The 106,452-nt window shown below is 51.4% G+C and overlaps 3 protein-coding genes across 6 annotated transcripts; 1 reads left to right on the top strand and 2 right to left on the bottom strand.

The window, feature by feature from the left end:
* Positions 1 to 3,838: 3,838 nt before the first annotated feature.
* Positions 3,839 to 22,956, bottom strand: SCNN1B (sodium channel epithelial 1 subunit beta). Its single transcript, XM_075058745.1, has 14 exons — positions 22,923 to 22,956; positions 20,304 to 20,535; positions 16,958 to 17,272; positions 15,648 to 16,068; positions 14,210 to 14,403; positions 13,248 to 13,351; positions 12,612 to 12,775; positions 12,046 to 12,153; positions 8,951 to 9,068; positions 8,142 to 8,217; positions 7,894 to 7,951; positions 6,582 to 6,643; positions 5,595 to 5,670; positions 3,839 to 5,121 (listed from the first exon to the last, which is right to left on the bottom strand). The coding sequence occupies exons 3-14, from the start codon at positions 17,266 to 17,268 to the stop codon at positions 4,756 to 4,758; spliced, it is 2,058 nt and encodes a 685-aa protein (XP_074914846.1). The 5' UTR covers positions 17,269 to 17,272; positions 20,304 to 20,535; positions 22,923 to 22,956; the 3' UTR covers positions 3,839 to 4,755.
* An 8,743-nt stretch (positions 22,957 to 31,699) lies between these two features.
* On the bottom strand, positions 31,700 to 44,175 carry SCNN1G (sodium channel epithelial 1 subunit gamma). Its single transcript, XM_075058581.1, has 13 exons — positions 43,921 to 44,175; positions 43,297 to 43,627; positions 42,109 to 42,403; positions 41,487 to 41,680; positions 40,458 to 40,561; positions 39,827 to 39,990; positions 36,779 to 36,877; positions 35,443 to 35,560; positions 34,870 to 34,948; positions 34,733 to 34,790; positions 34,313 to 34,374; positions 34,036 to 34,111; positions 31,700 to 33,579 (listed from the first exon to the last, which is right to left on the bottom strand). Exons 1-13 carry the CDS (start codon positions 43,949 to 43,951, stop codon positions 33,190 to 33,192), a joined length of 2,001 nt encoding a protein of 666 aa, XP_074914682.1. The 5' UTR covers positions 43,952 to 44,175; the 3' UTR covers positions 31,700 to 33,189.
* A 219-nt stretch (positions 44,176 to 44,394) lies between these two features.
* Positions 44,395 to 88,415, top strand: USP31 (ubiquitin specific peptidase 31). Of its 4 annotated transcripts, none has more exons than XM_075058974.1 (19): positions 44,395 to 45,105; positions 59,436 to 59,573; positions 60,069 to 60,157; positions 61,829 to 61,921; positions 63,110 to 63,245; positions 63,751 to 63,895; positions 64,678 to 64,861; positions 65,605 to 65,716; positions 66,333 to 66,427; positions 66,965 to 67,042; positions 67,517 to 67,646; positions 68,987 to 69,106; positions 69,284 to 69,509; positions 70,355 to 70,513; positions 71,237 to 71,389; positions 72,436 to 74,256; positions 81,190 to 81,287; positions 81,842 to 82,065; positions 88,294 to 88,415. In XM_075058974.1, exons 1-16 carry the CDS (start codon positions 44,503 to 44,505, stop codon positions 73,977 to 73,979), a joined length of 4,005 nt encoding a protein of 1,334 aa, XP_074915075.1. In that variant the 5' UTR covers positions 44,395 to 44,502; the 3' UTR covers positions 73,980 to 74,256; positions 81,190 to 81,287; positions 81,842 to 82,065; positions 88,294 to 88,415. The 4 variants fall into 4 exon arrangements, with proteins under 4 accessions (XP_074915075.1, XP_074915071.1, XP_074915074.1 ...); XM_075058970.1 differs by having other exon boundaries at positions 65,605 to 65,728; positions 72,436 to 73,994; XM_075058973.1 differs by lacking the exons at positions 81,190 to 81,287; positions 81,842 to 82,065 and having other exon boundaries at positions 65,605 to 65,728; positions 72,436 to 73,994; positions 88,294 to 88,414.
* The last annotated feature ends 18,037 nt before the right edge of the window (positions 88,416 to 106,452 follow it).

Below are 106,452 nucleotides of genomic sequence, written 5' to 3'. Positions count from 1 at the left end.
CCAACACTCCCACAGCTTTTTTTCTTAGGAGAAAACTGGATGGAATACAGAGAGTCCCAAAATTGGAATGCCAGCTGTGTCAGACGCTGCTGGGTAACACCCCACATGCACACTCTTCTGATTTGGAGAGGAAAAAACATCTTTCTTCCCCTTATCTGTATCTACTTCTGCAGTTTTCTCCATTTTACCACCAGATGCCTTGGGGGAATAATTCTTTTCCCAGTGTCCATGTCTTTGTCTCTTCTTTCCTTAACTTGGTTCAGGCTGCTCTAATCCATGTTTAGCTTGGTCCACAAATCTTTCTGCTGTCTTTGCTTTTTGTCTGGCTTTCTTTTTCCCTGACAACCTCTGTCTTTTGGACAGCTGTCATTTCTTGTCCCAGTGTTGCTGCATTTGTGGTTCTCCTTTTGGGACTCATTAGCCTGGTATGTTCTCCCCTGGGTGGCTGTGCGTGTAGCTGCCACGGCTGCCAAAGCTGTCTCTCCTCTGGGCACACATGTAATGTGCTGATACAGGCTTATATTTTACCAGTGGTGTATTTTTTCAGTGAAATTGGATTCCTTTGCTGTTCTCAGCTGGACTTTGATGATGTTTCACTGCAGTCTGGGGAGGTGAGGAGAGCAGAGGTGCTTTATAAACAGTTCTGGGGTTTTACAAATTTTGGCACCTAAAAGAATTTCAGAGCAGGGAAATAAAATGTGTTTACTGGATTATTTTTTTTTTCTTGGCAAGGTTTTCAGTTAGATATTTCCTCTTTAGTTTCAGAGTATGAAAAGTCTATTAAAAGATCCCCAAATGAATTGGAAATTTGCTACTGTATTGAGTTGGGACTTCTCAGGTGTCTTGTTTGGCTGCGATTTGTGAAGCCTTTCCTCTGGAGAGCTTTGTGCCTGGTCCTGTGCAGTGCTCAACTGAGTCTTCCAGCAGCTGCATTGCTGCTGCAGCAAGAAAAAAAACCCTTTGCGCACATATGCTTATCTGCAATCAGTTCATTTGGAGGAGAGAGCCAAGCTGGTAAAGAGCTGAAGTCAAGTACCTGAGACACTTTCCACTTCTATTAGTCATCAGACGCCCTCTATAAACCAGCAGTAACCGGAATAGTAAACTGTCCGTGTCCTGCCAAAGAACATGCTGTTCCACTTTACCCTTGGTGTGAGACAGGTGAATCTCACTGTACCTCTCCCATCCTTCTGCCTTGTCACTAGAAGGTGAGGATTTTTGACGCTGTGCTTTGCCTGCTGTTACTGCTTTTCACAGGGCAAGTGGTCCTGGGGGAGTACCTGGCCGGGGCTAAAGGTGTGAGGAGCTGGAGGGTGCAGACTGCCCTGCCAGCTCTGCAGCCCGAGACCTGCTGCCCACCTCAGGATGCCAGCAGCCAAGGTGCTGCGTTTCAAAGTGCCATGGAGAGGGCTAGCCTGGGAAAACAGCTCTGCATTCCCCCTCTCTCTGCAGCCCATCTCGTTGCAGTGAGCTCCTTGCAGATACTGCCATTTCACCAGCACAAGGAGCAGGCTCAGGGCGATCGTTTTGCCCTACAGAAAAGCATCTGATGTCCCTTTGCCATATCTCTGTTTGAACAGCTATTTGGATTTCCACACGACTGGACTTAGTGGAAGTGATGTTGACAGTGTTGGTGAGAGCGTGGGAATAGATGCCCAGGTTCTTGTTCTCAGCTTTCATAGTGTTTTAAGCAAATTGCTCTATTGGATTTTTTTGGAGGGAGCAGTGTCTTTTCACTGTTGCAAAATCGTTTGGAGGTCTTTGTCATGTATTGGCTTGTGTGCACGCACTGAACGCTGAATGGGTGTCAGGTGCTTGTTTCCAGCTTGGCTGTGATGTGGGATGAAGTGCTGTCACTTTACAAGAACTCTTCTTTTTGGTGACGGAGGCTGTATGGTGCTCAGGGAGGGAAGCATCCCTTTACGGAGAAGGGAAATGAGGAGTCAGGCGGGAAAAGTCTAGGACAACTTGTAAGAGCTGGATTCTTCTGTCTTTACAAGTGTCTAACTGCCTCTTGTCTGCCCTGTCACTGCTCTGGTTGGTTTTATGTGCTCGCTGAGCTCACGCCATACCCGGGGTTAGATGGCTTCCTCACAGACCAGCGTGTTCATCAGCTGTTGTTTGTTCGCTCTTGCAAACAAGAACCAGCTGATGGATAAGGGGCTGGGGGCAGCATGTGGGCTTGTTAAGAAGGTGCTCCCTGAATCTGGATTTTTGTTCCTTATATCTTTTAATTCAAGTATTCTCTGGCTGCAGATGACTGTAAATTACCCCTATTTTCCCACTTCTCATCCCAATCAAGATCAGAGGCAGGTATGGTTGCTCACCAGCCCAGGAAGGCTGATGGTGAGGGATGAATTCTGTGTGCGGAGTCGTCGCTTAACTGTTCCAGTTCAGGAGGAATCTGGTGCTGAAGGATGAAAGTGTCATCTCCCTCTTCTCCTAGTGAAGTGTAGCAAGTCTGTTGTTTGCTTAATGTATAAAAGATAGTCATATGTCATTTCTGAGGCAAAACTTCTGGAGGAATTGTTCCAAATGCTAAAAGGCCTTTAAAGCACTAGTTGGTGGAATGAGTAGGAAGTTCTGCAAATGAAACTGCTCTGCGAAGTGGCATAGCGTCAGCTTCTAAGTAACCTCCTTCTCTCCTGATTTTCAAGCTGTGGCAACTAAAACAAATGTAGCCTCCGGCTCGGGAGGTCCATGAACCGTGGGCTGCCAGGAGGGTGAACCCAAGGAAAGGCTGTTCTGCATGTGCCCCTGGTGCAGGTTTTTCCTGTTACGTCGGTGTCTGGGCACTGTCAGAATCAAAAGCCTCGGCCAGGTGGGTTGCTGAAGTACTGATGAAGAAGCAATAGTGAAACCTTTGCGTGGTTTCTAAATTGGCTCTAATGTCTGACTCTGTAGGATTTGTTAACTTACCCATTTTTGAGTGTCCCACACATGTTGAGCAAGAGGTGGCGGGACTCCAGTCACTGAGCTGAAACCCAGGAGGATGTGAAGGAGCACACCACAGATACACACCAAACTCTCCTGATCCTCACCCTTCTTTCTCAACAGCGGAAAACCCAAACAGGCTGAGCATGTGATTTCTAAAGCCATTTCATTGTTTAAGAACCTGAATTTAATTTTAAAAAAGTGGTTAAGCTTCTTGTTCTTACCATCACCAAGTGAAATTGGAAAATGTCTGTAAAAATTCAGGTATCAGAAGTAATAGAAAATCAAAACTTTATTTAAGTTGCCCTTACTTTTGGAGCTAATCATAAAATTTAAAAAATTCATTAATCAAGTCTTATGAAATTAAGACTGCAGGTATTCTACGCATTATTATCTTGTAACTGTATAGCAGCAGCATTAGACCAGCTGTACACCAGTAATTAAGGGTTTGACTTTTTCAATGAATTTTGAACACAGAATTTCCCCCGCGTGCCAGCAGCATCTCACCGGGCACATCGTCCCCCAGTTCCTTGGTCCTGCTGGTGGTGGTCATCAGCAACGAGACCCACCACTTCCATCACCGCTGAGGGGAGATGGAGAGACCCTCAGCAAGCTCTGCGCAGGCAGCTCTGCACCCAGAGCACCCTGTGCTTGCAGAGCTTCAAGCAGAGAAGGACCGTGGACCCCCCTTGCCGCCATAGCTGCCCCCACCTCCCTGCGCTCGCACTGTGCTGGGCGCTGTGCCCAGAACATCAGGTTCCCAGTCGCGTGATTTACCTAGACAATCGTGTTTCCTCTTGAAGTTTTGCAAAAGTACTTCAGTAAGGCAGGTTCTGGTGGGTTGTGATGGGCTTCTGGGAAAGCCGGGGGCAGGGGCCAGGCAAACTCGCTGCCCCACTCAGCCCACCCCCATGGGGACCACCCAACCCCCCGGCCACCCTCACATCGGGGTGAGCCCAGCACCCCCTCTTCTTGCAGGCTGCTGCCATCAGCCTTTTGACAGCACTGAACTGCACCCACTGCCAACGGGAAACTTAAAGGCAACTTTTAAATTAATTTATTTATTGCGAAGAGTGGTACTGTTAAATGGCTGGCCCTTCCTCCCCACACCTGAATCTTTCTGGAGGCTGGAGTGTTTATCTCCGACACACATTAACAGCCGTCCCCACCTGTGGCGTAAGCATTAACAAACCCTGAGCAGCAAACACAAACAGAGCACTCGCGGGCTCCAGAAGCAGAGGGAATGGTTTTCTTTCACTCTGTTTCCGTTGTAGTTGTTTAGCAGTGGAAATACTGCAACCTCAGAAGTCAAAAGTAGCTTGAGTCCCAGCCTGAGGGTCCCACCCATGATGCAGCACAGCTGCAGCACACAGGGTGCCGTGTCTCAGCATCCCCCAGGCCACGGCCATGCATCCACCGTCAGGACGTCCTGGGCTCCCCCCCAGCACCCTCTGCCTCACCGCTCCCTGCCAGCGCTGCCGCAGCCCTGCCTCGTCCCCCGGCTGCAGCCCCCCAGGGCTGCCACCACCCCGCTCTTCTCATGAGGACGTGCTTCCCACCCACATGTTAAAAAGAAACGGTGACTTATGATTATATAGCAATAGTGATGTATACAAGCCAGAGCCTGAATGCCAACTCTATAAGGTTTATTACAGGGTTTATTAGATAGAGCTCCTTCACAGTGAACCGTCAGGGAGGGGAGCACAGCCAGGGCTTTTTAGTTCCTTCCTAATTTCGATAAAGAGTAGGAGATTGCTCAGCAAGTGACAAACTGAGCACGGCGATGGCAGCTTGCCATCGGGAGGTGCCGGGGCGTGCTGCTTACTCAGTTTCTGCATCGCTGTCGGGACCGAGGACGTCCAGGGGCTGCACACGCAGCGAGTCGTAGTTGGGCGGGGGGGTGCCGGGCTCGGGGGGCAGCGCCTCGTCCCTGGGGAGGGCACCCGCGTCCTCGTGCTGGAAGCCCAGGTTGGTGTGAGCCTCCACCAGCTCCGACACCGTCGGGGGCGCGTCCGGGTACCGCGCCTGCGCCCGCTTCTGCTTCAGGCCTTTGCACCAGCTGATCACGTTAATGACGGTGATCCACAGCGAGTCGATGATGATTTCCCCGAACTCGATGAGGCACAACACCGAGCCCCCCATCCAGAACCCGAACTGGCCTCCCAGGCTCGACAGCAGCCAAACGATCTGCGGGGAGGGGAGCAGAGCGAGCTGAGGCGGCGGACCCCCGTCCCTCATCAGCCCCCGCCGATCACCCCGTGTGCTGTGCCGAGCCGGCCGATGCCGCTGCCCCTCCTGCCCCCGGGACCTGCCTGCCGAGTCCCTCGCCTTGCGGGTGCTGCCCTGGAGGGGCTGCGCTCCCCGGCGCTGCGTCCCAGTGCCCTGCCCCGCACTGGCGACTGGGACGGGAGGTGGAGAGTAGGAACGAACCGGGGGCTGCAAACCGGACAGTGGAGGCGGCTTTGTCCGCTTCCTCGCAGCGGATGGGTGAAGCGGCAGCACCGAAGGGCTTGGCAGACTATCCCGGTGAGGAACATCTCTGGACAGGGCTGATCAGCCCCGAGGAGCCGAGCCCTGCCTGTGCATCCAGGGTGGCTTGTTTCTGCGTCCGCTCGCAGCGCGTTGCAGCGCCGGGCAGAAGGGCAGGGGTGGGCACTCACCGTTGTGGCGGCAGACTCCGAGATGGTGCGGTAGTTGTACTCCTGGAAGTAAATGTTCAGCTTGATGATCCCGTTTCTGTAAGGGACAAACAGCAGCTCAGCGCGGAGCCGGGCTGTGGGCATCCCGTGTCTCTGCTCCAACGCCTGCCCACGGGAAGGGCTGCGCACAGCCTGGCCGGAGCTGCTCACGAGTGCCCACTGAAACTTCTGTCTGGCACATGGAAGAAGTTAAAAAGTGCCACTGACTGCGAAGGGAAGAGAGACACGGTTCTGAAGTTCCTCCTAAAGAAGGGCTTGGGTACCTGGAAGCTTCTCTGGGGCTGTTTGCTTTGTTTTTCCCAACTGCCCTGGTTGGTCTAGAGGGGCCATGGCCCCTCTTCAATGCCCTGCACCTCATGTTCCTCTGCACAGACAGAGCGGCTGCATCACGATGGACTGTGTTACAGGGGGCTTAATGTGTACAGATCAGCCAATAGCTGTGAAACTATTTCTTGCTTCTCTCAGGTTTTTTTTCCTTGGGGAAAAGCCCTCCTCTTTTCCCCCTAATTCAGGGTTTAGGTTCTCAAAGGGTAACTTACCAGTTACCCTAATTTTGGTGCATCCCCCCCTACTGCTGCTGCTGTTGGCAGATTCAGATGTAAGTATAAAGGGGTGAATGTTACGATCCAGGAGCTGGGCCCAGCCAGTTCACAGCTTCAGAGCTTCCAGACTCCTACATGCAACTGATTAGAGGTGCTGCTGTTAATGCTGATTTTAAGTTAACTGTACATTTGAGTTTGTCTGACCCAATTTGACATTGTAGAGAGTAGAGGATATGCATGAAGTACATTTCAGATTTGCTTTATGTATCTTCCAGGCAAACACGTGCCAAATCTTGTCCTCCCGTTCCATTAGCACATGTGTGCTCTGGCCCATCGCCAAGGTTCATGTTAATCTAATGTTAACAGGCTCAAAAGAGAAGATAAAGTGGTTGTTCTTTTCACTTACCTGTCCAGAGTCACATTTGTTGACATATCTCTTTCATAAGACAGAATATGGAAAATCCAGTCCTAGGAAATCAAAATTTATTGAGAACCGAGCAGAAGGATCCTCACTGGGCACCTGCTGGGGCAGGAACCCAAGGGAGTCACATAGTCCTGACTAGTCCTGTTTTAATCCAGCTCTTCTGGATTAAAAGCATGGGAAAATACTGAGTAATGTGTTCAACCAGTGTCATCCACCCCGCTCCCACTCTATGGTTATTTGGGGGTTACAGCATCTCCCCACGCTGCCTCAACCAGGTCTGACGTTGCATCCATGGATGATGTCAAGTGTCCATTGGGGCTGCAGGTGCATTTTGCTTCAATGGTGCGAGTCTGTAAGTCACTGGTTTGGTGTGCTTCAAGCAAGGCAATGGCAGTTACCAGGAGCTTGGGACAGGAGGCGACGCCTGTTTACCCATCCATAGCTCCTATGTTTGGCAAGTTGTAGATGCCTTTGCTCAAGTGCACTCATGCTGCGATAGCCAAGTTACACTGGCTGCAGCTTTACCAATTCAGGATTAAATATTACTATTATAAAAATGAAGTTCTTCTGTAGGGGATACATGCAAAGTCCTTGGCAGCCACGTGCTAGGATAAATTGGACGTGCGTTGGAAATCTCCTTCGAAATCGATTCTAACCAATGCAGTCATGAGACATCCCGTACTTAGCAGGGTATGGCTCGGGGATGCTGCCTGTGTGGAGGAAGATGCCGTACATTCATCTGTGATGCTGTGGGAATACTACACAATGAAGAGTCATCTGGAGAGAACAGTCATGCAAGCAAAGGCCTGCAGTGTACGTGGGTACCGAGAGGTAGGGCTGCACACTTAGTTTGACACTGGCTAGTCTTTAGCATGTAATGCCTGATCCAAACGGAGTATTCATTTCTCCTTAGGGAGCCCATGAGGTGTTATCTCATCCTTCTGCCTCAGCCTACCCTCACACTGTACAAAGGGTGCTCTGGTTTTGGGTGTCCTGAAAGAGCATGAAATCCCGGTCCTGTGTTCTGTCCCAGGCAGCCTCCAGCCCCCCGGTAAGCGGGTGAAGCAAGTGTGCTGCAGACCCGAACCAGTGCTCGGGGAGGAGGAGCTGCCATGGGGGAATCCCTCCTCCGGGCACGTGCCCCAGTGCTGCTGCTTGTTTGCATGCTGAAAATATGTAATTTAGCAAAGAGGCACTTGCTACCTGGACATTAGCTCTGAAAATACCGAGTGATTCATGTGGCTAAGAACAGGTAATTATTAATGTATGTTTCAAAACAAGAAATCAGTGTTACCTCTGAAGCTTCAGAGGGCCAGTCTGCCATGGAGATGGTCATCTTATACTGTGTGTCGCTGGAGAGAGGAAAGGAGAGCATTAGTACAGAGGATCCCGTTTCTCTGAAGTCACTGGAACTTCAGGTGTCATGCAGAAAAGCAGCCCCGTGTGATTTGCTCCCATTTTAGAAAGGTCAGAATTGATGGGAGACAAAATGTAGGATCCCCTCCACCTTTACAGCTGCCAGGAATGGCTTAGGGTACTTACTTGCACGTTTCCTTACAAGAGTCAATACAAATCTGTCTGTGTGTTATACTTGATCTCAGTGATGAATAGCAATATGCTGTTTGGTGAAAACAAAAAATCAAAGCACCTGTTTAGATAAGGACCCTGCTTACTGGGTTATATCAGTTTCATTTAATAAAATAAATATTTAGGTATGAACCTGCTGCACAAGTTTGCTGTCTTCCCCTCTAACCTTCCTTTCCTTGAGAAACTCAGGCAAAGCGGTCAGACAATTTAATAATAAATTAAAAATAAATTTTAATTTTCTGCAGACAGTTTCTATAGGGTTAGCTTGCCCGATGGCAGTGGTTTTGGCACAGCCCTGGCCAGTGGCAGGGGTAGGAGGGCGGCTGCCTGCCAGAGCTGCCCACGCAGAGCCGGCTCACCGGCCTCTGCCTGCCTGTGAGCTTCCTCGCAGGAGCCCATCGCCCCTGCCCGGGCCAGCTTGTCTCAGCACCCGAACTCTTGAGGCGCAGAGGCCTGGAGCGTCACCCTTTTCCTCTCCCTTTGGTACCCAGAGGCTCCCGTTACCTTCCCCGGCTGGAGCTGGCTGTCTGGGAGAGCCCTGCCCTGGGGCAGCGCAGATGCTGAGGCCCCTCAGCCCGTGGCCAGGACCAAGATTTCGCCCCCTCTCCCCAGCACTGACCCCAACGGCCACGGGGAGACGTTCCACAGGCAAAAGCCATTCACCTGTTGCATTTACAACAGCAATAAAGCTCACGTCCGCTCCCCCCTTCCTGCGTGCCAGGACCCTGGGAAGGCTGTGCAAATAGTTTTGTTCATGTTCTTACCCCAACCTGGGTTATCTTCGTTATTGCAATAATTTACCCCCTCAGGTAAAGGAAACATATAGTGACCACATCCACAGATTTCAGTCATGTGATTTTGGAAACAAGAGCGCAGGCAAGCCTGAAAAAGGGAAGAGGGACCTGCTTAGATGTGGGCTGAGCCCCCCTGCCCACCTCTGTGCCTCTGGAGTCCATGCTGGCTATGAGAATCACTCAGTTCCGAGGTATTTTCTCTCTTTTTGCATTGAACAGATGTTTTTGTGGCCGCACATGGAGAAGGCTGAAGCCACAGAGGGAGTGGGTGCTGCTGGAGCCCATCCCTGCGCGAATGCCTCCTCCAGCGTGCACCGAGCATCACCGTCGCTCTGGAAGCCTGTCGCAGCTGACACTGGTTTTACAATGGCGAGACAAGGCAGGTGGATAAGCTGCCATGTGTAGAGTTGCACTGCAGTTACGGTTTTCTTTATGATGCATTTTTACTACCGCTCCTGGGGATTTTAAGGCACATCCTAGTTGTGAGCTGCCCATGGGTAAGTCACCTTGCAGGAGCAGAAGGGACCTCAATGCCTGCTCCCAGTCGCATGAGAAACTGCTCATTTCTTAACTATTTTAGGGCTTCGTGGAAGTAATATGAAGTTTCCAAAAAGGAATAAAAATGTTCTCCTACACCCATAGACACTGCTGTTGTCTCCAGGCTTTATATGACATACTGACAAAGGGCTGGTTTCCACTTTAAAGCCAGGACTCTAAAAATACTTCAACATAAAGAGCAGGTTTTAGAAATCTGAATTATCTTATCTGTGCATCTGCTTCTCTCCTTGAAAGGATTGCAGCCGCAGCTTCGGCAGCATGTGAGCCAGGCTGCAGCGCTGCCATTAGCTCAGTGAGGCATGAAGTTAATCATCCGAGATTGGAGTGGGATTCTGGACGAAACAGTGCACAAAGCAATAACAAAGTCTATGAAAAGATAATTAAATTTAACAGTTCCAGCTAGGTAGAACAACTAGAGAATTTCTGTGTGATATAAAATGCTTACAGAGTTCACTGCAATCAGGGAGTGATGGAAAAGCCTGATTTTGCTGAGAGGTCTCTGAAGTGACGTGGATTATGTGGACATAGAGCCCCAGTCAGCATTTAGCAACTTTTAAGTAATAATGCAATCATTTCAAGTATTTGCTTAAACCTTATACAAGCATCTTAAAAAGTAGGGTAAAGTGGTCCAATTGTTATAATTATATAAAGGCAGAAATATAAAAAAACCCTGCTAGACTGAAGCCCTCCCACCTGTCTGGGGTGTATTCTTCAGGCTTTTGTAAATAACCCCCAAAATGGTTTTGATGTTTTCCTTATTGCCAGATCTCACCCTCCAGAAATGCTTCTCCCTTATGTTATAGCCTGTTACAAATTAACCAGTCCTTAATGTTTACACTATATTTTTCTACAGTTTCAAGGTTTACAAACACTCAACTTTCTCATCCCAATGTTAAAGCAAAGAAAAGGCAAAGGTCTGTCTTCATTTCCTATACAAAACAAGCAGGCATTTTCAGGGTGAAAAATGACTTAATTCCCTTAAAGAGAAAAGGATTAAAAAGAGTAGGAGTGTTCAGGAGAGGAATCCCTCCTGTATCTTCCTCTCCTGCCAGGGATAAATATTACTCGTGCACACAAAATAGGAGCTACTGTGCACATTAGAGCAGTGCCATGGCTAAAACCCGGAGCACAATAGCTCTCCGAATAGCTGTTAGTCTCCCAGCGCACCCCAAGCAGCAGAAGCCAGCCTAGCTCCTGAAAAGCGTCACATTAACATCTCGGCAAAAGCTTCCCAGAGCCGTGGTGGCCATTGGTGCTGCAGGATGGTGCCCGCGGTTGCTGCGGACAGAGCAGTTTTGCTGTCCCCATTGCAGCGGCACACGCAGCTACGGCGATTGCTCAAAACACCCTTGAGTTTAGAGGGGTTAGCCTGTTGGACATGGGGAGTGACTAGAGTCTAGCCCTTGCCGGTTGATCTACCTATAATTAAAAGATTTCAGCCAAGCATGGAAATTGTAGGGGAAAAAAAGATATTCTCGCAGCTGAAAAAGAAATGAATTGCCTTAATGACATGGCATGAGCAGTTACCCTTTTTAAAGGAGAAAAACTGCTCTGCAACCTCCTGGGGCTGAGGTGGGCAGCCAGCAGAGGAGCGTCGGGCTAACGCTGTGCCGGCAGCCATCCGGGAGCAGGTCGGGTCCCCGGGGAGGACGGGGAGATCCACGCTCCCAACGGGACACTCTGGAAGATGTATTTTCCCAGCATTTCTTACATTAGTAAGGAACCAGCATTAGCCAAAGCTATCAGGAGTTTCAGCCCATTTCAGCTGCTCTCCCCTGCACTGAAGCAGGGAGCTGCCTCCTGACCCTGCCACCCTGGGTCTCCAGTGGTCCCCAGCACCTCCCAGTGAAACCAGTGCAGGGAGGGAGTGAGACTGGGCAGGATGGGGGCACGAGGTCTCCTTGGCTGGCGCTGCGGTTCTGCCCTCCAAGCCGAGGCAGTAACCGACCGGTGTGTGACGGCAGCTGGGGCTGCTCAGGGAGCCAAAAGGGGGGAAAACTGAAGAGCCAGCGGTTTTTAAGGGATGGAGGGTCCCAGGCGCACCCTGTTCTCGTTTTGCCTGGTCTTCAGGATGAGAGGGAACCCTCCGCTTTGGGGAGCTGAGCACCGAGGTGACAGGGTATGAGGAAAGGACCAGCATTAAACTGTGGTCATATGTGGAGGTAAAAATATTTGGGTTTTTTGTCTGCAAATTAGCACTTTGCTGGTAGGTCTCACATAGCAAGGTCCCGTGTAACAACAGAGATCCTGGGGAGGTTTGCTGTGGTTTGGCTTTTGAGAAAATGATGATTTTCATCCTCTCAAAATGAAACAAAATTCCTACCTGGCTAAGGGAACAATAACTGCTGATGCCCTCTCCTTACCAGAAGAGAAGTTTCCTGTACTTGGGTTATGCTTTCTACTTCATCGTTGCTGATCCGCCAGCAATCTTGCATGCTAGTCAAAGATTTTAACTGCTTTGACAATTTTTCCTGAACAGTCTTATTTGATTTAAAAATGTGTTTTACCTGGATGGAATAGGAAGTATTATACTGGCTATAGAGATTTTTTACGGGGACATCAGACCCATTATTGGTGCAGTCACTGTAGGGGTAGCCCATCCGTTCCAGTTCATCCTGAAAGAAGACCAAAACAGCAAACTTCAGGAGTTATCACTCCTCCCCAGGTCCCTGGTGCCTGTTTTCTAGAGACTCTGTAATTCCTGTATTCCCTGCTGACTTTGAAAAAAAATCAAAGAATCATAGGCAGCAGAGCTGAAAGAGATGCAGCCCATTCCCCAGGGTGGATTGAGGTAGATGAGGATGTTCAGGAGCAGTATGTTTTAGCAAGGCACCTTCTGACATGCTCAAGGAAGAGGGAACAATGACCTGAGCTCAATATTTTGGCTTCAATAAAGCACTTTGCCAGGACAGTTACATAAAAGCCTCCATAAACTGTTCCAGCCCACAGCTAGTGTATACCTTGACTCTTTTGGTTTGAGCCAGTTCAGCCAAGACTTAAAACAAACTTGGTTGCAGTCCCATCAGATAACATTATTCTCAGACAATCTGCTCTAGAGGAATGCCACACATACCACTAACACACCGATGGAGGTTTCTGTCCCCGCCATTGCATAGATGCCCTGATCCTTAAGGAAGGGGAAGCTCTTCTGTTGATGCAGCATGAGCCTGGCCCCGGCAGCGGATGACAGGTAAGGGATATAGTCTTGCTGACTGATGTCCAGAATTAACTTCAGCCCTGGGACAACAAACAAAACAGGACAGGAATTGTATCAAAATATGGGTCTTTGGAAAAAAAAAGAGTCTATTTTCTTTTCACTGTGCACAAAGATCTCTGCCCCTGGGGGAGGAGCCGGGGTCTGGCTGTCATGTCAGCCTTGCATGTGCATAAACACACATGATGGCAAATGCACAGGATGGAAATATCTGAGTGAATATTCAGACATTGCCTCAGAGATTTTGGCCATCTAGATGTTACACTTCTGCTAAGTAACATCTGTAGTCACATCACTTGTTTCTAATGTGGCACATTTCCCTTTTAGGGGCTTATCCCCCCCCAGAAAACTGTTACTCCCTGCTGTAGTGCTCCAGAGACACAGAAATAGTAAATCTGTTATATCCAACAGAAATGGCCACTGAGAGACAGAATAACTAACTCCCAGCACTTCTGCTCCCTTAGCTCCTTCCTCCTTAGCAGAGCTCTCTCTTACCAAACTCGGCTCCAGGGTTGGAGGAATTCAAAGCCTCTTCGTCCATGCCCCAGTTAAAGATGTAGCAGTTACCATGGTCTGGGTGATAGATTTGGGTGAAATTCCTGGAAGAATCATGTACATAAAACTGTGACTCTCGAGGAGGACTAAAGGGTTATAAAAAATGCATCTGGTGGAACCGGTGCTTGGCAGCTACATCTGGGATTCACTTTAAATTGCTTCTTTTGTTGAATGCCTGTATAGAAATTTCAGCTGATATAATTTCAATCAATCTACTGTTGAAAAAAAAGCAAAGCAAGGTACTGGTGTGTACTGAGACACAGCCACTGGGGGTAATGCTTTGTCGGAATGGAAAGGAATCATCTGTCACACAGAGGAGAGAAATAATTGCTTGATCTAAGCTATGGTAACAGGTTTTGGCTGGTGTTACATCTCGTTCTTTGACAGTAATTCTCTGTTGCCCTCTTTGCAGAAGGGGCAGGACTCCTCACAGCCTGGGCTGCTGCTGTGCGCTCAAAACTAGATACATAAATTTGGCATTCACAAGAAACAACGATGGCTAAAAGGCATTTCTCCAAGCCTTGTGTAAAACGAGGGGGGGCTGTAACTGGGGGCTGCACTGCTGCACCAGGGGTATCCTGGCTCAGCACCTGGGCTGGCAGCTGGTTATCACTAAAAACCCTGGGAAGGTCCCACGGATGCTGTTAGTCTCAATGTGTCATGAGCAAAACGGCCCATCCAAAACTGAAACTCATGCAGCACTATTCCAAAAGAACCTGTTTCAGCCAGGATCACATCCAGAAACCCTCTGGGAAACATTGTTAGAGTTAAGAACCAGCAGAAATCACTGTATTAACTGAAACATACCTTAAAAAGAGAAAAGAAAGAGGCTGTCATGCCTTTAGCGTCCTGTACCATTCCTGGTGTGACAGAAAAGGGCAGGGAGCTCGGTATGCACCTACTTGTAGTTGCAGGGTTCGGCCCCGTAGAGACACGCCAGGATCATGTCTTCTGCCTGGTAGCCCATCCTGATTCTCTCTTGCAGCGGGACTTTGGAGAGGATGCTGGTGGACTGCAGGATGTACCACTCGGTCACCGCCTGCGCCGCGCTGGTGAAGTTCCTGTAGGTGCAGTTGTCGGAGCCCTGATGGCTGCACTGGGGGGACACAGCAGGCAGGTGTGAGCCCGTCCTGCGGCGCGGGGCGGCAGGAGGGACCTACGGCACGAACTCCTTCTCCTTGCACGCTCGGCTTGATGCCAGCCCTGCCTGCTGCTCACGGGGGAAGGAGAGGTACGGGCAAACGGGAGCTGTGGAGGCGGCTGTCGCATCTGCCTGTGCTTGCAGATGGGTCCCTCCCCAGGGAGATTTCCCAGCTGGCCACATTCTCCATCAGTCCCAGCATTACCTCCACAAACTTACAGAAACCCTCACTTTTTGGCCAGTTGTTTAAGGCTGGAGTTGCCCCAGCTTCCAAGCTCTGGTCAGGCAGGATCCCTGAAGGCTCTGTGGGAGCAGAGGGTGGGGGGTCGTGAGACTGCACTGAGGACCGCAGCAGGAGAGGGACAGGGGCAGCGGCCCCCGTATTTTGGGTGCCAGATCTGAGAAAGACGTGAAGGTGACAGGGAGCCTGCACGGAGCACCCCTGCCCTGGCTCTGCCCTGGGCTCAGCCCGCAGCAGGGCTGCGCTGGGCAACCGCAGAGGATGTACAGCGTTGTCCCCTGCGCTGTGGGCAGACTCTACCGATCAACGCTGTGCACGTCTCGGTTACTGCCCATTGCTGCCCAGTGTTTCCAACATCCCTCTCACCAGAGGCTGACGGACCCGCTGGCAGGACCCGCTCCATACCTCCGATGCAGTGCTAGGCTGCTACGCACTGTCAGCCCCTTTTTCCATGAGGAACGTGCTGATCTCACTGGTGTTATGCAGCTACCTGAAATTCATCACAGACTAACTTAACATGGCACCTTGCTGGGCTTCCTTTCTTTTAGGAAGAAGTATATTTAGGGTATGATCCTGCTGCAGGCCCCATATGCAGAAATCCAGCAGCTTCAGCTGGGTGTCTGGCTGTGTATCCTGCAGGGCATCAGACCCCCCTCTGAAATTCTAAAAAATCTTAAAATACCTCTGTGCTGCCTTCCTCAGAAAAACAAGCAAACAGCCCTGGAGCCTTGAAATAACATGCCATAACTTGCAAACTGCCCTGTACCGAGGGTGCCACCGGCACGGGCATCCCCCAGCCCTGGCCCTGGCCCTGGCATGGCTGGACCAGAGGCTGGAGGCAGAGTGGCTGCAGGCAGCTGGTGGGGAAGAGATGCCGATCGTGCTGCAGCCCTGCCAAGGGGCCCAGCGCTGCCGTTCCTCACCCCTCCCCGGCTGCCTCCCCTGGGACCCCTCTCACCAGCTTCACTGCCAACTTGTACTTCTTTTCTTCCGACGTCGTGTTGGCTGGGGCAGGTGGAGCAGCGGTTTGGTTGCCCACAGAGGTTTGGTCGCCCGCAGCGGTTTGGTCACCTGCAGCGGTTTCATTGCCCGCAGCGGTTTGGTCGCCTGCAGCGGTTTGGTTGCCCGCAGCGGTTTGGTTGCCCGCAGTGGTTTGGTTGCCCCCAGCAGCCTGGTTGCTTTCAAAGATGTCCAGGATGACGGGGTTGTCTTTGTCGTGCTCGTCGATGAGGACCAGGGGTATCTGGTGCCAGAGCCTCAGGTCGAGCGGTGGCGAGGCGTTCTCACTGCTGTTCCCCAGCGCAGGCTGCAGGATCCTCTCCAGCGCCGCTTCAATGAGCCTGTCCAGCTCTTTCAACAGATGCTTCACCTCTGAGTATCTGCAGGACAAAAGGCAGTTACCAGGCAGCGTCAAGGTGATGGGGATGTGCAGCAGCTCATCGCCACTCCACTGGCTTGGACCTTCCTGGGGACCTCAGCTCTCTGCCTGAAAGATTTACTGCAGAACGACGGGAGCCTCCGTGCAGAGTACGGCCAGCTCAGACACAGGCATCCCAGTAGTCTGCAACTGGGTGGAAAACCAGCAGGAGGATAAACAGAGAGTGCTACAGTGGTGAATCTGCCAGCGCAGAACCGAATTGGTTGTATTTCAGTAATTCACTATAGTTTACACAAAACATCTCTAGCAAGCAGAGAGAAAAAACAACCCCAAGGTAATTCCTGCGTGTTGGTTGAAAGCATCTTGTCTTGGGCTACACTATTGCATGGATATAAATTTAAAGCAGCTGTAACAAAAAATCAGTTACTCCTTTGAAATTACTATGGAGTTATATCACTGCAGCTCACAGCTGATACTACTGTTTAACCAGCTCTTAATGGCTGGAGTGTGAGCGATAAGAGGGACGTTCATGGCAAGGAAGGAGAAAGAAAGGAATTGTGGGGAAAGATCAAGAGACTGATTTTGGTTTTGACAAGTGAGTTGAACTTCGAGTTTTCCCTGAGCCAGGGAAAGTTTGCTGGGAGGCAACAACCACCATTAGATTAACTGATACAGTAAGGAAACCCAGGCAAACTCACAGCACAGAGCCCTCCTCTGAGCCATTCGCCCTCATATTGTTCTCCTTTATTTGGTTTTACTGCCACTTGGTGAGTCCACTGATGCTCCTAACGTGATAGCTGAGACAGGAACAGGTCCACAGTACCTTACACTAGCAGTATAACTGAGGGTGTTAAAGCACGACTGGGTAAATTAGGTGAAGAAAAACTTACTTGAAAGGGTTGGCATTGCAGACCGTGACTGCTGGGAACTTCATGGTCTTAAAGCCAATAGAGAGAGATGAAGTGACGTTATAGGAGAGGTAGGTGTTGATGAGGATACCCCACTGCCAGAAGACCAGAGACGCAAAGAGCAGCGTTAAGAAGAACCAGATTAATTTCTTCTTTGGCCCTTCTTTGATGATGCGCTTCGGGCCATGGGTGTTGGTGTTGTCGCAGTACCAGACCAGCAGCTCCTTGTAGGTGTAGCCAGGGCCCTTCTGCAGGCGGTGCAGCGCACGAACGAAGTACTTCTTCAGGTTCATGCCGCTGTTCGCAAGTGGGAGAAAAGACATCAAAACAGCTGTGTTGAAAGGCAAGGTTTGTGTTTTGCCAAGTGCACTTGTATTGTCAGCAAAGCAGAACTGGAGTAATGTGATGGCCCGACCGTGGTTTTGTAACCCAGGAGAAATTCAGAGCAGATGTTCTGCAGGGTCACGGCGTGGCAGTGAAATGGCCCGGAGCCCCTCACCTCCCGAGAAGGTACAAGGGGGAGGTTTGTGCTGAGCGGTTCCAAAAGTGGCAAATGTTTTTCTCATGTCCCTTCCGGCCCCACGAGAGTGAAGTGACTTTGGACCTGCTGGACATGGCTCTGACTGTGACTTACCAAGACCGGCCCTCGGGCTCTGCAGATGTTGCAATAACTAACCAGGTAACTTCTAGGAAGTTGGTGTTTTGTGTGCCAACTGGTACGTCTGTAACATCGTCTGAAACCTTTGCCAACGCTAGATGGACCAAGCAGTACACGCATGAGCTAGTTTGAGCTAGAATTCAGGCTAACAGTGTTTAGTTTTCAAGCTAATATAGGGCTTAAGACAATTTTTCTTAAAAGTAAAAAGTATTACAGCGCACCAGGCTATTGGAGGGTGCAGGAGAAGAGGACCTGGAATGAGCAGCACCTTTCCCAGGACCAGGAATGCTGTTCAGTGCTGCTGCCCGCCGGAGGAAGGACAACGGATTGGTTTTTTTCCACCAAATTCCTTTGTCTTTCAGATACTATCGGTATGCTTCCACTGCTCATGTGAGGGATGCTGCATATTTTACATTCATATTGTGAGTAAATAGAACATTTTGTGCTGCTATTTTAAGGTGAGAATTTGTGTTACTAAATCTTAATATCCTGAGGCAGGATTTCAAAACAAACCCAAGTCAGCTGCTTACAACTTTTTTCAGATTTAAACTGGGAGAACAGAATTAAAGATTAATGCTGCGTATAACTCAGCATCCTAGAAGAATGAGTGCTGTAATAATACAGCAATATGTCAATAATAAGCAGTACTCAGCAATGCAGAAACTAGATTAACACGAAGTTATTTGTAGCTAGACTGCCGAAGGTACAAGGGGAAGCTGAAGGGTGCACAGAGGCTCTCGGGGAGCAGGAGCAACTGTGTCCTTACTTTTCAAAAAAAAAAAAAAAAAAAAGGTAATACTGATTCATTGGTTTATTGGCCAGATCTGCAAAATCGCCTGAGTAGTGTATACAGAGTTTGATAAAAGTATAAACCCAATAGATTTTATGATGTCTCAGTCCATGATGCAAAGAGAGATGATGGGTTTCATTGCACACCCTATTACGCGTGACGTTAGATGCAGTGAAGTCTCGATGGGAGAGTGCTTTGGAAAGAAGAAACTCCAGCTGCTTCCTCCAAGATTTGAGGGCAGGCTCTACTCTCATGTGGAAGTGTTTTGTTCCCCAAGGAACACGAGTCCTGGGACTCGGACCTCCTGGACGCCCCCGGACCCCCAACCCACCAGCGCATCGTCAGCTCATCCTCCGTGAACTCGTGCCACAGAGGTTCTTGCCCACAGCTGCCTGCAGAAGGGTTTATTCACAGAAGGAGCTTACGTTGCATCAGACACTTGCTGGCTTTTGGGCAGGACTATAACAAAAACAGGAGCAACGACCTTAGCCTCTGCTTAATTACCCATGGGGAAGACTTGAAAGACGCGCAGCCGTTCTGCCCAAGCCTTCTGCTGCCAGGTGTGAACACAAACCCATCTCAAGGCACAGTCTCAAGACTGGTCTCTGCTTTATAAAATAGTATCATCAAAATGCATTTAAATCCAGAGAGACTAGCAAGGCAAACTAGTAAATAATTTCTGCCTTTTAAGAAATCCAATAAATTACTTAGATTAGATTAAAATTTAAAACACACCTACAACGCACTAGGCAAAATCCAGCCCAGCTGGACCTGACTGGCCACATGCCCTGCAGCCTGTTTGCTCTGCTGCTTACAGACTGCGCCGGCCAAACACGGCGCGTGGGCTCCTGCTGAGCGTCAGAGACCTGCCATGGAGAGATCCCAGTTTGTCGTACAGATCTTTGTGGGTTGCTCATCAACTTGACATTGCTGGAAGAAGTTATTTTTTCTTTTTATATTGTTTCCTGAAGCTGAATTTTAGCTTTTTTTTTCCTGATGGCAATGTTGAGACACACACTTACGGGTTATGGAGCACAAACAGAGTAAAAGCTCTGCTTTCATAACTGAGTAAAGTGAGAGATACAGAATGGATAATTTTGATGCTGCTTTAACTTTGTTCATGGTTTTGCAGAAGTCATTGATACACTTGTTCTCCACCTTGATTTCCATTTAACCACCTAGCCTGAGAGTGCTCTTTGCAAAGTCATGGTATGCTTGCTAGTGATAGCAAGGGGATGATGCTGTGCTAGAAAAGGAAGACCAGCTCCAAATCAGTTTTAAGCAAAGCTTGGAGTGCCTTCTATCTCACTTTATCTCTTCAGCTCACCTACCATAAAAACCCTGTGCTGAAGGGCAGCATTTTCACATTTTTAAGTTAGATTCAGGCCACACTGTGGAAAATAAGATTAAACTAGTTTTTAGATATGTTTTAAACTGATTTAAGATGGTTTTTTCCCTCATGTCAAAGCTATGGCACCTGCTCTTTGTAAGTGCTGCTCTGTCCCACAGCCCCGTGGGGCACCTGCCAGGGGGAGCACAGGGATGGGGACAGGGATGGGGTCGGCTGGAAGAGCATCCTCAGGCAGGATGTCTGCAGCATCCCCTCCCTGCCATGAAACTCACGGAGCCCAAAATTAAAAAAAAACAAGTTAACAAAGGTGTGCTGGCAATACAGTCAAGCAGACAGTCACAGGTTTTACAGGGGATGTCTTAATATGACAGCAGAGTGAAGGACCCAGGTTTATTCTTCCTTTAGGCATAAGCTGTGCTTTTAAATGGTCATTTGATAAAAGAAATGGCATTAAGCAAAAGCTGCGCTTGACCATACGGGGATGACTTTTTTCAATCTTTTTTTCTTACTTTAATAGTTTTCTTCTTACCTTTATTTCCAGAATGTTTCCGAATAGACTTCTTATTTCTTTCTCACTGCTGGATGCCACTCTGTGTGAGGCGCCTTGCCCGATCGGAAGCCAAAGCCCCTGTTATGGGGGGCTCCTTGCCACGGGCACAGAGGCTCAGTGCTCAGATGCCGTAGCTCTTCGGAGGGGGCTTGGTACTGGTTTCGGTGCCAGCCTGGAGTCTGTCCTGCTCTCTCCCATCAGCGGGCCAGACCTGGAGCAGACAAGTGACAAATGAGGGATGACAAGACTCACCCTCCATCAGTACACAGGTAACTGTCACCCCTTCCCAAAACCCCCTCTGGGGAAAGGGAGCGGAGGCAACAGTGGGACTGGAGCCGAGGAGGAGGAGATCAGGGCTGGGGGCTCAGGAGGTGCTTCCCCCTTGATGCACACGCAGCCTGGCTCCTGCTGGCGAGTGGCATGCAGGGCAGGCTCATGGTTACAAAAATCTGTCCCTGCTGCTGCCCTCAAATCCCCCGTTATTCATACAGCCTGTGAAGCTCGAGGGCCCAGACGTTTGGCAGCTCCCGGCTGCCACTCACTGGTTTTATTTCTTGTTTGGTGGCTCCACTTCCAAGGCCTCGGTCAGGGAAGGGGAACACACACCCGTTAGGCTCCCTCACTCCTCCTTCTCCTTTGCATTTTTAATTGTCACACTGCTCCATTTGCAGAACTGGTCTGTAATGTGCAGGCAAGAACTGACTTTGTCTCCGTTGCAGGTGGTTCCAGGGAACCACTGCTGCTTCCCTCGCCACCTCCCCACCGCCGTGCTTTCCTCTGGGCTGCCCCTTGTCAGCACACTGGTGTCACCTAAAATGACTGTCAGGAGTTTACCCTAGGGACACGAGACTCCTGCGGTGCACAGGGTGCCACATGCCTCTCTCCTGGCAGTATCCACATCGCCATGATGACCAAAGCCGTCCTAAAAGCTACGTGCTCCTGGTTCTAATGTGGTTTTGCTTTGTGCTGCGAAGGAGGTGTCCTCACTGTCCCCAGCAGCCGTGAGTCCAGCCCTGCATCCTCCCAGGTGAAACTCCTCCACCTTATGGGTGAGATCAGACTCCCACGTTACGAAATGATTACGATGGCTGTGTTGAATCTCCTCTGGGGTTTTCCTAGGGCAATTGCCACTTAAATGAAATGAAGACATAAGCAAAACTCAGCACGCTCCTGGAAGCTCCAGGGTGGTACCTTGGCTGCAAAACCACTCCAACGTAACCAGGCCTGATACTGCAATTATTCAGTACTTTCTATACTGGGGGACACAACAGTCATTCCTCTTTGATCACCAGCTGCTCATCTGCCATCTTCTCCAGAGCCTGATGAAAAGACCTTGTTTTCCTAGAGAAGACATTTCTGCTATTTAGTGGTATTTTTGCAAATTAGAGGAAACTTTTTTATTACATCACGAGTTTATAGGTTGGCAGTTAAAAGAGAAAATTGGAGCAGTAACGTGTCAGTGAGCACTGAAAGCCTCTCCTGCACCCGGGGTCACAGAGTGCCCAGCAGATGCTTTTTGCCTTGCTGCTGTGTGTGAAGGGTGAGTGGGAGCGGCCGCCGCAGGCAGCCACCAGCTCAGGCGCCCACGGCCGCCACCCTGATCCACGCAGGCACCTGCAGGTCTCTAATCCCCACGGGCACCTGTACAGCACTCGAAGAGTATTTACAGTTTGGAAGTTTAGATAGCATTTCCCTGACTCTGTGCTGTATGTTAGATGCTCCGTCCTTTCCTCCCCTGCCTGCCTAACCCTGCGGTTCCTGTGATGTCCCTGTCTCCCAGGACGATGACAAGCCTTACTCCTCACGTGCCAGTAAGGTCACGTTGCTAAGGGTTAACTCTGCTGCTTGTGCAATGAACAACGTGAATCCTGGAACGTAAGTGGGGGAAAAAAAAAACCCAGCAGCTCCTTCCTCACCTGCAGATCTCTTATTCTGCAATAAGGCCCATGTCCCGGAGAGGGATTATCCTTTGCCCTCACACCGGAGGCAGCAGCCTGGGGCGGGTGCACATTTCCCACAATAAAGTGTTGTGGGAAGTGACGGGACAGTGATATATTCAGAAAGCTGCGGTTTGCTTCCATGATAAGGGAGATTAAAGAAAACACCGTGTAAACAGAAGTTAAATAAGAACGACTACACTTGACTGCACACTGCGCACATCCAGAACACCCGACCAGCTCGAAAACCTGCACCGTTGTTGCAAAAGCGTGCAAAGATCGGGTCTGTATCAGTGCAGAAAGACCCCATGACCAAACTGAAGTTTTTCATTCCGTCCCCCTCCCCCTCCAAAAAAAAAAAAAAAAAGAAATCAACAAAGGACTCCCCCTTTTTTTTCCCTTTAGAAACTGTATTAGGCCTTAAAACCGCATCCTCCGCTGCGAGAAGCGAGGGAAAAACCCCGAACTAACAAGGAAATGATATTTTACCTAACCCACGCGGGTCCAGCCCCATCGCGCCGGTCCCTCCGGCACCGGACCGCCCCGGAGGGATGCTCGCGGGTGTCCGCCGGTGGGCATCCCTCCGGCGCGGTCCGGTGCCGAAGGGACCGGCCGGCCCCGGCCCCCCGGCCCCGGTTCCCCCCTCCCCATCCGTACCTACCGCCCGGGCGGCTCCGGCAGCGCTCCCCGCCGAGAGCGGCCCCGGCCCCGCCGCCTCCGCCGCCCCGGTCCCGCCCCAGCCCGCCCCTTGTCATTACCCGACGGTGCATCTAAACCCTGCCTTCCTGCGAGCTGGAGTCGCTCCCAGTTTAGTCTTGGCTCGTCCGGGCTTCGTTAAATGCTTGTTTTGATATTTTAGTTCTTGTTTTAATTTTTTCCCGCAGTAATTTTATTTTTCTTCCTAACACCCCCCCCAGGAATTGCAGCCGCTTCTGCTGCTCCTGGTCCTACCAAGACCACCGGACAGCGAGGGGTCAGTGGCACAAATCTCCCCGTGACACTGCCCGCTCCCGCTTCCCAAGATGGTGGGGAAGCTGTGCCTCCATCCCGCTGAGCACCCGTCCTTGTTTTTTCCCCAAAAGAAGAGAAAGTCCTATTAGCACGGCAGACATGAGGGAAGGCACGCTTAGGTCACAGCTGGGATGCGGGCAGTCACTTGGAAGGTGCAGGGAGACTTTTGCAGCAGGACCAGGTCTTGTGGCCACTGCCCTGACCCCTGCACTGCAGCAATTTATGGTCTGGTTTGAAATGTCCCAGGTGCCAGGACATCATCTCGCTGCTTTGGCTTCCCTCCTGCCAACCATGCCCCTGTGACAGATTGTCACAGAATTGTCACAGATTAAATAACTGCAGATGAACTGCACTAGTATTTTGAAACAGTTTTAGAATCCTTTTCTTAAAAGGTCTTATAATCTTTTTTTAAAAGAAGTATAAGATCTTTTTTTTTTTTTTTTCCCTAAAAAAAGCCTCCCTGACCAGCTGTGTTTACTATCAAGACTGCTGTTGGGCATGCTTTCCTGGGACTGTTTTGTACACTGCACGTCTTTCAAGTGCAGGCTACAGAAGATGTTGATGCTTAAATAGAAGGGGCAGAACTCTGCCTCGGTGGCACTGGCAGACTGAGCCTGAAAGGTGACAATCTCTTGCCAGGAGAAATGAGCTCTGCTTCCATAAAATGACAATGAAATTAAAAGACGAAGCAGCTCTTCTGTTTGCTTCTGGGGGTGGAATGCAAGTAGTTCGAACGGGGCTGGGTGCCCTCATGAGCACCCTCATAGCCCGGTTGTCTGTGATTTTCATGGTGTTTAGCATGCATTTCTGGATTTTATGACTTAATCTCAATCTTATGTGTCTTGCACACTGATCCCTGTTGATCACATAATTAATCCCTCAGAGGGGGTGGAGAGACACACGGCTCCCCATTTATTTTCCATATTTTCCTAAACTGGGGCCAGTGCACTGCATGCCGTGGGGTGAGATCCCTGAACCCAACACTACTGTACAATCATAGTTTAGAGGTAAAACTCTGAGCATCTTGAGCAATTGTGGGAGACGTTAACTCCTCACAACAGAACAGTAAACATGTATAAAGCTCCTTGGAACTATAAATCACTGCAGAGCAGCAAAGCATTGTAAAAGGTAACGATTGCCTCTTGCTAGGAAGAGTAATCACAGGTTCTTGTTCAATCAGGACTTGGTCAGACTTTCCCAAATGTCCCCATGTTTTGTTGTTTGGGAACAAAAGGGATTTTTATTTTTAAATTGCACAAGTGTACCTCCTACCATTATGCCAGAAGTGGAATGCGGGATTGCGTTTAAACAGTATTTCCAAGTGAAGCTAGAATGAACAGGTTCGATGGTGAGTACCAGGACTTACCCAGTTTCTAACCTCTGTCCTGTCAAAATAATTGCCCTTCTATCGCTACTTATTTCCCCAGAGAACAATGTCTGTTACCAGCACTGGCAGCTCTAATGCTGAAAATAGAGCAGGCTCCATTTATTCAGTGGTTTGAAACATCAGCTGTGAAGCCAAATGACCTTGAATTTGGCTTGACTTTCTGTTGTCTCTCTCACTTGCTTCATGAGAAAGTTTATTTCATAAGCAAAAACCTCCTGCTAAAAATACAGCTGAAATACACTGTGGAAAGCTCTTCTGCACCCCAGGCATTGTGTTCCGCATCGGAGTGTTGTGCTGGCATGATACACCACTGACAGCAGCTAAATACAGCTGAGAAACTGGATACATGGGGCAAATCAACCCAGAAAATGGCACCATCAGTCTAATCTGTAGTGTTTCGAAAATATCAACTGGTCCTAAATTTATCTGGTAAAAGGAAAATAGTTTAATGGTGTCTGCAGTACATACAAAAAAGGCTGAAAAGGTTTCTGGGCTGGTTTTTAGGCCTGTACATAAAGACAAAGAAGAGCGGAGGTGCTTGTACCAGAACCCAACGCAGAGACCCAAGGACAGCTCTGCAGGGAGGAAATCACCCACAAATTACAACCCTGTTAGTAGGATTGAGTTCAGGTCACTAGAGAAAATGTATGATTTGTTCGTATCTGTGTAAATCTGTATTGCTTTTGGCCAAATTATGCCCTTTGGCACAGGGCAGGAGGAAGGTGAGGTTCTACTGGGGAGTCCCAGCCCAGCACAGCTGCGGTGGCGGCCGTCAGACCCCGGTCACTCCTTGGTGCTCAGCGGTTTCATGAGGATTTGGAAAGTCTCTTTAGGCTCCAGAAACGGGAGCGGTGCCATGGCTTTGCTGCCCCACGTTACCTGCCTGGCCTCTGCCGGAGTCCCCTCCGGGGCAGCCAGCCCCTCTCCCAGCCCGGTTTCTGGGACATGTGCCTGACGTCTGATGATAAGCACTGCCAGCACACCCACACCCGCTAATTAGATTGCCATTTAGCAGGGTCTGAAAGATACAAATATTAGTCACGTCTGCAGCCTGACTGCCAGTCGGACAGCTCTGGGGTTTGCAGGAAGCCCTGCTGCAAGGGAGGAGCGCGCCCATTGCCACGGCCATTGCCGTGGCCATCACTCTCCCTGTGCTGGCAGTCAGCCCTGCCGTCCCAGCAGGCGGGTTACAAAGATCAGGCAGTAAAACTGAGACTGGTTTTGTTTGACAGGCAGCAGAAGAGGGGAGGGAAGGGGTCCTCCCCGGCCCCAGCTCCCGCATGCCTGGCACAGCACAGTCAGCCGGCGGCCACGGCCTGGCTGCGGAGCCGGTGGGAGAGGGGCTCGGTCCGTGCCGGGGCTCGTGCTGCTGGGGTGCGGGTACCACTGCTCTGTGTGGTTCTGCGAGCCACGCTGTTGGCTCCGGCATGGGAGGAACGGGGCAAAACTCAGCTCAGGCACAGCTCCCTCCAGCCTGAGCGTCCGTGACATTGATCGTCGACTCTCGACTCGCCCCAGTGAGGCTGCGCTCCTCGGGGTGGGTGAAACCGAGCAGGCTCTTGGTGCGGGGCCGCGGCAGGCTGTGCGCTCGGGCAGCGGTTTGTCACCGGTGGGGTTTCCCCAGACCTGCTTCGTAACTAATTGGTGTGACAGGCAATTAGTTGCACTCATTTGCCTTTTCTGCTGTAGAAGTTTACTGGAAAAAAATAACCAGCCTGCCATGACTCCAGCATCTAAAGATGCGGTAGCTGCGGGTGGGGTCCGGCCCTGGGGATGCCACGCTGCCCCGACGCAGGCCAGGGAGCGTGCCAGCGTAGCACCGGGCAGGGTGGATCACCATAAAGAGAGATCCCCATGGGCCAGTGCTTTATGGTCCTCTCCCCTGTTCTAGGGGAAATGTGAAATATTTTGTGATGGATGACTTTTTATAACAAGAACGAGGATGGTTACCGTTTATGACTATCTTGGGGAACAGCTTGTCATTATGTAAACTTGTGTGAGAAGGTCTTAAAACACAAGTGAGGAAGGTACTGCAGCAAGAGGCGTTGTGAAAACAGTGTGATTCACCATGTCCCTGGCCAGCACCTGCGTTCAGCCACGCTTCGCGGTGCTCGCAGCTCCACTGGGACTGTGGCACGTTTGAAATTGCAGGTGAATACATCTGGTGAATACACACATTTTACACTTCGCTTATTCAGGCAAAGTACATGAGTGGATGGAGACAGAAGTGATCCCGTATCGGCATGCTGGACAGTGTTGGGCTTCTTCCCCTGCCTGGAGGTTTGCTCTCATGTGGGCAGGAGGCAGGCAGGTTGGGGTGACACTGGTTCGTGTCACTCAGCCCAATAGAGGCTTCGCTGGCAGGCATCCCCTCCTGCGCTTCGCGTCCCACTGCTTTCAGGAACGCTGCCTGATGGCAAGTCTGCCAGGGTGAAAATGGCATCTGGGGCAGTGCCGGGCACTGCGCCGGCGGGAGCGGGATGCAGCTCCCACCCAGCTTCTTCCGGAAGGGAAACAGAGGCAGGAGCGTAAGACTGGGAGACACAAGGCAGTGCAGGAGTGTTACAGGAAAGTGCCAAAGCACGGGTGATGATACAAGAGACAACAAAATGCCAGGATCATGTTGTCCGCGGCCCCGAGCGTGGGTGTGTTTCCCTGTTTATACCTCGGGCTGTGTTGCAACCGGGCAGGGGAGCAGGCGCAGCTGCCGGGTCAGCGCCCCGAGCCCGCAGCTGCTCTCGCCTGGGCCAAAGGGAAGAGCCCCGGTGCAGCGTGGCCGGCTGCTGCAGGAACCCGCCGCGCAGCATTCCGCCCGCTGCCGCAGGGATGGCTGGCGGAGCCCCTGCCCACCGCCCCCACCGCCCCGTGAGCCCCAGCTCCCCAGGGCTGGGGTGTCCGGACCCCCCACTGCTCTGGAGCGGGGTCAGCGGATGAGTGTGATGAGCGGGGTGTGGGAGAAGAGCCTTTGCTTTTGGGAAGAAGGGGTACAGGTGGAGAAAGAGATTTCATAAAAAACCCCAAGGGATCGGGGTGCCCATGCTGCCAGAAAGCGTCAGTCCCAAGAGAAAAGCTGTTCAGGAGCGTGTGGTTGGCTAATTGTGCCGTTGCTTCAGAAAGCATCGAGCACCCTGCGCACGCATTGCTGCGAGCTGCAGACCAGCGCTCATTTTGGGAGCAATTGTGCAGCTGCGGGCTGGCAAGAGCAGCCCAATGCCCGGCAGCCCCCGCCTAACATGTGGCTGAGCAGCCCGGTGCCTGGGCATCTGGCAGAAGAGAGGGCTGTTGCCGGCGCTGCTCCTCGGGAGCAGCTTGGCACTGAGCCACCGGCACGGCGTGGGGCACCAGGAGACATTGCGAGCAGAGGGGAGGGTCAGGACCAGCGCTGGCCCACAGCCCGAGTGGCATCTCCAGCCTCCCCCTGCACAGGAGGGAAGTCTGGTTTCTCAGGTGGGATTGCCCAGCCTGGCCTGGGATTTCTTCTCTCCTTGCCCTCCTTAGGCATCGGTGACACTCAGCCCCGACTCTCGCTCTTCCCAGCGTTCGTCAGCCGTGACCAGCGCTGCCCAGCCACCCCGCTGACTGTGTTATCCGCGTGTGCCAGCGGAGGCATGGGGAACTGGCGATGACTCTGCACCTCCCGGTCTGTCCTGTTCGCAGGGAGATGCCGGCATTGGGATTAGTAGTGCAAGAGCCGTGCCACAGTGTGTCACAGCACGCCACTGCAGAGGGCAGCTGCTGCAATCACGGGCGAACGTCTGACTCACGCTTGCCTGAAACTGCTCTGCTGCTGCCACGGCTTGGGTGTGTGCTCGGGATGCTCCGGCTGTTGGCAGCCCTCCTGGGGCTGAGGTTGCTCGGAAGGGCTTTTGCAAGGCACCGAGCGCAGGCTGGGCTGGTGGGGATGGCTCGAACCTGGCGTCTGGCAGTGCGGAATTGCTCCAGGGGGGTGCCTGGCTCCGGCTGCGTGGCACTCGCCACTGCAGCATCGCCTGAGATGGGCAGTGGGACTTTGAAGCCAAGGCAATGATTTTGTACAATAAAGTACCTCTCTGCCAGCAGCCACCGTATTGCACACCCGGCCGCCACAGCCTCCCGAGCCGGTTTGGGCCCCAGGAGCAGTGCTGGTCTGGGGCTCTCTGGCCGCAGCTCCAAGCAGAGGGAAGTCGCTGCTGCCTGTCGAGAACGCCTGTGGCTTTAGTGTGTCGCCGACTGGCCCCTGGGGTCTGGTGGCAGCTGCGGCTGCTGCTGGTGAGGTACCACCGATGTCCCAGACCACGGGGCTTCGGCTGAACGGGAGGCATGGGTGGGCTCCCGCGGGGCAGAGCCCCTCGCTTGGGTGTTTCCTGGGAGGTCTGGCTGGAGAAGGCAGCAGCAGAGCTGCCATAGACCTGCGGGCCCCTTTGTGGGTGTCTGGAGGAGAAACCTCCCCATGCTGAGCTGGATCACCCTGCCCTGAAGGTGAAGGGGTAAAATTAAAACATCTGTAATCTCCAGCCATGTCCCAGCCTCCCCAGAGCTGTGCCTTATTGTGGGGCACAAGCAGAGGCTCAGAACCTGAAAGCGTTTTCCATAGGCATGTGCTGGAGATGCCTTTCCCCAGCCCCATTTATATTAATGAGGCATTTAACTCCCAAACCTGTTTGTGGACCACTGCAATGTCACCCAGTGTGGAAGGGGGCCCAGGCAGCCTTTAACCCCATCGGTGCTGCCTGTCTGCATCTGCTGGGAGCAGCTTTGGGCAGCCACCCCTTTGCTCTGAGGGAGGCTGGAGTTACCCCTCCAGGCTGACACCCCCAGTTGCTGCACCCCGTGGGGCTGGGGCAGCGGTGCCTTGGCCAGCTAGGACTGGGATGGGGCCGGGCTGCATCTCAGATGTGTTTTCCAAGGAATCTGTGACTCATTGTCCATTGTCATATTCTGGGCAAGTTTTTCATGCTGGTTGGCTGGGAGGTTGGATGCTCCCATTTTTCTCTGGATTACCAGGTGAAATTCTGTCTGATAGGGAAACCACATATCCTTCCCACGTTTGGCCGTCCTGTCTTTGAGTCACTTTTGTGCTGGCTGTTCATGCTGAGCAGTGAAACAAGCAGTCAGGATGAGAGTCTTGTTTTCCACTCAGTGAAACTGCCTTTGCCCAGCAGTTTTGATTCTCAAAAGCACTTAAGCAGCAAGTCCCGGTGCTGCAACTGGAGTTTGTCTCTGCACGGCTGCTCCTCTCTGCATGATTTGCATGGCAGGTATTTGCACACTTGTGCCAAAGGAGCTGGGAGCACCGGGAAAGCCACCAGCAGGCGAGGCCAGCAGCGGGACTGACGCCTGCTCTGTAACTGCTTCCACCGCAGCTTGGACAAACCAATCTCCAAACTCCTCACAGCAGGACGGAGCCCACGGAGCCTTTGCAGTGCTCCTTTGGGGGATAGGGGTAGGTCAGGACAGTAACTACAGAAATCAGGCACTCACAAGCAAAATGCCTGAGCTATTTGGGTTAGGGTTGGTTGGGAAGATTTCTTGGAAAAAAACAGATTTGGTCCATGCCCCTGAAGGCTGTTACGGGGCAATTGTGGATTAAGGGACACAAAGCCAGCGCTGGGTATGGCCAGCAGACTCCATAACGTGGTGTAAGGAGGTGTCCATTCCCCAGCAGGACAGAGAAAGGCCGGCAGGCTCCGTGCGTTTTCAAACCCTATTTCTGTCAGGGCATCACTTGCTGGGAGAGGCACCGGCAGATTCCTCCCGTCTGGCAAACCTTCTCTGTGCAGCTGGATTTTCCTCCTCCTCGCCCCCCACCCCGGCAGCTCCTCCATCACCCACATCTTTCCCCCCTCCAGCAGCGGCTGCTGCTGGGAGCTGCGGAAGAGCTGAGCGGGGTTCGCCCGCTGTGCCTCCTCTCCTCTGAAGGGCCAGTCGCGGCGTGCAGGCAGCCTTTCCCCATGAGTCACTGGCACCTGCTTGCTGCAGGTTTGTTTCCACACCTCTCCCCAGCCCATCCTTTGCCCCGGAGCTGTGGCAGCGCTGTGCCTGCAATGCTGCCTGCGCCTTCGCCGCGATTTTGGGTACCGCAGCTGCTCCCCTGTAGCCCCGCAGTGCCGTGAAGCCACAGTCGTGGGTCTGCGGGACTGGGGCCATCATCGTCCTTGCCCAGGAGCCTGGACACCGTGACCGCGGGCAGGTCTGGTAGAGAGAGGCAGGTCTATCCCAGGGCCAGGAGGTGAGCGGTGGGCTGCCGGCAAGCGGGGGGCTGCCTGCTCCCAAGCCCTGCCTGGGGCTGGCTGGGCTCCCACTGCGTGCCACGAGTCTCCTGGGAATACTGTCCCCATGGGAAGAGACCGGGGTTCCCACCTGACTCTCAGAGCAGCGGCTGCAGCAGCAGACGAGGGCATATCACGAAACCACAGCTTTTACTGCCTGTTCCCGTAAACTCCAAGCTGAGTTTCTCAAACGCTTTATGATGTTTGGTGTGTGACAGACCTGATGGTCACAGTGTCCCAGTTAGTTTTCTGTGTTTGATGACTCAGGAGTTCCGTAGAGTTCAGTATTTAGTTCACAATGAAGTAATGCGTTTCTTAGCTACTCCATGGCTTTCCGCCTCACAAGGATTATTCATACAAGGGGAAAAGGTGCTGCACCTGCTCTGATAAGTAAATGCTCTGAGCACCTCGCCTTTGTGCGTTAGAGAAGGGGCTCTGAGGCAGAGCAAACCCAGTTCTCTCTTCTCCTATGGTCTCTAAAGGACTGCCCAGGAATGGAACTGTCTGGGGACACCTGAGGTTCCAGCGTTTTTGGTCACCTTGCTGGCTCATGCTGATTTCTGAAAGACATTTTCACTGCACACCTGCTTGCACCCCTGGCCTCCCTGCTGCCTGCTCCTGAGCCAGGTCTAGCAGCACTCTGCAGCACAGCTCTACCTCTGCAGAGGAGCCCAGGGTGCCTGGCAGCCCCGGGGCAGGCACAGGCTAGTCCCATAATCTTTTGGGATGCCCAACTTGCTTATCGTTGGTTTGAAAAAAAAAAAAGCAAAGCAGTTATTCAAAAATATATCTTTATTTTTTTTCAGTTTATCAGCTTTTTAAATAATTCAGTTAAAATATGTTTTATTGCACATTAAAGAACGTTTCTGGATTCTCACTGTCCTATAGAGAAAGGAAAAGAGACACTTTCTTACACTGACACATGCACGCGCGCACACGCTCTGAATCACTCATGCTCTACAAAACCCCTAAGCAGCCAACCCAGCATAGGCTAGATTCATCCTCAACATCTACACAGCGTACCCTAGGCAGCTAAGAATCGGCTATGGTAGCAGAGAGTCAGGTGCAGAACTGGGACCAAGGGGAAGGGAGCTGCCACCGCAGCGGGGTGCCCTGGAGGTCTCTCCACGGGTGGGCGCAGGCAGCAGCCTCTGGCCCAGCTGCGCTGCGGGGAGGGTCCGGCGCGGTGGAAGCAGCACGGCACGGTGCACAGGAGGCAAGATGCGGGGTGTTGGTGCAGCACCGTGGAATGGAAGGGGCGTAAGCAAGGTGGATGATGACCAGTGGGGCAGATGTATCCTCCGGCCAACTCCCTTCAGGGATGTGTGCGGAGCCCAAGGCAGCTCCAGCCCCGCGTGGCTCCGTCACCTCCCTGGGCACTGCCAGCTCCGGGGTGGTGAACCGGGCAGCCACAGGAGGGAAGTCCTTGCCCGGGGTTGAGCAGGAAAAGAGCAGCCAGCTCCCTTTGAGGCTTCTGGGAAGTCACGTGTGGCCAAGGCCATGCACTGCTTAATGAGCTCCTCTGAGGTTACGTTTAATGGCCGGCTTGAGCGATGTAAAATGAAACAAGCTTGCAGAGTATGCAATTCACTATCGCGATCCAAATTAGATTTCATGCCCTTTTCAGATGATTCTTTTGGGATGACTTAGGTACTCCTACTCAAGATGTGTAATAACTTGCTCTACGAGCACATCTATGGCTATCCTAACCTTTCATCTCAGAATAAAGAGCTCCTCAGGCCACCTTTGGAATCAGGTTCCTAATCAAAATTCAGCTTGAGAGCTTTCCTTTTTATCCATTTTGTGCTCTTCCCAAACCTCTGTCATACCCCTTCCTACAAATGTCATGCTACATTCCTAAAAGCCCCGGGTTTTTCCCACAAGTCAAGCCACACAGCAGAGAGCAATTAGCATTAATACTCAATGTGGCATCAATCTTCTGCTGTGGAGTAATTCCTGCCCACATACAATGGGGTGTGTCAGTTGGTTCTATGTCTCTGTCTGGCAAGACATCCTAGCTCAGTGCCACATCCTGCTCCAGCCATCTCCTGCAATGATTAACTTGAGAATTGATGTTGGTTGAAGTTCCTAATGTCTCTGAGCCCTTGGGTTTTGTGTCTGAGCTTTGCTCAGAGAAGCTTTGACTGCAAGTTCAATCCCTGAATAAGGGTCTGACCCAACAGCCCTTCAGTGCTTGTTTGGATGTGTGCCTTTCACCCCTGGACATGTGGGTCCAGCACCCACCTCTTATTTTGGCACCTGGATGGGCAGATAAATAAGCGTCAGTGTTGCCCAACCTCTAGCGTATCGGGCAGCTGCTCCGTGAACGCAGTCTCTAGCCGCAAAGTGCTGTAATTGGGGGGGGGAGTCCTGGGCAAGGGGTTGTCCTGGGGCAGCGGCAGGCGGAGGGCGGTGTTGAAGGTGGGCAGGTCCTCATCGATACAGACGGGGTTATCGTGACACTGCCTCTCCAGGTTGTCAGCCTGCGGTGGCTTCCCCGGCCGTTCCCTTTTTCGGTCATTCCACCATTTCTTTGCCTTTTGCCATTGGCGACGCATTACGATGGAAAGCGAATCAATGAAGAAGACCTCGACGATCTCAATGACGCAAACAACTGAGCAGCTCATCCAAAGGCCCAGCTGGCCTCCGAAGTTGGAAAGAAGAATTACGAGCTGGACGAAAAGACAGCGCAAGGTTATCGGCTCCTGCGGGCACCAGACGCGCGTCCATGGCACTGTTCTGGCACGCAGGGAGGCTGTGTCAAGCTGGGGTACCCAGGGTTTGCTGTGAGTGCTACCAAATGCAGTGGGACCTTCCCCGGCTGCCTGTGTTATCCTCTCCTGCCCTGCTTCAGCAGGGACGCAGAGCTGTGCTTACCACAGGCAGCCCGCAGGCTACCCCAGTGCAGGGCTTAGAACCAGACAGTTTGAAAAGCAGCCCTGGATAAAAGGGCTGCAAAGGGCAGGACTGGCCAACCCCCCCCCCCCGCCACAGTGCATGGTCTGAGGATGGTTTCCTGCCCCTGCCTGGATGGGACTCCTCCCTGGCCAGAGGAAAACTTCCAGCCTGTCTGGGAGGAAGAGACGTGTCTTCCTGGCACTGAGCAGGGAACTGCTGCGCTCACTTACTGTGTTGGCAGGATTCTCCGAAATGAATCTCTCGTTCAGGTCTTTGTAAAACACCATGAGGTTTGCGAGGTCCGTCCTGAGAGGAGAAACAGAAGGCAGGCTGAGGGTTTAGTAAAACAATAACATGAAACGTACTGAAAAACTATGCAAATAACCAGTTGGACCAGTAGGGCTGGGCCAATCTGAGGGAGCTTTTTCCCCAATTGCCATCATTAGGGCTGCTGAGATTATATCTGAGCTTGAGGTGCAAGCTAGAAACACATACATGGAAACTTACTTGTTCAGCTTCTTGTTGATTTTTTGCCCTTTGTCCCAAGAGAGAACTCGAAGCATCCAGTCCTGGAAAAAAGACAGAAAATACTGCTATAGCTGTGTGTGCTTGTGTAGAAATCCCCTGGAAAGGGAGCTCATGCTCCACACCTCCTTGAACCACCTTGGGTGCCAGAATTGAATGCATGTGACAGGCCAGCTATCCCTGAGGGGATCTCCCAGCCCACAAGCCAAATTTTAGTTTAATGGTGAACTCCTGGAGGGGAAGTCCTGACCTCAACACTACAGACTGAGCCTCTGGGAGGAGCATCACTGAAGTGCTAACAAATACCCCAAGGGCCTCCTGCTTCCGTGCTCAACCTCTGGGTTTATTTAACGCCTTGCTGTGGCATGTTATTGTCACGGTGGAGCACAATTAGGAACTGACCTCTGACACGGTGGATGGCCACTGGGCGATGCTGGTGGTGAGTGCCCACTCCTTGAAGCTGGAGAGAGAGACAGACTGTCAATTGTGAGCTCCAACTCCCATGCAGCATTTTACCTCTGGTGGTGGGCAGGACTTACCTGCAGGCGTCCTTGCAGATTTGCTGGCAGCCTAGCTGCTCCTTCACAAACTTTTCATGCAGTCTGTAGTAGCAGTACACTGCAAGAAGGGAGCAAGACATGTGTACGAGAAGCTGGAAAGAAAAGCAATCATCTCTTGCTACCTGTGCTGGAGTGGGGCTTCTGGGGTGTAGGTGGCCTTTGTGACCAATCACCTACGTGGTGGGGATAAAAAGATTTACCCTATAAATATTGCAAAATACTCTGAGAAGTGGTTGTCACTTGCTATAGGCGTGAACAATTGCCTCACCTAGTCAAGTCCTCCACTTGACACTTCTGTGGTGTGCACAAAGGACAAGCAATTAGGACAACTGTCAGAAACAAGTCGATCTCAACAAGAGAGGCAGTTTTAGGCTCCGCGGTATTGGGTCTTAAGTGGGCTAAAGCAGATCTGCCTGTTCCCAGCATGCTGTGTGGCTGGGAAGGTGCTCGGTGCGGGCAGGGCTGTGCTCACTGGGGATGGTGCTGTGGAGGGCTGTCGCTGGCAGCAGGTGGTTGAAGCACGTGCAATGTGGGAGGTTTTTGAGTACTTACTCCAGTTGGGGTTTTTCTTGTAGTTGCAGTACTCTGCCCCAGCAGGTAAGGGCTGTGCGTACTGGGCACAGCCACATGAGTCCACCATGGCCTTCTGAAAGCAGGAGTGCAGGCAAATCTGGAGGAGATAGACCAAGAGCTGGTGTCTAAAAAGCACAGGTTGCTGGGCTTCTGCAGCACCAAAGTCCAGGCTTGTATGCACCTAAAAACATCCTCTGTTTATCATAGTAGCAGTGAGATGGGAACCCCATTTCACTGGGCCTTCAGGCTCTGTTGCTAGTGAATACAAATACAGGCAGAAAGTACCATGGAGGATTTATGCTCTAGTGCAAGAAATAAGAATATAATTCTCTCTGAGAGGGGTGGTCTGTGAATGCCCCCACTTCCCCTATAGCCATCAAAAGCTTCAGTGTTGCAGTTGGTCTTTCCACAGCCACGGAGAAGGTTTTCAGTCTGCCATGGCATGTGGTCCATGAATCAACAACTAGGTGTGGGAAGTGACTCACTGGTGAAAATGTTCACAGCTTTGACCAAATTGTGTTGGTGCATATTTGGAGACCTGAAGTTGTAAGGATTAATAGGGGAGTAGAGTCAGTGTTTTGTGCTAAAACACTTAATCAGTTGGAACAAGCTGGAACTGAACTCTTTTAGAAATCCCAGTCATCAAGCCTTTTGGTCTCAGTCCCAGCCCTCCTGAGCACCAAGTTTCAGTGAAGTACTGTTATTAAAAACCTGAGATAATGTCTGTGTGATCCTACCTGGCAATACATCACAGCAGAGTTCAGGTATAATACCCCATAAAATAAAAATCCAGCCTAGGCACAGGCTTTGCAGTAGGCACCAGCTAATATAATTACAATTCTTCAAGTAGAGAGTGCCAGAACAACTGACACTCTCCAAGAGGACCCAATTACAGAAACCATGCAAAATTAGTGGAAACTTACTCTGTAAACAAACATCCTGCTATCTGGATACTGATTAGATGGTATCTGTTATTCTTGGAGTCCTAAAGGTCACAATTTCTGGCTTCAAGGGTTACTAAGCTGCAACATTTACTTGGCCAATATTTTCCAGTCTCACACTGCTTGAAAATTGCCTAATGAGCTAATGTTCTCTCTTTATCTAACAGGGTGCCTAAGGGAACTTCAAACATCAACCCCTTAGGAATAAAACTTGGATTTTAAAAAGTGCTGTGGTATTTTACATCAGTGGTTAAAAGCAGTGACCCTACATCTGGACTGTTCACAATCTCAGATCCTGAACTACAGAATATTGTAAAGCTCTTTATGAAGGTAGTTTTCAAGCGACTAATAAAAAACAAATGTAACAGATTTACCTGGAGTGAGTAGCTCTTGTTATAGAGATTTTCTACTGGTATGTCAGCACCAGTCTCCGTACAGTCACTGTAGGGTTTGCTCAGCTTGCGAGACCGAGTCTGAGAACCAGAAAAGAACAAATCTTGTTTTTTGGAGTTCACAGAGAAACCAAAGGATTTAGTGGTAATTCATCATAATTCTGAAACTGTAAGTGATGGGGCAGGTTTGAACAGCATGTTTACCTTCTGCCATCTCAAATGATTTGTCAATCACTTGTCAAAACAAGGGGGGGGGGGGGTTGGTTTGTAATATCCATTTCCCAAAACACTGCTCTGTCTGGATTATCTGCTGCCTTCGCTGAAAACCTCTGCAGGAATGCCGAGATGGTATAATCATAACAGTGAGGATTTTTCAAAGCAGAGTAATTCACATGTGTTTTCTCTCATTGCAAAGTCCTAGAGGCTATGCATCATTTATCTGGGATGTGTGTTTGTGTTTTGAGGGAAGCGGGGTTGTTGGTTGGTTGTTTTTGTTTGTTTGTTTTGTTTTCTGTGAAGACCCACACCTTCCCGAGCTGTTGTTGCACTGGCTGCTCCTGTTCTGTGGGTAAAACAGCACTTCAGGCTCCGCTAGTGCTCAACAGCACCTCTCTAAAATCACTCTAAATCAAATGTTTGTATCCCCTTCAGGACTTTTTCCAGGTACTGCTTTGACCCTTCCTCTCCAATGAATGCTAACACCTTTTCCTGTTCTGCAATCTCTGCCCAGAGAAAAGAGCTCTGAAATGCCATGTGCTGCGCCTGCGAGGTCTGCTGAAACCAGGGCTGGGAGCTGTGAGACTCACAAGACCCAATTCAGGCTACATTGTCTGCTTCCTGCAGACTGCCTTCCCTCGCTCAGCCCTAAACTCTTACTATCTTTCTGCAGTAATTATCCACTTTATAACAAAGAAAGTGGCCTGAAACCACAAGAAATGTCATCCATTTAAGAATCCATTCACCTGCCTTTCTCTACAGAGTTTAAAATTAGGGGCTGATCCTACACAGATTCAATTTAGTAGGAACCTGAGAAATGCCTGCTTGCCTTTAAGGCATTGACTACAGATCTACAAGGTTACTGAAGTCAAACCTGATAGCGAGCATTACCATTTTTGTCTGCAGCAATAGAAGGCTACAGGCATGTATGGTACAAGTCAGTTCTTTTAGAAGGATGCTCAAATCTCTCTTTGGAGGGAACACAGAAATATGTGATTTCAATATTAGAGATTGATTACTTCTGAAAACTGAAAGCAACCAGCTTTTAATATGCTTGTAACTTCCGCAGACAATCTAATACCAGGACACCTGCCTCAGTCTGCCACTGTATCTTCTAGTAGATGATAGATCCTTTGTATAGAATTTTTTTGTCGTGGCTTATACTCCTACAAAAGCTTACTTGTTCATTCAGGTACTGAAATAATTTCCAAACTAAATATTTAACTAAAGCACTGAAACTCCTACCAAGCAATGCCTTGTTTGCATTCCAAACATCTTGGAATATTTTTGGAGGCGGGGGGAGTCCTAGTACACTGCAGAAATACATGAACGATAACCTAGACACTGACATTCGCATTTGGAAAACAGTGATTGCTGTGCTCAAGCCTGTAGCAAGCAGCTTTGAGCGTGGCACATGTCCACTGTGTCCTCCTTCATGTACTTGGATGTGGGTACAAGGACTGATCCGGCACCTCCATGGTGGAGCCCTGTCCTGACAATTGCGACTCCCCCTCGGCAGGCTCTCTGGAGTCTTCTTTTACTGGCAGTACAGTGATGACCAGGTTTTGTTCTGTTACGTTAGGATGCAATCAGATCACTTCCTCATGCCATACCTTTTAAACATAGCCACCGAGATCTGTTCAATCTTTTTTTTTATACTATATGCAACAGTTCAAATCTACTGTGCCAGGAAAATATTACATTAAATATTGAGACTCTGCCTGCGGTGACTTTCTCCTGTACAGTGCAATAGTTATAAAGGAAATAGTCCTGTGAGAGTTTGCCTCCTTTTACCTGTTCTGGTTCTGATACCTCCTATTCACTTTTCGTTTTTTTAGGTGGCATTTATCCCCACTGGTTAGACCAAGCAGTCCCTGCCACAGTTTTCCAGACAGCTGGAAGATAGTTAACTATTTGTGCATTTAAAAAACATCAGTCCTGTTTTTAATGTCTTTTCTAATGCGTGGACTATCTAGATCTGGCACACCCAGCCAGGACAGATAAGCAGGCTGGCTGATGCATTTGACCCAACCATCAGTGAAGAAAAGGCAGAACTAAAATGCTCACTTAACAGCCCATCTAGATGAAAGGGCAAAGTCTGGCTTGCCTGATGGCACTGCTTTCACTTCTCTACCAGGGGAGGAAACCCCTTGGGTCAAATGCCTTGTTTGCACTACAGTAAGGGGGAAATTTGGAGCTGCAGCCTTCCCTGCCCTTGCTAACAGCAACATCAAGATGCTTCACTAAGCTGGCAAACGCAAAGTCTCTGCCCACGAGGTTTTTTTTACAGCTGGGATAGCAAGAAACCCAGCAAAACGAGACTTACACCCACAAAACAGTTAAACGGGTTGCGCTGCAGTCATCTTTACAGACCTGACCCTAACACGGGTTACCCACAGCTCCAGCTCATTCTCTTCTGCCCCCAGAACCTGCGTGGGATGCAAACTTGTCTGCTTATTGCTAAAGCTAAACAAGGCACTTGACAACACATTTCTGTGGTTGTGGATTTTGCTGTGAAAACAAACAAAAAAAATCCCCTGGAAAGCCAAAGGGTTGGAGAAAAGGGAGAACAAACAAAATACCAGTAGCTGTTTGGTTTATAAAGACCTGATTTTCCAACAGCCTCTGTGCAAAGGAAAACTGTTCAGAAAAGTGCTATCACAGGATTTTCGTCAGGGCACTTCAGCTGCTCAAGTGTGAGGTATTAGATGCCTTCCAGCTGCTGCCTATGTTCAAACATCGTATCGGTTCATATTTACATCTGTTTCAAGGAAATGGTGCCATGCACCTGGAGACAAGATTGCTGTCACTCACAAAGTGCATCCCTATGGAGGTGGCTGCTGCAGTCTCAATTTCTGTGCCAATGTCTTCAATGAAGGGATATTCGTTTTGGTCATGGACAATGATCTTGGCTCCTGTGGATGTCACCAGGAAGGGGTTGTAGTCGGCTTCATCTATATACAGAACAACCTGCAATCCTGAAGAACAGGGACAAGGCAGGAGCAGAGTTAGTTACACCAGAATCCAGAGCCGTTTTTTTTGGTGAGGGAGGGCAGCACAGTTTATTTAATGTTATATCTGGCCTTAAGTAGAACCATAACAACCAAGCAAAGCCTTTGCAGTGCTAGACTGAGACGCTTGCAGCAAGTGATGTCCCTCCGCAGCCCCAAGTACAGCAAACAAATCATGTCTCCACAGAACGTGGCTGAAAATTACTTTAAAAAGTTATATAACTGGGAAGCAGTAATTTCAGATGGAAAACATTAGTGATGCAATGATATTATCTTTGTATTCTCTGGCAATAGTTTGCACTAGTTCAAACAAGCATTCCCCCAATCAGCTTGCACATCTAGAGCCAACACATCAATCACTCTCCAGTAGGATCCAGTTCGCTGAACCGCTTGTTTGTTATCTAATAGTTCCTCTGCAAACTCAGTTTCCTTACCGTACTCGCTGCCTCCAGTGGACGTGCTCAGCATCGTCCCGTTTTCTCCACTGTTGAAGGTATAGCAATTGCCATGCAGGGGATGATGGAATCGAGTAAAGTGCCTGAAAGAAATCGAATATTGTTACATTGCCCTCTGCAGTTTTAACTGTCTGTGGGAGAAAATCAGCAGATTTGGGCTTTTTGTTTTGGCAGAGACATAGCAGGACTGGATATTTCTTTTTTTTTTTTTTTTTGGCAAGCAATTTATTTTGCTGAAAAGTGTGGGTCTTTTTCTTAATATCTTGAAACTACATGGAAATATGATCTGGTTTAATAGTATCAGGAGATGAAAAGTTTAACAGGTTTTCATGTGGGAATGGAGGCTGAGAGAGTGGGAAGGGACAGAGTCCTCGTTCATTTGACAGCCAAGTGTCTAAAGGAACACAAATCTTAATTTTTCAGAAAAGATATCAGCCACTGTCATGCAGGGGAGGGTGAGAGGACACACCCTCTTGATTCAAGCATGTTCCTGTCCTTCTTGTGAACATCCCCTCCCACTCAAGCAAATGTCCTCCTTCCAGGAAAAGCTGTTATGCATTTGCATGATCCCAGACACATGCAAAATGCCTTCAGTAATGAGAGTTACAGAGCAGCTTGCTTTGCACATGGCAGTGGGGAAATTGCTAAACCCGAGTACAAGTGCAAGCTTATCCCCACAACTGCATGGGGGAACTCTGCTGCTACCCCCCAGTACAAAGGGATGATGCTCCGGCCACCAGGACACACAAGAAGTGCATTGCCACACTCATAAGCAGGTAGATTTGATTCTGCCAAAAAACACAGGTTTATCTGAAACGTGGACAGCAGAACACTAAGACAAATGAAATTAAAGAGCATAATTAAGTTCATGAAGATGCAAATGTTTGCTTTCATTTAAAAATGGAAACGGTTCCTGCTGGAATTCAGGATATACCAAATATTCAATTCCTACATATTATGTACTTGGAAGTAAGCTGTTAAGCTGGCAGGTATTTTCTGTGCACTGACCTTTTGTCACAAGATAGGCCATCAAAGAAACATGTCAGCAGAAGGTCATCAGCAGAATAACTCAATTTTTCTTTAGTCTCCAGGGGAATTTGTGCCATGATGTTCATGTAATGCAGCTTGTACCATTCTTGGATAGCATTAACACCAGAACTGAATGTATAAAGTGCACACTCACTGCTGTTGTTTGCATCGCACTGATAATTACAAAGGGGAAAAAGTGTTTCAGAAGAAATGAAGTTATGTATTCTACAAGGTATGTGTGACACCATTTCTCTTCCACAGTAATAACTACGTATGAAGTTATAGTGGAACAAGGGGGCATCAGAGACCTTTCATGCAGGGCTAAGTGATAAGATCACATGTTTCAGGCCCAAAGGAAAGGTCATGGAAGGCACTAAGTCTATTTGGGTAGACTTCAGGAAGGTATTTCTCTTCCAGAGAGCTGGAGATGAATCTGCAGGCAGCCATGGAGGCATGGCAGAATGGGCAAAAGAGCAGAGGGAGTGTTATTCACTACAGAGCCACCTAAGCAAGCAATAACACTGGCCAGAGGGATACCAACCCAAAACACCCCTTCGTTGCCCCACAGGGAACTTGCTGGCCAAGGAAGAGCAACACTTACCAGCTGAAAGCCAATGATATCATTTGAGTCCCCAGAGTTCACTATGGACGAATCCTTGTGAAAGACACTGCCCTCGATTTTCCTCTTTTGGCCACTGCGAAGGTCAGTTGCTGTCTTAGAGAAGTCCTCAAACTTCAGCAAAGGGATCTGTTTGAAGAAGTCACTCCCTGTGCTGTTCCACTCATCCACCGACCGGCGCACCTTAGACTTGCCCTCTGAAAATCCGTAGAAAGTCTCCAAAGCTTTTTTTGTCTCTTTGTCCAATTCAGATAAATAGTCTTTCATGGAACTGTACCTGCATTGGAGACAATGGGATAGAAAGTGACATCCCATCTCACCTCACCACCTAGCTGCAGCGTTTTGCCCGCTGCTCTGTGAACCTCATTGCTCAGGACAGAATTCTCTGTTGTGGAATCACATCGATCTCTCTTACCACCACATCAATTTACATCGGTGCAGGTAGACACAGCCATACTCTTGGAGAGATCTCAGAGCACAGACCATAAGAAGCAAAGCAGACTGAACTACAGAGAAAGCCCTCACAGACTCCCAAGCTCCTTGAAGGTTGTGTTAGAAAGCCCAAGGAGGCAGAGCATGTGGAAATAAGACTTCTGTGTCTGTGCCAAGAGACACGGGAGAGCTGGATCGCCTACAGGGAGCAGGGTGGATAGCTGGCAGCAGAACAGACATCAAGGTAAAGTGTAATTTGGCAGGAGAAAAAGTACTGTTGATTGATAAAGTCAAAGCATCCTATAAGGAAAAAAAGAGGCAACAGAGGAGTGACAGATGTTCCCTTTCCATTCTTCAGGAGATGCCGTTGTTTGTAATCCTGGAACTTTGGTCCTGGGAAGAAGGGAATTTGAAGAGAACCAGGGAGCTGACCAGGGACTGTCTCGAGCAGAAAGCCAAATCAACTGAGTCTAGCTCAGCGGGCAGCAAGGGAAGGGCGCGATTATAATCCACGTGCGTCCGAAGAGCATCAGCACAGAGGTGGATACGTTACTCAAAGTGCCGCAGAGGGAAAACCCGCGGCTGGGAAAGACTGCCGACGAGCGGCACCGCGGTGGAGCGGGACAAGCCTGGGAACGGGTTCGGTGCCGGGCTGGTGAGGGGACGACGAATTCGCCAGGAGACCCCGGCGGCTGGGGACCACCCTCTCCTCCCTGCCAGCGCCCGCCGGTGCCTTACTTGTAGGGGTTGATGTTGCAGATGGTGACGGCGGGGAAGGGCAGCTTCTGGAACTGGACGGTGACGGAGACCGAGGCGCTGTAGTAGTTCATGAGGAGCTCGGCGCACTGCCAGAGGATCAGCCCGACGGCGCTGAGGGTCAGCAGGATCCAGATGAACCTGCGCAGGCGGCCCCGGGACACCACGATGCGCCGGCAGCCGTGCGTGTTGGTGTTGAGGCAGTACCACCGCATCAGCTCGCTCAGCGTCGGCGCCTGCGGGCCCTTCACCGGCAGCGTCCTCTTGATCCGGGCCGTGATCTTCTTCCCGGGGGCCATGGCACCGGCGGCAGCTGCGGAGACACGGACCGGCCGCCTGAGCTGGGGCGGGGGGGGGGGACCCGGCTCCCTCCCACCGCTTCGCCGCCTTACGGCCGGAGCCGCCCCCGCCCGCCCCCGCGGCGCGGCCGGGCGACCCCCGGCGCTGACACGGCGCGGCCGTCCCGTCCCGTCCCGTCCCGTCCACCCGCCGCCGGCGACTGCGGAGCCGCGAACCGGCATCCCGCCCCCGCCCCGCCCCCGGCGGGTGTTTTAATCCCTAAACCAGCCCTTTCCCGGGGGAAAGCGCGCCCCCGCCTCGCCTCACCTCGGCCGCCCTCCGGGCCCGGCGGGGCCATGCTGCGCTCCCGCTGCCGGCGCCGCTGCCGATGGCGCGGCGGGCGGCCGCCCCGGCACCTACCCCCGCCGCCGACCGCCCCGCCCGGCCCGGCCCGGCCCGCCCCGCCCCGCCCCGCCGCCGCCCACCGCTCCGCGGCCGCGCAGCGCCGCCCCACGGCGGCCGCCGGGGCTCGCGCGGGAGCGGCGGGGCCGGGCGGGCTTCCCCGGGCAGGGTCCGGCGGGCGGCAGCGTCCGCCCTGCGCGTCCGCCGCGGGTGGCACGGCGCGGAGCCAGCCCGCCGCCTGTCCGCGCCGCGCCGGGACGGGGAGGGGCGGGGCCGCGGGCGCCCCGCCTCCGTGCCAGCCACAAAGATGGCGGCGCTGCGGCGGCGCCTGCCCGCCGCTAAGGTGGCGGCGCGGTCACGTGGCGGCGCGCCCCGCCCCGCCCGCTGCATGGCGGCGCCGTGAGGCGGCTGAGCCGCGGCGGCTGCGGCCCGGCGGGCGGGCGGGCGGAGATGCGGCGGCCGGCGGGCTGAGCGGCCGGGCGGGGATGCGCGCTGCGCCGCGCAGCCATGTCGCGGGTGAGCGGCCCCGGGCCGGCCGGCAGCGCCAAGGAGAAGCGCTCCTTCAGCAAGCGGCTCTTCCGCGGGCGGGCGGCGGGCGGCGGCGCCGGCTCGGCCCCGGCCCCCGCCGCCCCGGCCGCGGCCCCGTCCGGGCGGTCGCTCGGCGGGTTCATGAGCCGCGTGCTGAAGACCCTCTCCACCCTCTCGCACTACAGCAGCGAGCCCGAGCCCCGCGGCCCGCACGCCCCGCGCCTGCCCCCGCCGCAGGCGGCCGGCGGCCTGGGCAGCTGCTTCCCGCCGGGCCCGCCGCGCAGCCCCGAGCCCCCGCCGCGGCCCGCCGGCGGCCCCGAGGCCGTGCCCGGCGTGGCGGGGCTGCGCAACCACGGCAACACCTGCTTCATGAACGCCATCCTGCAGTGCCTCAGCAACACCGAGCTCTTCGCCGAGTTCCTGGCGCTGGAGCAGTTCCGCGGCGGGCCGCCCCCCGCCGCCCCCAGCCCCGCCGCCGACGGCCCGCCGCCCGCGCCCGGCGAGGTCACCGAGCAGCTGGCGCAGCTGGTGCGGGCGCTCTGGACGCTGGAGTACACCCCGCAGCACAGCCGCGACTTCAAGGTGAGCGGGGCGGCGGGGCCCCGGGCCGGAGGGAACGGCCGCCTCGTCTCTTCGAGGCGGGGAGGCCGAGCGCGCGGCAGCCGTGCCGCCCGGGCCTCCTCCGCCTGGCAGCGGCTCGCGACCGGCCCTCGAGTCCCTTTCCCCCTCGGTGTGGGGACGGCACGGCCCGTTGGTGCCCCTCGCCTGGCCGCCGTGCTGGGGGCTGGGCTCCGTGTGTCACTCCGGGGGCCGGCAGGAGAGGCCCGTCCGCCCTGTGCTGGCGGTGACAGCAGAAAACGTGTCTTCCCTGTGTCACCGCGGGCCGCGTGGCCGCTCCGGTCGTCGGGGCGTGGCGGGGCCTTGTCGCTAGTCCGAGCGCTTAAATGGTGCGAACAGCCCTCTGGCCTCACCAGCCACGTGCCGGTAGCTCCGGAGAGCTGCTCCGGCTTTCCGGCATCATTCCGGAGAAGCCAACCCCCGGCCGTGTGCAGCCTGGCCAAGTGACGGCGTTGCGTGCCCACGCCATCGACCAGGGGCCGCTCCTCGTCGTCCCCAGGCTGAGCGCCTGCAGTCGAGGCACTGCTGCTGCGTTCGTTACTGATGGTGTTGAAAGCCGGCTGACGGCTCTGCTGCTTTTTACTGGTGAAAGTGTCCATTTTGCTGTTTCATACCTCTGTTGTGCTGCCGTTAGAAAAGTTGTGTCTAATTGCTGTTGTGGAGCCGGAGCCCGGAGCTGTGAGCGTGCGCGGAAGGAGGTGGCTGTTGAGAGGTGTGCCTCGCAGTCTCCCCGAGCGCTTGGGAGTTTGGGCTGATTTGGGGAATGCGTTGCTGGAGTACGAGATCGTAACCTCCTACTTGTACTAACTGGTGTGCAATACCGTGGCGTTCTCCCTGCTGAAGTCCTCGCACTGTGGTTTGATCCGACAGCACCGTCTCCTGCCGTGCCCTGGCCCGCCGTGTCGTCCTGTGCCCTGCTGCACCTACAGTTTAAAAATGTCCTGCAATGCTTTTGGATGAAATAAGACACAACTGTTTCAAAAGCGCTCCAGGCTTACCTTGCTTCTCGAAACAGTAAGAATATTAAGAAGTTTTATCATAACAGCGATTCCCTGGCATATAAAACTGTTAGGCCCTGTGAAAGAACGAGAGGGTAGGTGGTAGCTTCCACACCATTAACTTGAAGACCTTTGCATTAGGGGAATTTTTCTTGCAGAGTGAGTTGGAGAGGGGATGCACAGATACATGGAAATACGGCAAGAACGTAGTTCGCATGTTCTTGGGCTCCCTGCCTTCAGTTCAGATGGGGTGTGGCAGCAGGTAGAGGCTGTGGGTACCAGTGTCTGCTCTCCCTCGGTGTCTGTTGGATGGTGGGCTGGCCGAGAGGCTCCTGAGGTGTCAGCGGTGTTTCGCACCCTCAGTTGTTTGGACTGACGCATGGCTGGCACCTCCTCCCTTCGCTTCTCCTGTGTGTTTCCAGGCGGTTGCATCCACCCTCACTGGCAGCTGTGGGGAGTATTCCCTGGGGGGCCTGGCTGTTTGCCTTTGGAGCGAAGGCACCTGTCCTCTCCCAAGGATGCCTGGCGCAGGTGGCTGCATGGGCACTGGGTAGGGACCGTGTGTGACTCCCGTGTTTTCGGAAGTGTTTGTTGATGGGGGAGCGCTCGGGAAGCCGATGTGCTCAGCTGTCGTTTCGGTGCGTCCAGTCCTGGCAGCACTGTGGGGCACTCACCTTTATCCTAATCCGTCACTGCTCTAGAGGTGTTCTGGCAGGAGAAGGAAATGTGGATTTCTCCTGAGCAATAATAGTAATAAAAGGTTGCAAAAGCAGAATTATCTTTTGCCAGTGTAGCTGGTAAAATCAAAGAGGAACGCAGACCACTTTCTAGGCCAAGATACGCTGTTTATGCAGGCCTGCGGTAGAGGTGTTCAGATAAGAGTGACAGAAGGAGGAAGAGAAACAGGCCTGTAGATTAAATTAAGGGTATGTTTTATAGTGGAACTTTCTTTGCTTATTTGCAGGCATCACTACTGGTAAGCAAATGCTTTTCTACTCATTGTTGATGTAGCTGGAGCCCATCAATCTTCTACCTGCCAGGTCCCCTGGAGGTTTTTAAAACACATCTTGCTGTGGGGGATCTTGTCCCAGTAAGTCCTGTTCAGTGCTGCACAATGTCAACAGCCCCTGTCTTATTCAGAACGACTTTGTCATTATGTCAAGTACTTGGCTGTTTCCTTATGGGGTCAATTGCTTTTAATAGTAATTTAACGCTTCTAAAGACAGTTAAGTAGCCTGAACCTGCTATTAAATTCAGTGTTCTTAATTAAAATTTTTCTCAGCAGCAGATTTGCACAGTTAATTCAAAGATGTAAACAACAGGCTTAGGTTTGAGAAAGGTGAAGATTGGTGTTTTCACTCTGGAGACTGCTGCTTCTCCCCAAAACAAGAAAAACATTGCCCCAAGCTTGTTTTGGGTAGTCAAAAAGCTTTTTAGCCACCAAGCTTAGAAATCCATGTGTGTTGGGGTTTTTTTTGCCTTTTTCCTCTTTTGACACTGAATATAATTGGGCGAAGGCACTTCCTCATTCCTACTTATCTGCAGGCGCTAAGTGTATTTAGGGTAAAGGATAATATATATCCTCTTGCTCATTCTTATATCTGTAGGTTTTTTTCTTGGGGCAGAGGAAACTTTTCTAAGAGAGAGTCTCTCTGAGTCCTTGTGGACAGAGGCCTTTGAGGGGGCGAGTTTTGAGATGTTCTTTGCCCTTAGCTGTTTTTTCTTGGTAGTAGTTTGTCCCTTTTTACATTGGTCTTCAAGAAATAACCCATCCCATGGGTTCATTAATCATGTAGTCCTGCTGCTGAAAACAAGGAGAAGGCAATTAAAACGAGTGGTTTGTATAAAATGGTTTGTCTTGTAATTACAGGGCCGAGAGAGAGCCTTGCAAGAGAGCTAATGCATGGTGAGGGGAGGCAAAGTGTTCACCCGGCCAGCAGCTAGCACATTGTCTCTGGTGAGATCTACTTAAAACACAAGGATCTCTGCTGGTTTCTGCATTTTAAACCTGACGTTTCTTTCTGCCATGAGAAATTTTTTAAAAATAATCTTTTCTTCCTGGTCTGCAATGTGGATCCATGCAGAGCGCTCTGTAAAGTGTTCGCAATGGCTTATCCTTGGGGCAAGGGTCTGCTGTGGAAAGGACACCAAGGAAGACTTTGGGAGCACTTGCTCTCTGTGATTGAAGTGGAAGTGCCATGGAAGTTGTGTGTATCCTCTGCTATCCCTGCTACAGAGGCGTTCACCACCCAGGGGCGCGTGCTTTGCTTACTGTGGGTGCGGGAGGCTGAGCTAGCAGGAGGCAAAGGATGTGGGGAAGCATGTCTTCACGAGAACTGGAGGAGCACTGGGAGGCGGGTGGGGAGCAGGAGGTCTAGAAGGCCATAGCAGTAGGAAAAGGTCAGGGAAGGAATGGTTTGGGATGTGGAAGCAGAGGGGTTTGGTTCCTTGGGTAGCAGCCCTGGGGCTGGGTGCAGAAGGGAGCTCAGGCAGCCCCTTCCCAGGGAGACGATACAGGAGCACCTGGCGGAGGTGATGGATGTTTTGGTTTGGTTTTGTTTTTTTCTCTCTGCTTTGGATGACTTTTCTGTTGGTCCTGTGCTCATTTGCAGCTTGCTTTAACAATCCTTTTCTTCCGATTGCTCAGTGGTTTTTATTTTCCTGCCTAAACAGAGCTGCTGCTTTCATAACAAGGGCCAATATTGCAGCTTGTGCTTCCTCTTTCCCCTTTGTGATGGTGTGACAATGGTGACAAACATCTATTGTATAAGCAGTAGCTGTGCTTTGGGCTTGTTTTTTTCCAGGGAGCTGGCTGCAAAGTTCCTGCGAGGGTCAGATAGTGAGGACAGAGCACCGTTTGTAATGGGGAATCGGTCTGTGACACTTGGAGGTGTTGATGGGGGTCTTAAGCAAGAAGGATTTTTATTTAAACTATTTGGGCTTGAAAAATTGTGTGTACTTCATCTAAATCCTCTACCTTTGCCTTCCTTGGAGTTCTGGCCTCCTGTGGATGATGAGGCTGATTTCTGTTTTGAGGCTTTCTTCGTAGCTAAGCCAGTTGCATGCTGAAGCATGTCAATGTTTAACAAGACCCTTTGTATGCTAGAACTGTGTTGATTGCATTTTTTTGTCCCACAAGATGAAGGCGGCCTTATTTTTTATGACCTGCACTGTGTACAGCAAATACAGCAAAATCATAATAACTTGATTGAGCTGGATTATCAGAATTAGATCTGAACACAGAATGAATCTCTGTTAGTAGAGCAGGGATTATTGTGCCAGGTTAATAGTGCTGCTTCCATTTTTATTTATTTGTTTTTAAACCTGTGTTTAGTGTAAGATTTCATAGTAGCTGTGTGTAACTTACAGTTTCAAGGTGCTCTGTTTTGGAAATGCACTTGGTGTAAATATCACACTTGGGACACGCAGTCTGTCAACTGTGTTGGTCGATTCTTTGTGAATTAATAAATAACTCCTCTGAATTATGAAGGAACTCCTGCAAAGTATTGACATGCTCAGTATCTTTACCTTTGGTTGTAGTGACAGCTGTTCTCAGCATGGGGCTGCTTGGTGCAGTTTGGGTGTTGGAAGCCTTCAGTCCTGCACCCGGAGCTGTTTGTCACAAGCTCTTTCACTCGCTAAAGCCCTTGTGCTTTGCTAACAGGGCCAGTTATATGTGAAATGGGATCCTCTGGATCGTATTTAATTATCTTGCTCTCTGCCTAGCGCAGCAATCAGTTATTTTATTCTGGACAGCATCAACTGCTTATTCCTAAAATATTTCTGCGGAAAGCAGACTGTCCTCCCTTTACACAAAGAGGTGGAAGAATGGGGCATGAAAGAAGAAATGCAAGACCCTTCACCCTTACCTCCTCGTCTCTTGATTCTTGGTATTTCAGTTCCTTTGTTCATCTAAAAGGGCTTTGAGGGGGGCCAGGTGATGTGGGATCTTGGAAGTGCTTGTTCCAGTTCAGTCCAGGTGCTCCCCGTGGTGGCATTGCAATGGGGAGACTTGTCCTAGAGCTGCTCTGGGATTTGGAGTTGACATGTGAAACAAAAAGCAAGTTACAAGTTTTCTACATCGTTATTGTGATGCTTCTTGACATCATGGGAACATGTTTCTCTCTTCACTGGGATTACAAAGGTCTTTGGCAGTCTTTCCCCATTAGACTTTTCTTTTTTTAATGTTAATGATCAATAAGATGCAAGTCCATTATTGTGTGTGTGTGGTTTTGTTTTTTTGTTTTACTTTTTTTCTTTGTGTATATTTCCCTACAGTTTCTTTACTTTTTCCCCCCCTCTGACATAAACTCCCTGAGAAGGGATTCCTGCAGCAACATCCTGGTTGCCTTAAAGCAGCAGTGATTTACCTGTCAGATCCAAAGACTTTTCTCGGGATTTCTGGCTTACACTTCAAACTTTGATCAGAGTAAGTGGAGTAGAAGGGCAGGGGAGCAGAGAGCCAAAAGTCCGGAGGTCGGGCGCTGGTTTGCTGAGAGGATTCTGCTGGAGGGGGAAGCATAAGTGGTGTGGCTGCTCATCTCCAGAAGTCCAGGAGATGAGCCGGAGGGAAGGGTGAGGGAGAGGCAGGGGAAGAGACCCCCAATGTGGAGCAGCTCTGTGGCCCTGATGTGAGGTGGCCCTGGGGGCTGATGGCTGGATGGACCCTCTCTGGGCTTGTAAGGGTGATTGCGCATCGTTGCCAAAACATGTTCCCTGTCTTCTCCCTTTATTTCCACACTGCCTCCACAGAAGTACAAATGGTGAAAGTATGAAAACCATGTCATGGCTGGCAACTTGTGGAGGGGGTAAAGGAACGCATGTTCTTAGGCAGCTTAATTGGATCTGTGCGTTGGTCCGTGCCCTGCTTTGCACGCTGGCGTTTTATAAATGGCCACACTTGATTGCGAGTAAACCCATTTTGTGCTTCCATCTGAACGCATGACTGCTGCAAAGCAGTTTTAATGAACTCTTTTGCATATGATTGTGTCAGTGAAATTCATGTTTGTTTTGCAGCATCCTTGAAGTGCACAGGGAGGCTCGCCTGAGCAGTAGTGATCAGATCCCCCCATCTCAGAGGCCCATGCTCTAACTTGGGACCTGAGGCAAAACCTGGAGAGAGCAGGAGAGGCACAAGCTCCTTGGGGTCTCGAGTCTGTCCTCTACACCAGCATTTCTTGACTCTCCTTTACTGAACTGCTTCACACTTGTGGCATTCTCCTCCTCCTTAATCCCTCTCTCTTTTGGATCCCACCGATTGCTCTGCTAGTGTAGCAAGAAAACAAGGTCTTTTTGTAGAACAAAATCGGATTTCTGCTATTTATAAGGATGAATTCTCCTGGCAGTTAGCACTGACTCCTGGCAGTGCCTTCTGGCAGGCGTGACCGTGATCCTGCGAAGAGCCTGGGAAGGAGCGTGCCTGTTTGGGAACACAGCACCCAACAACCCATCTTCATGTCTGGGTCGCTTTCCCATGTGGGAGAGGTGGCTGAGGGGCACTGGCCCTGGCTGCGAGCACTCTGCCCGCTCCTGCTGTGCTCCACGGTGTTGGGGAGCTGCCAGCGGCTCTGCCCACTGGTGCCTGCATGGAGGAGGGAGCACTGCGTTTGTGCACAGCAACCCTGGAAAGTGTAGTCTTGACAAACTTCACTCTCTTCTTACATGTTAAGAAAGGTGGCTAATCAGGATTAATTAAGGCTTCAGCCTGGAAGGGTGAGAGTAGCTGCTAGCACAGGACAGATGTCAGGCAGGGGCCGGTGGGGTGTTGCTTCTTGTCCAGGCTTGTTAAATGCAGTGGAGAACCCGCTCTGGTCCTGGCATGCTGCACTCTGCTGTGCTCCTCTTGTTTTTACTTTTTGAAGTGGAATAATAAATGGCTGTGCTTATTTCCCACTCTGTGGCAGGCAAGGGCCCGGCTGTGCAGGGAGCTGTTCTGTACCAGCCCTGGGGGCAGCTGGCTGCCCACAGAGCTGCCATGCTCTCCCACGGGGTGCTGCCTCCAGAGCCCCAGCACCTCTGGGATGCCCCACGGGGCAAAGGAGGAGCATTTTGTCCTGCCCTGGCTGCTTCGGCAGACCTGCTGTCTTCAAAACTCCCTGTTTCTGCCTTTGGGAGAGCTGTGGTAAAGCTCAGGCAGCGGAGGTCTCTTCTGTCCCGCGCTGGACCAGCGCCTCATCCTCGGTGCTTGGCGGAAGGCAGGATGGTGAACCCCCGGGCTGGTGCTGAGTTCAGGGGGCTGTGAGCTCAGCTGTCCCTCTGCAGCGGTGCTGGGCCCTACATGTGCAGGGAGATGCTGCGGAGGCTCTCTGCCACCGATTCCCAGGTCTTGGCAGTAAGGGTGGGTTGCTCAGTGCACTGCTATGCCAGTGCTGCTGCGGAGAGGCAGCCAGCATCGCTGCGAGCCTCCATGGAACGGGGGAGGCTCATTGCACTGAGTCTCCCTAGTTTTCTTTTTTCTGTTGTGTGCAGCATGTGGCAGCTGAGCCAACATGTTCCAGGTGCTGGAAGCTGTACAGGTCTGTTGGCGGCAGCCAGCGGCAGGGCCCTGGCCAGGAAAGAGCGTAACGGTCCCTGCTGGCAGCATCCCTGCTGGCCCTTTCAGCTGGGTGAAGGGTCACTGCTGGCTTCGGCTTTGTCCCTGGACCTGGCGAAGAACAGAAGGTCTGAACCACACGGTTTCCCTGGTATTGCTTTCCCCAGAAAAGAGTATCTCTCTTCAGAGGGGGGAAATTGCTGTTTCTGTGTGTGAGTGGGGGGAGTAGTTCAGATAAACAGTCTTCATGAGATGTCTGCTGTAGAAGTTGCCCAAACACAGAACTATGTCTGTCGGCTTAAAAAAGGAAAAAAAAATAAATGTGGTTGGAGCATAACTTGATGATGTTCAATGAAAGATAAAGAATAGCCTTTCTTTCCTGCTCATGTGTGTCATTGTGTCAGGTCTCTAATGAGCTGGCTTCATCCGTTCACGTACAAAAACCTTTCCACAGCTGCTTCCTACCAGAGGCACACTGGAAAATAGCAGACTGACATTTTTCCTTTAGTTGTCTTTGTGATCTGGAACAATAACAACAGCAAAGGAGAGGCCAGTAGTTCAGCTATGTTTGGATTTATTTATTGCATCTATTTAGAGCAATAGAAGAATGATTATTAAACTTTCAGTGGACTGATAAAAATGGTAATGTGTCTTTGCCGTAAATCTGCTTTATAGATGGACAGGGACTTGTTTGGCTATAGGGTGCTTGCATTAGGGGGTTAGGTAAGTGTGTGCGATCGATATGAAATTATGATTTTCCCCCTCTTATCTCATTTGATGGTGCCACTTCCATTCAGGGTGCCTGCATGCCAGCGCTCACACATCTGGGGGAAGGGAAGATTCGTTCCTTCTCCTGCCAAACTATTAGGGGTTGAGCTGAGGAAAGGGGCTGGAGGTGCATGGCTGTACGGTCATGGAAAGGTATTGGGAGGGAGCTTCAGAGTCTCTACCTGCTCCTGGTATCTCACAGCTGGAACAGCTGCACCAAAATTGTTCCTGACCCGTTCTTAATACCCTCTGGTGGTGGACGGAGTCTGTTCAGATGTGCCACCTATACTTACAACACAGCCAGATTAGGGGCAGAGGATTAAAGGCTATGGGGGGGTTGGTAAATGTGGTGTTTTTAATGTGTTTTCCTGTGTTTTTTAAACCAATTGCTTCTTAACTCTGTATCTGCAGGCAGTTGCAATTGCTGTTGCGTTACTGCAGTGGATTCAGCGGGACCAGCAAAATGAGGTGTTGTCTTCTCTTACTTGATGAGCGAAAGAGGAGAGAAAGTTTTGACTTATACCTGTCTTTGTGTAAAGTAATCTTTCTGCAGCCTAGGTGGCTGAGCAGGTATCTTGGGGAGGGGGTGTTGCAGTTGGGACCTCGTCTAAACCGAGGTCGCTGCCTGAGCTGCGTGGATGTCACCTGGATTGTGCCATTAGAGACGAAGTTGAACTACCTTAGCCCTGCTCTGAGAGGAGGCCAGAGCATGCTCCGCAGCAAGGGCAGGAGACCCACTGCCCCTGGGTGGCAGCTTTGCAGCTGATGAGCTGGAAGGCGAGTCTCAGAAAATAAACACAAAGAGGTTCTGGGTGGATGATGTTTGATGATGAGATACTTGCTCACTTTGTCTTCTTGCCCATCAAATGTTATTGGAGCTGTTCAGGAGTTGCCAGTCTGGCTTGCCAAGAGGTTGCAGTCCCCCCGCCTATTGCACAGGGCTGTAGGGACCCCACCACTTGTTCGTACAGCCCGCTGCCCTCGGCCTGAGTGAGAGGGCTGGCTTTGGAGACAGGGAAGCATGTGGGGCTGTATTTGACTGCTGAGCCGTCTAGTTGAGTGGAGGCTGTGCTTTAGGAGTTCCTGGTATTTTGCTCAAATTGTTAAATTGTTTATTTGAGTCAGCACTTTTATCTTTCACTTGGATTTAATTGTGTTCCTTAGTACTGACTGTTCCGCACTGCATGTCTGTTGCTCCTCCTTTACACCTTGCCTGTCTCTGATCGCTTTGCTGCCCCAGCATTTCGGAGTGTGTTGGGAGGAAGGCACATAGCATTTCACAGAGCAGCAGATGCAGAGGTTTAAGTAATAACAAACCCACTTGTAGCAGTGATGGCAGGAAGCATGAGTAACGCTGGGAACACGCTGCTATTGCTGGAGTGTTTTTGTAGCGGAGCCTCTTGTGAGGGAATTGCATCTGATATTTTGTAGTGCTTCCTGAATCACTTCCAACATCTTGTGATCTGTCTCCACAGGCAGCTCTTTATCCTTTGTCCACTGAGGCTGCGAGAGTGTTGAGGAAACTAGAACAGTTATCATGGAGATGCTTTGGAGATGGGGAATGACACAGATAAAGCCCAAGGCACATGGCTATGGGGTTTGCTCTGCTGCGGCGTGTTACGGGATTGTGCAGCTCACTGTAGGACGACACATCACTAGGAACGCATGTCAGTAAAAGCCAGTGAGGGTCTAGACTGGAGTGATGTGCTGGAAGAGGTGATAAGAAACACTAGCCTGGATTCCTGAAGTCCTTACTTATGTCTGTTTCCATACAGAACCCCCCCTGCCCCCTTTTTTTACTTGAAATACCAGATTCACTTCCTCCTAGCAATACTAAAGACCCTTTTATCTTCAACTCTGTCTAGACTAGGACTTCAAGTGCGGTGGTAGCACCTGTTGGCTAACTTCACTAAAACAAACTAGACCAGATAAGGCAGCTGGCTCTTAGCATGCCAACTGAAAAGTGTTAATGCTGCCCTGATGATATCACACCTTTTTATATCTTAGTGCAGAGAAGACCATATGCTGCTGTGGCAGGGGCGTGTGTGTGTTTTGGCACCTCTTTTTCTCTTGGCCCTCTTTGGTCAACTCCCTGCTGAGAAGGAGCTTGGGCTTGCTGTGACCTGTGCTGCCATTGGAGCCCTCCTCCCTCGCTGGTGGTACTGGACATTGTCACCTCGGCGTGCTGAGCTGGGTGCAGGAGGGAATGGGAAGGATGAATAAGGCCATTAAAAGGCAAGCGTAGAGTCATAGATAGCAGTTCTAGAGAAAAGATGTAGTGAGATAACTGCTTAAGACTGGACTAAAATCTCTGCTTCGCAGTTCGGTGATTGATTTTCGGTTTGGAACTTGACACGGTAATACAAGGCCTAAATTTAATTTTCAGTGTGTAATATTTTTGATCAAAGACAATGTTTGCAAAGGAATTCTCTATGTGTGTGTCTTAAATTCTTCCCTACAACCTTGGGTGTGTTCAGCTAAACACAGCTGCTGTGAATATCAGCCTTCTCTCCTTGCTACCGATGTTTTGGCTATTTTTGAATATTAATTTTTCCTAATTCTAGAGGACCCACTAAATCCTGTCAGCAGTGACTGACTGTTGCCTGGGACCAGGGACTCAAGTCATGGTGTCATGGGGCTGGAAGGGTGACCAGCTCCAACGCCCCTGCTCAAGGCAGGGACAGGGTCTGCGGAGCAGTGCTCCTCGAGACCTGCTGCTGGGCCCTGCTGGTATCCAGCAGGGAGGACCTGCCTTGTGAGTGCCCTAAGATAGGTCAGCCTGGAGTTCTGTCAGTCTAACAGGAGAAGGCCGGGAAGTGTAATAAAGTTAGTGGGAGTGGGACCCTCTGCTGCAGTGTTCAGCTGAAGGATGTTTAGTGATGCGAAGGAGAGATCTGGCTATGAGAGCATCTGTGGTCTAGGCTAGTCGTGGTTAGCTGGTGGAATGACAAGGTTGTGTCTTCAGGTGTGACTCGGGGGTGGTGGGTTTCTAGCACAGCTAAACTAGGTTTCTCTAGGTTGTTGACGTCTTGTCCTGATATCCTGTGTGAATGTCGAGGATTTAGGTATCAGACCAGGATCTGCAAGTGTGTTGACTGTATTTTCACGATTAGTGTTAAATTTCATAAATTGGTGCAACACAAATAATTCACTAGGCTTTCTGCTGAAGGAGGGCAAGAGGTATCAGGTTGACACCTGAAGAGGCTTAAGATCATTTTTTGGACCATGTTTTGTCACTTTTTTCCTGCCTTGTTTTGCTCAATGGTAACTAGGAGTAGAGAATGCTGTTTGGTCCCCTTTAATCTTTGAGTCCTTACAGACTACTTCACATTTTTCTCCTCAATAAATTGGCTTGCAGCAGTGTCCCAAGCTCATGTTATGTTGAGCACTGAGCAGGGATGTGCTGGGCTCGCACCTGTGTGGCACAGAGGTGAGCATTTGCTGTGGACCACTCACTTGTTTAAAACTGTGTTTACATATTTTATGTGGAAGGGTGCTGATTCCTGTACAGGCAAGGGCAGTAAATCTGTTGTCAGAAGGGCTTGCACATATGTAATGAGAGCAGATTATTTCTGTTTTCCCTTATTTTTGTGCCTTGAGGCAGGTGGACAGATTATAGAGGATAGAGAGTATATGTTTATCATCCTTTTCGGTCTTTTTCATCACCCTCCCCTTCTGGTGACCCCATTTTCTAGAGGGATAAAGCGAGCAGCCCAACCTCATTTCTCAAATCTGTTGTAAAGTCTGATTAGAGAAATGGAGGAGCTCTGGTACCGTGCGCATGTGCAGCCTGCCTGGCCCCTGTTGGTGCTCCTCGGGGCAGCTGGTCTGCTGCAGCCTCCCTGCGTGGTTCTTGCCCTGCAGGTACAGTCTGGTCTCTGCTGGTGCCACTGTCCCTTTTTGGGGACCCTGCTCAAACAAGTTTGAGTCCCGTGTAAGCCCTTTCTGTCTCTCCACAGGTGTACCAACAGACATAGGTGCAGCACTGCTAACATGGCACTGTCCCAGACAGGATTGCTTTTCCCGATAGTATGCAGCGCAGGAAGGTTGGGGAATAGCTAATGTGAGCTTTGCTTACAAAGAAAAGCCTGGTATTGACTTTGTTGTTAAAATTGGTGGGGTGGGAGCGTGGGGGTAGCTGACCTGTGACCATGTGTTAGATGAATGTCCTGCCCGTTCCACGAGCAGTGGGAGGAGCAGGCTAGTTCTTGCAGCTGCAGCTTGGTGCCTCCTTGGAGGAGTAGAACATGCTAGCTCTTCTACAGCAGTGGTGGTGTCTGCTGCTTGGGAAGTAACCCTGGCTCAGCTGCTGGGGTCAGCCCACCATGGCATGTTACTCCAGGGAGTATTCATGGCGGAGGTCCTGAATGCGGAAGCTGGTGCCTGGCTCCTCTCCTCCAAAGCCTGTGCCGTGTCCCCTGGTAGGCAGCAGTGAGTGCTGGCTGGCGATTTGGGTGGTGTTGTGGAGGTAAAAGTGAGATTGGAGAGCTGGAGCAGAGAAAGCATTTCCTGATGTGGGTTTATGGTGAGGAAGATGCCCTTCCAAACCCTGCTGTGGGCTCCTGTTGGCTTTTTGAGGAGGAGGAGAAGACATCACCCTGAGGAAGGGGCATGCATGGCCCAGCTGGAGAGGTCAGTGCAAACTTCAAGGTTATGAAAGGTGAAAGAGCTTGCAGGGCAAGGATAAATCTGCAAAGAGCAGATTTTGGTTGCTGGTGAGCTTCAAGCCCTTCCCATTCATGTCCGGAAGAAAAACAGGTTTGAGTAAATCCCTTGGGTGTGCTGGTGTCATTCTGAGACAGCTTTTCTGGAAATTCAGGAGTAAATTAGATGTGTTCTCCAGGCTCCTAGCATGTATCCAAAGTAGTGCCAGTTGTGTGTATTGCACCTGTGGCTGTCTGAGTCCTCACTTGTTTGGAGTTTGCCGGTCCAGCAGCACCCATCCCGTACTGCACTGCTTTGGCATCAGTTGCTCTGTGATGCTTTGGTTCCCTGTGCTTGCTCCAGCTAGAGGGAAAGCTGCAGCTACCTGGCTTGGACAGTCATTCATAACTGTGCAATGCCAACGCAAACTGCACTTTTCCTCCTGCTTAGTTGTCTGTCCTAAGCAAGTTTTCTGTTTCGGATAGTGGCAAGAGAAGATGGTATTTAGGATAAGCAAGTTGTGCATAGTGGGTACTTGATATCTAGTAGAGAAAGTCACATGGTGATTGTACTGCTTATGTGCTTAAGAAGGTGCCTGATGCAAAGTAAGTTTGCTCTACCTGCATATTATTGGGTTGATTGGTAGCATCTGCAGTTTTGATCTTGGCTGATTCCTGGAATTGTATACCTATATTAGCATTGAGCATCTACATCTAGGTTTTGGGAAATCTGTTAACCTCACCAAAGCAGGAATGAGCTAAACGGGGTGAGGGGACATTAGGAGGCTAAATACTTGTTTTGCTTCAGCTTAAACAAATAGAAGATTTTGATTTGAACAGTTTCAGACCCTGTGGTACGTGGATAGGTAGGATTAAAAATGGCCATGGCTCTGTGTTAGCATGGGAAATACTGCCTGTCATTGTCAGTGGACTGAAGTGAGCTTGCTTTGCTCTTGACTTGTGTGGAAGTACTGTAGACTGATTGTTTTGGTGTTCTTCTCATCTGAATTGAGCCCCAAGTTTGCTATAAATATTTCTGTTCAAATAATGATGCAGTTCTTCCATAACCACTGCCATAACCCCTCTGGTCTGTTCTGAGAGCCGGTAGCAGTTTCTCTACCCAGCAAGGCATCAGCTCCCTCTTTAACTCAAGTTGTGTGTAGGGTCCTGCATGTGATGGTACGTCCTGGCCTGTCCCCAGGTGGTGTGGGAAGGCAGTGTCCCATCCAGAGCTGCCCGCAGTCCCTGGTTTTGAGTGTGCTGTCAACTCTGCCTGTCCGATTGTGAGGGCTTGGTAAAGGGAAGAGCTCAATTCTTGTGCTTTTGCTGTATGCTGTCTCTGTCTCTCTGCAGAACATTGTGTCCAAGAACGCTATGCAGTACCGTGGGAATGCCCAGCACGATGCGCAGGAATTCCTGCTTTGGCTTCTAGACAGAGTCCATGAAGATCTGAACAACGTAGTGAATTACAGTGGCATGCCTCCACTCAAGGTAAGGGATTTTGCTGGCAGCCAGCATGGGAGAGTAGCTCTAACTTTGCATACAGTCTTTCTTTTTATATTAGATCTCTCTGTTGGCTTCTTAACTCCGATAGTTTGGATGGAACAAAAGCTTGCATTAAAATACTGTTTGTTTCTGGCCCAGTGAATGTAACTAGTTGTTTCACTAATCCCTGACAAGTGCTCCCCAATACAATCATTTGTGAGTGGTCACATACTGCTCTGCAAGAGCTGGGAGGTATTACAGGGGAGGGACTGCCAGACGCATCATCTGCTGTGAGATCCCTGCCTTTCCTTGGGCTGCCCTAGCTACCTCACGTTCCTGCATACCACCTATGTGAGCAGAGTGCACTTATTTAAAAATCTGGTGATGTTTTTCTGGTGGTTTTGGGCAAGGAGGGCACAAATTCGACTAGGAGTACTGGAGCTATCTGGTGTGATGCACCTCCTTGCCTGGGTGTGCTTCTAGGGTTTATTCTTCTTTTAGCCACCGCTGGAGGATGATGTGCTGCTCGAGGGACCAGCCTTCCCAATCAGTAGTACTTTCGTGCAGGAACTCTTTCAAGCTCAGTACAGGTATGATATTTTGTAGATTTTGAGGCATTATTGCATGTATTGGTGACCCCATATCATGGTTTAAGCATAGCTAGCAACTAGGCACCATGCAGCTGCTTGCTCACTCCCCCCTCTTCCCAGTGGGATGGGTAGGAGAATTGGAAAAAAAATAAAACTCGTGGGTTGAGATAAGAACAATGTAATAACTAAAGTAAAATAAAATGTAATACTAACAATAATAAAAAAAATTACAATAATAATAACAACAATAATAATTGTAATGAAAAGGTATATAAGAAAAAAGAATAAAACCCAACCCCCCCAAGTGATGCACAATGCAATTGCTCACCACCTGCTGACTGATGCCTGAGCAGCAATCTGCCCCTCGTGGCCAACTCCGCCAGTTTATACACTGAGCATGATGTTCTATGGTATGGAATATCCCTTTGGCTAGTTCTGATCAGCTGTCCTTGCCATGCTCCCTCCCAGCTTCCTGTACACCTGCTCAGTCGGCAGAGCAGGGGAAACTGAAAAATCCTTAACTTATCCTAAGTGCTCCTTAACACACTGGTGTTCTAGTTGTTGCTGTCAACATTATTCTCACACTAAATGCAAAATACACTGTACCATCTACTTAGAAGAAGATTAACTCTATCGCAGCCGAAACCAGGACACCCCAATCTAATTCTGCCCTGATGCTAGCTCCCAGTACAGTTGAGACTGGTGTAATTTTGTTAACAGCTGTTTCTGAATTCCTGCTGAATGACATCTGAACTAAGATCTTGCTCCAGAGGAGAGAGAGGATTCCTCTACTTCAAATTTGGTATATTCTGTGAAAACCTACAGTATGTACCACTGCTTCACCTGCCCTGATGTATCCTGAAAGCAAGTCAGTGTGCTCAGTGCTCAGTGGAGCAAAGACTCGGGACAACTCAGTGCTGTGAGGCTTACCCTGGCTGTTCAGAGGCAAGGGCCTGTGGCAAGATCTGGAGGTGCCTGGAGGCTGCTGGGGAGTTACAGATCCCAGGTGTCTTGCAGAGTTCCTGTTGTCTGGCACTTGAGAATTCTGAGCTGAATCTTTCACTGTCCCTTCAGGGCTTTCCCATGAGTTTCCCATGCTTCTGGGAGTGAGCTTTCTAATTTCAGAACTAATACAAGAAAACAGCCTAATTTCCAGTGTTCCTCGATGGCTTGTATCTGTGCTGCTGTAAGAATTTTAACTGCTGGGCTTTCTCCCCAATATTTACCAAGGCTTTCTGTGAAAGGAGAAACCTTAAGCCTGGTATAGAACACGAAGCCAGTGTAAGGAGCAGGTTAGTGCTGAATGTGAGAGATGTATTGTCTGGAGTTTTTCCCTTCTGAGTAAGAGATCTGTACACCAGCACTGCTGACTGTCTCTCTCCTGTCTTTATTTGTTCAAAGCCAAATTCAGTGTCTGGAGTGAAGTCTTTTCCTGGCATGCCCTGTAATGAACTTTGAGACTAATTACTTTAAAAGGATCTAGAAATCAGGAACCCATCATTTACAGCAGCTATGCCTGTACAGCCTCTATGCAGAGCTGCTCTGTATGGAGAAAGAAGAGTAGAAAGGGGCAGCCAGGTTGACATGCGAAGGCTGGTATTTGTGATTTGACGATTTATCCATTCCTGATGAAATGAGGTATAACTGCTCTATTATTGATATTTGTACTAGGTCCTCTCTGACGTGCCCTCATTGCCAGAAGCAGAGTAACACCTTTGACCCTTTTCTCTGCATCTCTCTGCCGATTCCTTTGCCTCATACACGGTATGTAACTGTCTTGAACTTCACGTTGGCTGTTTCCCATGCATATAGTCTTTAATTTGCTACAGAAGGAAGAAAGATGTCAGCAAAATCTCTCCAGTAAGTCTTTAAAAAAGATAGATAGGACCATATGGGGCTTTAATTTTTTGCTTAGCAGGTAAATTGGAAAATTGAGCCTTTTACTTGTTTCAGAATGGCCCTTTGCTCCCACCCTTAACTTCCTATAGAATTAATTTGGGGGAGAAAAAAATATCTTTGATTCAGGTAACCAAAATATTTTGCTTTTGACTTAATTTATAGCATTTTAAAAATAAAAAGGGAAAAAGGATGAAACACTTTTTTTTTTTTTTTTAACTTTCTTTAGAGCAGTCTCACTGATCACTCCAATTTCAAAAAGTGAAGTTAAAAGCTTTCCTGCAAAATGTTTTGCTTTTTTGAAAGGTGGCTGTTGCCAATAAAGAAAAAAGCTCCAGGGAGGAAAAGAAATCCAGATAAAAAGTTCAGAGCAAAGATAGAGATGCACAGTAAAACTACCCCTTGTATAAATGAGGAGTTCCTTCACCTGATGTTTTGGATGAGGAAAACTTCTATGGGTTCAAGAAGCAATGGAACAAAGTAATGAAAGGACATATTAAATATGACTATGTCACATTTTGTTCAGAAGTCCCTGCTCTGCCACCACGTGGAGGCTGAGTGGGCTTTTCAGGGAAGGGTCCCTGGTAGGTTAGCTGCCCCACTCTTCTTTCCCAAGGCAGTCCTTCTGGCTGCTGGTGGAGGCAGGGTTGACTACGGAGAGGCAACCTGGAGCAGCTGTTTCCAGCAGCAGCTCCCTCTGAATGCTTTAAGGTGCTGCCTCGGACTAAGCTGCATTACAGGATCCTTGTTGGAAAATTATGATTGCATTGTCATAGAGAGTTTTATTTTTAACTTTGTGGGGCTTTTTTGAGAAGATGTTCTGCTTGTGGAAGCAAGTAACACCAGTCCATGTAGTAAGAAAGGAATCTTTGGAAATCAAACATACTTGCCTGGCTGCGGCTGAACATACCTCCAGTGTGAGGTGGATCTGGACTGCTGGGATGGCCCTGTAGCTTATGGGCTGCCTGGATGCACCCAGGTTGGGCTGACTCTGTTGAAGGTGCTGCCAAGAAGCGCTCAGCCCAGCCCCAGCAGTGCCTCTTGTGCTCTCCGCAGGCCACTCTACATCACCGTGGTGTATCAGGGGAAGTGCTCTCACTGCATGCGGATCGGGGTGGCGGTGCCCATCTCTGGAACGGTGGCCAGGCTGCGGGAGGCTGTCTCCTCAGAAACCAAGATACCCACGGAGCAGGTAACAGGCTGGTCTCATCACCCACATGCCCTCCCTTCAGCGAGAGGGTGTGTGGAGGCTTTCATCTCATGTTGGATATGCAGGAATTGAAATTTGCTGCCCATGACTGAATCAGGAAAGCAGGGTAGTGGTGATCTGGATCAAGCTTTTCCCTGTGCGTTTGCTTGGGATAGCTGTCAGTGGAGCATGCGGACCTTCTGCCTGATCACACGATGATTTGTGCATGTTGGCAGTGAGGGAACCATTGGGCACCTGTGGGGAGTTCCTCTGTAGGAAGAACTTCAGGAAAGCTGTTGGATCCCACCAAAACCTCTCCATGTGCTGCCTTTACCCCAGCTTCTCTTTTATGGCAGTCCTTTTCCCTGTTCCTTGCTCCTGGCTGATGCCAGGCTGTTTTGAGGAATGCCATCCTTCAGCAGGAAAATCCCAGTTGAGAGACAGGGCGGCTCAGCTGGATGAGGCATGGGTGTTTTAATGGGTTCTGGTTTGCTTCTGCTGACTCTAGATTGTGCTGACAGAGATGTACTACGATGGGTTTCATCGTTCCTTCTGCGATACTGATGACCTGGACACCATTCATGAAAGTGACTGCATTTTTGCCTTTGAGACCCCAGAGATATTTAGGCCCGAGGGTATCCTCAGTCAGAGAGGTAAGTCGATAACTCTGCTTAATGCCCAGCTCAGGTGACTAGGTGAGGGAGGCTTGTTTTGGAAAAGGATGTACTTGAGAATAAAAGTCCCACAAGTAGTTGATGTTCTAGTGTATTGATTTCAACTCTGACTTTGTCCAGACTCATTTCAGCAGACTTAATGGTGTTGTCAGCCAGGAGGTTATCAAGAAGCGATGTAAACTCCTTTCTTCCTCTTCCTGGGGTTGATTCTGCAGGCCAGGCTGGCTTAATGTGAAATCTGTTGTCAGGCTTAATTTAAAGACCTGCTAGGGACCAGATGAAGCCACTGAAATTGTGTTATTTAAAATCAGATTGCCAGTGATGAATAAACAGTCTTGGGAATGAACAAACACTTTCTTTTTCAAAGCTCAAAAACCTCAGCTTCTCTGCATCTCCCTCTCAGTAAAAGGCAATAATTGCATCCTGGGTAGACTGAGTGTAATCAAAGGCAAATTTTATTATTGGAAGTAACAAGTAGGGTTTCTGTCACTTCAGCTTTTCTTGCAGGCAAAGCCATGAGTGCTTGTACAAATTGCTGTGAAAAATCAGTTAGGTGAGCACTTGCATATAATTTCTTTCTGTAAAGAAATAGTCACTATGAAAAGTAATTGGTCTTCAAGGCCTTCATACAAGTGATAAAAATGGTCTTGATTCCATATTGACCTGCTCCTCTGCAGCCAAAGGAGGGTTTCTTGAGGGGGGCATCAGGGCACTAAAGGCAAATGACATAACAAAATGTTTCCTTTCTCCTAATTTTTCAGGAATACATGTGAACAATAACCTGAATAACTTGAAATGTGGCACTGAGCACTCCCGAACAATATCTTACTCTCAAGGAACAGTGAAGTCTGGAAAACTGGAACAGTCCTCTACTAAACCAGCAGCAAACGACAAGATTGTCTTGCTGGTGTGTAACAGAGCGTGCACTGGACAGCAGAGCAGAAGGTGACTGGCAGCTTCACAGTTAGTTACTCTTGTGGCTGTTTCCTTAATTGACCTGGGGTTTACTCACCGTGTAGCGAAAACACAAGGTGAAGGAGCAACAGCTTGCATTCGTAGCTTGCATTAGGTGCTAAAGAACATGTTGTTCAAAAAACATTAATGAATGCAGCAAAATAGTCCTGATTTTGGTGAACTTCAAGTAGTCCAGTGTTACTGGAAAGTGGTGAATGCAGACCAGTCTGAAGGACATACCACCTCTCTATAGAGCAATCTGGTTTCAGAGAGCAGCAAGCAAGTCTGACCAGGTCCTGTGATGTGTGGAAATTTTTAATTGGACTCCAAACAGGGGGTGGGGAGGAAGTGAGAAATGACCATGGCAAAGGCATTTGTACCAACCACAGGCTGAGAACTATCTCAGCAGCTGAAGTTTGTTTCACAAAAAGTTATCCTGGCCAGGTTGCAAAGCTCTGCAGCCTGAGGTAAGCCACTTAAGCACAGAGCAGGGCTGCAGCCTGGTAAAAAGAGCCCTCTGCGTGGGCAGCCGTAACAGTGTTTCCTCAAAGTTAAGCACCTCTCCTCTGGAAACAAGTTTTTAAATGCCTTGTTTCTGGGGAGTTTCATCCAAAGCATGCCAAGCTCCATAGGTGCCAAGTGAAGAGGAGGGTGGCACTGTCAGAGTTTTGGGATCTGACTGCTCAACAGAATAATCTTTTAATTGCTCCCTCAAATGCTACTGCTTCCTGTAGGTTTGGCTTGCCCTTTGTGTTGCATTTGGAAAAAACAATTGCTTGGGATATTCTACAGAAGGAAATTCTGGAGAAGATGCAGTATTTCCTGCGGCCTGCAGCCTGCATGCAGGTGAGGCAAATGGTTCGTCTGTTTTGATACTTCCAGCTCTGTGTGACATGAACTAAAGGGGAAGTCAGTTACCTGGAGTGATAAACGTGCTACACATGCTGAACTGATGGCTTTCCAATATTTCTTTGTGCAATAATGTCCAATGTCCAAGGTATTCCACCTCTTTGGTGCTTTTGTCTATTTGCTGAAAGATACAAGAAAGATTAGACTGATTGGGTGAAGAAATTGCATGCTTTGCTTCCTTCCTTACCCCCAAGAAATACTTGAGAGATTAGTGCTGTTGTCTGCACTGGAAATCCACCAGTTGGTGGTGTTTGCCTAAAAGAAAAGCTGAAACATTAGCTTGGTGACTGCATGTTTCTGAGAGCAGAGGGGTGAAGAGGGGTGTCTTCTCTGGTCACCATAGAGGAGTTGTTGGATACAAAGCCTCAGTTGCTGTACCTCACCCCTTTGTTAGCTGCTTGGCGTAGGCACATTTGAGACCTTGTGCATTTGCTTTCTCATGTAGAACACATGTTCTAGGATAAAGTACATGTCAGCTGGTGCTGAGAGCAGGTTTGCCCATACCTAAGTTGGGTCTGAGCTATTGAAATGGCTTCTACTCTCTTTGTTGCAGGTCTGCCCATTCAGCTTGCGAGTGGTCAGTGTTGTGGGGATAACGTACTTGCTACCTCAGGAGGAGCGACCCCTCTGCCATCCAACCGTGGAAAGGTGAGCTGGTCCTCATTCCCAAAAGTGGAGAGAGGTTTGTCAGCTGGAAACTCAGTGTGTAGCCATGCAGAAAGGGACAGTCTTGGTGTGGATGTGTGGAATGGACTTCGCAGGCCTGAGGAGCAGGGAAACCACTGTGTGTCCTCAAGAAGGTGTATGAGGATTGCTCAGTTGTGTGTCATGCCATCTGGAGTCTGTCCTTCTTTGAAATGGAGAACAGAATGAAAGTATTACTCCCCCCCATTTTAAAGTGGTGGGGTTTTTTTTAGTGACTGTTATTCTTCAAAAATTTTTGTAGATGTCTGTTCTGTAAACAAGTGTACGTTTATTTACAGAACTAATATATTTAGGTAAATGCAGTTGGCCAGCTTTGCCATGTTCTTTGCTGTATGAATTCCTTTTACTCCTTTGCAAACTTGAGCTGTGTGGGAGAGAAGGAAGGATGAAGGGCTAGTGGAGAGAAGTTGTGTGCGTGTAAAAGATAACATAGGCTTCAGATTGAAAGGTGGTTTAACTTCTGTCTGCTTCTCTCTCCAGGGCATTGAAGTCATGTGGACAGGGGGGAACTGCTCATGTGAAATTAGTGGTAGAATGGGACAAAGAAACTAAAGATTAGTAAGTATGAAGTAAAAAGTCTTAAATTGTGTTCACCTTAAGAGTGATGCTTGTGGCTTGGTTGTGTGAATTGTGCACCCTTCAGCAAACATAAGTCCCCTCAGAAACTTGACCCCATGCCCTGGCCCTACTTGCTGGGATAGACTTTTCCTTTTCTCTGTAGCTGGAGTTTTCCATTATGGAGCAGGCATCTTGCCTGTGGCACCTTCCCCCACAAATAATATTCATGTGAGAAAGTTTGTGGGCAGTGAGTAGCTTTTTCTGTCTGAGATAAACTGGAGTGGGTGCCCACTGAAGCTGTTCACCCCTGTGTTCAGTTGTGTTGCCCTGGCAGGATCTCTTGCCAGTCAGCTCTCGCTCACATGTAACGGGACAAATCCAGGAAAGAGCTGCTGATTGTACCTTCAGAACAGCTCCTTGGTAGTGTGGGGAGCAGGTGGATGTGCTGGTAAATGTGTTGTCTCCCTGATGCAGCTTGTTTGTGAATACAGAAGAGGAGTATATTCCAGACTCCGAAAGCGTCCGCCAGCAGAGAGAGCTTCATCATCAACCTCAGACCTGCACTTTATCTCAGTGTTTCCAACTGTACACCAAAGAGGAACAGGTAGGGACAAAACTGTATAGCAGCCAGGACTCGGAAGGTCTGACTGGTCCACGTGCTGCATGAACTCCCATACTCAGCAGAGTAGCTCTTTTCTGCAAACGCCAATTTATTGAGACAAGAGAATAAATTTGTAACACAACTAGTTACCAGTCCTGCTAACTGAGTTTCTCTGCAGTGAGGAGAAAGTTGTGGGAGGTACTGCTTTGGGGGTTTTTGCCCCCCGAATGTTGATAAGAGAACTTCTCTGTTCTGCAGTTTCCTCCCTGTGAAATAGTGATGTCTTTCTGGCATACATTATAAAGGGTTGGAACAATGTGGCTTCTTCATGGGAATTTACTGCTCTGTCTTGGAGCAGTTGTGTGTTTCCAAGGCTGAACAGGGCTGGGGTGGGCTCAAGTCAACCCCTACTGAGTGGGACCCCCTGAATGGCAGTGCAGTGACCACTGGGCTCAGTTCTCAAGAATCGTTGCTGCTCTCCTCCTCTAGCTCTGCTTGTGGTGTGAGAAGGTTGAAGTGGCAGGAGTGATGGTGTGCCACAGGGCAGACTAGAGATGGGTCTGAGCTGGCCCTTGCCTGGAACACATAAGCCATCTGCGTTTCTTTGCCAGAAGTCTCTAATCTGCTGTAAAAAGGGGTGGTCCTAGAGGTGGACTATAGACCTGTGACTGTGACTTAATAATTTTGGAGCCTGTTTCCTCGCTTCTTTCAGAGGTGAGGGAGAAGTTGTTTGACAGCTTAAAGTTCTCTGGCTTCTGAGTTTTCTGAGCACTGGGCTGTGGAGGGAAACACATGTTGTGTTTGTGTCTTTGAAAAGACACATTCTCCTTGGTGGACAATGAAAATCTCCGCAGTTTGTAAGTGTGTGCCATTGGGACATAGGGAGGAAGAGGGTTTCCAGAGGGCAGTGAGGTGTTAGAGATGAAATTTGTCTTTCTGTTCTGATTCTTTCTTTGCTGCTGGTTTTCTTGTGAGAGTACTTCTACTTAGGCTGCCAAGCCTGCCTGCTTTTTGCCTTTGTTTTTTCTTCTCCCCCACTTCAAAGGGATTGGGGTTTATAAGGTGGAAATAGCTTCTCTGCGCAGCAGCACTAGCTGAATTCTGTCTTGCAGTGGGAAGTGCCTCCTGCATAAGGCATGCATGTCTCTTTGCTTGTCACTATTTTGAAAAGCATCATTGGGAACCCTGCATTTCCAATGAGCTTGATAAATGCTGGAGGTAGATGGGGTGCAGGGGTCAGTGTCTGCACTGGGCCTGGGGCAGCAGCGGAACAGTGGTGTAGTGAAAGCTACCTTGGAATTTGAAAACTAATACTCATACCCACTCATGCCTCTTCCTTGTAGCTTGCCCCAGATGATGCATGGCGATGCCCACACTGCAAGCAGCTGCAGCAGGGTAGCATCACACTGAGCCTCTGGACCTTACCTGATGTTCTCATCATACATCTCAAAAGGTTTAGACAGGTAAGGATGTCTGCAGTGATGCTGGAGGACTGCTGCTCAGCCAGGGAGTGACCTGACTTAGAACACCTTTTCAGAAGCAGCTGTTCTGCCCTATGCATTCCTCACCTGGGTTTTTGTTTTCCTCAAGCATGGTGGCCTCATTGCCACTGCAGCTCATGCTATTCTATGTTTATACAGGAAGGAGACCGAAGGATGAAACTTCAAAACATGGTTAAATTCCCCCTGAGTGGCTTGGACATGACTCCCCATGTTGTTAAACGCAGTCAGAGCAGCTGGAGTCTGCCATCTCACTGGTCACCCTGGAGGAGACCTTATGGTCTTGGAAGGGATCCTGAGGACTATATCTATGACCTGTATGCTGTCTGCAATCATCACGGCACCATGCAAGGGGGACACTATACAGGCAAGTATCCTGCAATATTATGTATGTTGGATCCTTTCAGAAAGAAGATGGTTATATTTTTCTCTTGAGTGCCTGTAACTACTTCTTCTATCTTGGCAAAAGGACCTAACCCAAGTAACAAGGACTGGCTATGTAGTACCAGATGGGTAACTTTTATGACTTTGAGGAATGGAACAATGCCTGTTGACCCAAAATGTCTTACTGTACGTTTCTTTCTCTGCTTTTTTTTTCCTTCAGAGTAATGTAACTGGCCTTTCATGTTTCAAAAATGCTCCTGGCCACTCAATGCAGAACTTCTGTAGTTGCAAGAGGCTGCTATACATAGGAAGGATTTGCACATTGCCTATGTGTGTAGCCAGTTTATGAACTCCTCTTTGCATGTTCCAGCAGCTCCCAGAGCAGCCAGAGAGAGACAAAGTTGCTTAGTGGTTCTTAGGATCTGTATGACTTCACACAGTAGCCCAGAAAATGTGTGTGTCTGGTTTTGTCCTCTGATGTGCGACTCTGGGCTGCGCTGTCCTGGGTGGGCTCAGTCAGAAGGAGATTCACTGAGGGAGGCGGACTGCCACAAGTAACAGAACATGAAGTGAATGGAGCCATCCCAAATGGTGTTCTGTTCTGAGCAGTAATGTTGGACAAAGAAATCCTGAAATGCAAGCTGTTTATTGTATTCTGGAGGCCTCAGGCCCCCATTTTGCCAGTCAGACTGGAAAAGGATGTGTTGCATGAATAAATCTGTTCCTTTCATTCTCCTCTGAGTCCAACATAGCAGATAAGGTCATGTTTAAGTTATCATACAGCAAAGCTGAGAGTAGTAGGACTAATAGTAATGTATTTTCTCTCAGCATATTGCAAAAACTCGGTTGATGGCCAGTGGTACTGCTTTGATGACAGTGATGTTCAGCAACTTTCTGAAAATGAAGTCTGCAAGCAGACAGCTTATATTCTTTTCTACCAGAGGCGCACAGCAATCCCATCGTGGTCTGCTAACAGCTCTGTGGCAGGTAAGCCCTGCTGGCATTGTCAAGGAGTGGTTTTAGTTTCTTTCATGGATAGTTTGCCTTTCTGAAGAATTTTCTGCCCAGCTCTACTTAAGCCCCCACTCTCTGTCCCAGAACTCAGCAAGGCTTGTCTGAATCTGCTGCTGTGCATCAGAGGCTGTGGGAAAATCCCACCTCTTCTGTTAAGGCTAGTTGTGGCAAAGAGGCTGCGGAGATGGGGGAGCCCCCCTCCATCCCCATGGGTAGTTCTGCTCAGAGCTGCCCTTGTCAAAACCATGACATAAAAATGTGACTATTTCATTCCCTCCAGCAGTGCTGTTGGTCTCAAGTAGGCAGCCAGCAGCTGAATGTGTTGGTGGAATCCAGGATGAGCTTTGGACAGATGCAGGCTTGGTGACTTGCCTTTGGAAAGGAAAGGATTTGCACTGCATTTTTGTGGCAGCTCAAGGACTGCCCTCTGTGCTGTTGCACTGATTCTTTTGATTCACAGCGTAGTGGGACAAGTACAATTCTGTCTTTCACTTTTATGGTCATAACTATTTCATAAGAGTAAAGACTTATTCTCTTGGCGGTGTGTGGATGCTGTGGCTGTGTGGGCTAGCTCCAGACTCCAGGTATCTGTTGAAGGCAGTGCAGTGCAGTATTTACCTGGCTCTCAGTGGCCTTCCAAGGTTTCATGTGTTCTGCAGCTGCACTGGCCTGATGTCTGTGCCTGCTTCCTTGCAGGCTCCACAAGCTCCTCGCTCTGTGAGCACTGGGTCAGCCGTCTTCCTGGTAGCAAGCAGCCCAGCATTGCTTCGGCAGCATCATCACGACGCACGTCTCTGGCTTCACTCTCGGAATCGGTAGAGCTGACTGGGGAAAGGAGTGAAGATGATGGTGTGTATCAACACTTCAGTATGTGGGGGATACTGGGCTGCTAGTCTTTCTGTTACAAGATCCCTACTAAAACAGCTGCAAAATACGTAGTTACAAGGGACAGTTACTCTAGCAGCTGGGGGAGGCAGGCACTGTGCTGGTAGGAGGTGGATTCTGGCACAGGTGAGCTCTTCTCTGGTATGAAAGGATGGAGAAGAGCAGGGCAGGAACCTTAAGGAGCCTTTCAAAGAAAGGAAATGCTGATAATGAAACCTCTCAATCAAGAACTTGTTGTGCTTGTGTTTTTTCTGGTTTTCATTGCAGCACCTTTGCAGGGAGACTGACATAGTGCTACAGCTTAGCATAGATATTTATTGTCTGCTGCTGTGCTGTAGACTGCTCCCAGGGAGGTGAGAAGGTACTCAAATTCACTTGTGTGTCAGTTCCTGGCTTTGCTTGGCTCCTCCACGTAGTGCCTTGTAACTTCTGAAAATGTGGAGGTTCAGGGGTCAGTCTGAGCATTTTGGAGCAAGTATAGAGATGTCCCTGCAGCAGTGTTGTGATAACTGTCAGGTCTAGCCATGGTAGCCACATTTCTAAAATGCTTATTGTTGTACTTTGTGTTGTAAATACAAATACATTGCTTTAGATAAAGAGGTAGGAATCCTACTTTGCCTTTTACAGGATTGTATGGGAAATATTCTTTAATAAAGAAAAATGTATTTCTGGGAGCATAATCATAGTTGGTGGACTAGTTTCAAGGACTTCTAAGGTGCAAAGCCTGTGTTTGGTCTCCTGCTGCTCAGAGATGAGAGGAAAATTTGGATTTTCAGTTATAGGCTTCAGAGAGTTACTTCTGGGTAACCGCTAGCAAATAACAGTTGTTGAATTCCTTATTCAGCTTCATGCAAGAAGCTGTGCCTGCAGCAGGCATGAAGAGATAGGCATACAACGTGGTGTGGGTGGGCTGTCTGACTCTCTTAGGGAAGTAGTGTCTGTGGATGGGAAGGATAAACTGACTGCAGGCTTGGCTTTCATACTGAGGATGTCACTTTCTTTCTCTGCAGGAGGATTTTCAACTCGGCCATTTGTAAGAAGTGTCCAGCGTCAGAGCTTGTCATCTAGATCATCTGTCACCAGCCCACTGGCAGTGAGTGAAAATGGTGTTAGACCCTCGTGGTCACTCTCTGCAAAACTGCAATTCCGCTCCAACTCTCCATCGCGCTTCTCTGGAGATTCCCCTGTACATACCTCTGCTTCCACCCTGGAGAAGATTGGGGAGGCTGCCGATGATAAAGTCTCCACCTCTTGCTTTGGCAGCCTGAGGAATCTCTCTAGCAGCTACTTGGAGCCCTGTGATGGCAGTCGGCGAGAGAACAGGACAGCTCGCAGAGCTCCTTTGGCTGTCATGGAAGGGGCATTCAGGGAAGAGTCTGTTGTAAGGACATCTAGCTCAGATCTTTCAGATGGGTATGGTAAAAGCTCTGTGCAGCCAGACAGGAATCACCCTGCTTTGGACCCTTTTGATAACAACAATCAAATTGCCTTTGTTGATCAGAGTGATTCTGTGGATAGCTCTCCAGTCAAGGAGGTGAAAGCCCCCAGTGCAATAGGGCTTGCTGCAGAGAAGGCAGATGGCACCCCTAAGAAGGTTCACAGCTCCAAGGGAGTTTCTGAGCCAGACAAAAGTTTGAGGAAGGGAAGGACAGTCTTATCTACCCAAGAGACCAAAGTCTCTCACTCTTCTCCTCCACCACTAAAGAGTTCCCAGAAAGTTTCCCGGTCTAGAAGTAAGACGGACTCCTCTAGGGCCAGTGGGCGACATGGGTCTCCTGCTCCCACTCAGGCTAGGAAGGACCATAGCATGAAGCCCCTTGAGGTGGCTGTCCCATCGGCTCAACAGAAGCAAAAGTCAGGTTCTTCTCCATCCTCCACAGCTGCCAAGAAAACCCCATCAGGCTCATTGACTAAGGGCTCTTCTGCTGGGAAAAGCCGGACTTCAGATCGAAGCCTCAGCAGGGAGGGCTCTAAGATAAGTTTGGGGTCAGATAAAACAAGCGTTACCAGCAGTTCAAGAACAAGCTCCCCACGGATAAGCCACTCTAGGAGTGACAGCAGGGCAGTAGACAGCAAGCATGTACGGAGTTCCTCTATGGCCAACCTGCGGTCCCCAAATGTTGGTGTGCGCTCTGGTTTGAAGAGGGACAGCAAGTCAGAAGAGAAAGGATTGTCTTTCTTTAAATCAGCCTTAAGGCAGAAGGAGACCCGGAGGTCAGCAGACCTGGGAAAGACAACGATGCTCTCAAAAAAGACAGGGAGTGGCAGTTCCAAGTTAGGCAGTAAAAATGTGCTGGAAGACAAATCAGAGAAAGGTGTTGTCCCACCAGCCTCTCAAACCAATGCCAACATTACTGCAAAAGAAAAACTTGTCCCAAAAGATGCCACACCCAACAAACATTCTCTGCTATCCAGTCGCAAGTCCAAGTCTTCCCAGCTAGATCCCGGAGTCCAGTCTCCTCCTTCCAGTGGCAAGCAGTCTGCTGACAAGCCGCTGAAAAAATTACCTTCCAGCATGCAGGTGTCTGTACGGCCTTCTCTGGAACCTCAGTGAAATGCTGCAATCCAGGTGTCTTTTCTTCTGCTGAGAAGCTAATTTATTCTGAGCTCTTGTTTTTTTGTTCATGTGCCTAATGTATGTTTTGAGGAGAAGTTAACTGCAAGTTGTTAAAGCGCCTTTTGATTCTGCCATCAAACCAAATAGCTACAGGCAGCCAGCACTGATGCAAGTAGTCTAGCTGGAGTCATTGTTGAACATGAATGCAGCTGTCCCATAGCACTTGTACAGGAGTCTCTTTATGGAAAATGCAACAACTTTCTTCAGATTCAAGGTTTGAAATCTGAAACCCAGTTGTACTGACGCTAGTGTGCTTTGTAGAGCTGTGAACTGATATTCCTTTGGTCTTGTTCTGAGCAGGCTGTGTCCATGCTGGTATATGGCCTTGTTCTGAGCTGTGGAGGATGCGAAGGAAACTGGAGAGACTGCCGCTTCTTTTTGCTCTTTCTCAACCCTCTCTCCCTGCTCCCTTCCATTTTTCAAGCTTTCTAAAGGGCAATATTTCAACACTAATGTTGTTTCTCAGGTATATACTCAGCCAGTATAGGAGGGACTAGCATTAGTGGGTGGACAGAAAGGTACCTGTGAGTCCGTGTGTACATGTGTCTGTCATAGACTTCATTTTTGCATTCCAACAGCAGAAAGTTGGGTTTTTTCCATGAAATGTAACCTGCATTTTTTGTTGCTATGTCTACGAAGAGTTTTACTCTGTCCACACCTAAGGCAACCTCTGCCCTATCCTCTTTAATTACTTTCTCTCTTTTGAAACACTATACTAAGCAACAGAAGAAATCACTAAGCAGCAGCTGGTTGCCAGCTCGTACCTGTGAAAGTGCTAGGTGGGAGGTGGTTGCAGTGCTGTAGGAGAGCTGTCTTCATGCACCTGAATGGCAGTGATGCTGTTAGGACCCCTGTTCAAACTCCTGAGAAGAAGCGTTTCCTAATGTGCTCAGATGCTTAATCGTAGTGGTGTGAATATAGCATCTGTTATTTATAGGAGTAATGTTTAGATAAGCCAAGTGTCGTCTTGTCTTTTCTGCCTTCTCTGAGCATGCTTTGAACAAGCCTCTTCGTGCGGGTTGGAGCAGCTGTACCAAAATACCGCAGAGCAGTTTTCACATTCTCCAGAGCGCTGCTATGTTCCTCCCTGCAGCATGCTTGTCACCTTCCTCAGTGGGTCTGGCTACCACAAGTCTCTTTGCAAAATGATTCCCATTCTAGTTTGGATGACAGTCTCTATCAGGGTTAAAACACTGCATCTAGTGACGTCTTTGTTTACAAGCCCTTCTTACAGGGGAGATTCCTCAAGTTCTTTAAGATTCCTCTTAAAAGGTGGATTCCTTAAGTCCTTTTATATACATGTGGTGTAAGCTTTTATTTCATGAGTTTTTATTAATGTGCTGCATATCGTTTATGTACAGCAGCAATCTGTCGTGTAGGTCACGACATGCAGCAGCCGGGCAGTGGGCAGTGTGCTGGGCACGCTTGTCTTCTGAATGAGGTCTTTGCCTGTCATACACTCTTGTGTAGCAAAGCTTCTCCAGGCGTAGCTTGTGGACAGGCATATTTGTACATCTTTTCTGTCAACGTAACAAACAGCCCTCAGACAAGTAGTGACTCTGAGTTAGTCTGTTCCACCTCCTCTCTTGAGCTGATGTGCTGACGACCCTGCAAGAAGCCTTGCACCCAGGTCTGCTGGGCATGTTGCTGCTCCGTGATTACTTTTTATACTTGGCTCACCACACAACTGCAGCAAGCTTTGGAGAGAAGTGTTTTGGGGGTGGCTAACAACTTGGAGAAAAGGAAGCGTGTGTGTAGAGCTGAGCTGGGGGTGCCCCAGACCTCTGGTCAGTGTGTGACAGTGAGCCCACCTGCAGTATAACCCTCGCTCTGTCCTGATGTTGTTCTGCAGTACTTGCCTTCATGCAACCCAGAAGCAATGCCAGTAGCCTGCATGTTTTTACAATGTGCTGGACTCTGTGCCCTGGACTATGTTTTTAAACCTGAACATGACCATCTTCTTGATGCATTTCTTCTCCCGGGTATTGTTTCAGTCTCATTTATAGCAGCAACATGAAGCAAAGATTGCATTACTTGCTTCTTAAATGTATGACTTGGATTATTGTTGGATTATTTTTTGTTATATCCAGCAGAGCAGATAAGACTTGCTTCACACTGTAGTACTTAAATTACTCCCTGAAATGTTGATGTTGAAGTATTTGTTTAAGGTTTTATCTGTATTAAGGTCTTGCACTGTGTTGGCTCTTCTCTTGTAACAACTCTTCTAGCAAGAATGTAATTCTGGTAGCTAGTGCTAACTTGGTTTGGTATCTTTTAATAGACAGAACCTAGTTTTCTGTGCGTTTTACCATGGGACATTTGTGAAAGGTTATTTTTATCAAATGACATTTTCTTTTCATGCCATTGTTCACTGAAGAAGTTTAAACTGGAAGCTGGTGTATGGTTTTTGAGGTGTTTTTGCTCCTGTATTGCATGCCTGGACTGAAGGAAATTTGAAGCCATGTCCAAACCGGAGTTTTTAGCTGAACACCAGTTCAATATGTTTGTGTTTGGGGCATGAGAATGGTCATTAGAGCTCCCATTTAGACAAAATGGGAATGGAGATCCTGGTGCCAGGTGTTCCAGCAGCTGATGTTAAAAGCAGTTGAACCTCTGCAGTCCTGTGATATGTAATCTAGCTCTTTTTCTGCGTATTCCCCATAATTCCTGATGGAAATTTCTGCCAGCTCCAGCACTATCTACTCTGTGTATGCTGCCAAACTGGATTTTGTACCTGCCCCTCTGAAAACAGCAGCTGTGGTGCACAGGCTCCTCGCTCTGCAAGTGAGCATGGAGTGGGCAGAAGAGGCTGTACTGACAATGCCCTCGTCTTAGAGCAGATGAGATGCTGCTCTTCTGTGGTGGGCTGCCAGCATGTGGCATGTTTTCTGGCTCAGGAGGGCTTGACTTAGGGGTGTCCTCAAGGAAAATATTTGGACTTACAAGGGTGCACTGTAGTTCATGTTGAATATAAGGCCCACACTGGGCAAAATGTGCAAAGCATGCCCTTGCAGGACCTGGAAAGTGCAGTCCCTGTTTGGTGGCTGCGTTGATTCTGTAACAAAGCAGTTTGGAAAGCAGCCGTTTGCTGCCATTCTGCATCTCTGCTTTTTGGTATCGCAGATTTCCAGTAGTATACGAACTTCCTTGCACAGGAGAGGGTTTGAAAGGTGTGGGTCCAGGAGACAACAATGTTCATAGTGAGTGTAAAACCAAGCCTCGTTGCTGTTAAAGTCATGGCTCCATCAGTGATGTAGAGTAAATCTTTCTAAAACTGAATGTAGGTTATTGCAGGCCCTACTTAAACTGATTTGGGGAAGAGCAACATCAGTCTTCTCTCCTTGCTTTAAAGCAGACTTATTTCTTAGCCTTTTCATGCATAGGAATTCCTGTTTGTGTATTGCGTTGTCCAGATGCAAGGATGTGGCACGATACTAGGGAACACTCCAGAGAGGGATCTTCCACGTCCTAGATGCCAACACCACCTTGGCTTTGTGTATTGATCCTTAGAGCAGTGAAGGCTTGAGCCTGTTCTGAAGCAGCCATTTGTACATGATCACCTCTTTTCTTAAAATTCATGTTTGGCTTCAGAAGCACTCATGCCTGTGGAGGAGGTGGGTTCTGCCATCTTCCGAAGGTCACCGCTGGCCAGGGATCTCCACCTGCCCTTGGGTGGTGGCACGTGGGGCCCAGAGGTCTCATGGCTGGCCAGCTGAGTGGGACAAGAATGGCTGCTGTCTGGTTCTGCTTTGCAAGTCACGCACAGCCATGGCACGTGTGGAACGGCCTGTGGTGTGGCTGCCTGTGGGGTGAGCTGTCGTGGCTTGGGGGTGGTGGAGTCTGGGACCCCAGTGCCGATGACCTGGAAGCAAAGGTTTTACAGGGCAGCCTCACGCTGGTGAGAATGCCTTGAAAGGGCGAGGTCCAGCACTGTCCCTCTGCTCAAACAGTGTCCAAGCTCCAAAGAAAAGCAGGCTTCAAGTCCTCTGAAGGATTTTATGATGCGTTTCCAACAAACTTTAGGTTGAACTCACCTCCATCGGCCATGTGTAACTCGTATTTCACACCACATCCCCAGTCTGACACTTGCTCCTGTTCCTGGAATCAGCCCTCTGGGCGCAGGAAAGCAGCGCCTTCATTCCAGTGCTAGATTCCTGCTGGAGTCACCTAAAGAAATTATTTTTACCCTTTTTGGGCTGCGTCTTTTGGATAGTGTTTAGTAGTATACAAATTATAAGCACATTTTCAATGACGTGAATTAAAGAGGCACCTTTTATTTGTATTAATCACATTTGATAGACAATTTGGTGCCTGCAGTTCTCTGTAACTTATAAGTGTCTCACTTTGGGTGTATAAATTGTTAACCCTTTCAAACTTATAAAATATGGCTAAATAAAAAAAATGCTTAGGATAGAAAATTAGCAGCTTAATTACAGTACACTTATTCCACTGTAAGTGCCCTCATCCATCTTAGCTGCAGGGTTGTTTGCTTTCCAAAGCTGAAACTTGAGCATGATCAACCATTTTTTTTTTTTCCCCTCAGTAATAAGGGCAATTTTGCATGGCAGTTCTCTCGCTGTACCCAAATGCATGCACTTCCTAACTATGCAAGCATCTAATACAAGCCACAGACCGTGCTTTCAGTATCAGAATCCACTCGGTAGACTCCAGAGCACTGCCTTGAGTCTGTACTTCTGTTTCTCGGTGCAGCTGCGTGTCAGCACATAGGAGCATGTCCTGGGTTCCTGCTTTGTTTGCACATCTTTGATTCTTTCCTTTGCGGAATTCTGCATTACTGACAAGGCTGGAGTGTAGCATAATGTCAAAGGGATCTGAAATGTTGAAATGAGAACAAACTGGTTTTCTGTATTGTATTGTTTTTTCTTTTTTTAACAGGGAAAACCTGATCAGTGTTCTGTATGTAGCCTGCCATTTTCCATGTAACTTTAATGACATGTTCTACGTTGTGAGAAGAGGCAGTCACCTGTAGCCGTATAAGCACTCAAAAAAAGAGTTTTTGTTGAATTTCCGTGCTACGGGAGCAGTTTCCAGTTGTCGGTGTGGTGCCCATACTGGTAACAGGGCTTCTGCCTGCCTTCCTGGGAAGAGCCGGGCCGGGCCCCGGCAGCCCATGGGGGTGGCTGTGTTTCCCATTTGTGCTCCAGAACCGTGGTGGCGTTTGCATTTCTGAGCCGTGCTGCCGTTCGACTGCAGATCCCACCGGGGTGGTTGTACGCGCAGCGGGGCCGGCCGGGGTCGTAGCCCGTGGGGCACAGCGGGCAGAGCGGGCAGCTTGCCTGCTCGGGGCGGCTGATGCGGGGGAGGTTGGCAAGGTCTCGCGAGCTGCGTGTTGGGTTTTAGCAAGAAGCGTAGGACCCGGGATTCCTCCTGGGCCGCCGGGCTGTGCCCCTGCGAGGGACCACCGCGCAGCACCCTTGTCTTCGCAGAGCAGCCGACCTGAGCAGTGGTGGGGTGTCAGGCAGGTTCGTGGCCCCACTCCCCCCGCGGGCTCTGTGCCCGTCCCCCTTGGTCAGCAGGCACAGAGAGGGTTTGGAAACAACATTCCAAATAATTTTACTGTTATCTTTTTTGTATCCTTGTCATTTGCCTACTAATCCAAAATAATTTGGCGGTATCTAATGTTACCTGTGGAGGGAACTGAAATTTAGTTTTAATCTGTGGTGAGATGAAAGTACTACATGGTTTTCTTAATAAAAGCACCGTAAAGCATTTACTATTAGGAGCTTTATTTTGTAAAATAAAAGTACCTGAAGACTTGTACAATATCTATATTAGGTCTAAAGGTTTAGGGAGTCTTCTATTTTTTTAAAGGCGATAGCACTCAATTTATCTGCAAATAGTGTTTTTTAAAAGACACAGATTAAAACTAAGTGTAAACACAAATCCTGTTTCACTCTAGGCCCTGCAGCACAAACGCGTTGCAAGAAAGTTAGCATTAGGTTTGTATGGCATTTGTGCAGTGCAATAAGAAACCATTTTTAGGTGCTACATTGCCTTGGGTAGGGGTGACACAAGGGAATACAGGCTACAAGTGGCTAGATTATTTTCTTGTGGCCTTCCAAGTATTAATTTGTACAGGTTTGCTCACCAACTGTGCCTCACCATTGGTTAAAATTGAATTTTAAGTCCTGTTGCAAATGCAGTTTCTCTTCTGGACGCAATGTCAGATTTTACACTGGAGTATCTACAGTTCTAAAAACTGCATGTCACATCACTGTACACTGATAATGGGACGTGGGGCTTGCCCACACCTTTGATATTCTCTTCTGTATTTTAATGTTTTTGAACTGTACAGTAATCTGGAAAGCAGGCTGTCTTTACTTGGGATTGAACATTGTACCATAAATTTTAAATTATTTGAGGACAAGTGCATGAGACTGTGTCAATGCCTTTTATTATTTATTTGTATGTTTTATTATTCAAGGTGTATGCACTTTTAATATGCAGAATTTATATTTTTATGTTAAAAATCATTTTCTTTCAGAAAGAAGAGTTTGAATATGAGGAATTGGAATTAAGTGCAAAAAGGGGAATATGTAATAAAATACAATAAATTTATTACTAGGCATCCTGCCTGAGTGAGCATTTTTCCAGGTCCACATCGTTGCCCGACAAGGCGGCAGTGGCCGCACACTGTGCTGCTCCAGCCTCCCCGGGTTCCCTGCTCTGGCTCGCCGGTGGTGCTGCCCTGCCTGCTCCCCTGTGCCGGGCACCCCGTGGGCTCGCTCAGGGACCCCCTTTCTTTTTTCTTGGGGTTTGTGTCAGCATGTTGCAGTTGCGGGTCCTGCCGCTGATGCTCCGTGCCGTCTGCGGTGGGACTTGCTCCCCTGCAGAAGGGGAGCGTCTTTTGGGAGCAGGTCCCCTGTGTGCATGGGGGGACCGCAGGGGGCTTCAGTCCTGGCTCTAACCGTGCAGCTGTGGCTGCTCTGCCCCCTCTGTGCAGGCACGGGATGGGGGGCAAGGCCTTAGTAACTTCCCCCTGTGTCCTGAACGGGGGTCCTCTCTGCTCCTGGGAAACAAAAACCCGGAGGCCTGTTTTTGGGCATAGACCTGTGTGCTGGGGAGGGGGAGAGATGGGCTCCTACCTTATGCCCCGGTGTTGTCCCTGATGCTTCTGTCTCCACAGACCAGCAGCCCAGGTCCTGCTGGTGCTCAGCTGAGGTCCCTGCTGCCGGCACATCGTGAGAGCGGGGTGCAGGACCTGGACGGAGCCTTTTTGTGCTGGTGAGTTTGGTCTGTGAGCCCCATGGGCAAGGGGCTGTGATCTGGCCCCTCTTTAGGGTTCAGGGGCTCATACCTGGCTAGGCAGAGGTGGGGGTCTCCCCTGTCTGCCCGGCCGTACCTTCGTGTCTGGGCTCAGCCTCCCTGTTCCTGCCCCTAAAGCCCCGCGGAAAGCTCAGGCCTCCGCTTGAAGGCTGCAGCTGCCCCGGCGCCTGTCTGTCCGTGGGTCTCTGATCATGGCTTCCCACCTGTGTTGGCCCCAGGGCAGCTGGGGCTGCGATCCCCTTGCCGGTGGGTGCAAGGCTCTGTTGGGAGCGTCCCTGTGTCCCCTCTCCAGTGCAGTGCTGGTGCTGGCCGTGCTCCAGCCTGCTCCTTGTCCCCTGGCTGCTGTAGTGATGCAGCGTGCAGCTCCTCTGCTTGAGGTTTGGTTCGATACTAGCCTTCTTTAATGGTTCTTTATTGAACTGAGGCTTAAACTGTGCAAGAGTGATAGTAGCAAAGTGTTTAATTGTGTGCTCCTCTGGTTCTGTCCTAATTAAATATTGTTTTTCATTTAGCAGGGTGTGCAGCGGTGGCTCTCCTGCTGTGGAGGAGAGCATGGGCTGCTGGGCAGGAACGCAGATGGGCTGCTCCTGCTGCCTCCTTGCATCGGCCCAGTGAGGAGGATGAGGAGGATGGAACAAGGTGGGAGGAGGACGGACCGTTGCTCTCGGCTGCTGAAGGGAGGACCTCTCTGTGTATGCAGGTGGCCGCATCGTCTGCAGGGGACACCCTTGGCTGGGTGAGCTGCTCCAGCTGCGGCTGCTGCAGGCACGGCTGGGCAACCATCCCTGTGGCTGCTGGGCTGCCGGGGCTCTGGTCTGGAGGGCAAATGGGGTGTGAAACGCTTTAGCAATCCAACTTGTCATCTTGGCTGAAGAACAGGTGGAAAAAAATGGAAGACTTCGTGGCTGGAGCTGCCTGGGGGCATTTCCACTGTGGACTCTGATCTTCCTGCTTGAGTGAGCCATCAGATCGGTGTAGTAAGGGCTGCTGCTTGTGCTTCACAAACTTGCCTTTAAATGCAATTTTTGATTCTCAAGGGTTTTTTTTTTCCCTTCTCCTCTCTCCTCATCCCTCCTGTGCGCACATTTTTGTCTTCCTACTCTTTGAGATGCAGTATCTCATATGTGCCCAAACACACAAAAGCAGCTCTCCAGCCGGAGGAGCAGCCTTGGAGGCTTGGCATCGATACTGGGGCTGCTTTGGTCTGGCCGGGCAGGTCCTGTTGGCCGAGAGCACGGTTGGGGCAAGGCTTGGCACACGCTGTGCTATCCAGGCTCCTGTCCTTGGCAGTGGGGCTCTCACGTGGGGTTGCAGAGAGATGACTGCCGTTGTGGAGTTCTGGCTGGCTGCTGCTATTTGGTTGTCACCTTTGCTATATTGCTACAGCAAATGGTCAGCTCTGTGGGGTGTGGGGCAGGATGGTTGGGCATTTCCCCTTAATTGGATTTGTTTGCAAGCTGCTGCTCGTGGGGTTTGATGTACACCAGGAGTCAGCAAGGGCAGGTGTAGGTGGGGATAAGGTGGAGAGTCTCTTCTGCTTTATTCTGGCGAGTTCCGGGGTGAGGCGGTTCTGCAATATACTTTTGGTGTGAAGAGGAGCCTCAGCCCAGCCTCCTTATGCCTGCAATAGCTGCTTTTTCCTTATAAATCTTGTTGCCTTTCTGTCTCAGGGCTGTAGAATATCGTCATCTCTCCAGCACTGGGGACAGCAGTAAACTGCACCATGGTGCATTGGTAATCTCCAGTTCTCTGGACGGAAGGGGAAGGGGCAGCTTTGCCCTGGAGTGCTGGCTGGAGGGCTGTGGAGTTGCCGTCCCTTCCAAGGAAGCCACCGGGATCGTGCCACAGGGCTCGTCCCTGCCCCGCTGAGCTGGCGGGAGCCTGGCCGGGAGCCCAGCACCTCCCCTGATAGCGGAGCTCCAGCTACAGTGAAAAATACGCATCTAAGGGACTGCTCTGCCTTTCTCCTGACTGCACTGAGCGCTCTGGTGCCTGTGATTGCTGTGGTCTTCCAGCAGCCAGTGCTAGAACCACGGCCCAGCTCCGGGAGCTGCAGAGCCGTGGCCCGAGGGGTCCCCGGCTGCGCATCCCTGGGGTGTCGAGGCACCGCCGACCGCTTCCAGGGAGGGCTGGGGGGCAGACGGTGCATCTGCCCCTGTGCCTCAGGGCGGGGTGCTGGGGGCCGCTGCTCCCACCCCAGCCTGGGGGCACAGGGATTCCTGGGGGGCTGTTACAGCCTGGGATCTGCCCCTGCTCCCCGGCCGGTGCATTTCCCAGCTGAGGACGTGGGGCACACGCTGCTCCCTGCCCGTCTGCGGTCCCCCGGGTCTGACTGCCAAGCCCAAGTCTGGTGTGCCCAGCAGAGAGCACGGCAGCAACTTGAGGGGAGCCTGGCTCTTCCTGCGGCAGGACCAGTCCCAGCACTGAGAAACCAGTTTGCCAGCCCTCCCACGCCGTGGGGTTGGGGGATGTGGCTTGGGCTCTGGGCTTCATCTTGCCCACCCAGTGGCCAGAGGGCACAGGGAGGTGGGCAGGGTGCCGTTGGCGTGGGGCGCTGCGTCTCGGACAGCAGTGAGCTTTGAAGTGACGTGTTGGTTGTCAGTGCGTGCCTGCTGTGGTGCTTACTGCCCAGGGCAGGCGGGGGCCACCCATGAATCCCCCCCTAGTCCCCAAGTCACAGATATGTTACCAGCTGGTGCTGATCTCCCATCGCCCAGCTGCAATTATAAAAATAATGAAGTTAGTTTGTTTTCCAAAAGCCATGCTGCGTTGCCCCCTGCCGCAGCATGTCCCTGGGACCTGGGGGGACGCGTGGGCACTGCCAGCCCCTGCCATACAGCCATGTGTGCAGTTTTGGGCTGTGTTTCTATCCATCCCACTGGGAATGGTGAGCTGGAGCCGAGTCCCCCGGGGTGGCCCACGGGCGTTGGGTGGAGGAGCTGGTGGCTACACTGGACAGTCACGGCATACGACTCCCATCCTTTTATTGCATACCAGAGAGAATAATTACTTCATGTCTTGTATGGAAATGAGGATGACAGATGTCATAAAATCACAGGGTCATCACTTATTTATAGGTGATTACATTAAAGAGATATTAATATAGCCAAAGGCTTTGCAGAATTAGTGTTAATATATTTTTGTTTATTATATTTGCCAATATTTCTCCAATCCAGCCGGGTTTTTATGGCCTCTTATTAAATAGAGAGCCTGCTGCAGTTCCCCTAACCTAGCTGGGAGGATGGTGAGAGGACGATTGGAAAACACTTGAGAACTTTGATCTTCAAGTGATTAAATTTTATTGCCTCCTTGTTTATGAGGGTCCGATGGCAGGTGCTTCATGTGCTGTGAAATGAAGCGAGGGCAGGTTAGGGCTCGAGCGGTTATTAAATCTGGGTCAGGAGGGGAGGCTGTCTCTGGGCACAGAGCTGGGGCTCACAGATGTTTGGGTCCTCGGCCGGGATTACCGCTGTGCTAAACCAGGATTAGATTACTGCAAAACGAGGCGCAGACTTCTGACACCCCGGGGAGGTGGGGGTGTCCCCGGGGAGTGCTGGCTGTGGGGGTCCAGGCTTTCTGCCTTGTCCCCATGTCCCCGGAGCCTGGTCTTGGGGCTGGCGAAGCCCCTGTCCCGCAGGGCTGCAGCTTGCCTGCCGCTGGCTTGGGGGGCACTAGCAGACCCCCCAGCTGATATGCAAAAAGAGGAGCCAAGAAAACCACTTGTTTGGCTGGAGGACCCGACCCAGTGGTGGCTGTGCCGTCCAAGGACGGTTGCTGGTTGTGCCGATTGTGGAGGCTGAGGGTGCGGAGGATCGATGTGCGAGGAGCTGCCTGCGAGCTGCCTGCAGGCAGCCGCTGTCTGTTGGGATATTTATTAACACCCGGCTGCCTCTGAGAGCCAGAACAAAACCCAATCTTTGGAGGCCGTCAATAAATTATAACATATTAGGCACTGTCATCCATACCCCTGGACTCTTAAATTTTGTTCTAATTAGAGTATCGCTTTTCCTTTCTCAGCACTTTTTCCTCTCTGCTGTGTATCGATCCTTTCTCTGTGGGGATCTGACCAACTGTTGACAATTTATGGTAACATAAAACTAGTACCTCTTATAGCAAAAACCCAGCTTTTAATAAAAACCGCTGACACCAGCCTCTCGCTGGCAGCCTAACCTGATTACCAAATGGATTTAGCAGTTAAGGCCGTGCTGATGCCCTGGTCGTTTTGCACATAGGGATTTTTACTGTAACACTTAACGGGCTTTCAATTGTCATAATATTTCATAAATACATATGTACCTAATTGAAAGCTTTGAGGCCAACAGCAAGTCCTGAGAGTGCTCCTGAAACCTCGCCTGGCTGGTGGACACTCACAGCTTTTATTTGATGGTGAACTGGGGCAGCTGTAGGGTTGGGTCGCTGATGAAATTGCTCTCTCCATCTGCCAGGGGGAATCCTATGTGCAGGTTTTTGTCATATGCAGAGAAGAGCCTGGTGATATCTGATGATATCTCCCATTAACACCTGAACCTGATAATATCTGGGATATCTGATGATATCTCCCATTAACACCTGAGCCTGATAATATCTGGGATATCTGATGATATCTCCCATTAACACCTGAGCCTGATAATATCTGGGATATCTGATGATATCTCCCATTAACACCTGAGCCTGATAATATCTGGGATATCTGATGATATCTCCCATTAACACCTGAGCGTGGTGTTGTGCTGATGAGATGCGCTCCTCACCGTGCCAGCCCTCGGGAGCTTGCTGTGCCTTCATGGCCCCGGAGGAGGCGGCTCGGTTTCTGCACCTACAAAACCTCTATGTTGGTTTGTGAAGGCTGTAATGCCCTCGGTGTTAAGGCTCTTCCCGACGGAGGGCTGGCTGGCAGCTTGGAGCTGGTGGTGCTTAATTGCCCTGGAGATGAAGACCTCGAGCACCCTGCAGGGCTTGTCCTGCCCGTGCCACCTGGGACACCGGCCGCCCAGGTGAGGGACTCGGTCCCCGTGAGCCCCCGGGGCTGCTCGCACTGCCGCTGACCCGCGCCGCTCCGCACCCTGCTGCTGCTGGGGGCTGAGCGGCATCCCAGGGTCTGCCCTGTGGTGTGGGGTGATGGCCGCAAGCTTGGGGGGCAGAGACTGGCCGCTGCCACGAAGGAAATGATTTTGCAGCTACTGGGGTTTGCTCACTTGTTGAGGCCATTTCCGAGGCTCCCACCTGGCTGGGAGCGCTCGCTGTGTTGGTGCTAGTCCTGCTGCCTCTTCTGGAGATGTTTAAATTGGGGAAACGAGCACATCCTTGGCTGCTGGAGCAATTTATCAAGGCATCGCATGGCCCTTTTTCCACATTAGTTTCATCCAGTGAAAAAATAGTAAGAAACTGCATGTCTAACATAATGACCTGAATTTCTTAATACATGAATGCAGTGTGGATGGCTGTGTGTTTCCACTCGGTCTGAGCTAAACTGTGATAAATTGATCCTTCCTGAAGGTATTGAATATTTCTCAAACTATTCATCAGCCCCACGACAAATTCTTCTGTCGGCCGTAGCTGACATCTGATTTTAAACACTTCTTCCAGGCCCCGGTGCAGAGGAGTGGCTGCTTGGAAAGCAGGGACGTTATCATTTTTTAATGTACTGCAGTTCCTGGGCTTATGGAATATTTATAGTGAAGTCGTTATTTACCAAACAAGCTAGAGCGTTTGCAGGAACCCCTGGTCGGGGGATAACCCGGGCATCTCCTGTGCCCCTTTCCTTGGTGGCTGAGGGTCCAGCTGGGGTGTCCTGGCCCCAGATGCCATAGGGCCTGGGTCCCCAATGTGCCTCTGGCTGCACGCCCCTGCCTGGAGCTTGGGCTCGTTGCTGTGGATGACGAGGAGCTGGTGGGCAGGGATGGGGATGGCAGGGGATGGGGGGATGCTGCTGTGAGCGGAGGGCTTTGATGCTGGGAAGCCTCCAAGCCCTTTCACTTGTCCTGGCTCCAGCTCCCCTGGCCCTTTTGCTGCTCTCCTCTGTTGATGAGCGCCGGTAGCTTTGCAGGTCGAGGCTGGTTGTGGATTCCCAGACCCGTGGGTCATCAGCCTGCTGGTGTGTCCCTGCAGGCTCCGTGGGGGCGTGGGGTCCCCGGGAGCTGTCGGTGGCCGCGCTCTCCTGGGAGCAGGCGGTACGGTGGCATCCAGCGCTGGCAGCCCAGCTCCTGCTCCGGGGCTGCGTCACTCCCTGGGCATCCCCTTACTCCCAGCCCTCCCGTGCCTTCCCTCCCAGCCCGCGTCTGGGGCTGAAAGCGCTGTCTCTGCGTAACACAGTGCTATCGGCTTGTTGTTCTGGGTGTCGCCAATACTGTAACATCTGCTCTCCCTGCCATTTGCTTCCGTCTAATTCTTTTTTTATTGAAATGAGTTTAAATTGTCTGAGAATATATTAGATTACTCTTTCCCTGTGGTTAGCACACTTGTATAGATGTGAATAAACCGCACAGTTAGCAGCACTCGCATGCGCTCTTGCTCCCTTTTTTAATCTAAAAGAAGCCGGCTCCCTGGAGAACTGGCGCATTTCCTAACGACCTTAATGAGTTTCCATAGCCGGGGTCAGATTATCTAGAAAGGCGGTAATGGCGGGCCCAGGAGGTGGTTTTCCCTCCACTGCTGCGCCTCTCCGATAGCTTTGTACTCCAGACTGTAAATAAAGCAGAGTTTGATAGCTCTGCCTGGGTCTGCGATGAATACATTTTCTCCTTTAATAGGCAGAAGTGTGTGTGTTGCAAAGCAATTCATGAAGCCCATATGACAGTCTTTAAGCATTTTAATATTTTGCAAATGATTTATCATTGGTAACGAGCAGATGATATACTCCACTTCAAGGGTATGGATTATCTATTAAAGTCCATGCGTAAAAGGCATCTGCAAATGACATACTGCTGCAGAAAACGGAAAGTACAACTTATCTTTTGTTTTACAGGAGGGGTCAACAGCTTCTGCCACAGCTCAGGAGATAACCAGCCTCCCCGCTCGCTGCTCTAATGACGTCGGTAAATATCTGCCGCGGTGCGGTCCTGTACCGTGCCGGCACCGATCCTGCCCCTGCGCTGCCTTTGAAGGCTTCAGCCCGTTGAACCGGAGCTCACGTCGTGCCTGGTTAAGAGCGGAGGGTGATGCTGATTCACTCCTGCCACTGGATGAGTTCATGGGCTGTGATATCATCTCTCAGGGCTCCCTCTGCTCCAAGGAGTGCAGGAGACGTCTGCTTGCTTTATTGATGAAGCAATTCATACGGTGGGGCTGGTCATACCGCATGCTGCCGAGGCAGGCTGGGGAGGGGGGGCTGCCCGGTGGGTCGGTGCCGTGGTGGGTGGCAGCCCTGCGGGAGCTCGCCCGGCTGGGGGCCGAGGTGCTCCATCCCTGCCTGGGGGGCTGCAGAGGGGCTGCCCCCTTTGTGCTCTCCGCACACCGTGCTGGGGGGATTGTGTGTGTGTGCATGCGTACCAGTGGCCTGCCCTGCCTGCGGCTCCAGTGGGTGCTGGCTCCATCGTTGGGGGACGCACAGTGGGGCTGAGCAGCGCGCCCGGCCCTGGGCACCCGCAGTGGGTCTGCCATGGGCCGGTGAAGCCACAGCCGGGGCTGGTGCCAGCCTTCCCTGTGGCAGCAGCGGCGGATCGGCTGCTGGGAAAGGCCTTGCTCTGCTCTTGCCTGGGGGGCACGGGGATCTCACTGGTGTGAGATGTGTGGGGATGGAGAGTTGTCACCCCCCTCGCGTTTGGAAAAGAGCAGACAGGGGCTTTGGGGCTTAAAGCTTACCCTGGGTGCCCCTTGGAGCCAAGAACAGATCTGTGAGCATGCAGGGAAACGCTGCATGGTGTGATGCTGTCGTGGTGTGACGCTGCATGGTGTGACATGTGCTGTGATGCTGTGCCTGGCCCCGTGCCCCGGCTGCTCCCTTCTGCAGAGGACCCACAGCACAGGGTGTCTCCCATGGGTGCATGGGGTTGTCCCCTGCTCCTCCTGCAAAGCTAGAGCAGCAGAAGGTGCCGTGCTGCCTGGTTTCACCAAGACCTGCTGCCCCCCCTTACCCTGCATATCACGGTGGGCTCAGCATCCCTGGGGGAGGTGCTGGCTGCGGGACACGTAGCTCTTTGCACACCTCAGTGCCGACTTTGACCTTCTTTCACACGTTTTGCAGTCAGTGCTGCCCGTCCTGGCGTGGCACAGCCAAGCTCTGGGGCCAAGTGAGGCTTCGTGGGCTTGGGGTGATGGTGAGGGGGGCACGCGTCCCCTGAGCGCTGGGCATCTCCCATGTGTGCCCCTCGCTTCACTGTGTGGGCGGCTGCAGTGGCTTGGTGGTCGCAGGTGGAGGCGAGGCGGGACCCTCGCTGCCATGTGGTGGCTGCCGTTGGTGCAGGAACGGCGTTTGTTTTGCCCCATTGCTGTGCTGGCGAGATTAATGCTGGTTATTGGGTTGGGAGTTTTATCACCTGAATGTTTCCTCTTAGCTCCTGAAACCAACTTCAGCCCAGATTTATTACCTGGCAAATAAATAAAAGTGCAGGTTTATTTTGCCTCCTTGTTCATCAGAAAGGAATGAAAATGTAAGCAAAATATTAAAAATAAAATAGACTCAGTTTTACTTTAATTGACCTTTGATTTTTAACTTAATACCTTCCCCATGTTGCTGCTTCAACCTTTAATTTCTCTTGGTGAAGTGGCTGTGTTCAATGATTCATTCTGTCCCGAGGCAAAGCACACACTGTAATTGGTTTTTAACTTCCTGGAATGTCAAAGCCAGGATTGAAATTTTACGTATCACACCACCAATTCAATACTGGCTTTAATAATAATGTTGCAGAAAGGAAGGCAGATTTACAGCTGTAGAAAAATGTAATCAAATTTTAAGCCAGAATGCAATAAGTCCAAATGCTAGTTTTCATTTGGAAGCTTGTTAGATAAATGTGGTATCACCTGAGCGGTTCCCAGATCATTTCTGTCGCTCCCTGCCACATCGAGTGTTGCCGGTGGAGGTGGAGGAGCTGCAGGAGCTGCTGCCTGCGGCGCTGCCCTGGGCTGGGGCAAGACACAGCCCTGGGTGCAGGCTGCGCCTTGGGCACGGGGCAGCTGCATGGGTATGGGGTACCCCCGCTGCTCCCTGGTCCTGCAGCCCAGGACAAGCTGATGGGAAGTGTGTGAATGGGAGCCGCTCGTGATGGCAATGCCCAGTGTACACCCTGGGACGGAGCCGCGCGGCAGCCAGAGTTGCCAACCCGTGCCCGGGCGATGCTGTGTTGCCCACCACAGAGCTGCTGCTGCCCTTCTGCTCTGCCAGCCGGGGTGCTTCTGGGGGGGAACACCCCTAATACACTGCAAATGCCAAATAAGTAATCGATTTTGGCCAATTAATGTCTGATAAAAACTAATAACCCTTCTCTCCCTTTCTTATTACCCAATGACCTCCAGCAATCCATTAGTTTAACAAATGATATGTGAGTGTTCAGCATGGCTAATGACTCTGGATTAAACCCAGTGACACCTAATTCATCAGTGCGCTCCTGCACTGCAGTGCCCATTACGCCTTGTTCTCGTCCATCACCGCCAGTTTCTCACGCCACTGGTTGGCATGCTGCTGGCACCCTTGCATGGAGGTGGCCCTGGGGATGCTTCATGCTGGGTGCTCTGTCCCCTCGTCCCCTCCTTGCTCTGGCCGGAGCCACCAGCACCCATGCTGGGCCAGACCCACCTTCACCCAGCAGCCTGGGGGGCTGGGAGTTCAGGAAAAGCCATCTCTGCATTCAGGAACCTGGCAGCCCTGGGGTGCCTTGTGCTGGCATGGCCGAGCAGCCCAGCGCTGGGTGCCTGTTGGCCGCAGGCTCCGTGCATCTCCCTGCTCCACCGCCCGCCCTGCTGCTTGCAGCTCTGCTGTCCCTGGTCCCTACTTAGGCTGTCCTAAAAAGCTAACTAAGCTGAAATTATTTTCTTTCCTTGGAATAGCCTTTAAATAATGTATCGCCCTCACTTGCTGTTACTGAATGTTTTAAAAATCCAAGGGACTTTTCCTTCTTGCTCGTGTATTTGCATCTGTTTGTTATGGGGCCGTGAATTGCCCTTGGCAGGGGTCGTTAGAAATTCCCTTTCAAGGCCGCTGTCCTGGCAGCCTCACCACAGCTGGCGTGCCAGGACGCTGGGCACTGCCTGCGCCGCAGCAGGAGGTGGGTGCAGAGCGGTGCTGGGCGAAGGACAGGTGGTGCTGGGTGAAGGAGCAGCCGCTGCCAGGCAGGCGGGTGAGCAGCAGCCTGGCCATCACCGAGCCTGCAGCTCCCTGCCGGCCCGAGGGGCCGCTGTCGGGTGCCCGCTGTGCCTGGCACATCCAGCTTTGGGGCGTGCGGTGCGTCACCGCACAGCAGCGACAGCTTTGGGGCACCCACGTGCTGCACGTTCATGTGCAGTTGTACCTGCAACGTCTCGCTGTCGTGCTGCTGGAGGTCTGCTGGGTGGGCCTGTAACGCCCCCAAACAGCCACGCTAGAGCTGCAGGAGCTTTCGATGTTGCTCAGCTCGCTTTCGATGTTGCGCATCACGCTACGTTTCCTGCGTCAGAGACACAAAGCACGGCACTGACCCCGGTCTGGAGCAGGGACCTCCATCGCCCTTGGGGGGAACGCGGCTGCGGGAGGGTGGCATCCCCGTCTCTGAGCTATTAGCCAGGGACATCACCGGCACGGCTGAGACGGGGCTGGCAGGGGCCCCATCCCTTCCCCTCACCTCTCGGGAAGCAGAGGGACGCTGGATGACCACTGATGAGGGCAGTGCCTGGAGCCCCCAGCCTGCTTCCCAGGAGACGTCTCCACCGTGGGACTCGGGGGGTGGCCCCCTCAGGTGCATCCCCCATCAGGAGCAGGAGCCCAGGCTGAAATCCAGCCCCGGCAGCTCCAGAGGAGCCTTTTCCCACCCATCCAGGTGCCCGTGGTCCTGGCTGGCCATGCAGCTCCCTGTCCTGTATTCAGATGACAGCGAATTGCAATTAAATTTGAACCACTGAAAACAGAGCCCCTAAAAACATCCTCCAAAGAACCTTACCTCCTGGGAAATGGCAATAAGAAGTTGCTGAAGGAAGGATAATTAAATTAGGGGAACTGTCAGCGAAGTAAAGATGTCCTGTCTGGAGCGGTGAGGGAATTGTTTTCCTTTCTGTGCTGGTGTTGGATGGATTCTCATGTACTCTTTGAGGTTTTTAATATTATGATCAAAATTTACCTGGCATTTATCAGGCTATCAGGGCTCCAGTGCTCACATACCATTGCACAGTGTTCCTGCGGGCCAGTGCTCTTGGTCAGTTGGAGGGAGATCACTTATTTGAGCCACTTTCCTGGCTGGCTGAGCAGCCAAACTCATTTGCAACCTGAATTTCACAAGAAATTAAGCTCTCCCAAAAGGGCTAAAGAAGGTATGAAACTGGGTAAATGTTAAACCTGTTAGAAATTCCTCCCATAAAGTTTCTTCCAGAAACATTCCCTTTTTCCCTGAAGTGACAGTATTTTTGAATCATGTTTCCATAAAATCCAGGCACTCCCAGGGGAAGCTGCCCAAGCGGTGCGGTCAGCCCCAGCAGCGGCAGCGGGGTCCCCGGGGCAGCCACTCGGTCTGGTTTTCAGACCCTGCACGGGCAGGGGCAGGGGTGGGGGCAGGACCCGGCAGATCTTTGGGGACCGCTGTGCCGGGGCCGGGCTGGGCACAGGCTCCCCAGGGATTTGGGGATGGGGGAGGTGGGTTATCCCTGCCCGCACACAAGGAGCCAGCCTGCTGCACCAGCACATCAAGCACTGAGACGAGGCACCGTATAAATATTACATCCAACTCCCCAGGTTGCTTTTCATGTCAGACCACCGCCTCCCGGCTGAGCCCTTTGAGTGCGCTATTAGGGTACGTGAACAGCAATTAGTCGGGGTGGCAAAGGGCTGCTGAGCGGAGGTGCAGCCGGGGAGGAGGAATTACGTGAGGTGCTGCCTGCTGCCCGCAGGTGAGGAACCCTCTCCCCGCTGCTGCTGCGAGGCTGCTGCGCGGGGCAGCGGCGTTTGCTGAGCGACTTCGGAGTGCACGACACCCCTGCGGCTCACGGCCCTGCTGCGCTGCCCCGGCACCCGCAGTACAGGCACCGTGGGGCAGAGGTCGGCAAAATGCTGCTGCCCAGGCCTGACGCCAGGGTGATGGGTGCCTGGAGCAAGCCAACGGGATGGTGTGTGCAGCCCGGCATCGTGCTGTGGTGGCACGGGCTGTCCCGCGCAGCCGCGCTGTGCCATCGTACCTGCACGCTAGCGAGACCCAGCTCTCCCCGGCTGCCTGGGTCCCTGCAGCGCTGCTCGGTACCGAGGTTTTCCACCACGACGATGGCTGAAGAGCCTTTCTGTTAGGCTTCACCCAGAAGTACTGGCCCTGGGGGCAATGGCTGTTGCCTGAGAGGTGCTGCAGGAAGAGAGGACCAGGTGAGGCTGTGGGCTGTGGAAAGCAAGGGGGAGTAAATGCAAAGAGATCGGTGTGAAGCCGGTGCACAGCATTCCCAGGATAGCTGGTAACATGCTGGGGATGCGAGGCGGCCGCAGGAGGATTTCCCTTCCTGCCGGACAGGGTCTCCTCTCTGCGTGGGGTTTGTCACGATCCTGGTGTGATGCGCGACCCCGTTGGAAGGCGGCACGGCATGCAGGGCTGTTGTTTCTTCCCTGCCAGCCGTGAATCACAAGGAGCAGTTCTCAGCCTTCAGTTAGCCTCGGCTTGAAATCTTCATCCCTCTCAAAGGCCGTCGCCCGAGCTGACAGGAGGGGTTCTGGAGCTGCCGCGAAAGCCTTCGCTCACCCTGGCAGGGACCCGAGGGGCAGCTCTGCCCGGCAGGACGCCGCGAGCACTGGTGCCGGTGGGGCCGGGTGGCAGGAGATGCCGGCTCAGGCAGGGAGCGAGGGCTGGGACCGGGCACTGCCGGCCCCTTCCCACCAGCACCGCTCCCCCCCTCAGCCTGCCCCGTGCCGGGGAATGATGAGTTTGGGAGGCCCCAGTGGTGTGATGACGCTTTCTGGGGAACTTGCTGTCGTGGTTTAACCCCAGCCAGCAACTAAGCACCACGCAGCCGCTCACTCACTCCCCCCCCATCCAGTGGGATGGGGGAGAAAATCAGGAAAAGAAGTAAAACTCCTGGGTTGAGATAAGAACGGTTTAATAGAACAGAAAAGAAGAAACTAATAATGATAATGATAACACTAATAAAATGACAACAGTAGTAATAAAAGGATTGAAATGTACAAATGGTGCACAGGGCAATTGCTCACCACCTGCCGACCGACACCCAGCCAGTCCCTGAGCGGCGAATCCCTGCCCCCCCCTTCCCAGTTCCTAAACTAGAGGGATGTCCCATGGTATGGAATACACTGTTGGCCAGTTTGGGTCAGGTGCCCTGGCTGGGCATGAGAAGCTGAAAAATCCTTGACTATATCTAAACACTACTGAGCAACAACTGAAAACATCAGTGTTATCAACATTCTTCACATACTGAACTCAAAACATAGCACTGCACCAGCTACTAGGAAGACAGTTAACTCTATCCCAGCTGAAATCAGGACACTTGTGGCCCCCCCTAAGCCGGAGAGCAGGAATGTCACCACTTGCTGGGGCTGGGGCTGGGGCTGGGGCTGGCTTGGGCACTGGCTTTTTCTGCCAGCCTGGCGCTTTCTCCGGCTGCCGCTGCCGTTCAGGCTGGGGCTGGGAAAACAATAAAGAACAGTGTAATATATGGAAATGAATCCCCAAACTCATACTGTGTCTGTTTTGCATGATTGGTTTCTATTAAATTACTGCTGTGCAAACACGCTGGCAGAGCCCGGTAGGTTTGTGCGTTCTCGAGAGCAGGAGTCTCTGCGCCGGCTGCTCCGAGATGCGTCTCCGGCAAAGAGCCGCTCGCATGATTGTGCTTTCATTCCCTCCTTTGCAGCCTATTACTTTCTGTGATGATTCAGCTTCGAGCCTCTCATGCGCTTTAAGGGATCGTTTAATATTTAAATACTTGTCACCAGAGCTGGAGGCTCTGAGTGCAGTTGGCGAGGGGTCTCCTCCTCCTGCCAGCCCCCGTTACACCAACAACGGAGCCATGCATGGGCACTGGCGGAGGCCCGGCCCCGCGACGGCAGAGAAAGCAGCGCTCTTAATTACTGAAAGCCTATTTTCAATTCTGTTTCTTCTCTTACTTCGTCTTTTAATCCTAATTACAAATAATCTTAGATGTCAGTCTGAGGAGCAGGGACCTAATCCGATGTGATGGTCCAATTGTCTCTGCCGCTGCACGTGGGTTTGGCTGCGGGTCGTGCCGGGAGCGGTGGGACCAGCTCTGATGGTCGAGTCCTCCCTCCGCCGGCTGCCTGGGGGTGGTCGGGGCATCCATCCGGCAGAGGCCGTGGCTGAGAGGGGGGCACGTTCCCGAGTGCAGCCCTGGTCTGCTGCAAGCTGATGCTGCTGTGCCCCTCAGCGCTGGCGGGGCCGCGTTCACCAGGAGACACGTGAGTCCTTGGGCAGCCCCAGAGGATGCGCCACTCGACTCGGGGCCGGTGCATCCCTCCGTGCTTGCGGCTGGGTGCAGCTCTGAGCCGAGGTGATGTTCCCAGTCCCGCTCCCCTCCCTGCTGCGAGTGCCTCCCAGCCCCGAGCCTGGCCAGGATCCCCCCACCGCCCCAGTGCCCTGGGGTTTAGCTGGGGCGAAGTCCCCTCTTGGGGCATCCGCTCATCCCCCCGGACCCCAGCGCCCACCCTGGGCGACAGCAGCCTGCAGCGCGGCTCTGCCCGGCAGCGCCGCTGTGGCTGCGGCTGAAGGACGGCCGCAGCCTGGGTGGCTTCCCTGAGGCGGCTCCCTGGGCACATGGGCTTGGGATCAGGAGCCGAGCGGGATTTGCAGAGCTGTGAGGACGAGAGGGAAGGCGGGAGCTACTCACCAGAATAACGTCTGTCTCCACCACACCGGTTTCCATGCTCGCTGACTTAGGGAATTACAGCAAATGAACCTACTTTGCAGAAATTGAGGAAAATCCCATTTTGCAAACATTTTTTCAAGACGTTTGCAACATTCTCTGTTGCTTTGATGCATTTCACCCAATTCTGCCCAAGACTGAGCCACTGAAAAATAAACCCAATGTCTTTGGAAGGTAATAGAAACCAGCAGGGACTTAAAATGGCTCCCTGCACTTATGCCAGTGGCAGGCAGGGCACTGGCGATAGATAACCTGATGGCATCGGTGCAGCTGCCTCTCTGCCGCTGGCTAACACCGTCAGGTCCTGCTCCGTTGGCCTCGGGGCTCCTGGGAAAATCAGCTTGGCTCCTGGAGCAGAGGGCTTTGGAGCGGCAGTGGCAGTTTGCAGGTGGGAGTCTGAGGGGCTGAGGGTAAAATCTCCCAGCCCAATTCACAGCAAAAAAAAGCTGAACAGCCCTGAAGACCACCGGGAGAAGGATGAGAAGGGCTTCTCAGTTTTGTAGGCTTCCATCCGCCAGCTCCTGCCGCTCGCCCCATCACCCTGACAAGTGTCTGGCAGCTCCCGCTGCCCGCGCTGCTGCCCCGCTCCTTCTCTGGAGGGGCTGCACCGCGAGCCGTGCCGGATGGCTGCACGGTCCTGCCAGGAAGAGCTCTCTGGGCTCGTGGCTCAGCAGCAGCAGCGGGACTGCAACAACTCCTCCGATTTCAGAAAAGCTCTTTCCTGCGAGAGTTTGTGAAAGAGGCCCCAGCCTAATTGGTCCTATTGCCGGCGCTGTGGCTAATTCTGGTGTTTTACAGCACCAGGGCTGTGTTTCCTATTGATTTCATAGGTTGCTAATGGTCTTTTTCGTACAATAAGAGGCTTTTGTGGGAAGAACTTAATCCAGTCCTATCGCAGGGTGAAATTGCACAGCTTACTGCTTAGATTTCCAGGACGTGATCTGCTTTAATAGCAGAAGGACTTTTATCTAATACATTTAATGCTCCAATATTTTTATGGCACAACAGGTCCTAATTGAGCTGTGTTTCTGTACTGGGAGTGCGGGAGGTTGGGGGTCTGCCAGGGAGGGGGTTGAAGCTGCCGTGGCGCATGGTGGCTCACGGGGACCTTTGCGGTGTGGCCGTCACCTTCACCAGCTGCTGTACCAAGTCCTGGCACTGCCACAAATGCATGTTATTAAGGTGATGGTGAGGCTGGGGCTGAAGACAACAGAGCTGTGCAGAGAAGTGGAACTTTGTTTTCCTCAGAGTTATTTTTTTCTAAATAATAAAACCCCAGGGTCTGGGGTGCTGGTGCACGGTGCCAGTGAGCAGCATCAGCATGAGCATGGGGTGATGGGCACTTCTTGGGGCAAGGGGGGACCAGGGCAGGGCCAAGTCCTGGGCACTGCAGGACATGCTGTCCTGCAACGCAGGGCAGGCAGGACGTGCTCGGGGCAAGCAGGACATGCTGACATCAAGATGCAGACACGCTGTCCCCAGGATGTAGGACATGCTCATGCTCACCTGTGATGCAGGACATGCTCGCCCCGCCATGCAGGTCAGCATGTGCTGGCCCAGCCCTATCTCAGCCATGGTTAAAGCAGTTGGGCTCATTTCTTCTCAGCTTTGTGGTGGCTGAGAGCAGAGCTCTGGGGGCAGTGAGCACAGAGGGAATGGGGCTGTGCTTCTGCCTTTGAATTAAGCATGCAGGAGATACCTAAATGGATTGTGACGGCCAGGATTAAAGGTTAGGAAATTTCTCTGTGTATCTTATGTAAATGAGGACTAATGAGGTTTTCATGATTACCTTTAATTAGCCTTTCCACAAGTAGTGGTGATTTATATGGTGTGAGCCTGGATGGATGACACACACAGATACACATGCAGTGGAGCACCTTCATGAAAACTGTTTTTAAAAATGAATCTGCAATATGCAAATTACCTATTAAATGCTCAAGAAAAAGATTTTAAGGGGGAAAAAAGGCACAAGCAAAGCACCAGCTCTGCAAGAGCTCCAGGGCTGTGGTGTGCTGGGGCGGCAGGCTGGGCTGCACCGTGCCTGCTGTTCATGCTGTGGGGGACACTGCTGCCCTCGTGGCCGTCCCGCGTGGGTGAGTCTGGGGTGACCCTGTGCGGAGCAGCCGTGCCCGGTGCCTGGCACAGGGCATCCCCTCCACGGAGGGTCTGCGGTCCTAGGGGACTTCTGCAGAGGATGCCCGATCAGCTGTGGCCGTGGGTGCTGGGTGTCCCCTCCTCCCCTGCCCCTTCTCGCTCGTTGGCAGCTTCGGGCTCTGGCAGCATCACCTCCTGCTCCGCTGCACGCTGGGGAGATGTCGTGTGGATGCTGAGCTCCCCAGCCTGCGGGTGGGCAGCTTCTCGGAGCTGTCCTCAGCGTCCCGTTTGTCTTCAAACTTGAACAAACCCAGGAGATTTCCATGGCCAATAAAAGACAAGAATCATCGTTTCTTTTGGTTGCAGAGAGGTATGTGGAAATGAGGCCTCCAGAAGCTGAAACCTGTGCAGCAGATGGTGAGAATGAAGGGAAACATGCAAGCCCATGTCCGGGGCTGTGCTGGGCTGAGATGGGTGAGCAGCGGTGCTGGGTGCCGGGTGTGCAGTGAGCGTGCCGTGCGGTGCCGGTGCTGGGTGCTACCGCTGGGTCCTGCGGCGGCCTGGCCCTGAGACCTGCACAAAGGTGTTTTGGGGAGAAATGGATTTAAACTGGAGGCAGAAGCAGCTCCCCTTGGATCTTCCCTCTTCATGCTGAAGAGCTGGAAAATGGTATTGGGTGGGAGGAGAATGCATCGTACCGAGAGACAACAGAGTGAGTGAGTGAGATGGCTTGGACAACTACGTCCAATTAGCTTGACATTAGTCCTGGGCAAAGGAGTGGAAAAACTAATGCAAGATTCAATTAATGGGAGAATTAGAGCCTGGGAATAGAAATTCATGCCTGTCAGCATGGTGGAAAAGAAGTAGGTCCTGTCAAACCAACCTGATTTCATTCTCTGATGAGATTATGAGTTTGGTAGTGGCACAGAAATAACAGGTTCTGGACAGCATTTCACTCAGTGCCGCAATGCTCTGGTTAAAAAGGTGTCAGAAAGTGGATTAGAAAATGAGGCTGAAGAACCGGGAGGGACTATTGCCGCTGTTGCCATTTTGCAGCGGGGTGGTGGCGGCGGCGGCATCTTCCCGGGGAGCCGCGTCCTGGTTGGGGTTGCGGGAGCGCCGGTGTGCAGTGCCGCGGTGCCGTGGGGCACTGGCACTCGGTGCTGTAGCAGTGTGAAGGGAGGAGAGACGTGAGTAATGTTCACGCTGCTCTGGGGCAGTAAATCACCCAGCTCACACGGGAGCGTGTGTGCTGCCCTCCCTAAGTTACACACTGGGTCTCCAGGGAAAACACGCATTTGCAGAAAATGTCAAGTTTGCTTTATTTTCCCAAACCGTTATGTGAAGATGATTCTGAGTGTAGCAAAAGCAGCGGAAACTGTGCCCAAAGTAAGACCCAAATCCATCTGATTATGAATGAATTTAATTAACCACCATATTCCCTTTTATCGGGGCTCTAGCCACAGCCAGATTTACACAGCTCTTGTCTCAGCCCTCCTCACCGCTTCGGGGCCTATTTCAAGGTGAAGGCAGATTCAGCACCTGGCTGGAAGCCGCGCTCTGCCCGGGTTGCTGTCGTCTCCAGCGCCCGGAGCCCTGGGCAGGGCCCCGTGCCCGCAGCCCCTGTGCTGCAGCATCAGCTCCTCTCTCCGCGGAAGCCGCTGGTGCTGCCGAGCTCTGAGCGGTTGCCGGTGCTGCCGAGCAGGCGCTGCTGGGCTTGCCCGGGAAGCACCACGGCTGGGGGGGCAGCCGACTCCTGCCCCATTCATGGCGTCTGCTCTCGGGACCTGGTTCCTCCTCCGGGAGTTTTCAGGCAGTTTTGGGACGGGCAGTCTGCCACCCGCTGTGCCAGAAGACTGCTCAGCTCCGTGCTCGCGGCCGTTCGCCTTGCTGGCTGCCACGCTGCTGGAGCTGCGCGTGGGCAGAGGGACGGTAACTGCTGAAAATGTGCTGGGGGCCTGCTAGCTCCCTGCTTGTGAGAACATGGGGCCTGCTAAAGTCCTTTATTGCTGTTTTTTAAATACTGCTTTTTGTCCTTAAAATCCAACACCCGCACAGCCGTGCTAGCCGTGCTTGCCGACAGGTACAAATCCCGCGCTGCACTAGAGCTCCTGGGGGAGAGGAAGCGGCCAAGGGCAGGAGAGCAGCGCGGGCAGACGTGTCTTCAGGGCCGACAGCCGCCCTCCCTGCGTCCCCCCCGTGTCCCGAGGGGCCGGGGCCGGCTGGCACCGACGTGTTCGCCGGGAGGGCTGAGCCGGCAGGGCCGTGCCGTGGCGGGGCCGCGGCTGTGCCGTGGCAGGGCTGCGCTGCCCCGTGCGTGCTCCGCCGGGGCTGCTCAGCCCCCGGTAAACATTATGGACCCCACGTGTCCTTCGCACGCAAAGGACCCCATTAGGGTGCATTAGTAAGCCATGACTGATTGCCTTTCTTCTCTAAAATAGTACAACAGCTCTTCAAACACACCAGTAATGAAAATTTTATTGCAGCCGGCTTGATCTCCTGCAGGTCTGTTGTTTGGGATCAGCGTGCTGGCAGGTCAGAGCCCACCCAAGGCCCACAAGAGCTGCCACAAAATGCCGAGTGGCCGCGGGGAGCGGCTCACAGAGCACTGGGGGCTTTGCTGGAGGTGCCAGCTGGTGTGCTCCCGGCAGCACCCATCCCGGCATCATGGCTGGCAGGCTGGCGTGGGCATGGTGCTGCTGCTGGGGCTCCTCTGCCAGGAGCTGCACCGGCAGCAGGAGGGGAAGGCCATGCTCAGAAACTGCATTTGGGGTGCTCTTTGCATTCCCCCAGCTCCGGCAGCTTGGCCAGCAAGGCAGACCCTCACTGCAGACCTGCCCTGTCCCTGCCCTGTAAGCACCCCACCGCGCCGTGGAGCTCCTGCTCCCCCTGATTCGCTTCCAGGGCCACTCCAGCCCAATTTCTTTTTGTTTTTCAGTCTCTTGCTGGCCGACTGTCTCACTGCCCATCCATGCAGCTGCTTCCCTCGCACTGCCCTGGGCTCTCATGTCTGTAGGCAATGGGTTCCCCCAGATTCCAGGAGGCTGGAGTGAGAGCGAAGGAAGGGGTTTGCACGCTGCTGCGGGACACTCTCTGCCGGGACAGGGCTGCCAGCATGGTGCAGCATGGCAGGGGGGTTTCCCTGGGCTGACTTAAATAAAGTGCAATGAGGCAGCACTGACTGCGGGGACTGCCCTGTCCAGGGCAACATGCTCCCCTGGTGCAGGCGGCTCGTCACAGCCGGAGTGACTTGCCGCCCTGTGCCCAGGCACCTACCGGTGCCGCTTGGCTGCAGCGGCTGGAGGATGCTGCCTGTCCCACGCTCCCCAGGAAGATGATGGGCAGCGGAGCTGGTGGCTGCTGAGTGCCCCGCAGGAGCCGCACGGCTTCACCACCGCCGCTACCTTTTCCAATTTCCCTCTGGAAATTGTTTCTGTCGATATTTTAATTTCATTTGGGCTGAGCAGGCGGAGTGGAGGCAGCGCATCCTAAGCAGATCATTTGTCTCCTGCTCCGGATCACGGCGGGGGCCCAGCACGTGAGATGATGCCGGCGGCTCCTCACCGATGGAGCCAGGGAGCCGGCTGGGCAGGACGAGCCGGGGCAGGAGGGCACCGAGCCCCACCGCCCCACTCACCCAGTGCCCTGCTGCAGGGCTGAGGCACCGGGGCAAGACCCTGCCCGCTGGCCAGAGGCAGGTCCGGGGTGGGGGGCAGGACCTGTTGGTCCCTCCGGCGGGCTGCGCAGGGCCACCACGCTCCCCCAGCGCCGTTCAAGCGCAGGGGAGACTGGAGCCCGACTTTGCAAAGCCCTGTGCCACAGAAGATCCCAGCCGGCCGGTGCGCCGTGCGGCACGGCAGAGCGGGAGAGCCCCTTGCTCTCTCCTCCGCTTTTCCACGTGTCTGCAGCTGCCATTTCTGCCAATGAGGTATGTTCATCTGGGGGAAAGAAACAAGGTCTTAACCAGATGGCAGGGCTAATAAATTGCTCAAGAAAGGCAAACTAGTACATGCAGCCCGCGTCTCCTCTGCATATCAGTTGCAAAGTGCCAAAAGAAATCCATCTCAGGAATTATTTCAGAGAGGGTAATTTCTGTTTCCCACTTGCTGTCATACATTAGAAATATCTGAAATGCCTCCAGTTGGTTACCAGTGGTGAGGAGCAGCCAAGGGCTGCCATGGATGAGAAGCACTAAAAGAAAATAAATTAGCCTCTTGCACTCAGCCCTTCCCTCAGCTGCTGAACCACAAGTGACGAGCGGCTGTTGCTTAAGTAACGACCAGAATAATGAGGAGAACAAGCTCTGCAAGGGAATATTAACTCAGAGAAACAATATTTTCTCCCTGTTTTGAAGTTTGCCCCGGGCAGCCCCTGTCCTGGCATAGAGGTGAACCACGTCCCACCGGAGCAGGCAGGGAAGGGTGCTGGGTGCCGGTGCCAGCGCAGCCCCGTGGCTGTCCCGCAGCATCCTCTGCCCTGCACCGCCATTGCTGATGCTCTTCCCTTCCTTTCGCCTCATCTATCCCATGCCAGTCCATCTCCTCCTGGCTTAGCCAGGTGTAAACCCCACCGTGCTTCTCATAACCACCCAAAACCAGTTGCCTGCAACCAGGGGAACCAACACCACCGATGCTGGTCACACACAGTGCGGCACTGCTCACACACACACTCGCACACCAGCCCTGCAATGAGGTAAGAGCCCCAGGAGACGGGAAAAGGCCAGATTGGACTATGCAGCTAAACCACATGTTTTCAAGCAGGCTGGCCCAAATTAATTTAAGCAAGTAGCTGGAGCATCCAGAAGCTCATTAATGGCCATGTCTGAGCCTCGCTTCCAGGTAACAGGGGTGAGGGGAGCCCGCCGCTAACGAGCAGTGGGGGCAGGAGCTGCAACGTCGGGGACCGACCGCTCTGCTGGCGGTCGCAGGGTGTTTGCAGAAACTGCAGCCAAGCTGACAAACAAGGAAACTGCTTGTGAGCACCTAGGAGTAAACAAGGAGATGAGGAACAGCCAACACGGATCTGTCATCCAGAGCCCAATCATGTCATCCAATCTAGTTGTCCTCAAGGACAGGGACCCTGGGGGCTGGCAGGGCCGGGTGCAGGTGATGCAGCATTGACCATTTGTTTGCGCCCACGAGCAGCATCCCGGTGGGACCCGCTGCCAGGCGAGCCCCCGCGCGCCCCTTCCGAGCCCCCTGCAAAGCCACGGGCATTCGCTGCCCGTGTTGGTGGGCGCAGCTGGAGAGAAGCACACGGATGGAGGGACCTGCCCTGGCTCTCGCACCTTCTACAGAAGAAGTGGCAGTGGGACTCCTCTGAGCCTGGTGTGACTGTTGGCACGGGGCTGGTGCCTTGGCTCTCTCTGCAAATGGATTAGCCAGGGCAGCTAGCGGTAAAATGAGGAGAATTCCACCATAAAGCACTGACATCTCCTGCCCAGGGCCACACCATGGGCTTGTTCAGCAGAGCCTGAAGTGCAGGTCCTCTGTGCAGCCAGTAAAATACAGCCCCATGTTTTCTGTCACCTCTGCAGCTCATCTCTTTATAGCCTTGGGCGATGTCTGGTTCGGGGGCAGCCCGGCCAACCCAGGGCAGCCAACCCAGGGCATCCAACAGCGCTTCTGCTGCCGGGACACGGCCGGCTGCACATGCATTCCTGTTATTTGGAGGCATGAAATGCCTTAATCACAGCCTTGTTAATGTGCACCCTGAGCATCGGCAATCTGTCCCCTCTTAATTCTCTGCTTGCAGCTCGCATTGCTCTAACTGCTGGTTTTGCTAATTCCAGCGAACGAGCCGCTGCACAGGGGCCGCAGTGGCTCCAGTTCTCTGGCGAAGCTGAGTGACCGCAGACAGGGACAGAGCTGGGCTGGGGGGAAAAGGCAGGAGACCGAGAATGGCGTCTCACACTATTTTGGATCTGCTTTATTGGCAATAAGAGATGCTGTCATTCTGCGCAGCATCTCGGGCACCCTGATAGCACCTGGGAATCATACCAGTGTGGTCCTGTCCCCACATCTTCAGTGACTCTGCTCCATCACCTCCATGTTTCCCTTGGAAACTGCTTCAAGCTGAGCACCCAAAGCTGGTAATCACTCCCGAAAGCATGGGCACGCTGTGCCAGCTGGCTGGGGAACAGCCTAACCCTGCTCGCTCCTTGGCGTTTCCTCATTATAAATAATTATCATTATGGTCTGAGCCGTTCTGCTCCGGGTGTCACTAACCGTCTGTACCGTGACTGTGGCGGCTGGAAATGCAGTGAGTGCCTGGGCTTGATGCCGGTAAAGCAGTAAAGCACAGGGCCAGGCACCCTCCCGGGGGCACTGAGCACCCCCGGCGATGGCCCCAGGGCCAGGAGGAAGCAGAGTCAGTCCAGAGGCTCACTGTGGTCCCTTTGCTCTGGCTGGAGCCACCGGCACTGAGCTCCCCTGCTGCAGCTCTGTGGACACCGTGTGCCCGCCTGCCCTCCCAGGCTTGTCTTGCCGGTATTTCATATTTCACAAAGCCAAGGGGGTGCGTTTGTCCAGTTCCTAAAAGGAACGACCCAGTTTTGAGCCCCGCTGTGTTCTAATGAGCATTTTAAGGAAGTTCATCCCTCTGATGATGTAAACCAGGAACGCTCCTGAATTTCAATTCCTTTATCTGCTCTGGCTGTCTGAGTCATCTGGGGAACATTACCCTGACTTACTGCTCCTCGTTTGTATCCAGTAACAATTATATGGGGGTGCAATTTTGAGAACTACCTCATTTCACAGTGTGTGATTAATGATGGAAATCTTCTTTCCCATTTAGCAGTTTGTTAGATACCTGTTGCAGCTGCAGCTATCCCCAGGAGGACACGTATTCACTTAATGTGTCATCACAGGGAAAACAAAGTAGAAGAATCTACCAAAAAAAGGCAACGAAACAAACCTGAATGGGGCTATAAGTTTTCTTTGTCGTGTTTCCCTCCAACACCCTTTTCTATCCATCCCACAGGTGTGAGCAATGGGGAAGAGGTCATTTCACTGTGTGCTCTCCCCAAGGGAAATACCAGGCTGTCTTCATCTTAAACTTTCCTGTGGGTGTAATTAATCCATTGAGCGGCTGGTGTTGGAGGGGCTGTGCTGCCCACCTCTGCAGCGCCGGGAGCACCGCAGGCAGGGTGGCAGCCACCACCTGGGCTGGTAGGTGCAGTCCGTCTTGTCCTAGACGGTGCCAATCACTGCAGGGGCCTCTGGGGACGGGTTTCGTGGTGCTTGGCTGGTCAGAGAGATATAACCGCCCCGGCAGCCGTGCTGGCGTGCCTCCGGCTGCTCCCGCAGGGCTGTGAGGCCACAGGCGGGATGATCCCTCCGGCTGGTCCCGTGGCCAAGCCGTGGCGAGCAGGGGTGGCTGTTGCATTAATAATGCAGACATACACTTCTGGTGGGCCTTCCCCGCTGGGCTTCCTTGGATTCATGTCATGATAAGATTTTCTTGCTCCTAATCCTCCAGGGTCATCACAGCGCGGAGGAATCTGCCTCAGCTGCCTTAGCTTGTAGCGGGATCGCCGCCTGCCTGTGGGCTCTCCTGGGAGCCTGGCACCCCCGGGATGGAGAGGGGCTGCCCATGTCTGGGGTCAGACCCGCTTCCCAGGGTGCGGGCAGGTCCTCGGGTCTTGGCGGTGAAGCTGGTGGGAGCTGGAGGGGCTTTCAGCCCCTGCCATCACTGGGGACAGGCTGCACCGCTGCCACTGCCAGGGGCCGCACGGCTCCGACGTCTCCCCCCACTGAGCTCCGTAAACGCAGGGCTGGCTCTGAAAAGCGAGGAGTGTTTTGCAGGTGCTGCCTTTTGGGCTGGAAGCGGAGCACAGAGCGTGCAGAGCCCGTGGGCAGCGTGCTGTCCGGCCCCACGGAGGGCGGCAGGAGCAGGCAGGGTCTCTAGGATGGGCTCATCGGGGCTGGGCTGGCGCGCCCAATGCGGAGGGGAACTGTGCCGTGCCGCTGGCAGAGCCCGTGCCTGAGCCGGGGCAGCGACGGTGTGACATGTCCGGCTGCTGCCGGCCACGGCGGCTGCC

The sequence above is a fragment of the Buteo buteo genome, chromosome 27 (assembly GCF_964188355.1).
Source record: "Buteo buteo chromosome 27, bButBut1.hap1.1, whole genome shotgun sequence".
Lineage (NCBI taxonomy): Eukaryota > Metazoa > Chordata > Aves > Accipitriformes > Accipitridae > Buteo > Buteo buteo.
The sequence above is the reverse complement of the archived record's forward strand: the minus strand, read 5'-3'. Positions and strand labels throughout refer to the sequence as shown.

What these genes read in the sequence shown, in the direction of transcription:
- USP31 (XM_075058970.1), top strand. Translation starts at nt 44,503, where the DNA reads ATGTCGCGGGTGAGCGGCCCCGGGCCGGCCGGCAGCGCCAAGGAGAAG. An exon ending in ACTGGACAGCAGAGCAGAAG is followed by an intron (nt 64,862 to 65,604) that starts GTGACTGGCAGC and finishes TGCTTCCTGTAG; the next exon opens with GTTTGGCTTGCCCTTTGTGT. An exon ending in ATCTCAAAAGGTTTAGACAG is followed by an intron (nt 69,107 to 69,283) that starts GTAAGGATGTCT and finishes ATGTTTATACAG; the next exon opens with GAAGGAGACCGAAGGATGAA.
- SCNN1B (XM_075058745.1), bottom strand. Translation starts at nt 17,268, where the DNA reads ATGAACCTGAAGAAGTACTTCGTTCGTGCGCTGCACCGCCTGCAGAAG. An exon ending in CGAAGATAACCCAGGTTGGG is followed by an intron (nt 8,218 to 8,950) that starts GTAAGAACATGA and finishes TTCACCAAACAG; the next exon opens with CATATTGCTATTCATCACTG. An exon ending in CGGAGTCTGCCGCCACAACG is followed by an intron (nt 5,122 to 5,594) that starts GTGAGTGCCCAC and finishes CCCTCCCCGCAG; the next exon opens with ATCGTTTGGCTGCTGTCGAG.
- SCNN1G (XM_075058581.1), bottom strand. Translation starts at nt 43,951, where the DNA reads ATGGCCCCGCCGGGCCCGGAGGGCGGCCGAG. An exon ending in ACAAGAGCTACTCACTCCAG is followed by an intron (nt 35,561 to 36,778) that starts GTAAATCTGTTA and finishes TATCTCCTCCAG; the next exon opens with ATTTGCCTGCACTCCTGCTT. An exon ending in CAAGAAAAACCCCAACTGGA is followed by an intron (nt 34,949 to 35,442) that starts GTAAGTACTCAA and finishes CCCTTCTTGCAG; the next exon opens with TGTACTGCTACTACAGACTG.